The sequence below is a fragment of the Salvelinus alpinus genome, chromosome 8 (assembly GCF_045679555.1).
Source record: "Salvelinus alpinus chromosome 8, SLU_Salpinus.1, whole genome shotgun sequence".
In the NCBI taxonomy this organism is placed as follows: Eukaryota; Metazoa; Chordata; class Actinopteri; order Salmoniformes; family Salmonidae; genus Salvelinus; species Salvelinus alpinus.
Window position 1 is genome coordinate 78617421 of NC_092093.1, and position 134485 is coordinate 78751905.

At 43.8% G+C, this 134485-nt stretch overlaps 1 protein-coding gene across 5 annotated transcripts; it reads left to right on the forward strand.

The window, feature by feature from the left end:
• Positions 1-1005: 1005 nt before the first annotated feature.
• LOC139583752 (zinc finger protein 438-like) lies at positions 1006-94584 on the forward strand. 5 transcript variants are annotated; one of them, XM_071415185.1, is made up of 7 exons: positions 1006-1131; positions 57926-58045; positions 77422-77509; positions 77841-78111; positions 81209-81271; positions 82377-84278; positions 89840-94584. In XM_071415185.1, exons 6-7 carry the CDS (start codon positions 82405-82407, stop codon positions 90435-90437), a joined length of 2472 nt encoding a protein of 823 aa, XP_071271286.1. In that variant the 5' UTR covers positions 1006-1131; positions 57926-58045; positions 77422-77509; positions 77841-78111; positions 81209-81271; positions 82377-82404; the 3' UTR covers positions 90438-94584. The 5 variants fall into 5 exon arrangements, with proteins under 5 accessions (XP_071271286.1, XP_071271287.1, XP_071271288.1 ...); XM_071415184.1 differs by adding an exon at positions 39672-39994 and having other exon boundaries at positions 1015-1131; positions 77841-81271; XM_071415183.1 differs by adding an exon at positions 39672-39888 and having other exon boundaries at positions 1015-1131; positions 77841-81271.
• The last annotated feature ends 39901 nt before the right edge of the window (positions 94585-134485 follow it).

Here is a 134485-nt window from a genome sequence, read left to right on the forward strand (position 1 = left end):
GTAATATGTGTATTCGATAATAACATCTGTAACACTATATGTTGCATGTGGGACTGAGCGAGAGAATGTGTGTGTGCATGCGTGTGTGAAGGCGATTCCTCAGACTGTGGAAAGCCTCGCTCGCGCTGCCTCACTACACCGCCACAGCAGTGAGCAACACCACCTGCCAGGGACCATACACTACAGGCTGTGACAGCGGTTAACTGAACAGGACATGTGTAGCCTGAAGTGACTCTGATCCCAGCAAAACTAATAACATCATGCTTGAATACATCCAGGGAGGCAGCAGCATATTGTTCTACACCATCGGGGAGTTGTTTGTTTGTGGAACGGAATAGCCTACACGTTGCAGAAGCAACATGGTGTGCTTCTATAATGGAAACTGTCATCAGAATAGCCTACTAATATACTATACTACTACTATTACTACTGTAACACAAAATAAGGATTCTCATAATTTGATATAACCTACTGTATTGTGTAATAGAAAAATATGAAAAAGAATGACGACGCCCAAACTGTTTGCGGTCCAACTACAGAAACTCACATTTAATTCTAAAACAGGACAGCATAGGCTACTTATTTATTGTGTATGCACAGATCTTGACCGGGAGCACAGAGCATTGCAGGGCTGTTCATCATAAATTCAAATAGTGATTGAAGATTAAAAAACTGTCTGAATTTTTTTCAATCATACCTCTACTGTACTTGCAAGCGTCAAATCCTGTTTATATTGATACCTTGGAGGCTTACATTTCAAAGTCGCTGATTGGCTACATTTGACGAGTTTACCCAGTATTCTAAGAGACATACCATTTCACTCAAAAAGGGGGGTTCGGGACTATGCGATTGCAACATATTCCATTCTTTACAAAATGCATGAAAAATATCGAAATAAAATCAAACTATGTTTTCAGTTTATATTTGTCTCACTATTACCAATATAAATTTGAGTAAGATTTTGATTGAAAGAGCAGCGACTTACTACTCTCTCCCCCGTCATCCGTAGCTCGAGGTACAGCTCAAAATGGCTGTAGACAAACAGTTATGAAGATCTGCGGTTCTACAAGAAATGAATATGTCGCAATTGACAAATTAACGAAGAAGCCTCCAAAACAACCGGGGATACAGGTGAGATGTCTGAAAGTAACTCTACAATTTGTTTTAACCCTTTCACCGTTGGCAATAGAAAATAAATCCCAATGGTAATGAGCTTGCTGTGCAATGATATTACGATGTTAATTTCAGCCAATAGGAAAGTAAGGATACAGAGGGAGCGATAGCAGGCTTCTTTGGCCTTTTCATAACATTGCATATCAGGAAAAACACACGCTACCAGTGTACAACCTGTGTGTTTAGGTGTGCGAAATAGCTGTGAATGTGTGCTTTCCACTGATTTTCAAACATGAAAGTCGTGCATATTCTTTTTGTGCCATGCATTTAGCTACAGTAGACTAGGTCATGTATCAACTCATGTCATAATGCATAGGGGTTTCCTCTAGTTACCACAGCCACAAAGTCAAAATTGGCTATATCGTAAAATGTCATTTTTGTTGTTGACTTTTGGTCTTAATTTTAGGTTAGGCATACAGGTTAACAGTGTGGTTAATGTTAGGTTTAAATCACATTTTAAGAAGATAAATTGTAGAAATAGGTGGGGTTTGTGATTTTGTGATTGTGGTAACTATTGACGACTGTCATATAGGTCAGTATTTCGTCCAAGGCACCTTCACGATCAGCCAACATTAGAAAACAGACTAGCTTTATTTTGCCATTCGTATTTGCAATTGGAAAAGCAATATGATAGGAATCATGTAACTGCGTGGCTACATCTAACTGTGCAGGTGCCAGACAGATACAGTGGAACTGATAGTGGCCTGTAGAGTAATCCCCAGTGCCACGGTTGAATAGGCAAATTGAATCATTTGTATAAAAAATTAAAAATCTAAACAGAAATGTTCACTACTTGTGCCATGAGTGGTTTTGTAAGAAGAGGAAATAGGAAGGCCACCAAAAATTCTGAAATCTCCATCCCCAACTACATCATTTCCCATCAAGATTGAACTGCCAAAGGAGGTGGAGTTGCCTGCAGAGTTCTGTTTTGCTATCCAGGTCTGTGCCCAAACAGTTCAAGCTATTACTTTTAAAAATCCACCTTTCCAGAAATAAGTCTCTCACTGTTGCCGCTTGTTATAGACCCCCCTCAGCCCCCAGCTGTGCCCTGGACACCATATGTGAATTGATTGCCCCCCCATCCATCTTCAGAGTTCGTACTGTTAGGTGACCTAAACTGGGATATGCTTAACACCCCGGCCGTTCTACAGTCTAAGCTAGATGCCCTCAATCTCACACAAATTATCAAGGAACCTACCAGGTACAACCCTAAATCCGTAAACATGGGCACTCTCATCCTGACCAACTTGCCCTCCACATACACCTCTGCTGTCTTCAACCAGGATCTCAGTGATCACTGCCTCATTGCCTGTGTCCGTAATGGGTCCGCGGTCAAACGACCACCACTCATCACTGTCAAACGCTCCCTAAAATACTTCAGCGAGCAGGCCTTTCTGATCGACCTGGCCCGGGTATCCTGGAAGGATATTGACCTCATCACATCAGTAGAGGATGTCTGGTTGCTCTTTAAATAAGCATGCCCCATTCAAAAAAATGTAGAACTAAGAACAGCCCCTGGTTCACTCCTGACTTGACTGCCAGCACAAAAACATCCTGTGGCGTACTGCATTAGCATCGAATAGCCCCCGCGATATTAAACTTTTCAGGGAAGTTAGGAACCAATATACACAGGCAGTTAGGAAAACAAAGGCTAGCTTTTTCAAACAGAAATGTGCATCCTGTAGCACTAATTCCAAAAAGTTTTGGGACACTGTAAAGTCCATGGAGAATAAGAGCACCTCCTCCCAGCTGCCCACTGCACTGAGGCTAGGAAACACTGTCACCACCGATAAATCTACGACAATTAAGAATTTCAATAAGCATTTTTTTACGGCCGGCCATGCTTTCCACCTGGCTACCCCTACCCCGGCCAACAGCTCTGCACCCCCCGCAGCAACCTGCCCAAGCCCCCCCCCCCCCTGCTTCTCCTTCACCCAAATCCAGACAGCTGATGTTCTGAAACAGCTGCAAAATCTGGATCCCGACACATCAGCTGGGCTAGACAATCTGGACCCTCTCTTCCTAAAATTGTCTGCCGCAATTGTTGCAACCCCTACAATTAGCCTGTTCAACCTCTCTTTCGTATCGTCAGAGATCCCTAAAGATTGGAAAGCTGCCGCGGTCACCCCCCTATTCAAAGGGGGAGACACTCTAGCTCCAAACTGTTACAGACCTATATCCATCCTGCCCTGCCTTTCTAAAATCTTCGAAAGCCAAGTTAACAAACAGATCACTGACCATTTCCTGGCCAAGGCTTTCGAATGTCAATCACCGCATTCTTATTGGCAGACTCAATAGCATTGGTTTCTCAAATCACTGCTTCGCCTGGTTCAACAACTACTTCTCAGATAGAGTTTAGTTTGTCAGATTGGTGGGCCTGTTGTCCGGATCTCCGGCAGTCTCTACAGGGTTCAATTCTTGGGCCGACTCTTTTCTATGTATATATCAATGATGTCTTTCTTGCTGCTGGTGATTCTCTGATCCACCTCTACGCAGACGACACCATTCTGTATACATCTGGCCCTTCTTTGGACACTGTGCTAACAAACCTCCAAATGAGCTTCAACACCATACAACACTCCTTCCGTGGCCTCCAACTGCTTTTAAATGCTAGTCAAACTAAGTGCATGCTCTTCAACCGATTGCTGCCCGCACCCGCCCGCCCGACTAGCATCACTACTCTGTACGGTTCTGATCTAGAATATGTGTACAACTACTAATGGATAGGTGTCTGGTTAGACAGTAAACTCTCCTTCCAGACTCACATTAAGCATCTCCAATCCAAAATTAAATCTAGAATATGCTTCCTATTTCGCAACAAAGCCTCCTTCACTCATGCTGCCAAACATACCCTCGTAAAACTGACCATCCTGCCGATCCTTGACTTTGGCGATGTCATTTACAAAATAGCCTACAACACTCTACTCAGCATATTGGATGTAGTCTATCACAGTGCCATCCGTTTTGTCACTAAAGCCCTATATACTACCCACCACTGCGACCTGTATGCTCTCGTTGGCTGGCCCTCGCTACATATTCGTCGCCAAACCCACTGGCTCTAGGTCATCTATAAGTCTTTGCTAGGTAAAGCCCCACCTTATCTCAGCTCACTGGTCACCATAGCAACGCCAACCCGTAGCATGCGCTCCAGCAGGTATTTTTCACTGGTCATCCCAAAAGCCAACACCTCCTTTGGCCGCCTTTCTTTACAGTTCTCTGCTGCTAATGACTGGAACGATTTGCAAAAATCACTGACGCTGGAGACTTATATCTCGCTCACTAACTAGAAGCATCAGCTGTCAGAGCAGCTTACCGATCACTGCACCTGTACACAGCCCATCTGTCAATAGCCCACCCAACTACCTCATCCCCATATTGTTTTTTTTGTTGCTCTTTTGCACCCCAGTATCTCTACTTGCACATCATCATCTGCACATCTATCACTCCAGTGTTAATGCTAAATTGTAATTGTTATTTTGCCACTATGGCCTATTTATTGGTTTACCTCCCTAATCTTACTACATTTGCACACACTGTACATAGACTTTTCTATTGTGTTATTGACTGTATGTTTGTTTATCCCATGTGTAACTCTGTGTTGTTTTTGTTGCACTGCTTTGCTTTATCTTGGCCAGGTCGCAGTTGTAAATGAGAACTTGTTTTCAACTGGCCTACCTGGTTAAATAAAGGTGAAATAAAATAAGAAATAGGATGCACACCTGTAGTATGGCCTTTCTCATGTGATGATTTCACTTTCTCACTTCCGCTCAGGAAGGTATAATGCTATTTCTTAGCGCAATTTTATAATGATGCACTAGCGCAGGGGTGGGCAAACGTTTTGGCTTGAGGGCCACATCGGGATTTTGAAATTCAACCGAGGGCTGCATTTTTGGGGGACCAATTGTTTGTTCAAACAATTTGCGGGGGCCTCCTGGGTGGCGCAGTGGTCTAAGGCACTGCATCGCAGTGCTTGAGGTGTCACTGCAGACCCGGGTTTGATTCCAGGCTGTGTCACAGCTGGCTGTGACTGGGAGACCCATGAGGCGGCGCACAATTGGTCCAGCGTCGTCTGGATTAGGGGAGGGTTTTTCAGGCCGAAGATTTCCTTGTTCCCATCGCGTTCTAGCACCTCCTGTGGCGGGCCGGGCGCAGTGAACGCTGACACGGTGTTTCCTCCGACAGATTGGTGCGTCTGGCTTCCGGGTTAAGCGGGCATTGTATCAAGAAGCAGTGCGGCTTGGCTGGGTCGTGTTTCGGAGGAGGCACGGCTCTCGACCTTCGCCTCTCCCGAGTGCCATCGCTGCTACTCCCGTATGGACAAGGCTGTAACTACCAATTGGCTACCACGAAATTGGAGAGAAAAAAGTACTTTGCCCATCCCTTGCACGAGCGGCAACCCGCCTTGTGGGCGGTAGATCATTGGATCTCGTTAATTAGATTGAATTGAAATTCATCTTTGAGGACTGCAAATAGAAATACAGTTTATTTATGCTTACTAATAAGCCATTGTCAACTTCCCGTCCGTGGTTATTTTGCTCACTGTCACCCTATGTTTACATGTGATTGATTTCGTACAGAAAAATCAATTTGTTTAAAAATGCAACTGGGGCCATGTAAATAACTGTTAGGCTACTCATTTTGAATCTACCAGTGGCACCTTGTGTGACCATAAAAGTCTGTGTGCAACCGGACAAGCACAATAAAATAATTTTGTTGCAAAAGTTACTAACCTGCCGTCAGCTAAAATGGCAAGGGAACTCCTCACTCTGTGCAAAGCGTCGAATTAATATCTCTCTGAGTTTTCACTGTTTTTTTGTAGAACCACGTGCAACTGGGCACAGACATTTCTAAGATGCTTTTTTTCAGAGATTCGAGAATGAAGAAAGTATCGCCATTAACAAGGTCATTGAAATATTCCATGCAATGCTTTCCATTAGCGAACCTGTAACGGGTATGGAGAATCACATACAGTTGAAGTCGGAAGTTTACATACACTTAGGTTGGAGTCATTAAAACTCGTTTTTCAACCACTCCACACATGTCTTGTTAACAAACTATAGTTTTGGCAAATCTGTTAGGACATTTTCTTTGTGCATGACACAAGTAATTTTTCCAACAATTGTTTACAAACAGATTATTTCACTTATAATTCACTGTATCACATTTCCAGTGGGTCAGAAGTTTACATACACTAAGTTGAGTGTGCCTTTAAACAGCTTGGAAAATTCCAGAAAATGACGTCATGGCTTTAGAAGCTTCTGATAGGCTAATTGACATAATTCGAGTCAATTGGAGGTGTACCTGTGGATGTATTTCAAGGCCTACCTTCAAACTCAGTGCCTCTTTGCTTGACATAATCGGAAAATCAAAAGAAATCAGCCAAGACCTCAGGAAAAAAGTTGCAGACCTCCACAAGTCTGGTTTATCCTTGGGAGCAATTTCCAAACGCCTGAAGGTACCGTGTTCATCTGTACAAACAATAGTACGCAAGTATAAACACCATGGGACCACGCAGCCGTCATACCGCTCAGGAAGGAGACGCGTTCTGTCTCCTAGAGATGAACGTACTTTGGTGCGAGAAGTGCAAATCAATCCCAGAACAACAGCAAAGGACCCTGTGAAGATGCTGGAGGAAACATGTACAAAAGTATCTATATCCACAGTAAAACGAGTCCTGAAAGGCTGCTCAGCAAGGAAGAAGCCACTGCTCCAAAACCGCCATAAAAATGCCAGACTACGGTTTGCAACTGCACATGGGGACAAAGATCATACTTTTTGGGGAAATGTCCTCTGGTCTGATGAAAATTAAATAGAACTGTTTGGCCATAATGACCATCGTTATGTTTGGAGGAAAAAGGGGGAGGCTTGCAAGCTGAAGAACACCATCCCAACCGTGAAGCACGGGGTTGGCAGCATCATGTTGTGGGGGTGCTTTGCTGCAGGAGGGACTGGTGCACTTCACAAAATAGATGGCATCATGAGGTAGGGAAATTATGTAGATATATTGAAGCAACATCTCAAGACATTAGTCAGGAAGTTAAAGCTTGGTTGCAAATGGGTCTTCCAAATGGACAATGACCCCAAGCATACTTCCAAAGTTGTGGCAAAATGGCTTAAGTACAACAAAGTCAAGGTATTGGAGTGGCCATCACAAAGCCCTGACCCCAAATCCTATAGAAAATGTGTTGGCAGAACTGAAAAAGCGTGTGCGAGCAAGGAGGCATACACACCTGACTCCGTTACACCAGCTCTGTAAGGAGGAATGTGCCAAAATTCATCCAACTTATTGTGGGAAGCTTGTGGCAGGCTATCCAAAACGTTTGACTCAAGTTAAACAATTTCAAGGCAATGCTACCAAATACTAATTGAGTGTATGTAAACTTCTGACCCACTGGGAATGTGATGAAAGAAATTAAAGCTTAAATAAATCATTCTCTCTACTATTATTCTGACATTTCACATTATTAAAATGAAGTGGTGATCCTAACTGACCTAAGACAGGGAATTTTTTACTAGGATTAAATGCCAGGATTTGTGAGAAACTGAGTTTAAATGTATTTGGCTAAGGTGTATGTAAACTTCTGACTTCAACTGTATTCTGTTAACAATTCTGTAGCAAGGTTAAATTAGCCATCATTCAACAGATTCAAAATGGGCCTACAAACGCTTATCAATTGCGTTATGACAGCTGAATCTCCAATAATAACCATGCCATTCCAAACACAGAAACCGTAAAAAACGAAATAAATACAAAACCCAGCCCATTATAAAGTGGCCTGTGGAATGTAAGAGGACGGCATGCTTCTTTTGATTCTAAAATGAAGGAAATCGGTACAGAATTGTAGATCAGCCCGCAGCTTAGAATGAGCAGCATATTATAATATAGATGTTGTAAACATGTTCCCCTTAAAACATTGCATTTCCTATTTCATGATGACAGAGAAAATAACTGAATTCAGTCAGATGAATGGCGGTTGGCCTAGGCATAAATGTGAGGAGAAACATTGAATATGCACACTCAGTGTTTCTGAGGACACACCAAGAGAGGGAGGCCTATAATGTGATTCACTGAGGTGGATTTATGATGGCAGGGTGGAAAAGGGGGAACTTTCCACTAAGGAAGAGCCATTTAAAATCTTAGCTCAAGACAAAACGATGAAGATGTCAGCTCCCATGTTTGTGTTGTGTTCCAGGGTGATATCCTTACCATATCGCTTTTATTTTGCTTTCCATGAAGCAGCATGTGGACAAATAGGCCTACTCCGATCTCTCTATCGACTGGACCACAGCCTGTATGTTTCATAGCTACGAATAGCATGTGGTGCTATTCATTTATTTATTTATTTTTATACACCTTTATTTAACTAGGCAAGTCAGTTAAGAACACATTCTTATTTTCAATGACGGCCTAGGAACGGTGGGTTAACTGCCTTGTTCAGGGGCAGAATGACAGATTTTTACCTTGTCAGCTCGGGGATTCAATCTTGCGACCTTACGGTTAACTAGTCCAACGCAGTGCGCAATCGCGAAACAGGACTGTCGTTGCTCCAACGTGTACCTAACCATAAACATGAATGCCTTTCTTAAAATCAATACACAAGTATATATTTTTTAACGTGCATATTTAGTTAATATTCCCTGCTAACATGAATTTCTTTTAACTAGGAAAATTGTGTCACTTCTCTTGCAATAGAGTCAGGGTATATGCAGCAGTTTGGGCCGCCTGGCTCGTTGCGAACTTTGTGAAGACTATTTCTTCCTAACAAAGACAGCCAACTTCGCCAAACGGGATGATTTAACAAAAGCGCATTTGCGAAAAAAGCACAATCGTTGCATGACTGTAGCTAACCATAAACATCAATGCCTTTCTTATAATCAATACACAGAAGTATATCTTTTTAAACCTGCATATTTAGCTAAAAGAAATCCAGGTTAGCAGGCAATATTAACCAGATGAAATTGTGTCACTTCTCTTGCATTCATTGCACGCAGGGTCAGGGTATATGCAACAGTTTGGGCCTCCTGGCTCGTTGCAAACTAATTTGCCAGAATTTTACGTAATTATGACATAACATTGAAGGTTGTGCAATGTAACAGGAATTTTTAGACTTATGGATGCCACCCGTTAGATAAAATATGGAACGGTTCCGCATTTCACTGAAAGAATAAACGTTTTGTTTTCGAGATGATGAGTTTCCGGATTCGACCATATTAATGACCTAAGGCTCGTATTTCTGTGTGTTATTATGTTATAATTAAGTCTATGATTTGTTAGAGCAGTCTGACTGAGCGATGGTAGGCACCAGCAAGCTCGTAAGCATTCATTCAAACAGCACTTTCGTGCGTTTTGCCAGCAGCTCTTCGCAATGCTTCAAACATTGCGCTGTTTATGACTTCAAGCCTATCAACTCCCAAGATTAGGCTGGTGTAACCAATGTGAAATGGCTAGCTAGTTAGCGGGGTGCGCGCTAATAGCGTTTCAAACGTCACTCGCTCTGAGACTTGGAGTAGTTGTTCCCCTTGCTCTGCATGGGTAACGCTGCTTCGAGGATGGCTGTTGTCGATGTGTTCCTGGTTCGAGCCCAGGTAGGAGCGAGGAGAGGGACGGAAGCTATACTGTTGCACTGGCAATACTAAAGTGCCTTTAAGAACATCCAATAGTCAAAGGTTAATGAAATACAAATGGTATAGAGAGAAATAGTCCTATAATTCCTATAATAACTACAACCTAAAACTTCTTACCTGGGAATATTGAAGACTCATGTTAAAAGGAACCACCAACTTTCATATGTTCTCATGTTCTGAGCAAGGAACATAAACGTTAGCTTTCTTACATAGCACATATTGCACTTTTACTTTTTTCTCCAACACTTTGTTTTTTGCATTATTTAAACCAAATTGAACATGTTTCATTATTTATTTGAGGCTAAATTGATTTTATTGATGTATTATATTAAGTTAAAATAAGTGTTCATTCAGTATTGTTGTAATTGTCATTATTACAAATAAATGTAAAAAAAATTGGCCGATTTAATCGGTATCGGCTTTTTTTGGTCCTCCAATAATCGGTATCGGCGTTGAAAAATCATAACCTCTAATATGAATGTATGTGGACACCCCTTCAAATTAGTGGATTCGGTTATTTCAGCCACATCTGTTGCTGACAGGTGTATAAAGTTGAGCACACAGCCATGCATTCTCCATAGATAGCACAATAGCCTTACTGAAGAGCTCAGTGACTTTCAACGTGGCACCGTTATAGGATTCTACCTTTCGAACAAGTCAGTTTGTCAAATATCTGCCCTGCTAGTGCTGCCCTGGTCAATTGAGAGTGGTGTTATTGTGGAGTGGAAACGTCTAGGGGCACCAACGGCTCAGCCGAGAAGTGGTAGGCCACACAAGCTCACAGAACGGGACTGCTGAGTGCTAAAGTGCGTAGCGTGTAAAAATCATCTCTCCTTGGCTGCAACACTCACTAGAGAGTTCCAAACTGCCTCTGGAAGAAACGTCGGCACAAGAGCTGTTCGTCGGTAGCTTCATGAAATGCGTTTCCATGGCCGAGCAGCCGCACACAAACCTAAGATCACCATGCGCACTGCCAAGAGTTGGCGGCTGGAGTGATGTTAAGGTCGCCGCCATTGGACTCTGGAGCAGTGGAAATGCTTTCTCTGGAGTGATGAATCAGGCTTCACCATCTGGCAGTCCGATGGATGAATCTGGGTTTGGCGGATGCCAGGGCAACGCTCCCTGCCCCAATGCATAGTGCCAACTGTAAAGTTTGGTGGAGGAGGAATAATGATCTGCGAGTGTTTTTCATGGTTTGGTCCCCATAGTTAGGCATAGTTAGGCACATAGGCACTTAAATGTTTCAGCATGACAATGCCCCTGTGCACAAAGCGAGGTCCATACAGAAATGGTTTCTTGAGATTGGTGTGGAAGAACTTGACTGGCCTGCACAGAACCCTGACCTCAACCCCATCGAACACCTTTGGGATGAATTGGAACACCAACTGCAAGCCAGGCCTAATCACCCAACATCAGTGCCCGACTTCAATAATTCTCTTGTGTCTGAATGGAAGCAAGTCCGCACAGCAATGTTCCAACATCTAGTGGAAAGCCTTCCCATAAGAGTGGAGGCTGTTATTGCAGTAAATGTGGGACCGACTATATTAATGCCCGTGATTTTGGAATGAGATGTTTGACGAGTAGGTGTCCACATACTTTTGGTCACGCATTTCTTGTGTATCATGTTACACTAAAAAGGGATTCCCTCTGTTTTATTTTATTAATAAAGTCCAATACAGTACAGTGAAATCCAGTGGAAGTGTGGGACTCTGATCTATTGTAAACACACTCTGTTTGAAAGATGTGGAGCGCTTACTTTGGCATGTTAGGAGCTACAGTGTGGTTTCACATGTGGTGAGAGGAGATGACGGAGGAGGGGAGAGGGGTGAGAGAGGGAGGAGGAGGGAGGAGGGGAGAGGGGTGAGAGAGGGAGGAGGAGGGAGGAGGGGAAAGGGGTGAGAGATGGAGGAGGGGTGAGAGGGAGGAGGGAAAGGGGTGAGAGGGGAGGAGGGGAAAGGGGTGAGAGATGGAGGAGGGGAAAGAGGGAGGAGAGAGGGGTCAGGAGGAGAGAGGGAGGAGGAGGAGGAGAGAGGGGTCAGGAGGAAGAGGGGAAAGGGGTGAGGAGGAGGAAGGGGGGGGGTGAGGGTTGAAAGAAACTTGTCTGTTTATTTAATAATTCCGGTCAATTATGTCGGTATCGCCTATTTGTTGCAAGAACGAGTGAATTTATGCTTACCTCTGCTCATCTCAACTCTGTAGACTTTTTAAATTATAAAGCTCACCCTTGTGTTTATTGTTGAAAGAACAAGAAGGTATGTTAAACGCGTGCCAAGTCTTTATGATAGAAGACAGGAGGTCGGTTCTGGAGAATAGTTAGGCTGTATGGGAGAAGTATCATATCATGGTATAAACTGAGAGCTGCTATGCAAGGTGAGACTATACCTACATGCCAAAGTATACACATCCATATACAGTACATTCTGTATTTTATGTGTAATGTGTTCTCAATGTTATGGTCATTGAGGTTGTAATCTTGCTGTCAAATGGGATATCAAGTTTTTCTTATAAATGCACATTTTACAAAATGGTAAATCCAATCCAGTATTAACATTTTGCTAAAATTATATAGCCTACAATTTTTGCTGGATTTCCCTCAAGTCTCTTTGCCTATCAGCTTGAATGATGAAAACATCTGTAAAATAACTTGACCAACCTGACCTACCTCAAGATGTTTTCTACCTGGAAGATGTTTCATGAAACCTTAATCAGAAGGCCTTAATATCTATTCAGGCCTGCAGAGGAACAGCTTGTCAGAGGAAAAGGAAAGTGCATATAAGACTGAATAATGAATAAGGTCCATATTGTGGATGTCTGGATGTGGTACAGGTACAGAAATAGGCTAGTGAATGTTTCAGTCAGTCACTGGTTAGGCCTATATTGTGCTTCCTAGAAAATAGGGAATGAAATTTTAAATTCAAGATGCTTCCTGACTTCGTAATAAAGGAATGCATGTCGTTTGGACGTGTATTTATGGTGACAGTTGACATTGTGTGACGTGAACGTGGTTTAACTCTCTGACAAGAACGTGTCAGTTTTTGACGTGCACTTTTAATAGAGGAGCTTTATACACTGAGTATACAAAACATTATAGACATCTGCTCTTTCCATGACAGACCAGGTGAATCCAGGTGAAAGCTATGATCCTTTATTGATGTCACTTGTTAAATCCGTGTCGATGAAGGGGAGGAGACGGGTTAAAGAAGGATTTATAAGCCTGGAGACAATTGAGAGATGGATTGTGTGCGTGTTCAGAGGGTGAATGAGCCAGACAATATTTAAGTGTCTTTTGAACTGTCGTAGCGGGTTTCTGTAAGGAAAATGTGACCGGCAACATTTTAATTTACCAGAAATTTGAGAAATCTGCCGGACCCATATGCATTAGGTGCGTAACCTGGTTAGGGCGTCCAACCACGGTGCTCATAATGACAGAAATCATATTTTTAGATTATAGTCATTCATATTAACAGAGCATGCAAGTCGAGGATGCAACGATGTCCAGTCCTTCTTACCGAATTCTAACGTGCAGTTTGAAGATGTTAGAATAACTGTCCATATCTAATTTTCCTCATTCAACAAGATGAGTAATGACTCAATCTACTATCCCCCACATTAGAAAAGTTGAGCTATTCTATTGGTCAGCTTGTGGAGAAAGAAATAGCCTGTTCCAAACAGACTCTGGGACGGTTGTGGGAAGATGGATCCCAAATTCATACAACCAGTAGGCCTAGGCTACATATAAAAGTATTTGGTTTGAAATATACTTAACTATCAAAAGTAAATGTAATTTCTAAAATATACTTAAGTATCAAAAGTAAAAGTATAAATCATTTCAAATTCCTTATATTAAGCAAACCAGATGGCATAATCTTCTTGTTTATTTAAATTTACGGATAGCCAGGTGCACGCTCCAACACTCAGATATCATTTACAAACAAAGCATGTGTTTAGTAAGTCTGCCAGACTCAAGTGGGTGAATTTTAGAATTTCTGTTCTTCTAAGCATTCAAAATGTATTGAGTACTTCTGGGTGTCAGGGAAAATGTTTGAAGTAAAAAGTATATAATTTTCTTTAGGAATGTAGTTAAGTAAAAGTTAGTAATGTACAGATACTGTAATGTATCTGTACATTACAGTATATGTAACAGTACTGTAATGTACAGATAGTAATGTACAGATACTAAAGTAGTACTTTCAAGTATTTTTACTTAAGTACTTTACACCACTGGGTAGTACGTGCCATGCATACCGATTTGTGTCAAGAACTGCAACACTATTGGGTTTTTCACGCTCAACAGTATCCCGTGTGTATCAAGAATGGTCCACCACCCAAAGGACATCCAGCAAACTTGACACAACTGTGGGAAGCATTGGAGTCAACATGGGCCAGCATCCCTGTGGAACGCTTTTGACACCTTGTAGAGTCCGCGCCCCGACGAATTGAGGTTGTTCTGAGGGCAAAAGGGGGTGCAACTCAATATTAAGGTGTTCCTAATATTATGGTGTACTCAGTGTATGTGACGCGTTATGCTTAGTAAGCCACTTCAGTTTTTCATCGTTATTTCAGTGGTTCATTGTCCAGTAATAGGCTGAACATACTGTATTTCCATGTAATGAACACGTTCTCTGGCGCCAGTTCTGAGCCACCATCAGTTGATAAGAGGAAACCGTGTGTCCGGTGTTCAGTAATGAAGTTGTAATAACAACATGAGAAAGCTGAAATGACGCCGACTCACGACCTCATGACATCCTGTTTCAGTCATAAAGGCAGAGAGCACGTGAAATGAAACCATCTCTCATAATGTGAACTCGAAGCTCTGTTTAGTAAGGAAGGAGTCAAGGGAAATGCTGTAGTGATGACTGGGTCACCGGTGAGGAGAGGCAGAAAAGAGAATACTTTGTTTAGTTAGGATATGATAAGAAAGACACTGTGGTCTAGATTCAAGTCGACGTTGGTCCATATAGGCTGGTAGAGATGCACATTGATAGCCTACATGTGCTGGGCATTTCCCCTCTAAATACTCAGTTTTATTTACTCATATTTTTCAAATCTATGCCTGCTAAGTCATTTACTTCCGCAAGCATTGGAGAAAACGTACATCTAGTTTGTTTCATGTAGGCATTTTGTATTGAAATATGTCCGTGACATGATATGACATGGCATGCAGTAAGGTTGAATTCCATGCCCACTCCCTGTCATCTCTATGTAACTCCCTAGCCCAGCAGTGGGTGTGGCACGTGCGTGTGCTCAGAGGCAGGAGGGAGAAGTTTAGTTTACTTTCAACCTCCTGTCTCCAGGCCTCCTCCCATTCTTTCTTTCTTTCTCTCTCTCTCTCCCTCTCGTTACCTCTCTCCCTCCATCCTCCTGCTATGATTTAGGCGTCAGCTTAGCTCACTCCCCCTCCCTACCTCCTCCTCTCTGGCTGGATCAGGTTACCCTGCCATTACTCAGACGTTCCCCAGCGCGGGTGCTCTGCGTCAGGGGTGGGGAGCCTGCCCTGCCGCAGTGTCTCACCGGTCCACTACCAGACCAGGCCGACTGCCTGGCGCACAGGGCAGACCACAGACGCCCCTGGTCAGTGGAGCCGCTCCAGCTATGGCACGGGCTCCGAGGAAAATGACACAGGCGGGTGAATGGTGGCTCAGCTGGCTCTCTATAAACCCCAGAGCTGTATTTCATGCTCTGTTACAGAGTAGGATGTGGACCTAGGAGCTAGCTAGGTTCTTTCATCCTGCAGTTTGAGAAATGATGATCATAGATCTCTTAGATGGTTTTATTTTAAATATACTTTTTGTGCTTGAATATAATTATTCTGGGTACATTGTTATAACTCCTAAGAAAGTATTTTGTTATTTTGCAAGATATTTTGCAGCTCGTGTAGGCAAGGCAACCCAGAATCTTGACTCCACTATTCTATTTAGAGGAAATGCCGTCCATGGGAGTCCGACCGCACAACAAGGCCTGCTCACAACGTCAGACAGAGATTTGTGGACCTCATCGTTTTATGGTTGCGTAATGTCGGGTCTCTTGACAAGTAAAATGTCTTGTTAAACCTTACACCACCCTACTCCCATAAAAGTGAGTGATGTAGGCCGTAGATGCGGGCCTTCCTGCCACTCTGTTAAGGATGGCCCTGCTGTAGTGCTGCTGCTGGGGGATGTGGGAACCGGGAAGGGATGGGATGTGAGTGGTCGGTCTGGACAGAGGCTTCTTCTTCTTCTTGGTCAATGCATGACGCTGTAGGATTTTCACTGGCTGATCTTTATTGACTGATAAATGGATGCTGAATGAAACCAAATATCTGAGAAGCTGTCCTGTGAGAGATTGTAGTGTGTGGGATGTCTGCTGTGTGTGTGTCTCTGCTTGCACGTCGCGATTGTGTGTGTTACTAACAAGACTTCCAGGTCAGACTAGACCTGGGCCATTCCGTTCCTCCATTCCTTATTCTAGTCTATGATCGACAAATGCCTATGCATAATAGTTTCCCTGGGCAGACGGTTACCTAGGTTCAGGTTCACCGGACTATATGCATTATGTCAACAGCCAAGTTGAGCCAACAGCATCACAAGACACAGTAGCTTTAGCAGCATCTGATGGTACAGGTCAGCCAGCCTATGGAAGGTAATACAGTGTAATTGAGAAGGGAAGCCATGTCGTCGGGGAGGCGGAGGGCTCGGGGCGGTGATCTGTTCATTCCTCATCTCTATAGTTGTTTTTCTAGTAATTAGACATCTGTGCTTGGGAATAATTGTCTAGTACCAAGGGAGCAAGAGACGGGTCCTGTGCCTGAGGGGTTGTCGGTTCTGTCACAGACAAAACAACGGGGCTGCAGACAGTCTCTTGTTTATTGCAGCCTGTTTCGTTGCCTTCCACTGTGTGCAGTGTGTGTGTGCATTCATGCGTCATAATGTATGGCACAGCAGCATTATTTGCACAGGAGAGATGTTTTTATGTGATTTTTGTCTTGTAGAATTATAGATGGTGTTTGGAATATTTAGAACAACCTAGAGCCAGGGCGTCTTTTTTGCCCCGAAGAGTTCAATTAGACAGCAGGAAGATTATTCTCTCTCTCAGATCTTAGAATTCATAGGCAGCAAGGAGATCTTCCGTTTCTGTGATCTTATTCCAGAAAGTCTTTCTGATTCCGGTGCATCGTTCTGCTGATGTTTTGAAATCAGGCTGTTAATATCACTAGGAATGAAGCGGACAGTTTAATAGATACAAACTGCTGCATCTGAACATTTTGGGGCTGAATTTTGAGATGAATAGTCCCTTGCCTTGTTTTGTTAGAAGAGGGAGATCCCAGTCCTGGGGCCTCGTTTATCAACCGGGCGTAAGCATAAATCGGCGCGTAAACCATGCATGGGGATGATTTTCACGCAAAGTGTGAAATATCAGTATGAACGTTTGCTTGAGAGTGCACGTAAATGTACGCACAGCCATGACCATGAGTAGCACAGTGCCAAGTGTTGGAATAAGGGAACTGCTTGTCAAGCATAGAATGGGGAAATGATATGTTGAAATTGTGAGAGTAATAATTAAATATTTTTATGATTTCATTGTATTTCCATTGTGAATTCAACATACTGTATCTTGGCATGCTTTATAATTTGACCACATCAGTACATTTGTTACAATAATTATCCATATAAAGTACAGTAATTTGTTAAATGAGAGGTACGTGTGAAAGTGAAACCATTGTTGACATACTATAAAAGACTGAGATAATGGGAACTAGACAGAGAGATGCCTGATCTTGCTCTGTTTAAAGATTTGGCCAACGCTGCATTTTGCAGAGAGCATGTTTTTAGAGACCGGTGGGACATTTTCTGCAGAAAGTACAGATTTGCTCATCAGCTATCGTTTCCAAAAAACAATTTTTATAGGATTTTTGCGAGGATTTAAAACCTTTTCTCAATACAGGGGGTGCTGTTTCCACTTTGGAAAATATCGTCTCCAAATTAAACTGCCTCATACTCAATTCTTGCTCGTACAATATGCATATTATTATTACTATTGGATAGAAAACAATCTCTAGTTTCTAAAACCGTTTGAATTATGTCTGTGGGTGAACCAGAACTCTTTCTACAGCGAAAATCATGACAGGACATGCGAAGGTCAGAAAAATAGTCTCTGTTCTCAGATCAGTTTAAAGCTCTGTGTGTGCCCTATGGATCGAAATGAACTGCACCCGCCTTCCCCTGGATGTCAGTAACCAATGAGAAGTGGAATGGTGTTTCTACGTATTTCTCAGAGCTTATAAAAGGGCAAGGAACGAAGTGCGCTCTCTTTTCGACTTCCGCCATTACGCAACGCAAGACCTCAGGATAGCATTTTGAAACGCTCAGTTATCGGCCTTAGATATGTCCGTCTGTAATTTAATTCGATATAGGTGTTAGAAACATCATAACGAAGTTATTTGAAACCGATTTATATCAGTTTATGCGAGTATATTGCTATTTTCGGGAATTTTCGTAGTATTGCGTTTGAGGATTTGGACGTGTGTGCCACGTAGCTATTGTTAGCTGTTAGTTCCGAAGTTGAAGAGGACGTTTTACAACAAAGCAACGATTCTTTTGGACAAAGGACACCGTGCCCAAGATACTGATGGAAGCTCGTCCAAAAGTAAGAGCTATTTATGATTTTATTCCGTATTTATGTGGAAAAATGTAAACGCATTTGTCGGCCATTGTTGCGGCACTAGTCTGGCTGCAACGCACACTGTATGTCTAGTAACGTTAATTTTAAAAATCTAACTCAGCAGTTGCATTAATAACTAATGCATCTTTCATTAGCTGTCCAACCTGTATTTTTTTAGTCAATCTAATCGATAAATAATAGTAAACTTAGGTGCCTTTCCAAGATGGCGCCGGCCAGAATGCATGCCATGTTTTGACAGATTACATTGCATAACCACGATTTGTGATGCTAAATATGCACATTTTCGAACAAACTCTATATGCATTGTGTAATATGATGTTACAGGACTGTCATCTGAAGAATTCTGAGAAGGTTAGTGAAAAAATTAATATATTTTGGTGGTGATAACGTTATCGCGCTTTTTGCCTTGAATCAATGCTGGGGTGATGTTAGCTCATGTGGTATGCTAATATAACGATATATTGTGTTTTCGCTGTAAAACACTTAGAAAATCTGAAATATTGTCTGGATTCACAAGATCTGTGTATTTCAATTGCTGTACGCTGTGTATTTTTAAGAAATGTTTTATGATGATTAATTAGGTAATACACGTTGCTCTCTGTAGTTATTCTAGTCGCTTTGGTGAGTTTTGTGATAGTGGCTGCAATGGTAAACTATGATTTATACCTGAAAAATGCACATTTTTCTAAAAAACATATGCTATACCATAAATATGTTATCAGACTGTCATCTTATGAAGTTGTTTCTTGGTTAGTGGCTATATATATCTTTATTTAGTCGAATTAGTGATAGCTACTGATGGAGTAAAAAACTGGTGGAGTAAAAAAAGTGTATTTTGCTAACGTGGTTAGCTAATAGATTTACATATTGTGTCTTCCCTGTAAAACATTTTAAAAATCAGAAATGATGGCTGGATTCACAAGATGTTGGTCTTTCATTTGCTGTATGCTGTGTATTTTTCAGAAATGTTTTAGGATGAGTATTTTGGTAATTGACGTCGGTCTCTGTAATTATTCCGGCTGCTTCCAACGCTATTTCAGATTGCAGCTGCAATGTAGAACTGTGATTTATACCTGAAATATGCACATTTTTCTAAAAAAAACATATGCTATACCATAAATATGTTATCAGACTGTCATCTTATGAAGTTGTTTCTTGGTTAGTGGCTATATATATCTTTATTTAGTCGAAATTGTGATAGCTGCCCATGCAGGAAAAAAATGGTGGAGAAAAAAAAGTTGTGTCTTTTGCTATCGTGGTTAGCTAATAGATTTACATATTGTGTCTTCCCTGTAAAACATTTAAAAAATCAGAAATGATGGCTGGATTCACAAGATCTGTATCTTTCATCTGGTGTCTTGGACTTGTGATTTAATGATATTTAGATGCTAGTATTTACTTGTGACGCTATGCTAGGCTATGCTAGTCAGCTTTTTTACTGTGGGGGGTGCTCCCGGATCCGGGATGAGTACCAAGTAAAAGTTAAGAAATACCTAGTTTAAAAAGGCGAACAAATGCCATTTCGGTGCACATCCAAGTGCTATCCACCCTCAGGTATTTGGCAACGGACACTTTTCAGCAGGAGCTTGTTGACCCTCAGACCTCGATAAGCCAATGTTTTGGATGCAATCATCAGCAAAACAAACAGTAACACATACAGTTTCCATACACCATCGCACAACAGGTTGAAGTCAAGAGGTATTTCTTTGCCATGATGCCATCAATGGGTTCTCTAATACGAACGGAGCAATAGACGGCACCCACATCTCCATAAAATCACCATCACAAAACCATTTCAATTATGTGAACAGAAAAGGCTTCCACTCTTTTTGTGCAGGTGATGCGCAAAAGACGCTGATGAATTCGGTGGCCGGGTGGAACGTATGATTCGTTCATTCTGCAGAACAGCAATGTTGGCCTATACTCTTACAGGAGGGAGCTGTTGAGAATGGATGGCTTATTGATGAATGTTGTCTACTTATTTGAAGTATATTTCCCGTTGCTGAAGCAACTTGATTGAATTGGTCCTCTCTTTGTAGCTATGTTTTTATTTTTACTGGTCAAGCCACAACTGATCGAGCCAAATAAAACTTTTTGGTTGTACTCAATCTCTGACACTAGCACCTCTATTCAGTGGTGGAAAAAGTACTCAATTGTCATACTTGAGTAAAAGTGAAAGTCACCCAGTAAAATACAACTTGAGTAAAGGTCTAAGTATTTGGTTTTAAATATACTTAAGTATCAAAAGTAAATGGAATTGCTGAAATATACTTAAGTATCAAAAGTAAAAGTATAAATCATTTTAACTTCCTTATATTAAGCAAACCAGATGGCACAATTATTATATAATTTTTTTAAATTATTGACGGCTAGCCATGGGCATGCGCCAACACTCAGACATCATTTACAAACGAAGCGTTTGTGTTTAGTGAGTCCGCCAGATCAGAGGCAGTGGGGATGTTCTCTTGATAAGTGTGTGAATTGGACCTTTTTCCTGGCAAAATGTAACGAGTACTTTTGGGTGTCATGGAAAATGTAAGAAGTACATTATTTTCTTTAGGAATGTAGTAAAGTAAAAGTTGGCAAAAATATAAATAGTACAGATACTTTAAAATACTACTTAAGTAAAAATACCCCAAAAAACTACTTAAGTACTTTATACCACTGCCTCTTTCAGTTTTGGAATTTCAAATTTTTCTTCGCTTTCTTTGGATGCGCAGTTGTATTTCATGGTACGGCATTGTATATTCCCAACGGGTTAAAGGAATGATTTTGACCATATATGGTTAAGGTCGTGCACGAGCACTGAGGCTGAGAACCATTGGTAAATAACAATTGTTATCTCCTTTCAGTATGCGTATGATGCTCGTAGGATTTTTTTGAATAATCATACTTTTTCTATGCATACGTACGACCATTCTAAATTCCATTCGTAAGTAGTATTTTAGATTCGTTTCTAAGCAATATTTTTAGGTGAGGCCCTTGGCCTCTTGTTGTGATGAAGTATGATCACTCCCTGGCTGCAGTTCGACTCATTCACCCAGCACTGTGGAGAGAGCGACTGAATATTCCCTCAGATCCAGTACCTGGCATGATGGCTCAGCCTCTCCCTCCTTAGAGTGAGAGACCTGGCAGTGCATTAAGGCAGGCCTTCAGCTACACCCCAGTTCAAGTTGGACACACTAAGCCTTCTACAGCTCACATGAGACTTCTAAATTACTGCTTTTCATGACCAGAAAAGTGATTCAGATGTTTTAGGAGTTTTTGTCTGTTGTTGTGTTTTTCCTGTCTTAGAGGCAACAGACCCTTGTAACGTGCGTGTGCGCGCACACACACACACACACACATGCACACACACCACACTGTAAGGGTTTGAGACCAACCTTGAAAAAGGTACAGCGAGCCTTAGGGTTAATGTTAAACTGCTGGAATACATTATTTGGTATGTTTTAGAGCAGAGATGGCGAGGCTCAGCATGTACCTGTCAGTGTTAAATGATTGCTCATTTCCTGCGGAGGGAGAATGGAGTAATAGCATGCAGCTGGCTCAGCTGGACCTTACCTTCTCCTGCACTCTCTATCGCTCTCTCTCACAATGCATTTCCACAACATGTTGGGGGCAATGAAACAACGGAGCCCCATTTCATTTTCAATGGAGGGAAGTGAAGTGAGCGGGGGGCGACGCGAGCATGGGCGAGGGAGCATGAACAGGGCCGGACCAAAGTAGGGGAAAGCTGAACTTTATGCAAATACTCAGTGATATCGTGACACTATTGACCAATCGAAGCTCATTATAACTTCCAGACGCTACTGGATTGGCTGTTGATACTAGCCTAGCCTGCTTGCTAGCACCCACATGAAGGCGAAGCTAGAGTGGCTATGCGAATGATCGTGTTATGTGGAAATCCCCTCTTACTCCTCCTTCTCATTCTCTTGCTCTCGTCTTTCTCAGTCTTTCCAGTCGTTGCTAGCTCTCACCATAGCAGGCCATGTGACCAAGCGTGACACTCCTCTTGGGCAGGTCTTTATTAGAAAAGGGAATGTTTTCTCAATAACCTTCCTGTTTAAATGAAGGTAATAAACACCTCTCTCATGCTATGGTGTATGCTGCTAGTCTGTGACCAACAGACATGGTCAATTTACTGAGACAAGTAACGTTGTGATGGCCTGAGAAAGGTAACTCAACCGATCCATCTGGTCCATTTATCCAATGAATAATAAACCCATTTGGATTTACTTAACACCGATTTCTCCATGGTCTCTTACATCTATCCTTATTCTTTCCTCTTGATTAGCTAAATGCTTCATTGATCCGCCAGGTGAGAAGCTTCATGGAGGAACCATATTTATCACAAGCTTTCCTGAGAATTTTTAAATGTATATTATTTAAACCTCATTTAACACGGCAAGTCAGTTAAGAACAAATTCTTATTTACGATGACGGCCTACCCCGGCCAAACCCGGAACACGCTGGGCCAATTGTGTGCTGCCCTATGAGACTCCCAATCACGGCCGGTTGTGATACAGCCTGGAATCTAACCAGGGTCTGTAGTGACGCCTCTAGCATTGAGATGCATTGCCTTAGAACACCGCGCCACTAGGGAGCATCATACAGGAAGGATGTTGTCTGCCTCTCTCTGCCACAAGCCGGCCCTTTTTCATCAGAAAACGATCAACGTAAATCCAGGGAATGTGACCGTCCTATAAGTCTGCAATACTGAACAAGTAAAAGCTGATCAGTTCACGTTTCTACCCACTGGAATTAGAGATGGGCTATTATTACAGAGCTTGTGCTGAAGGTGTGCTGAAGGTGGGCTTTTTCCTCCAAATGTCAGCAAAAGACCGACTTGATAATCAGTGTGAGGATGTAGAACTAGGCTACATTTTCAATGTCCTGAGATTGTGTAAAAGCGACATGACTCACGTTTTCCCTGAGAATCACAGCTAATTAAGAAAGTAATTAAGATTGTAATCTTTGCAGAGACAGAGAGCAAAAGCCCCAAATTGTCTATATTCAAATCAACCTTCAAAAGGAAATCCCGGCTCCATTCATGAAAGGGGGCAGAATTAAACCGTAACAATCACATTTTCTCTTTTTATATTCTGCCCTTTCCTGCGTCACCCGGGACATCTGTTGAAGAGCGCAATGTTACGCCAAGTAAAAAATCCCCTCTATGCACTCTGAATGACTGTTCATTATGCATTCGCTATACATATTTCGACTGAATTTTATTTCAAGAAATGATGTCATCCCAAGGACACACTTCAATATACACTGAACAAAAATATAAACGCAACATGTAAACTAAGTGTATGCAACGCTATGTGTTTGGCATGATGGCATCAATGATGCAAAATGTGATGACGCAAATGATCTTTGTTGTGATGTTGTCTAACGCAATGCGATTTGGAAAACCTGCAACATCTTTGTTCTGGCGTAGCAAGCAGAATTCATCATATTTAGTCTATAGTATTGACGGAAAACAGGTAAATGCTCCCTTACAAAGTGAATGCTTTCTGGCTTCTTTTTGGACCATCCAGTGTGTTTTGCTTAGAAATGTGCCATGTACACTCAGTTAGGTTGTTTATATTTGACATCACAGTTAGTGAGTGGTTTGACCTTCTCATAGTTCAACTTTATCCTCTAGTTCGTTCGTCTTTATTTTGAAGTCTGTTGAAATCATCTAGACTGGAGCATTCATCATGGTGACCGCCAATTTCTATATATGATTCTGTTTTGGTTTTCTTGTCTGTCGCACACTGTAGGCTCCCCCTTACAGTAAGCACAGTCACGTTACTTCCATAGCATAGGGCTACTTAAAGCAAGACTTACTGGTGATAAGTGTTCTCTGCCTGGGTTACAAAGAAAACCTCTGTTTCTTGAAACGCTTTATGTATCCTGAAGAAAAATATAAACTCAACATGTGAAGTGTTGGTACCATGTTTCATGAGCTGAAATAAAAGACCCCAGAAATGTTCCATACACACAAATTTGTTTACATCCCTGTTAGTGAGCATTTCTCCTTTGCCAAGATAATCCATCCACCTGACAGGTGTGGCATATCAAGAAGCTGATTAAACGGCATGATCATTACACAGGTGCACCTTGTGCTTGGGACAATAAATGGCCCCTCTAAAATGTGCATTTTTGTTACACAACACAATGCTGCAGATGTCTCAAGGTTTGAGGGGGTGTGCAATTGGCATGCTGACTACAGGAATGTCCACCAGAGCTGTGGCCAGAGAATGTAATGTTAATTTCTCTACTAATATCTCTACCATAAGCCGCCTCCGTTGTTTTTAAAGAATTTGGCAATACGTCCAACCCGCCTCACAACCGTTAAAATTAACAATACTTTATTTTTAGCCCTATCAGTCTCCCAACAATATGAAACAATCCTAGCACTCTTATTCATCCTGGTGTCGTGTGGGCGATCGGTTTGCTCGCCCTGCCACATGGTGGCAGTGGGGTTATGGTATGGGCAGGCATAAGCTACGGACAATGAACACAATTGCATTTTATCGATGGCAATTTTAATGCACAGAGATACCGTGACGAGATCCTGTGTCTCATTTATGTGCCATTGTCGTGCCTTTTTTTTACGGTATCTGTGAACAACAGATGCATATCTGTATTCCCAGACATGTGAAACCCATAGATTAGGATTTAATACATTTATTTCAATTGACTGATTTTCTTTATATGAACTGTAACTCAGTAAAATACTTGAAATTGTTGCATGTTGCGTTTTATATTGTTGTTCAGTATACATTTTTTTTTTAAATGGCATCTGCAAATGTTAAGACATCCTCTGATGTAGGTAGAGGTCTGTTTAATGTATAAGTCTAACTTAAAGTGCTAACTTGCCTCAATTTCTATATCCTATTTTCTTTTTTTTCTCTCTACAGTTTGTACCTATAAATGCCGACAATGCTTTCACTCACATTAGTTTGGATCAGGAATAAGTCAAATTCCCAATAGTCTTCCTCCTGGTTTTCCGTTCTTTCCTCTGGCAGACAGGAAAGGGTTACTCTCCATGTTTCCTGCGGTATTCCCAGTGCTCTTGCTATGTTCTGATTGCCTTCTTGATGTTAAACATTCCCAGGCTTCTATAACCTTCTAGTTAGCCTGCACCGGCCAAGAGTTATCCCAGGTGAACAAGTGGGCGAACCTCCTGTTTTTTAAGGATAAAATCTCTTCAGTTTTTTTAATGTATTTTTTGGGTGGGTTGGGAAAGCATTCTCTCTTTTTGCATGAATTCCTTAGCACCACGCCATGGGAAAGCATGTTTCCTGAACCATGTTTGTTGAATTGGCTAAGATCTAAAAATAAAAATAAACATTCTGTATGTATGCAACCCTTACATTTTAGTGGAAACAAGCAATGCCGAATTTCACTTGTACCCTACACTGTGTCTGATACAGTAACCCAGGGTTCCCCAACTGCCTGCCCGCGGGCCAAATTAGATTTTGCCCACCAAGTTTTCTGAGCAATTTTTTTTTTAATAAACGTTTTTATTTTTAAAATGTATTTTATTGTTCATTGTAAAATACTGTAAAAACACCAGCAAATCAGCTCCAAGTGATTTTTAATTTTGGAAATCTGTTCCAAAGTATTCCCACGCACAATAGAGAGTAGAGATACATTATGTGATCGCATACAAATGTAAGCAAGGTTTGAAATTATTGTTTTAATTAAACATTATATCCGTTTGGGATTCTTGCGGTCAATTTGCAGTTTACAAATTATTTGTAATTATGTTCCGGCCCCCTGGCCATCCGCTCAAGAAAAACTTGTCCCGCGGTTTAATCTAGTTGATGATCCCTGCAGTAGCCTATACATTGCTCTAAGAGTTAGGTTAAAGAACTTCTATGGTTGGTGAGGTAGCTAAGCCCAATGATGGAGGCCACTCATTGACTCAGCCAAGAGCTGTCAAAATGAAGAATGTGTTCCATTGACTACCTTAATTAGCCTTGCTGAGAGGTTCTTCTGACATGGCAGAAACACAATTTTGCATATGTCCATCAATAGAAAATTGTCAAACGTATAAGCATGAGGTATGGCTATGCTAAATTACAGTAGATGATCTATTCCAATGGAACTAAAAATCAGATCATCCTTGAGAATTTACAAGCTGAGATTGCTTCTCTGCAATTTGATACAGTTATTGTTTGCCAAACAAAAACAATTCTGCATCCCAAAAATTTCCTGCAGTCTCATTCCCATGTTCTTTTTTTTTTCTCCCACCGCATTTTTTCCCACACCGGTCCATCTCTCTCTCTCTCGACACCTGGTAGACGGACCGACGGACATGTTTGGGCTGCGTTCACGATGTCTTGTCCGACTGAATGGAACGTCTAGTGATTCATGTGATTTGTATAAAATGCATCAAGCCCAGACTAGATAAACAACCGGAGGGACTTCTTGTCATGGACCTGACCCAGGATCAGACCTGCCAAGGAAGCCCTATATTTAGCCCAGTGATGCTCCTGCTAATTGTCCTATGAGGCCTAATCATTTCCAGGCTCCCAGAGCAGCAAACAAATGATTGCAGAAGCCAGAACACTGACTGCTACCCTGATGTTAAGTTCCCAACGTCAAATGTGATTTCAGGGCTCTGCAAACATGAAGCAAATTATGGTGGTCTTTAGCCCATCTTCCATCTTGGATCTGAGTCTAGCTGCAAAACTCCTACTTTACATACGTCCCAACGTTGTTGTCTAGTGTTTCCTCTATATTCATTTGTCAGCGGCACCCGTGTTGCCGCCACTCAAAAAAACATTTAAAAAATATATATATTTCTGCGGAGACGTGGTTTTAAAAGGATAGTCTAAGAGTTTGGCAATTAATCCCTTTTTCTACTTACCCAGAGTCAGAAAGAACTCATGGATACCATTTTATGTCTCTGCGTCCAGTTTGAAGGAAGTTGCAAATGCTAGCTAGCGTTAGCGCAAAGACTTCGCAATGGCTCGCGAAACTACCTTCAACTTCCTTCAAACTGCATGCAGATACAAATTGTATCTATTAGTTCATCTGAATCTGGGTAAGTAGAAAAGGTGCTTAATTGACAAAATGTCACACTATCCCTTTAAGATCAGAGCGACTAGTTACAATGTATATTTGTAGCAGAGCGAGCAGCGAGAGCCACGAGCGTACAGCCACCGCTTACTCCTTATCTCCCTACAGTGCAGTGGCGTTATACTTCAGATGGTGTCAACATAATTCCATTTTCATGCATTTTGGAGTAGAATGTCCTTTTTAAAAAGTCACCAGAAGTGACCTTGCAGCGGGTGTCCGAGAGCATGCCCCCCCCCCAATCAGCTGATTGTGATTATCTTGATCGTGCCATGTGTGATCACAGACTATTAGTGCTGAGCGATTAACTGAAATGTCACTTTTTATTTGGTTATTTAAAAACTACACTAAACAAAAATATCAACGCAACATGTAAAGTGTTGGTCCCATGTTTCATGAGCTAAAATTAAAGCTTCCAGAAATGTTCCATACGCACAAAATTGTGTACAAATTTGTTTACAACCCTGCTGGTGAGCATTTCTCCTTTGCTAAAATAATCCATCCACCAGACAGGTGTGGCATATCAAGAAGCTGATTAAACAGCATGATCATTAACCAGGTACACCTTTTTCTGGGGACAATAAAGTACCACTCTCTAAAATGTGCAGTTTTGTCACACAACACAATGTCACAGATGTCTCAAGGAATGTCCACCAGAGATGTTGCCAAATAATTTTTTATGTTAATTTCTCTACCATAAGCCACCAATTTGGCAGCTCCGGACAACAAACACAATTGCATTTTATCGGCAATTTGAATGCACAGCGATACTGTGATGAGATCCCATTGATGTGCCATTGTCGTGCCTTTTTTTTAAGGTATCTGTGACCAACAGATGCATATCTGTATTCCCAGTCATGTGGAATCCATAGATTAGGGCCTAATGAATTCATTTAAATTGACTTATTTCCTTCTATGAACTGTAACTCAGTAAAATCTTTGAAATTGTTCCGTGTTGCGTTTTATATTTTTGTTCAGTATAAGTAACATTGTAAAAAAAAATCCCATCAAAACCCATCAGTTTAAGATAGAAAGATCTGCATCTCAATTCACCGCATCTGCCTATGTCGGCCTTCCGCACCTGCGGTGGACGATGGCCGAGCTACAGCGGTGTTTGTCAGACCATTAGACATCCCGTCTTCTCACGAAAACATCTGTAGCGTCCGAACTGTTTGCGCTACAAACTAATATGACACTGCTGGAAATGGGAGTCTCTCGAACCTGATGGTGTTCTCCGTTTTGATCTACGACCCCACAAGTGTGACGGGACTCGTTTTGAAGGTAACCCATACAAACGAATGGAAGTATGGAGGTAATTTTGTGCCAACAAAAATAAGGGGTTAAATATGTGTCCAGAAAAGCAATAATATTTCCTGAGCTTTCTTATATCTCCTAGATATAGGACAGACTCTTCAAAACATTATTCCTTATGACACATTTTTGTTGTCTTTTTTGCCCCCCTCAAAGATAACTAAGTAATATACCCAACTGAAATATTGTATTATTTCATTGTAATTTCCAATTTTCTATGTTGACCTGGCAATTGAATGTTCACTATTTTGGGCTTTGGAGTTTCCATAAAAAAGCTCTAATCATTCATGTTGAAACAAATGATCAAAACCGAAAACGGTGATCCTTTTATAGAATCGAACCGAAACCAAACCAACCTCAAAAAGCATTATCGCTCAGCACTACAGACTATAGGTATACTTCAACAGACCAGTCCAGTGAAATACACTGTAACTGTACCAACACCTGCCAGCAGCACTAACCCGCAAAGCTCTATCACAGCTTTCACACAGGAAGCATCTCCCATCCACAGGATAGCTGCACCAAGTGGGCTCCATTAGGACTGATGGTAGGCCAGGCCAGGCCAGGCAGTATGGGGCTGTCCTACCCTTGCTAGCTGAGCTTGTTGCCGACATACAATGTGGTGGTGTGCTGGTTCTGGTTGCAAAGTCTACTTACCGCTCCAGGTTTTTTCACCCCCCCCCCCCCCCCCCGTGTGTTGGGTTACAGCTCTGTTTCCTGTGTGGTTCCTGTCCCCGCTCTCGCCCCGGTGAAGCTGCGGACACATGATCGTCAGGGTCAGGGGGTGAGGAGTTGTGGTAGGAAGAGCGGATAGGGAGAATTCTGAGCGGCCCTGCCTTGAGCCTTCTAAAGCCCCAGGAAAGAGGCTTTCCTTCCTGGTTGTTCTCTCACAGGAACTCTGGGGAAACCTGTGGCCTCCCAGGCCTTTCCATGGGCATTTCCATTACTATTGGATACCTAAAATGAAATAAAACTTTTTGTCACATGCTTAGTAAACAACCGGTGTAAACTAACAGTGAAGGGCTTACTTGATGACAATGCAGAGAGAGACATTGAAAAATAATAACATAAGGAATAAATACACAGAGTAACGATAACTTGGCTGTATACACAGGGTACCAGTACCTAGTCGATGTGCTGGGGTACTAGGTAATTGAGGTAAACATGTACATATGGGTATGGGGTAGAATGACTAGGCAACCGGATAGAGAATAAACAGTAGCAGCAGCGTATATGATGAGTTAAAAGAGTTGGTGCAAAAAGGGTCAATGCAGATAGTCCGGGTAGCTATTTGGTTAACTATTTACAGTAGCAGTCTTATTGCTTGGGGGTAGAAGCTGTTTAGGGTCCTGTTGGTTCCAGAGTTGGTGCATTGTTACCGCTTATCGTGCGGTAGCAGAGAGAACAGTCAATGACTTGGGTGGATGGAGTCTTTGACAACTTTTAGGGCCTTCCTCTGACACCGCCTGCTGTAGAGGTCCTGGATGGCAGGGAGCTCGGCCCCAGTGATCGTACTGGGCCGTACACACTACCCTCTGGAGCGCCTTGTGGTCGGATGCCAAGCAGTTGCCATACCATGATGCATGGTGATACAGCCAGTCAAGATGCTCTCAATGGTGCAGCTGTAAAAAAAAGATTGAGGATCTAAGGGCCCATGCAAAATCTTTTCAGCCTCCTGAGGGGGAAGAGGCATTGTCATGCCTTCACTATTGTGTTGGTGTGTGTGAACCATGTTAATTCCTTAGTGATGTGGAAACCGAGGAACTTGAAACACTCCAACCCGTTCCACTACAGCCCTGTCAATGTGGATGGGGGCATGTTCGGTCCTCCGTTTCTGGTAGTCCACGATCAGCTCCTTTGTCTTGCTAACGTTGAGGGAGAGGTTGTTGTCATTTTTTTCCTAGGGGTTAGGTCAGCTTTAATATTGCATATTGTGGCTTCCATCAATGTAATTGTCTGCATCATTTCCAATCCCCCATTTAAAAAAAATGTAAATATATATTTTCCTTTATTTTCCCTAACCCTACCACCCCTCCCCTAGTTGGAGTAAACTAATGGACAACAACTCTTAGGCTTCTACTTCCAGCTTATACAGTTGAAGTCGGAAGTTTACATGCACTTTAGCCAAATACATTTAAACTCAGTTTTTCACAATTCCTGACATTTAATCCTTGTAAAACTTCCCTGTCTTAGGTCAGTTAGGATCACCTCTTTATTTTAAGAATGTGAAATGTCAGAATAATAGTAGAGAGAATGATTTATTTCAGCTTTTATTTCTTTCATCACATTCCCAGTAGGTCAGAAGTTTACATACACTCAATTAGTATTTGGTAGCATTGCCTTTAAATTATTTAACTTGGGTCAAACGTTTCAGGTAGCCTTCCACAAGCTTCCCACAATAAGTTGGGGGAATTTTGGCCCATTCCTCCTGACAGAGCTGGTGTAACTGAGTCAGGTTTGTAGGCCTCTTTGCTCGCACACGCTTTTTCAGTTCTGCCCACAAATTTTCTATAGGATTGAGGTCAGGGCTTTGTGGTGGCCACTCCAATACCTTGACTTTGTTGTCCTTAAGCCATTTTGCCACAACTTTGGAAGTATGCTTTGGGTCATTGTCCATTTGGAAGACCCATTTGCGACCAAGCTTTAACTTCCTGACTGATGTCTTGAGATGTTGCTTCAATATATCCACATAATTTTCCTACCTCATGAAGCCATCTATTTTGTGAAGTGCACCAGTCCCTCCTGCAGCAAAGCACCCCCACAACATGATGATGCTACCCCCGTGCTTCACGGTTGGGATGGTGTTCTTCGGCTTGCAAGCATTTTTCCTCCAAACATAACGATGGTCATTATGGCCAAACAGTTCTATTTAATTTTCATCAGACCAGAGGACATTTCTCCAAAAAGTATGATCTTTGTCCCCATGTGCAGTTGCAAACCGTAGTCTGGCTTTTTTATGGCGGTTTTGGAGCATTGGCTTCCTTGCTGAGCGGCCTTTTAGTTTATGTCGATATAGGACTCGTTTTACTGTGGATATAGATACTTTTGTACCCGTTTCCTCCAGCATCTTCACAAGGTCCTTTGCTGTTGTTCTGGGATTGATTTGCAGTTTTTGCACCAAAGTACGTTCATCTCTAGGAGACAGGACGCGTCTCCTTCCTGAGCGGTATGACAGCTGCATGGTCCCATGGTGTTTATACTTGTGTACTATTGTTTGTACAGATGAACGTGGTACCTTCAGGCGTTTGGAAATTGATCCCAAGGATGAACCAAACTTGTGGAGGTCTTAGCTGATTTCTTTTGATTTTCCCATGATGTCAAGCAAAGAGGCACTGAGTTTGAAGGTAGGCCTTGAAATACATCCACAGGTACACCTCCAATTGACTCAAATGATGTCAATTAGTCTATCAGAAGCTTCTAAAGCCATGACATAATTTTCTGGAATTTTCCAAGCTGTTTAAAGGCACAGTCAACTTAGGGTATGTAAACTTCTGACCCACTGGAATTGTGATACAGAGAATTATAAGTGAAATAATCTGTCTGTAAAAAATTATTGGAAAAATAACTTGTGTCACGCACAAAGTAGATGTCCTAACTGACTTGCCAAAACTATAGTTTGTTAAAACTTCTTATGGATCAAATCCCGTTAGCGGGATCGATTTGACAACATCCGGTGAAATGGCAGAATGCCAAATTCAAATTAAATTATTAGAAATATTTAACTTTCATAAAATCGCAAGTGCAATACACCAAAATGAAGCTTAACTTCTTGTTAATCCAGCCACCGTGTCAGATTTCAAAAGGGCTTTACGGCGAAGCAAACCATGCTATTATCTGGACAGCGCCCCATAATACAAATGCATGACAAACATTTTTCAACAAGCCAGGCGCGACACAAAACTCAGAAATAACAATATAATTCATGCCTTACCTTTGAAGATCTTCTTCTGTTGGCACTCCAATATGTCCCAGAAACATCACAAATGGTCCTTTTGTTCGATTAATTCCTTCGTTATATCCCCAAAATGTCAATTTATTTGGCGCGTTCTATTCAGAAAAACACCGGTTCCAAATCGCCCAACATGACTACAAATGTATCTAATAAGTTACCTGCAAACTTGGTCCAAACATTTCAAACAACTTTCCTAATCCAACCTTAGATATCTTAAAACTGAAATAATCGATCAAATTTAAGACGGAATATACTGTGTTCAATAGCGGATAAAATGAAAGTGGAGCGAGTTCCTGTTCGTGCGCTCCAAACAAAACAGTCCACTTGGCTCGACACATAGAAAGGAAAGGGCTACTTCCTCATTTCTCAAAGGAAAAACATCAACCAATTTCTAAAGACTGTTAACATCTAGTGGAAGCCATAGAAACTGCAACCAGATGCCTCATAAATCTAGTATCTCATAGAAAGTTAATTGAAAACACAGTCGTCTCAATTTTTTTCCCTGGATGGTTTGTCCTCGTGGTTTCGCCTGCCAAATAAATTCTGTTATACTCACAGACATGATTTTAACAGTTTTAGAAACTTTAGAGTGTTTTCTATCTAAAGCTATCAATTAAATGCATATCCTAGCTTCTGGGCCTGAGAAACAGGCAGTTTACTTTGGGCACGCTTTTCATCTGGACGTGAAAATACCACCCCCTAGCCCAAAGAGGTTTTAACAAGAAATTTGTGGAGTTGTTGAAAAACGAGTTTTAATGACTCCAACTTAAGTGTATGTAAACTTCCGACTTCAACTGTACATACTATATACATTTTACGGACACGTTATAGTTTACAGTAGTTATCTTGTTTGTTTTTAGTCCCATCCTTCAGCTCCACTCAACCACTCCCATCTATCTCTGAACACCATCCAGTTTTGATTTCTATTAGCCATATATTTTTCAACTGTGTTGTTTCACAAAAGTTCTGAGCCATTCTATTCTCATAGATTCTACATATTGTAAATTAAAGATAAAAATGTTTGCTAAGAGTAGTATTATTTTATTAATCGGTTGACTATGACTTTAAATCACCCAGCAGTGCTATTTGCATAGTTAGCTCCAGGTAAATGTTGCAATTTTTCAGCCATTCCTGTACTTGCGACCAAAAACAAGCTACATATGAACAGTACCAAAACAAATTTTCTTATGTTTCTTTCTCTTCACAGTAAAATCGGCAGAGCTGGGATGGTTGTATCCCCCATATGTAACATTCTATTGGTTGCAAGAATTTTGTATAATAATTTAAATCGAAAACCTCTAAGTTTTGAATACCGTGTTGTTTTGTGTATCAGTTCATAAACCATGTGCCATGGAATCGGTACATTGAAAATCTCTTCCCAAATATTTTGCAATCTATATGGCACAGCTGTCATTTTTTGGGGTCCTTAAATGGAACTGGTATACTTTTTTTTACTTATCACAATTTTTTTTGTCGATTTTGGTCTTTGCCATACAACTTCCTTACATTCTCCCCCTTCCACTTGCTTCTTCCATTTCTGCGTTAATGCTGCAATGAGTGGGTTGTAATTTTGAGTAGAGCAGACACTTATATTTTTGTTACCTGCATGTGTGACAACTCCACAAATCCTATTTATGATATAATTTACAAAGATTATACCTTTTTCCATTAAAAAAAATGTACTCCAATAATATATAGATTTTTAAATCAATTTAGAATATTTGAGTTTATCCATAATATTTGTTCTGTCTTTTCTGGTGGATTGAACTGAAATTCAAACCAACTTTCTACGGCTTGTTTTAAAAATAGATATTTTGGAGATGATTTCATTTTCAAATAAGCGAAAGTGAGAGGTTATAATCTGAATAAAGGGGAAACGGCCATTCTTGAACATGTGTTGAAACATTCTTACTAATCTGCTAGAGAGCCAGTTCAGATTTAAACCAAACTTTTGAACAACTGAAGCCTTTAGTGAGAGGCCTAATGGTGTAATATTTAATAAATTCTGCCCTCTGAATTTATATTCATTATATAACTGCATTAATTTTGTCTGGCTTTCTGTTCCAAATCAAATGGAATATTTTTAGCTCACATAATTAAAAAAAACATGTCGCTTGGTGTAGGCAAGGCCGTAAGCAAAGAGGTAAACTGGGATATGACTAAAGAGTTAATCAGGTTGATTTTTCCACAAATAGACAGGTATCTTCCTTTCCACGGTAGCAAGATCTTATCTATTTTTGCTAACTTTCTATAAACATTTATTGTAATGAGAGAATTTCTTTCTTTTGGGATATGAATACAGAGTATGTCCACTTCACGTCAGACCATTTTATTGGTAAACTACACAGTAATATAAAAGCTGTATTTTTTTGTGATCATTATGTAATATACAGTCATGGCCAAAAGTTTTGAGAATGACACAAATATTGATTTTCACAAAGTCTGCTGCCTCAGTTTGTATGATGGCAATTTGCATATACTCCAGAATGTTATGAAGAGTGATCAAATTAATTGCAATTAATTGCAAATTCCCTCTTTACCATGCAAATGAGGACCAAATGAGCCCTGCCACAAAAGGACCAGCTGACATCATGTCAGTGATTCTCTCGTTAACACAGGTGTGAGTGTTGATGAGGACAAGGCTGGAGATCACTCTGTCATGCTGATTGAGTTCTAATAACAGACTGGAAGCTTCAAAAGGAGGGTGGTGCTTGGAATCATTGTTCCTCTGTCAACCATGGTAACCTGCATGGAAACACGTGGCGTCAACATTGCTTTACACAAAAAGGGCAAGGATATTGCTGCCAGTAAGATTGCACCTAAATCAACCATTTATCGGATCATCAAGAACTTCAAGGAGAGCGGTTCAATTGTTGTGAAGAAGGCTTCAGGACGCCCAAGAAATTCCAGCAAGCGCCAGGACCGTCTCCTAAAGTTGATTCAGCTGCGGGATTGGGGCACCACCAGTACAGAGCTTGCTCAGGAATGGCAGCAGGCAGGTGTGAGTGCATCTGCACGCACAGTGAGGTGAAGACTTTTGGAGGATGGCCTGGTGTCAAGAATTGCAGCAAAGAATCCACTTCTCTCCAGGAAAAACATCAGGGACAGACTGATATTCTGCCAAAGGTACAGGGATTGGACTGCTGAGGACTGGGGTAAAGTCATTTTCTCTGATGAATCCCCTTTCCGATTGTTTGGGGCATCCGGAAAAAAGCTGTTCCAGAGAAGACAAGGTGAGCGCTACCATTAGTCCTGTGTCATGCCAACAGTAAAGCATCCTGAGATCATTCATGTGTGGGCTCACTCAAATTCTGCCTAAGAACACAGCCATGAATAAAGAATGGTAGCAACACATCCTCCGAGAGCATCTTCTCCAAACCATCCAGGAACAGTTTGGTGACGAACAATGCCTTTTCCAGCATGATGGAGCACCTTGGCATAAGGCAAAAGTGATAACTAAGTGGCTCGGGGAACAAAACATCGATATTTTGGGTCCATGGCCAGGAAACTCCCCAGACCTTAATCCCATTGAGAACTTGTGGTCAATCCTCAAGAGGCAGGTGGACAAACAAAAACCCACAAATTCTGACAAACTCCAAGCATTGATTATGGAAGAATGAGCTGCCATCAGTCAGGATGTGGCCCAGAAGTTAATTGACAGCATGCCAGGGCGGATTGCAGAGGTCTTGAAAAAGAAGGGTCAACACTGCAAATATACTCTTTGCATCAAATTCATGTAATTGTCAATAAAAGCCTTTGACACTTATAAAATACTTGTAATTATACTTCAGTGTTACATTGTACCATCTGACACAATATCTAAAGACACTGAAGCAGCAAACTTTGGAAATTAATAGTTGTGTCATTTTGGTAGTTCATAATTTGGTCTTAATCCAGAGAGGTTAGAAAAAGTATCTTGATCATCTATGAGGCTGTGGAGGGATTCAAATTGTGGATTTAAAAGAGAACATGAATTATCAGTGTACAATGACACCTTTGTTTTTAAGCCCTGGATTTCTAGGCCCTTGATACTATTGTTGGATCTGATTTTAATAGCTAACATTTCGATGGCCATAATAAATAGTTATGCCGATAGTGGACAACCTTGTTTTACTCCTCTTGACAGTTTTTTAAAACTTTTTGAGAAGTAGCCATTATGTACTATTTCACACCTAGGGTTACTATACATAACTTTAAACCTTTGTATAAGAGATTGGCCAAAATGTAAATATTCCAGTTATTTATATATACATTCCAGTCGTACTTTATCAAAAGCCTTTTCAAAGTCAACTATGAATACCAGGCCTGGTTTCCCAGATTTTTCATAGTGTTCTGTTGTTTCCAATGTATCCTCCATGTAAAAAACCTGTCTGATTTAGGATGAATAATATCCGACAATACCTTTTTTAATTCTAAGCGCTATGCACTTTCCTAGAATTTTTGCATCACAACATTGAAGTGTAAGGGGCATCAAATTTCTTAAGTGGATTGGATTTTTATATTTACCACTTGAGACCGGTTTCAGTAATAATGAAATCAGACCTTGTTGAGTGTCTGGTAATCTATGATTTTTATAGGAGTGGTTAAAACATGGTCCTCTGAGTACATCAAAAAGGTTTGGTATACCTCAACTGGTATGCCATCCACCCCTGGAGTTTTCCCGGAATTAAAGGTTTAATTGCAACAAGACGTTCCCCTTCTGTAATTTGGTCTTCACATGAGTCTTTATTTACAGCTGTTAATTTTAAACCTCAGTTTACATTGGCGCCATGTTCAGAAATGCCTCCAAAATATCCGGAGAAATTGCAGAGAGCCACGCCAAATAACATAAATACTCATCATAAACTTTGATGAAAGATACGTGTTTTACATAGAATTAAAGATACACTTGTTCTTAATGCAACCGCTGTGTCACATTTCAAAAAGCTTTACGGCAAAAGCACAATATTCAATAATCTGAGAACAGCGTTCAGCCACAAAAGGAAGCCATACAGTTACCCGCCAAATTGTGTAGTCAACAAAACTCATAAAAAGCATTATAAATCTTCACTTACCTTTGCTGATCTTCGTCGGAATGCACTCCCAGGACTCCCACTTCCACAAGAAATGTTTGTTTTGTTCGGTAATGTCCATCATTTATGTCCAAATAGCTATTTTTGTTAGCGTGTTTGGTAAACAAATCCAAAGTCAGGAAGCGCGTTCACTAAAAGCAGACGAAATGTCAAAATGTTCCATAACAGTCAGTAGAAACATGTCAAACGATGTATTGAATCAATCTTTAGAATGTTTTTAACATAAATGTTCAGTAACGTTCCAACCGGAGAATTACATTGACTTCAGATGTGCGATGGAACAGAGCTCTCTCTCATGTGAACGCGCATGGTCAGAGCATGGTCAGGTCATGATAGACCTGACTAATTCCTGTCTCCTTCGGCCCCACTTCACAGTAGAGGCATCAGACAAGGTTCTACAGACTGTTGACATCTAGTGGAAACCATAGGAAGTGCAAACTCATCCATATCCCACTGTGTATGCAATAGGGTCTTGGATGAAAATCGAACAACCTCAGAATTCCCACTTCCTGTTTGGATTATTTCTCAGGTTTTTGCCTGCCATATGAGTTATGTTATACTCACAGACATCATTCAAACAGTTTTAGAAACTTCAGAGTGTTTTCTATCCAATAAGAATAATAATATGCATATATTAGCAACTGGGACTGAGGAGCAGGCAGTTTACTATGGGCACCTTTCATCCAAGCTACTCAATAGTGCCCCTGCAGCCATAAGAAGTTAACAGGTGTGCCTTGTTAATTTGTGGAATTTCTTCCCTTCTTAATGCATTTCAGCCAATCAGTTGTTGTGATTGGTAGGGTTGGTATACAGAAGATAGCCCTATTTGGTAAAAGACCAAGTCCATATTATGGCAAGAACAGCTCAAATTAGCAAAGAGAAACGACAGTCCATCATTACTTTAAGACATGAAGGTCAGTCAATCCGGAAAATGTCAAGAACTTTGAAGGTTTCTTCAAGTGCAGTCGCAAAAACCATCAAGCACTATGATGAAACTCGCTCTCACGAGGACCACCACAGGAAAGGAAGACCCAGAGTTACCTCTGCTGCAGAGGATAAGTTCATTAGAGTTAACTGCACCTCAGATTGCAGCCCAAATAAATGCTTCACAGAGTTCAAGTAACAGACACATCTCAACATCAACTTTTCAGAGGAGACTGCGTGAATCAAGCCTTCATTTATTTTTTAAACCTTTATTTAACTAGGCAAGTTAGTTAAGAACAAATTCTTATTTACAATGACGACCTACCCTGGTCAAACCCTAACCCGGACAACGCTGGGCTAATTGTGCGCCGCCATATGGGACTCCCAATCACGGCCGGTTGTGATACAGCCTGGAATCGAACCAGGGTCTGTAGTGACGCCTCTAGCAATGAGATGCAGTGCCTTTGACCGCTGCGCCACTCGGGAGCCCCACTACATGATCTACTTGATTCATGGTCGAATTGTTGCAAAGAAACCACTACTAAAGGACACCAACAAGAAGAAGAGACTTGCTTGGGCTAAGAAACAATGGACATTAGACCGGTGGAAATCTGTCCTTTGGTCTGATGAGTCCAAATGTTCGATTTTTGGTTCCAACCGCCGTGTCTTTGTGAGGCGCAGAGTAGGTGAACGGATGATCTCCGCATGTGTGGTTCCCACCGTGATGCATGGAGGAGGTGGGGTGCTTTGCTGGTGACACTGTCAGTGATTTATTTAGAATTCGAGGCACACTTCACCAGCATGGCTACCACAGCATTCTGCAGCGATATGCCATCCCATCTGGTTTGCACTTAGTCTCACTATAATTTGTTTTTCAACAGGACAATGACCCAACACACCTCCAGGCTGTGTAAGGGCTATTTGACCAAGAAGGAGAGTGATGGAGTGCTGCATCAGATGAACTGGCCACCACAGTCACCAGATCTCAACCCAATTGAGATGGTTTGGATGAGTTGGACTGCCGAGTGAAGGAAAAGCAGCCAACAAGTGCTCCGCATATGTGGGAACTCCTTCAAGACTGTTGGAAAAGCATTCCAGGTGACTACCTCGTGAAGCTGGTTGAGAGAATGCCAAGAGTGTGCAGAGCTGTCATCAAAGCAAAGGGTGGCTACTTTGAAGAATCTACAATCTAAAATATATTTTGGTTTGTTAAACACTTTTTGGTTACTACATGATTCCATATGTGTTATTTCATAGTTTTGATGACTTCACTATTATTCTACATTGTAGAAAATAGTAAAAATAAAGCAAAACCCTTGAATGAGTAGGTGTGTACAAACTTTTGACTGGTACTGTATATTGAAAAATCTTGCATATCTTAATTTATCTCCACATTTAACAAATAATTTGTGTAATAATGTTGGCAGGTCATATGAATGATTGTTACCTATAACCAGGATTGGCATTACAAAAATTACATTTATGGAAAGCAATCATTATTTTGGCAAACCAATTATTGTAATTTATCCTGTATTGTCCCTAATTTCATTTCCCCATAGCAACAGATGTGGGATACACACACACACACACACACACACACACACACACACACACACACACACACACACTCCCCACCCTTCCCCCACAATAACCACAAGCTCAGATGTTCAACAGTTGTTGTATCCCGAGCGCAACTCAAGAGAAGACTTGATGTGCGAATTTATATGCAGTAATAGCTGTTCGAGAAGGCATGCAAAATTGAGCAAGAATGGGGACATTTGATTAACCAATGTCAAGTTCTAGCTGATGGCGCTCAGATACACACCCCTACCCTGAAACACACACACAGGGCTCCCCCGTTGTGACCATTTTCCCAAGCATCTCTGTGCAGTCAGATGCCTTTGTGCCACCAGGGCCACAAAAATTTGCCCCTTCTATGATTGACTGAGTGTGACCCCCCCCCCCCCCCAAACTGGGGGCTTTGACTTTGTTGGACCAACCCTGCCAGGCAGACTCAAACTTTTGAATGGGTAGTGCTGCTTTAGTGGGTCTCTGACCGTGTTTATCTTTCTGTCCTTCGTGTGTAGGTGGCTTTGGTGGGTGCCTAGTGTAGTGTACAGGGTTGGGGACCGCTCCATCATGATAAGACAATAGATTATAAATATTACTTATTTATTTTAAAATGTATATCCTATATCTGCACAAAATTGAAAGCTCTCTCTGTCACAACTCTAGCTCTTAGACACGCAACTGCCAGAGCCCGTGTAACCATTTTCCTTTCTCACTCACTTAACACAAAAACACACACCCCACCTTCTATCACAATACACCCACACATACCCACATACTTTGCATTCTATGTCCTCTGTTTGCTGTGTTTTTATCCCTACCATATTGATTCCTACCTAATTTCTGTATTTTAAGTACTTTTGTGGCGCCACACTGCAAGGTCACTGACCTCCTTCCTATAGGCTGTCTCATCGTCGTCGGTCATCAGGCCTACCGCCGTTGTGTCATCAGCAAACTTGATGTATGGAGTCGTGCACAGCCACACAGTTGTGGGTGAAAAGGGAGTACAGGAGGGGACTAAGCACGCACCCCTGACAGTCTCACGTGTTGAGGGTCAGTGTGGCGGATGTGTTGTTGCCTACCGTCGCCACCTAGGGGTGGCTAGTCAGGAAGTCCAGGATCCTGTTGCAGAGGGAGGTGTTCAGTCCCAGGGTCCTGAGCTAAGTGATGAGCTTGGAAGGCACTATGGTGTTGAACGCTGAGCTGTAGTGAAGGAACAGCATTCTCATGTAGGTGTTCCTCTAGTCCAGATGGGAGAGGGCAGTGTGGAGTGCAATTGATATTGAGTCATCTGTGGATCTGTTGGGGAGTTATGCGAATTGGAGTGGGGTCCATGGTGTCTGGGATGATGGTGTTGTGAGCATTTCATGGCTACAGATGTGAGTGCTACAGAGCGATAGTAATTTAGACATGTTACCTTGGTGTTCTTGCTCAGAGGGACTATGGTGGTCTGCTTGCAACACCGACTGGATCAAGGAGAGGTTGAACATGTCAGTGAAGACACTTGCCAGCTGGTCAGCACATGTGTACACGTCCTGTTAATCCATCTGGCCCCGTGGCCTTGTGAATGTTAACCTGTTTAAAGGTCTTTCTGACATAAGCTACGGAGAGCGAGATCACACAGTTGTCCGGAACAGCTGGTGCTCTCATGCATGGTTCAGTGTTACTTGCTTCGAAGCGAACATAAAAGCATTTAGCTCGTCTGGTAGGCTCACGTCACTGGGCAACTCGCTGCTAGGTTTATCTTTGTAATCTGTGATAGTTTGCAAGCCCTGCAACATCTGACGAGCGAACATTCCTCGCCCTATTTTTACAATAGGGTATTATGTGATACATACAGTATCATACCTGGCTTCTCCACCTCCCCTCATTCTGTACTCTGTGGTACTTTGGGGATGTCAAGAAGAGGCGTGCTTGCGTCCGAGGGAGGGAGGGAGAGAGTAAACTGTGTTTGTCAGCTTTTTAAACCCCAGAAATGTTTTCTACTCTCCTCCGCTCCTCATCCTAATGACAGACTAATCCCCCTCTCCTGTTCCTTCTCTCCTCCACCGATTATAAATAGGTCTCTTTCTCTTTTTTTTCTCCCCTGCTCTGCCTGCTTCGCACTGAAAATTAGCCGAGATGATGAGTCTGCTCTTGCAAGCAATCAATTCTCTGTGCTAAGTCCCTCAAAAGAAGGTTACCTGTGGCAATAGAGACCCAGGCAGCTACGAAACCCCAATCCTGCCTCTCCTGCCAATTTTCTATTCAACTAATTAAAAAAATTGCATCGGCCTGGAGAGTGAGCTGAATGAAATGTCAAAATATTGATGTGATTTTAGCGCGTTTGTTATGGGGAGCGACAGGTAGGGAGGCAGGCAGGCCGTAGCTGTGTGGAGGAATTAGGAGTGGCTGTGCCAACCAGGGGGTACTTTAATGATATTAGTAGTGATCTAGTTATTTATGAGGCTGTAAGTTATTCATGCCCCGTGCTGGCTATCTGTCACAGCTTGAGCTGAGTGCTTTGACTGGAGACAATTATAGTCTGGCTAAATACTGGCGGCCGCAACGCTGCGGTACTTCAAAGTCTTTCAAATTATTTACTGTCTTGAGTGTCTTCTTCACCCCTCTGCCCATGGTGATGGCCTTAAGTACTACAACCAGGGGGGTGTTCAGTAGGGAGGAAACGTTTGGAAACATTTATTACCTGATATTGTCCAATTAGAGATGCTCCATTGGACTCCGTATTTGTACAAGTGCAGGGTTCGATACTGCGACCAAAAGTGTCACATTTGCGACCATTTGACTTGGCAGTCCGACACACTTTTATTTTTAATTTTTTTACCTGGTCACGTTAGTTTCACAATTTGCTTTTTTATTATCATGATTAATTCAAACAGTAATGTGCAATTGACCAAAAATATACCAACTTTCTGAGGAGGAAACAACGGCACGGGAATTCCCCAGTCTGTGTGTGTGTACGTAGGGCCAAATGTCTACCACTTTGTATAGCTGTACCGTCGATGAAAATGGAAATTAACAGGTAACTACAAAGTACCCTCTGCCTACCTGGCAGCATCATTATGATTTGCATCAATCCAGTGGCCATTTGTTTTGAAAACTCCATCACAAGTGCACTACAGACCTAGGCGGCGTGTCCATAAGCTAAGCTAAAATAAAATTGGCAAAATGATGTAACCTAATTAGCCTACTCCGGTCTATACAGAAATAAAATCATTCAAAATAGGCTACTACAGTAGAAAGCATGATTTGGCCACAGAGGATGATTAACTTTTTTTTTTAAATATATGAAAGCTGGTGGTTCAATATTCCCAGTTCTTCAATATTCCCAGTTCTTCAATATTCCCAGTAAAGAAGTTTTAGGTTGTAGTTGTTTTAGGAATTATGACCCGTCGACTATTTCTCCCTATTTGTAATTCATATACCTTTGACTATTGGATGTTCCGAAAGGCACTTTAGTATTGCCAGCCTAATCTCGGGAGTTGATAGGCTTGAAGTCATAAACAGCGCTGTGCTTCAAACATTGCTAAGAGCTGTTCGCAAACGCAGTAAAGTGCTGTTTTTAATGAATGCTTACGAGCCTGCTGCTGCCTACCACTTCTCAGTCAGACTGCTCTATCAAATATCAAATCATAGACTTAATTATAATAAACACACAGAAATACGATCCTTTGGTCATTAATATGGTCAAATCCGGAAACTATAATTTCGAAAACTAAATGTTTATTCTTTCTGCGGAATACGGAACCATTTCGTAATTTGTTCGACGGGTGGCAACCCAAAATCTAAATATTGCTCTTCCATTGCACAACCTTCAATATTATGTCATAATTATGAACAATTCGGGCAAATTCATTACGGTCTTTGTTAGGAAGAAACACAGTTCGCAATGAGCCAGGCGTCCCAAACTGTTGCATATACCCTGACTCTGCTTGCACTGAACGCAAGAGAAGCGACACAATATCCCTAGTTAATATTGCCTGCTAACATGCATTTATTTTAACTAAATATGCAGGGTTAAAAAAAATATACTTCTGTGTATTGATTTTAAGAAAGGCATTGATGTTTATGGTTAGGTACATTTGTGCAACGAATGTGCTTTTTTCACAAATGCGCTTTTGTTAAATCAGCCTTTTGGCGAAGTTAAATTAGGCTGTGATTCGATGATAAATTAACAGGCACCGCATTGATTATATGCAACACAGGACAAGCTAGTTAACCTAGTAATATCATCAACCATGTGTAGTTAACTAGTGATTATTTGAAGATTGATTGTTTTTTATAAGATAAGTTTAATGCTAGCTAGCAACTTACAATGGCTCATAGCAGCCTCAAGGTTCTTTTGACGCTGCACTCGTGTAACAGGTGGTCAGCTTGCCACGCAGTTTCCTTATGGATTGCAATATAATCGGCGTCCAAAAAGGCCGATTTTTACCGATTTATTATAACTTGAAATCGGCCCTAATTAATTGGCTATGCCGATTAATCGGTCGACCTCGAGTTGGAATGCTATAGATCCGCTTTACATTACTTTTGCTAGCTCCCCCTTACCTCAACTTTTGCTTCTCACCTCTCAACTCCCCCCGGGACACATCTTCTCCTCTTGTAAGGAGACTACATCACAGAGGCACCTCTAAGGCCTGTGGAGAGAGCGCATGTGTTTTAGTGTGGAGAGGGCATGTAAAGCCTTTACAGTGTCTTCAGGATGTATTCACACCCCTTGACTTTTTCCAAATGTTCCTGCTTTACAAAGTGGGATCTACATTAAATCTACATTAAATCCTAACATTTGTTAAACCCCCCCCCCCCCCTAATATACTGTATCTTGATTACATATGTACTCAACCCCCTGAGTCAATACATGTTAGTCTTTCTGGGTAAGTTTCTAATAGGTTTGCACACCTGGATTGTGCGATATCTTCACACTATTATTTAAAAAAATTCAAGCTCTGTCAAGTTGGTTGTTAATCATTGCTAGACAGCCATTTTCACGACTTGCCATATATTTTCAAGATGATTTAAGTCAAAACTAACTAGGCCACATCTTCAGTGTAGATTTGGCCTTGTGTTTTAGGTTATTGTCTTACTAAAAGGTGAATTTGTCTCCCAGTGTCTGTTGGAAGCAGATTCAACCAGGTTTTCCTCTAGGATTTTACCTGTGCTTAGCTCTATTGTTTATTTTTTATCATAAACTCCCTAGTCCTTGCCACTGACAAGCATACCCATAACATGATGCAGCCACTCCCATGCTTCAAAATATGAAGAGTGGCACTGTGATGTTTTTTGTTCGATTAGCCCCAAATGTAACGCTTTGTGTTCACGACATAAGTATTTAATTTCTTTGCCAAATCTTTTCAGTTTTACTTTAGTGCCTTATTGCAAGCAGGATACATGTTTTGGAATATGTTTTATTCTGTACGGGCTTCTTTCTTTTTAGTATGTCATTTAGGTTAGTATTGTGGAGTAACTACAATGTTAAACTCTAACTATGTCTTTGTGTTAACTCCTGAACTTATTTAGGCATGCAATAACAAAGGAGTTGAACACTTATTGACTCAACACATTTCATCTTTTCATTTTTAATGAATTTGTACAAATTTCTAAAAACATAATTCCACTTTGACATTTTGGGGTATTGTGTGTAGGCTAGTGACAAAAAAAGCTACATTTATTCAATTTTAAATTCAAGCTGAAAGACAGCAAATTGTGGAAAAAGTCAAGGGGTGTGAATACTTTCTGAAGGCACTGTACGTATAAAGGGCCCCCACCAAGATGTAGTTACAACACTTACTAGCTTTTTACCCTTCACCTCTGAAAGGTAGGCTTCATGTGTCTACAGAGAGAGAGAAAGCCAGGGAGGGAGGATGGGAGAGCGAGAAGATCTTTATAGCGAGCACCTAGAGAGATCAACTGAGTACTGAATCACCTTTTTATTAATGCAATAAAGGGATAGGACACACACAGCAAAGTGTGTCTGAGCTGATGTGTTGGTCACTGGGAAGGCTGTGTGTTGAGTCTGGCAGCATGTTGGGTCTCTGGGCTGAAGTGATACCATTGTTCCCTCGAGCTCCATGCTCAGGGGGATTAAACAGACTGGTGTGGTCTAGAGTCTAATCTCAGACCTTAATGAGCCAAGGCTTAATCTGCCAGAACAGGACAGAGTAAATAGACACTGCTGCTAAAGTACATCATCAGGACATGTAACATCGGTTAGTTTTGATAGTTGATACTCCAGAATCCATCTATGTTGGCATCATGTCAAGGGAGGGTTTGGATCAGATGCTGTCTGGATACACATTGACTGACTGCCCCAGAGACTGAGATCAGCTTTTTGTTCTGTTCTCCGTCCCCACCCTGCTCTCTATCCTAGCCTCAACTCTGTCTTCTCTCGCTATTTTTTCTCTCTCTATCCCTCTCTCTCTATCCCTCCCTCTCTCTCTATCCCTCCCTCTCTGGTTTCTCTTCACCGAGTCTCCTCAGATCCGTGGGGCTTGGAGAGTTGTTATCTCTCCTGAGTCAAGGGTAACCACCACCAGGGTCTCTGTGGGATCAATTTAAAAGGGAAGCGCTTGTCTCTCCTCTCATCCTCCTCTCCTGGCCGGGCCCTCCTGGCTAATTGGTTCCGCTCGCCAGGAACACACAGGCTTTTGATCTCTCCCTCGTTAAGTTTTGGGAGCTTGGCGCTCAAAGTCTTGTCTTCATAATCCAACAGGGTTTCTGTTCCACTTTACCGAGTATCTGTGTCTCTGGGTTTGCACCTGTGTGAGATGTTGTTTCAATCTTTTCAATCTTTTTTGTACCATCTTTAGTGAATCTACTGCAGTTTCTCAAAGTAAAAATAAAATGCCTCCCCCTGGTTGACTTCTGTAGGCACTGAGCAGCTTGCTTCTTGACACACAGTAATGCTACTCTGGTTAGAAGTGTCTCGCAGCTCCAATGTATTCACTCACAGTGGATCTGCTTTTCTCCCGTCGGTCACAAAGAGAAGGAAAGGAACGCTGCTGGCACTTGCGAGCAGTCTCTGTCCCTGGCTGAGCAGTTGAACTGTGTCTCTTTTGTAAGACATGAATTACCATTGACCCTAATGTACGAACAAGTAGAGCGACCTGGGACAGACAGGCTAGTAGGGGGAGAATGCTGCAGGCTTCGCCTGCCCCATCTCACAGGGAATTGGGATGGTGAGTGACTAGTCTGCGTGGTATCACGGTGTTGTGTCTAGCTCAACCATGGCAGGAGGACCCTAAGAGCTCTGGTCAAATGTAGTGAACCATAGGGACAGGTCTGGGATCTGCCAGGGACCTCACAGTACGATATTATCTCGACACTTAGGTGGAGATACGTATTGCGATTTCTCTCGATTCTGTATGTATTGCGATTTGAAGTTCCAAATATATTGCTCACTATATGTCTGCTGCAGAGAGACAAGGGAGTCATGAGAAAACTAGTTTTGATCTGTCATGGAAATAAAAGTTCTGAAAACAAATTGGCTCCCTATTTAAAAAAGATGATGGAGAACAAGCTTCAGGACGAAAAATATTGGAGTTTTGGCTCCGGCACAGTCGACTAGCGCTACCAATTGCTACCTTTTTTATAAATCCATATACAAAAATAATATTGCAACATGTAACTATCGTTTTTTAATTTTCTTCTTCCCATCACTAATTGGTTGCAATTGTGACGCAATTGTGACGCAGCCATGCACTATTCAGTTAGTATGATACGATATAGGGACACCCTGCCTTCTTTTCTCATATAGCTCTCACACATATGGGACGGGATAGGTTTTGGGGTGAGTTCTGCTCGCTTTTAGAGAGCCAAGCTGTGCTGGAAAATGCAATGTGAAAATAAAAATATCTGAAAGCCCAGCACAGTACAGCACGGAAGACAGTGTGAGAGGCCTTACTGATATAGGGCCTGTGTGTGTGTATTCTAGGATTTGTTAATATAGGGTTAGAATGGGGGCAGAAGTAGAGAGGAGAGACAGACAGTCAATGTTTGGACAGGAGCCAGCCAGGACCCTCCCACTCGTCTCCAGAGCTGGTCAAATGGTGTGTGTGTGTGCGTGTGCGTAAGTGTGTGTACGGAAAGTATTAATTAAGTATTAAAGTATTAATTTCAGACCCTTGAGTTTTTATTTTCTTTTTGTTAGGTTACAGCCTTATTCTAAAATCGATTATATGTTTTTTTTCCCCTTATCAATTTATACACAATACCCCATAATGAGAAGGCAAAAATAGTGTTTAGAAATTGTTGCTAATTTATAAATAAATAAAAATCTGAAATATCACATTTACAGTTGAAGTCGGAAGTTTACATACACTTAGGTTGGAGTCATTAAAACTCGTTTTTCAACCACTCCACAAATGTACTGTTAACAAACTATAGTTTTGGCAAGTTGGTTAGGACATCTACTTTGTGCATGACAAGTCATTTTTCAAACAATTGTTTACAGACAGATTATTTGACTTATAATTCACTGTATCACACTTCCAGTGGGTCAGAAGTTTACATACACTAAGTTGACTGTGCCTTTAAACAGCTTGGAAAATTCCAGAAAATTATGTCATGGCTTTAGAAGCTTCTGGTAGGCTAATTGACATAATGTGAGTCAATTGGAGGTGTACCTGTGGATGTATTTCAAGGCCTACCTTCAAACTCAGTGCCTCTTTGCTATACATCATGGGAAAATCAAAAGAAATCAGCCAATAAAATTGCAGACCTCCACAAGTCTGGTTCTTCCTTGGGAGCAATTTCCAAATGCCTGAAGGTACCACGTTCATCTGTACAAACAATAGTACACAAGTATTAACAGGAAGGAGGCTTGTTCTGTCTCCTAGAGATGAATGTACTTTGGTGCGAAAAGTGCAAATCAATCCCAGAACAACAGCAAAGGACCTTGTGAAGATGCTAGAGGAAACGGGTACAAAAGTGTCTATATCCACAGTAAAACGAGTCCTATATCAACATAACCTGAAAGGCCACTCAGCAAGGAAGTAGCCACTGCTCCAAAACTGCCATAAAAAAGCCAGACTGCGGTTTGCAACTGCACATGGGCACAAAGATCATACTTTTTGGAGAAATGTCTTCTGGTCTGATGTAACAAAAAAGAACTGTTTGGCCATAATGACCATCGTTATGTTTGGAGGAAAAAGGGGGAGGCTTGCAGGCTGAAGAACACCATCCCAATCGTGAAGCACGGGGTGGCAGCATCATGTTGTGGGGGTGCTTTGCTGCAGGAGGGACTGGTGCACTTCACAAAATAGATGGCATCATGAGGTAGGGAAATTATGTGGATATATTGAAGCAATATCTCAAGACATCAGTCAGGAAGTTAAAGCTTGGTCGCAAATGGGTCTTCCAAATGGACAATGACCCCTAGCATACTTCCAAAGTTGTGGCAAAATGGCTTAAGGACAACAAAGTCAAGGTATTGAAGTGGCCATCACAAAGCCCTGACCTCAATCCTATAGAAAATTTGTGGCCAGAACTGAAAAAGTGTGTGCGAGCAAGGAGGCCTACAAACCTGACTCAGTTACACCAGCACTGTCAGGAGGAATGGGCCAAAATTCACCCAATTTATTGTGGGAAGCTTGTGGAAGGCTACCCGAAACATTTGACCAAAGTTAAACAATTTCAAGGCAATGCTACCAAATACTAATTGAGTGTATATAAACATCTGAGCCACTGGGAATGTGATGAAAGAAATAAAATCTGAAATAAATAATTCTCTACTTTTTTTATTCTGACATTTCACATTCTTAAAATAAAGTGGTAATCCTAACTGACGTAAAACAGGGAATTTTTACTAGGATTAAAGGTCAGGAATTGTGAAAAATTTAGTTTAAATGTATTTGGCTAAGGTGTATTCAAACTTTCGACTTCAACTGTACGTAGTATTCAGACCCTTTACTCAGTAATTTGAAGCACCTTTGGGAGCAATTACAGCCAAGAGTCTTATTGGGTATAACACTACAAGCTTGGCACACCTGGAGTTCCTCCCCAAATACTCTGCAGATCTTCTCAAGCTCTGTCAGTTTGATAAAGTAAAAACCCAAACCGGTCCGTGCATCAATACCAGTATATCGCAAAAAACGGTATACCTCCCAGCCCTACTCTGGAGCAGGTTTTCATCAAGGATCTCTCTGTACTTTGCTCCGTTCATCTTTACCTCAATACCTACTAGTCTCCCAGTCCCTAATGCTGTGGGGATGCTTTTCAGCGAGATTATGCCACCACCTTTCTTCACCGTAGGGATGGTGCCAGGTTTCCTCCAGATGTGACGCTTGGCATTCAGGCCAGTGAGTTCAATCTTGGTTTCATCAGACCAGAGAATCTCATGGTCTGAGAGTCTTTAGGTGCCTTTTGGCAAACACCAAGCAGGATTTCATGTGCCTTTTACTGAGGAGTGGCTTCCATCTGGCCACTGCCATAAAGGCCTGATTGGTGGAGTGCTGCAGAGGGTTGTCCTTCTGGATGGTTCTCCCATCTCCACAGAAGAACTCTAGAGCTCTGTCAGAGTGAGCATGGGGTTCTTGGTCACTTCCTTGACCAAGGCCCTTCTCCCCCTGATTGCTCAGTTTGGCCGGGCGGCCAACTTCAAATCAAACTTTATTGGTCACATACACATGGTTAGCAGATGTTAATGTGAGTGTAGTGAAATGCTTGTGCTTCTAGTTCCGACGCTGCAGTAATAACCAACAAGTAATCTAACAAATCAAAAAAACAAATTACTGCTTAGTTTCCTAAGAACGTGAAGCGAGGCGACCATCTCTGTCGGCATCATCTTGCTATAACTTTAGGAAGACTCTTGGTGGTTCCAAACTTCTTCCATTTAAGAATGATGCAGCACACTGTGTTCTTGGGGACCTTCAATGCTGCAGACATTTTTTGTACCCTTCCCCAGATCTGTGCCTTGACACAATCCTGTCTCGGCGCACTACGGACAATTCCTTCAACCTCATGGCTTGGTTTTTTTGCTCTGACATGCACTGACAACTGTGGGACCTTTATATAGACAGGTGTGTGCCTTTCCAAATCATGTCCAATCAATTGAATTTACCACAAGTGGTCTCCAATCAAGTTCTAGAAACATCTCAAGGATGATCAATGGAAATAGGATGCATCCGAGCTCAATATCGAGTCTCATAGCAAAGTGTCTGAATACTTATGTAAATTCTATTTTAAAAAATTAAAAGAATTAGCTAAACTTTCCAAAAACCTGTTTTCGCTTTGTCATTGTGGGGTATTGTGTGTAGATTGCTGAGGAATTAGTTTCATTTGATCAATTTTAGAATAAGGCTGTAACTTAACAAAATGTGGGAAAAGTCCAGGGGTCTGAGTACATTCCCGAAGGCACTGTATATCATACCAAGTTTTATTTTCTTCTTTCTTTTATATACACAGGGCTAAACATGTAGGCTAGGTCCTGTAGTACGATTCCAAATGGGGGTGATTGAATGATTGACTACATTCGAACTGTACATTGTGCCACCATGTGAGGCAGCATGACTGCCCGGTACTTTCCAGTTGGATTGGAATGAACAACTTTCTTTGTACTACCCATAAGCCAAGGCTTGGCCTACCCTAGCCTTCTCCACACAAAGTTAACAAACTGATTTTAGAGATGTTTTTAGATGTGAGTCTATTTCATGAAGCACCCTGCCTTGGCATCAATGGAACCCCTTATTATCTCACTGGTGACATCACTGCCGTCCTCTAATTAAGCAATAAGCCCCGAGGGGGTGTGGTATATGGCCAATATTATAAACTGGGTGGTTTGCCCCCGGTGCCCCCGCACATTGACTCTGTACCGGTAACCCCTGTATATCAAATTAAATCAAATGTTTTTATATAGCCCTTCTTACATCAGCTGATATCTCAAAGTGCTGTACAGAAACCCAGCCTAAGACCCCAAACAGCAAGCAATGCAGGTGTAGAAGCACGGTGGCTAGGAAAAACTCCCTAGAAAGGCCGAAACCTAGTGAGGAACCAGGCTATGAGGGGTGGGCAGTCCTCTTCTGGCTGTGCCGGGTGGAGATTATAACAGAACATGGCCATTATACAGAACGAGAGGCGTAGCCACGTAGTATGTAGATAGAATGCCATTATGAATAACATACACACACACAAAGCCTCAGCGTAGGCTAATGACATTCAACACCCCCAGGAAAACACACTTGCTCTTTATCTCCCTCTATATCAGGGCATGTATAAACAGCCTGTTTGAGGTGGAAAGCTTGATTCACAAATGTAATAATTTACATTGCAAGGTGGTTACTGGTTACAGCCCTGGCCTGGATGGTGATGGCGGAGGGAGGGAGAGGCCAATGTAAATGCCAGCCCCAGCCTTATGGAGGGAATATGAACCTGATAGCTGCATGGGAGGGTGGGAGGAAAAACAGAATGGAAGTTTGATCTGAAGGTTTATTTGAACAACTTGGTTAGAGGTCGACCGATTTATGATTTTTCAACGCCGATACCGATTAATCGGCCGATTTTTATTTATTTATTTTTTACATTTATTTATTTTTTACATTTATTTAGTAATAATGACAATTACAACAATACTGAATTAACACTTATTTTGACTTAATATAATACATCAATAAAATCAATTTAGCCTCAAATAAATAATGAAACATGTTCAATTTGGTTTAAATAATGCAAAAACAAAGTGTTGGAGAAGAAAGTAAAAGTACAATATGTGCCATGTAAGAAAACTAACGTTTAAGTTCCTTGCTCAGAACATAAGAACATATGAAAGCTGGTGGTTCCTTTTAACATCAGTCTTCAATATTCCCAGGTAAGAAGTTTTAGGTTGTAGTTATTATAGGAATTATAGGACTATTTCTCTCTATACCATTTGTATTTCATTAACCTTTGACTATTGGATGTTCTTATAGGCACTTTAGTATTGCCAGTGTAACAGTATAGCTTCCGTCCCTCTCCTCACTCCTCCCTGGGCTCGAACCAGGAACACAATGACAACAGCCACCCTCAAAGCAGCGTTACCCATGCAGAGCAAGGGGAATAACCACTCCAAGTCTCAGAGCGAGTGACGTTTGAAACGCTAATAGCGCGCACCCCACTAACTAGCTAGCCATTTCACATCGGTTACACCAGCCTAATCTCGGGAGTTGATAGGCTTGAAGTCATAAACAGCACTGTGCTTGCGAAGAGCTGCTGGCAAAACGCAGGAAAGTGCTGTTTGAATGAATGCTTACGAGCCTGCTGCTGCCTGCCACCGCTCAGTCAGACTGCTCTATCAAATCATAGACTTAGTTATAACACACAGAAATACGAGCCTTAGGTCATTAATATGGTCGAATACGGAAACTATCATCTCGAAAACAAGACGTTTATTCTTTCATTGAAATACGGAACCGTTCCGTGTTTTATCTAAGGGGTGGCATCCATTAGTCTAAATATTCCTATTACATTGCACAACCTTCTATGTTATGTCATAATTACGTAAAATTCTGGCAATTTAGGTGGCCCAAACTGTTGCATATACACTGACTCTGCTTGCAATGAACGCAAGAGAAGTGACACAATTTCACCTGGTTAATATTGCCTGCTAACCTGGATTTCTTTTAGCTAAATATGCAGGTTTAAAAATATATACTTCTGTGTATTGATTTTAAGATTTTAAGGCATTGATGTTCATGGTTAGGTACTCATTGGAGCAACGATACGCACCGCATCGATTATATGCAACGGAATGGCCCTGTTGGTGTTTTTAAGAGTCAGTAGAAAGGCCTCTTTAGTGTACTAAGTTTTCATAACTGTGACCTTAATTGCCTACTGTCTGTAAGCTGTTAGTGTCTTAACGACCGTTCCACAGGTGCTTGTTCATTAATTGTTTATGGTTCATTGAACAAGCATGGGAAACAATGTTTAAACCCTTTATAATGAATATCTATGAAGTTATTTGGATTTTTACGTATTATCTTTGAAAGACAGGGACCTGAAAAAGGGACATTTATTTTTTTGCAGAGTTTAGTTAGCTATCTAGCTAAGTGGTTAGCTAGCTTCTTCCAATATCAAGCATTTGCTTGGTAACAGCAGAGAATCCCCTGCTGGATCAAGGGCCTTGCTGGCTGATATTAGTGTTGTGTGTGCAGCAAACTGAGTAACATTTTGAGTTACTTGTGTAGTTTAGGTCAGAAACTGTACAAAATGAGGAACCATGAGGAACACCGAAATGTACAGTTAATTTGTCAGAGGACAAATCATTCACAGAGACAAATTGATATCTGTCCGACAGATAAGATCTAAACCAGGCCAGAACTTGTCCGTGTAGACCAATTTGGGTGTCCAATCTCTCCAAAAGAATGTGGTGATCGATGGTATCAAAAGCAGCACTAAGGTCTAGGAGCACGAGGACAGATGCAGAGCCTCGGTCTGACGCCATTAAAAGGTAATTTACCACCTTCACAAGTGCAGTCTCAGTGCTATGATGGGGTCTAAAACCAGTCTGAAGCATTTCATATACATTGTTTCTCTTCAGCAATTCAGTGAGTTGCTGCGCAACAGCTTTTTCTAAAATATTTGAGAGGAATGAAATATTCGATATAGGTCGATAGTTTTTTTATTTTCCTGTTTGTGGGTGAGTCCCAGAAAGAGGGCCAATTATCTACAAATTCTATCTTTTGGGAGGGGCAGAAAACAGTTTTCAACCAGCGATTGAGTTGTGAGACTCTGCTGTAGAGCTCATCACTCCCCCTAACTGGGAGGGGGCCAGAGACAATTACTCGATGCCGACACATCTTTCTAGCTGATTTACAGGCTGAAGCTATGTTGCGCTTGGTGACCTCTGACTGTTTCATCCTAACATCATTGGTGCCGACGTGGATAACAATATCTCTATACTCTCTACACTTGCCAGTTTTAGCTTTAGCCAGCACCATCTTCAGATTAGCCTTAACGTCGGTAGCCCTGCCCCCTGATAAACAGTGTATGATCACTGGATGACTCGTTTTAAGTCTAATACTGCGGGTAATGGAGTCGCCAATGACTAGGGTTTTCAATTTGTCAGAGCTAATGGTGGGAAGCTTCGGCGTCTCAGACCCCGTAACGGAAGGAGTAGAGACCAGAGAAGGCTCGGCCTCAGACCCCGACTCGCTGCTTAATGGGGGAAACCGGTTGAAAGTTTCTGTCGGCTGAATGAGCGACACCGGTTGAGCATTCCTACAGCATTTCCCTCCAGAAGCCATGAGAAAGTTGTCCGGCTGCGGGGACCGTGCGAGGGGATTTGTACTAACGTTTCTATCTGTACTTACGGCACAGACGCTGTTTCATCCTTTCCTACACTGAAATTACCCTTGCCTAACGATTGCGTCTGAAGCTGGGCTTGCAGCAGAGCTATCCTCGCCGTAAGGCGATCGTTCTCCTGTATATTATGAGTACAGCGACTGCAATTATGTTAATGTTACTACTTAGCTTCGGCTGTTGGAGGTCCTGACGAACCATGTCCAGATAAAGCGTCCAGAGTGAAAAAGTTGAATGAAAAAAAGTTGAGTGAGGGGAAAAACTAAAAATATAAACGGTAAATTAAAAAGTAAAAACCGTAAAGTTGTCAGGTAGCAAAGTAAGGTTGGCAACAAAACGCACAGCAACACGTAAACAAGTCTGCAAGTTGTGACCGGAAATCAATCACTGGTGGGTGCCCACTTAACCTAGAAGCCAGCCACACCAATGTGTCGGAGGAAACACCATACACCTGGCTGGCGAATGTGTCAGCGTGCATGCACCCGGCCAAAGGAGTCGCTAGAGCGCGATGGGACAAGGACATCCCTGCCGGCCAAACCCTCCCCTAACCCGGACGGCGCTGGGCCAATTGTGCATCGCCCCATGGGTCTCCCGGTCGCGGCCGGCTGCGACAGAGCCTGGACTCGTACCAGGATCTCTAGTGGCACAGCTAGCACTATAATGTAGTGCCTTAGACCACTGCGCCACTCGGGGGGCCCTGAAAATGTATTTTTAAAATAAATACCTGCAGTCAACTTGTGCACTAGGTAATAGATACAGAAGATTGTGTTCATCATTTTGCCCGTTAGATAATTGTTCATTATGAAGTTTACCGGTACTATTTTCCCAAAACAGAGGTTTGAACCAGCTACATGTGTTTGTTTACAAAGAAGCACAACGGGGGAGCTTCGTGGGAGTCACTCCTGCAGCGCAAATTAAGTGCGGTGAAATTTACTACAGTTTGCCAGCTATATATCTTAACTATTAAGTTAACTATCTAAATAAGTTCTCTCCAGCTGGGTTTTGCTAACGTTAACTAAGTGGCTGATGTTAGCTTGCAAGATCAAGCTTCTTGGTAATAGCAGCAGAGACATTCCCCTCTTGGATTAAGATCCCAGCTGCCTAATATTTGTTTTTTTTTGTGCTGCAAACTGTGCTTTGAGATACTTTATGAGCTTGGTTCTCTGTCCTAGGAGTAAATGTTTGCATGCGCTCGTTAGCATTTACCTAGCATCCACTATGAGAATTCCTTAGTACTTGTTAGAATTTTGTTAAAATTCTGGTAAGGGATGTTTTTTGTGTGTGTTTCCCTGCAGAAAATAGCATCCTTGTGTGCACTACCGGTAATACCGTATAACCCTGGATGGCAGAGGCACAGTATGAAAGTATGGAAATCTGTATACTGCCCAATCCTAAACCGTAGTTTTGGACTAAGCACTTTTAATTGATATTCTCCATAGATCGTCCTTTTGAATCCAGGACAAGGCTCAATCTGTTTCTGGGAAACCGGCCCTGTATGTTTAGAGTTTAGTGTTCCTTTCCTATATACTGTGCATATGTTGCATATGGGTTGACTTAAGCATTTCTTTATGTGTTTAAAACTGCAGAAGAACAGAGGCATCATTCCCTTTTGTTGGCCCGCGGACCAATAAAAAGTGTATGGATGTGGGTACACAGACCCACGAGCCACTGCGGCCCCTCATGAGTTCAATTTTTTTGTGGCCCACATCAAACTTCCCATCCCTGATCTAGAGCCATTTTTCTATAAATATGTACTGAAAACACTGTTCTCTGTGTGTGTGTGTGTATGCGCACGTGTATATGTGCGTGTGTTACCGTTACTCTGAAACAATGGAGGTGTCAGGGTGAATTATCTCTCTTCTCTGGCTGAGTGCTTAGAGATGTACCCAGAGTTTTGCTGAGTTGCAGGTGAATGAGTTGTTTTTCTTCTTTTCCTTCCCTTGTCTTTTTCCCCCTCCCTTTCTTTTGCTTTTCACTCTTGAGGTTCTCCAACAAGGTTGTTGGAAGAGGATAAGGTGTGTTAACTGAATAATTTACACAGTAGAATGCTCTTGATTTATTTAATATAGAGCCTGACAGAGTGGCCAGGGGTCCCCAACCACCCACCTGGCTGGTAGCCTGGTGTGTTAAACGAAACATTCGTTTGTCTAATGTTTGGGCAGAGCAGCAGGCGCTTGGCCGCGCGTCACCACAATCTGTGTGTCTAATGGATGCCTTAAAAATACTATCAGAAATAATGTGATTTTACAGTAGTATATTTAGTTAATTCAGCCTATATGTACTGTTTGTGTTCCAGGGGCCCGTGGAGAGGTTCAGGGAGAGGAGCAGACCTCTGGCACCGACCCTGGAAGAGAGGAGGGACCACCTCATAGAGAGAAAGGGGCCACAACAGAAGGAGGACGGAACAATGCCATTGGTAATAAAAAATAAAAAAACATTTTTCATTTATGCTGTGTGTTTGAGATAAGGCTGGACGATATGACAAAAATATAATATCACAATATTTTTTCACATTTTGGACTGTCTTTTATGTTGTTGAATAATAAAAGTTCTAAATTTGCTTTATGAGTAGTGTGTGACCATAGGGTGGAAACACATTCTAAGTGATTTCAATGGGTCTCTCTCCATTCTGATTGTTTTATACTGTTCAGTTAAAAAAACTCCTAGGGGACCCTATAATCTTTGGCTATATATAAATGTTTTCTCTTAGCCACTTCGCCTATTCCTCTTTGATTTAAAAGATACTGTTGCACAAACAACATGCTGATTTAGGGCTTAACCATCACTGGTACCAGGCTGTATAACATTTACTGGTACTAGGCTGTGCTACATTTAATGTGACTCAGTACATTTTATTAGCTAGCCAGCTAACTAGCGATTAGCATTTGAAAAATATATTTAACCTTTTATTTAACTATGCAAGTCAGTTAACAAATTCTTATTTACAATGACGGCCTAGGAACTGTGGGTTAACTGCCTTGTTCAGAGGTAGAACGACAGATTTTTACCTCAGGAATTCGATTTAGCAACTTTTCGGTTACTGGCACAAAGCTCTAACCACTAGGCTACGTGCCTCCCCAGGTAGCGGACCAACAGGACTAGCTGTTTGCAGATGTAAGAAACACAAACTAATAGTGTAATTGTAGAACGCTGGTGGATTTATATTAGGAAGCAAAGTCGAAACTGCATCGTAGTCATCAACATTGTTGCATGTGCTGCATTGACCATGCAGAGACTGAAAGCAAGTGTCTCATGGTCGAGCAACAATGAATGCGCTCCTTGAGTGACCGGGGCGGGGCTAGGTCTGTGTGGAAAGCAGCATGGAGCGAGAGAGCGGAGAGAGAGGACTCAAGTGGCAGAGTAAACTATATTTAACAAACATTCAAATACCGTTATAGAAGGTAAAGTAAAAACCCAAACCAGTCCGTGCATCAATACCGGTATATCGCAAAAAACGGTATACCACCCAGCCCTAGTTTGAGACAGACCTGCGCAGGCTTGCACAGAATATTGTTATATCATAGGAAATTGAAAGATTAAAAGCTTCTCTGTAAAGGGGGAGAAACTCCCAAAAGCCTGCCATACCTCGAATATCCAGGAATCAGAGATTACCGTTTCCTCTCCTCGCTTCTTATCATGTCCTGTTTACACAGACAGCCAGAGCAAAAGAGCGCCAAACGAACGTATCCACATCTCATCTCCTGTGTGTGATCCTCCTCTCCTCCTCCCAGGAGAGTCAAATCCCTCAACTATCATTGACCTCGTTATAGAAATAGATAATCTAACTCCGCCATCACATCTTTTACCATCTCTCCCTTTTCCTCCATTTTCTCTTTTCATCAACTCTGTACTATAATAGCTGACAGGACTGAATGAGTTGATCCTGAATGGCCTCCTGTCCTGGCCATGACAGGTTGGGGGTCATGGAGGAAAGGACACAAGGAAAGGAAGCTATCTGCCTCGATTGAGACACTGCCACTGTGTTCCCTCTGCTTTATGCCTCCTCTTTCGAGGCCCATTAAAACTAGCTAGTGAGGGTAAGGTTGTGTCTGTCTGTGTGTGTGGTTAAACAGCATCACTGAAGGTAACTACAGTAATTACCCAGGGTTCCCTTTGATCCTGCCAGACAATGTTTCCCAGGTTCTAATGCCCATCAAAGACTCTGGAGCAGCTGCTCAATTTGTGCAGTAACCTTTTCTAACTCTGCTGAGACGAGAGAGAGACAGGCGGGCTTTCACCTTTCCCTCTCTATACCTCAGGAATGAGAACTGCGTTTTTCAGTTCGGGCGCTAACTAACCAGACCTGGGTTCAAGTGGTATTTGATTTATTTTCAAATACTTTACAGCATTTGATTGGAGTGCCTAGACGTGTGGGTTTTGCAGTTTTTGGACTATTCCATTGGTTCCATTGTGCCGGTTAGCTCAAACAAGCACAGTTAGTCATTGAAGGATTCAAAATCAATTTTGAACCCAGTGTGTGTGCTTAGTCCCCACCTGTACTCCCTGTTCACCAATGACAGTGTGCCCATGCATAACTCCAACACCACCAGCTGATGACACGACGGTGGTAGGCCTGATCACCGACGACGACGAGACAGCCTACAGGGAGGAGGTCAGAGATCTGGCTGTGTGGTGCCAGCACAACAAGGCTCAGAAAATTGCCAAAGACCCCAGCCACCCAAGCTATAGACTGTTCACTCTGATACCGCATGGCAAGAGGTACCGATGCACCAAGGCTGGGACCAAAAGGCTTCTATCCCCAAGCCATAAGACTGCTAAACAGTTAATCAAATGGCCACCCAGACTATTGCATTGACCCTTTTTTGCACAGACTCTACCCACACACTCACACACACTGACACGCCAACACACACATACACACGCACTACATACGCTCACACACACATGCATATTGATGCCACACACAAACACACACGTACTTTCACACCACTTACATTGCTGCTACTCTGTTTATTATCTATCCTGATTGGCTAGTTGCTTTTACAGCTACCTACATGTACACATTACCTCAACTACCTCGTACCTCTGCACATTGACTCAGTGCTGGTACACTGTAAAAAAAAAAATACATGTCATTTGACAAACTTCACTAACATTTTACAGTAATTTCCTTTTTTTCAGAATAATGAACAAATTCTAGTAAAATTACAGTAATCATCTCTAATTCAAAAATCTTCCTGTAATTTTACAGTTAACCTTTTCATACGTGAGTTCCAAATATATCTAACAGTCACCCCAGTGTGAGTTGTTTTATGTACGCGATGTCAGAATGGACAGTGGAGTACTTCTCAGAACAGGACAGTAAACGCAACATTACAGTTGAAGTCGGAAGTTTACATACACTTAGGTTGGAGTCATTAAAACTAGTTTTTCAACCACTCCACAAATTTCTTGTTAAAAAACGAGTCCTATATATCGACATCACCTGAAAGGCCGTTCAGCAAGGAAGAAGCCGCTGCTCCAAAACCTCCATAAAAAAGCCAGACTACGGTTTGCAACTGCACATGGGGACAAAGATCGTACTTTTTGGAGAAATGTCCTCTGGTCTGATGAAACAAAATAGAACTGTTTGGCCATCGTTATTTTTGGAGGAAAAAGGGGGAGGCTTGCAAGCCGAAGAACACCATCCCAACCGTGAAGCACAAGGGTGGCAGCATCATGTTGTGGGGGTGCTTTGCTGCAGGAGGGACTGGTGCACTTCACAAAATTAGATGGTTTCATGAGGCAGGAAAAGTGTGGATATATTGAAGCAACATCTCAAGACATCAGTCAGGAAGTTGAAGGTTGGTCGCAAATGGGTCTTCCAAATGGACAATGACCCCTAGCATACTTCCAAAGTTGTGGCAAAATGGCTTAAGGACAACAAAGTCAAGGTATTGGAGTGGCCTTCACAAAGCCCTGACCTCAATCCTATAAAAAATGTGTTGGCATAACTGAAAAAGCATGTGCGATCAAGGAGGCCTACAAACCTGACTCCGTTACACCAGCTCTGTCAGGAGGAATGGGCCAAAATTCACCCAACTTATTGTGGGAAGCTTGTGGAAGGCTACCCGAAACGTTTGCCCCAAGTTCAACAATGTAAAGGCAATGCTACCAAATACTAATTGAGTGCATGTAAACTTCTGACCCACTGGGAATGTGATAAGTTTTTCTGCATTGACCCCTTTTTGCACTAACTCTTTTGAGTCATCACATACGTTTCTGTTACTGTTTATTATCTATCGTGTTGCCTAGTCACTTTATCCCTACTTAGATGTACATACAATGCCTTTGGAAAGTACCCCTTGACTTTTTCCACATTTTGTTACTTTGCAGCCTTATTGTAAAATGGATTAAATACAAATAAAAATCTTCATCCATCTACACACAATACTCCATAATGACAAAGCGAAAACAGGTTTTTAGAAATGTTTGCTAAAAGTACATTTATTTACATAAATATTCAGATCCTTTGCTATGCGACTTGAAATTGTGCTCAGGTGCATCCTGTTTCCATTGCTCATCCTTGATGTTTCTGCAGCTTGATTGGAGTCCATCTGTGGTAAATTCAATTGATTGGACATGATTTGGGAGGCACACACCTGTCTATATAAGGTCCCACAGTTGACAGTGCATGTCAGAGCAAAAACCAAACAGTGAGGTCGAAGGAATTGTCCGTAGAGCTCCGAGACAGGATTGTGTCGAGGCAGAGATCTTGGGAAGGGTACCAAACAAATTCTTCAGCATTGAAGGTCCCCAAGAACACAGTGGCCTCCATCATTCTTAAATTTGGAACCACCAAGACTCTTCCTAGAGCTGGCCACCCAGTAATCAGGGGAGAAGGGCCTTGATCATGGAGGTGACCAAGATCCTATTTTTATACATTTGCAAAAATTTCTAAAATAACTTTTTGCTTTGTCATTATGGGGTATCAATTTCATAAATTTTAGATTTAGGCTGTAACGTAACAAATTGTGGAAAAAGTCAAGGGGTCTGAATACTTTACGAAAGCACTATATACCTCAATTACCTCGTACCCCAGCACATCGTCTAGGTACTGGTACCCCGGGTATATAGCCAAGTTATCGTTACTCATTGTATTTATTCCTTGTTTATTTTTTTTATTTTTTTCTGCATTATTTGGAAGGGGCCCGTAAGTAAGCATTTCACTCTTATTCCACACTTGTTGTTTACGAACCATGTGACAATTTTTTTTTTTTAATTGAGCCACAAGACCCATTTTTATACTAGCATATGAAGTTTCTAAAAGCAGGTCAAGGCAACACCCTCTTAATTTACAAAAAAGTACTGTAGCCTGGAGTATTAGTACTTAGAGCCTGGAGTACTAATACTCCAGGCTACAGTACTTTTTTGTAAATTAAGAGGGTGTTGCCTTGACCTGCTTTTAGAAACTTCATATCACCTCTTAGAGGAGGAGAACCTGTGGGACGATCTGCATATTCCTTTGATCTCCATCAACCAGGTCTCAGGGAACAGTCATCATTAAAGAAAAAGAGGATGGCCAGACAGACTGGGTGCCTCTTACGCTAGCCCTTCTGCTACCTATACCTGACGCTGCTAGCACTACCACTCCCCCACCGTAAGATCGCCCTTCTCTGAAGCATGAAGCTGCCCTTCGCTTCAAACAGCTCCTTGAGGTGCGGTCAAAGCCACTCTGTCCTTCACCACCCAGTCCAGTGATCGAGGTGCACTGCCCTTGGATAGAGGGATTGTTTTCCTCCTCTTTCTTTCCTTTCTCCTCTCTGTTTATATGTCTCTCCGTTCGTCACGTCCCTGAACCGGCTCACACAGACAGAGCTGTGTTTTATACACACACAGACAGAAAGAGAATTTCCCCACCTCTCTGACTGCGCCCCACGTTCTACCGTTTCGTCTGCTCTGTGTATGCAGTACATGGTGCCTAAAATTAGAAAGCCACACGATCCTTTCCTTCCTAGCGGAGGAGCCCCATTAAACGAGTTCTCCCATAGCACTGCGATGTTCTGTGTTGTCATTTAGGTGGGACTAGAGAAGCAGGTGTTTTCTTAGGCCCTATTCCCACTACGAGACATGAAGGAGAGTCTGAGGAGCGGGGTGGTGAAAGAGAATTCTCCTTTTCAATTCACATTACAGTACATCCTTGCCGTGTCTTTTATGGTGGCTGGCAACGTGCCATTCTTAGTCAGCAGCTCAAATTGACCGTAAATATCACAGTAGCCAGTAAGCACAAACTATTCAACAATGACAGAAACTTTTATTTTAAAACGTGTTACACAATTGAATAATGCAACAATTCACAAGCATGTACTGTATGTGCTGACAATTAAGGGGTTTATTTTCTCGTCTGTAGGCTACATTCATTACATTTTAGCTTCAGTACAAAGCACAGAGTTGCTATATCAGCATGTTTTCAACATTAGCCTATCAAAAATGAACAATTAACCCTCTCATATGAATAGAAAAGTACAGTAGGCCTACCTTACAACATTACAACAAACACGGCGTCATTTTTATCAATATCATGCAAATCATGTGAGTTCACCGTGATCAACTGTTTTATATGGAAACCCACCCACCCACCCCCTCCAAACAAAAATGCCTCATGATTTGTCAAAGTGGACAATTAGTCTGTGCTTAGTCTGATTACCACAGCTGCCAGTAGCCTAGAGAAGCCTATGCGCTCTGATCTCATCTGGACCAGTGGAAACATCATGTTTTTATAGCCTAAGCTATGTATTTGTAGCCTAAAATAGGCCAATTTATTTGTGTTCTGAGAAATTGTGATTGTGATCTAATGTGGTTTATACACTTCGGTTGCTTAGGCTACCTAGGCCTTTTTAATACACAATTATTGACTGGAATGAATCAATCAACACAATACTGATGACATACTGTACGAGTATCTTTTTAATTACTTTTAATTACAGATTAGAAGAAGAATTGGAAATGGGATTCACTAGACTTCTACCAAGTGGATCAGATTCAGATCCACTTTATTATCCCACCAGGGGGATATTAATTTGGTCATGTGCTTACAAAGACAGTACATAAAACATGACACAGAAACTACACAAAATAATTCATTCAGAGCGCTATAGCTATACATTTTAAAGTGAAAGAGCAATATGCTGTGTACTCGAAGGACCAACAGACAATCTATTATACAGCCTAATAGCTGTTGGAATTAAAGAGTCCCCATATCTATCATAATCTACCCTTGTCCGGCTACTGCTGAAACTGAATTTTGAGTGAAGGGGATGAGCACTGTCCTGTGGTAATCAGACTGAGCACAGAACTTTGAACTTCCGGCGCCGACAGAGATGGCCGCCTCTCTTCGCGTTCCTAGGAAACTATGCAGTATTTCGTTTTTTTATGTATTATTTCTTACATTGTTACCCCAGGTAATCTTAGGTTTTATTACATACAGTCGGGAGGAACTATTGGATATAAGAGCAACGTCAACTCACCAACATTACGACCAGGAATACGACTTTCCCGAAGCGGATCCTCTGTTTAGCCTACCACCCAGGACAATGGATATATACAGTGGGGAGAACAAGTATTTGATACACTGCCGATTTTGCAGGTTTTCCTACTTACAAAGCATGTAGAGGTCTGTAATTTTTATCATAGGTACACTTCAACTGTGAGAGACGGAATCTAAAACAAAAATCCAGAAAATCACATTGTATGATTTTTAAATAATTAATTTGCATTTTATTGCATGACATAAGTATTTGATCACCTACCAACCAGTAAGAATTCCGGCTCTCACAGACCTGTTAGTTTTTCTTTAAGAAGCCCTCCTGTTCTCCACTCATTACCTGTATTAACTGCACCTGTTTGAACTCGTTACCTGTATAAAAGACACCTGTCCACACACAATCAAACAGATTCCAACCTCTCCACAATGGCCAAGACCAGAGAGCTGGATTTTTGTTTTAGATTCCGTCTCTCATAGTTGAAGTGTACCTATGATAAAAATTACAGACCTCTACATGCTTTGTAAGTAGGAAAACCTGCAAAATCGGCAGTGTATCAAATACTTGTTCTCCCCACTGTATATATACAGTGGGGAGAACAAGTATTTGATACACTGCCGATTTTAGCTTAGGCTATGATACACTGCCGATTTTGATACACTGTATATATACAGTGGGGAGAACAAGTATTTGATACACTGCCGATTTTGCAGGTTTTCCTACTTACAAAGCATGTAGAGGTCTGTACTTTTTATCATAGGTACACTTCAACTGTGAGAGACGGAATCTAAAACAAAAATCCAGAAAATCACATTGTATGATTTTTAAATAATTAATTTGCATTTTATTGCATGACATAAGTATTTGATCACCTACCAACCAGTAAGAATTCCGGCTCTCAAGACCTGTTAGTTTTTCTTTAAGAAGCCCTCCTGTTCTGCACTCATTACCTGTATTAACTGCACCTGTTTGAACTCGTTACCTGTATAAAAGACACCTGTCCACACACAATCAAACAGATTCCAACCTCTCCACAATGGCCAAGACCAGAGAGCTGTGTAAGGACATCAGGGATAAAATTGTAGACCTGCACAAGGCTGGGATGGGCTACAGGACAATAGGCAAGCAGCTTGGTGAGAAGGAAACAACTGTTGGCGCAATTATTAGAAAATGGAAGAAGTTCAAGATGACGGTCAATCACCCTCGGTCTGGGGCTCCATGCAAGATTTCACCTCGTGGGGCATCAATGATCATGAGGAAGGTGAGGGATCAGCCCAGAACTACACGGCAGGACCTGGTCAATGACCTGAAGAGAGCTGGGACCACAGTCTCAAAGAAAACCATTAGTAACACACTACGCCGTCATGGATTAAAATCCTGCAGCGCACGCAAGGTCCCCCTGCTTAAGCCAGTGCATGTCCAGGCCTGTCTGAAGTTTGCCAATGACCATCTGGATGATCCAGAGGAGGAATGGGAGAAGGTCATGTGGTCTGATGAGACAAAAATAGAGCTTTTTGGTCTAACTCCACTCGCCGTGTTTGGAGGAAGAAGAAGTATGAGTACAACCCCAAGAACACCATCCCAACCGTGAAGCATGGAGGTGGAAACATCATTCTTTGGGGATGCTTTTCTGCAAAGGGGACAGGACGACTGCACCGTATTGAGGGGAGGATGGATGGGGCCATGTATCGCGAGATCTTGGCCAACAACCTCCTTCCCTCAGTAAGAGCATTGAAGATGGGTCGTGGCTGGGTCTTCCAGCATGACAACGACACGAAGCACACAGCCATGGCAACTAAGGAGTGGCTCCGTAAGAAGCATCTCAAGGTCCTGGAGTGGCCTAGCCAGTCTCCAGACCTGAGCCCAATAGAAAATCTTTGGAGGGAGCTGAAAGTCCGTATTGCCCAGCGACAGCCCCGAAACCTGAAGGATCTGGAGAAGATCTGTAGGGAGGAGTGGGCCAAAATCCCTGCTGCAGTGTGTGCAAACCTAGTCAAGAACTACAGGAAACGTATGATCTCTGTAATTGCAAACAAAGGTTTCTGTACCAAATATTAAGTTCTGCTTTTCTGATGTATCAAATACTTATGTCATGCAATAAAATGCAAATTAATTACTTAAAAATCATACAATGTGATTTTCTGGATTTTTGTTTTAGATTCCGTCTCTCATAGTTGAAGTGTACCTATGATAAAAAATTACAGACCTCTACATGCTTTGTAAGTAGGAAAACCTGCTAAATCGGCAGTGTATCAAATACTTGTTCTCCCCACTGTATGTATTTATTATTATTTATTTTTTTAAATAAATCGGCCGATTTTGATCGGTATCGGCTTTTTTTGTCCTCCAATAATCGGTATCGGCATTGAAAAATCATAATCGGTCGACCTCTAGTCCTAACCCATCTGGACAAGAGGAATACCTATGTAAGAATGCTGTTCATCGATTACAGCTCAGCATTTAACACCATAGTACCCTCCAATCTCGTCATTAAGCTCTAGACCCTAGGTCTCGACCCCGCCCTGTGCAACTGGGTCCTGGACTTCCTGAAGGGCCGCCCCCAGGTGGTGAGGGTAGGTAACAACATCTCCACCCCGCTGATCCTCAACACTGGGTCCCCACAAGGTTGCGTTCTCAGCCCTCTCCTGTACTCCCTGTTCACCCACGACTGCGTGGCCATGCACGTCTCCAACTCAATCATCACGTTTGCAGACGAGACTACAGTGGTAGGCTTGATTACCAACATCGACGAGACGGCCTACAGGGAGGAGGTGAGGGCCCTCGGAGTGTGGTGTCAGGAAAATAACCTCACACTCAATGTCAATAAAACAAAGGAGATGATCGTGGACTTCAGGAAACAGCAGAGGGAGCAGCCCCCTAACTACATTGACGGGACAGTAGTGGAGAGGGTAGAGCGTTTTAAGTTCCTCGGCGTACACATCACGGACAAACTGAAATGGTCCACCCACACAGACAGCGTGGTGAAGAAGGCGCAGCAGCGCCTCTTCAACCTCAGGAGGCTGAAGAAATGCAGCTTGTCACCAAAACACTCACAAACTTTTACAGATGCACAATCGAGAGCATCCTGTCGGGCTGTATCACCGCCTGGTACGGCAGCTGCTCCGCCCATAACCGGAAGGCTCTCCAGAGGGTATTGAGGTCTGCACAACGCATCACCGGGTGCAAACTACCTGCCCTCCAGGACACCTACACCACCCGATGTCACAGGAAGGCCAAAAAGATCATCAAGGACAACAACCACCCGAGCCACTGCCAGTTCACCCCGCTATCATCCAGAAGGCGAGGTCAGTACAGGTGCATCAAAGCGGGGACCGAGAGACTGAAAAACAGCTTCTATCTCAAGGCCATCAGACTGTTAAACAGCCATCACTAACATTGAGTTACCTGAGTTACCATTGAGCTGCCAACATACTGACTCAACTCCAGCCGCTTTAATAATGGAAAAATGTATGTAATCAATTTATCACTAGCCACTTTATATTATATAATGTTTACTTACCCTACATTACTCATCTCATATGTATATACTGTACGCTATACCATCTACTGCATCTTGCCATCTTGATGTAATTAAATGTATCACTAGCCACTTTAAACAATGCCACTTTATATAATGTTCTCATACCCTACATTACTCATCTCATATGTACAGTGGGGAGAACAAGTATTTGATACACTGCCGATTTTGCAGGTTTTCCTACTTACAAAGCATGTAGAGGTCTGTAATTTTTATCATAGGTACACTTCAACTGTGAGAGATGGAATCTAAAACAAAAATCCAGGAAATCACATTGTATGATTTTTAAGTAATTAATTTGCATTTTATTGCTGTTTTTCGGTCTCTCGGTCCCAGCTTTGATGCACCTGTACTGACCTCGCCTTCTGGATGATAGCGAGGTGAACAGGCCGTGGCTCGGGTGGTTGATGTCCTTGATGATCTTTTTGGCCTTCCTGTGACATCGGGTGCTGTAGGTGTCCTGGACGGCAGGTAGTTTGCCCCCGGTCATGCGTTGGGCAGACTGCCCCACCCGCAACTGCTGGGCTCTCCAGAGGTTTGAAAAACAGCTTCTATCTTAAGGCCATCAGACTGTTAAATAGCCATCACTAGCTGGCTTCCACCCTGCAGTTGCGGGTGGTGCAGTTGCCATACCAGGTGGTGATACAGCCTGACAGGTGCATCTGTAAAAGTGTGTGAGGGTTTTAGGGGCCAAGACACATTTCTTCAGCCTCCTGAGGTTGAAGAGGCGCTATTGCGCCTTCTTCACCACACTGTCTGTGTGGGTGGAGCATATCAAAATCATCAGTGATGTGTAGGCTGAGGAACTTGAAGCTTTCCACCTTCTCGTCTGTGAATCTATTGGGGCGGTAAGCAAATTGAAGTGGGTCTAGGGTGTCAGGTATGGTAGATGTGATATGCTCCTTAACTAGTCTCTCAAAGCACTTCATGGTGCCAGAAGTGCTACGGGGGCGATAGTAATTTAGTTCAGTTACCTTTGCTTTCTTGGGTACAGGAACAATGGTGGACATCTTGAGGCAAGTGGGGACAGCAGACTGGTATAGAGAAAGATTGAATACGTCCATAAACACTCCAGCCAGCTGGTCTGCACATGCTCTGAGGACGTGGCTAGGGATGCCGTCTGGGACGGTAGCTTTGCGAGGGTTAACACGCTTAATTGTCTTACTCACGTCAGCCACAGAGAAGGGGGGCCCACAGTCTTTGGTAGCAGGCCGTGTCGGTGGCACTGTGTTATCCTCAAAGCGGGCAAAGGTGTTTAGCTTGTCCGGAAGCAAGACGTCGGTGTCCGCGACTTGGCTGGTTTTCACTTTGTCTGATTGTCTGTAGACCCTACCACATACATCTTGTGTCTGAGCCATTGAATTGTGACTCCACTTTGTACTGACGTTTTGCCTGTTTGATTGCCATACGGAGGGAATAACTACACTGTTTTGTATTCGGCCATGTTCCCAGTCACCTTGGGATGGTTAAATGCGGTGGTTCGCACTTTCAGTTTTTCAAGAATGCTGCCATCTATCCACGGTTTCTGGTTTGGGTAGGTTTTAATAGTCACAGTGGGGACAACATCCCCTATACACTTCGTGATGAACTCAGTCACCGTATCCGTGTATTCGTCTATGTTATTATCAGAGGCTACCCGGAACATATCCCAGTCCGCGTGATCAAAATAATCTTGAAGCATGGATTTCAAATGGTCAGACCAGTGTTGAATAGACCTTAGCACAGGTACTTCCTGTTTGAGTTTCTGCCTATAGAAAGGGTGGCGCAAAACGGAGTTGTGATCAGATTTGCCAAAGGGAGGGCCTTGTAGGCATTTCAAAAAGTTGAGTAGCAATGGTCCAATGTTTTACCAGTGTGAGTATTATCTTCTTATGGGCAGGTGGGACGGTAGCATCCCACCTGGCCAACATCCGGTGAAATTGCAGAGCGCCAAATTCAAAATACAGAAATACTCATAATGAACATTGATAAAATATACAAGTGTTATACATCGGCTTAAAGATTAACTTCTTGTTAATCCAGCCGCTGTGTCAGATTTCAAAAAGGCTTTATGGCGAAAGCATACCATGCGATTATCTGAGGACAGCGCCCCGCTTACAAAAGCATACAAACATTTTCCAGCCAAGTAGAGGAGTCACGAAAGTCAGAAATAGTGATAAAATTAATCACTTACCTTTGATGATCTTCATATGGTTGCACTAACAAGACTCCCTGTTACACAATAAATGTTTGTTTTGTTCGATAAAGTCCCTCTTTATGTCCCAAAAACTCAGTTTTGTTGGCGCGTTTTGTTCAGTAATCCACAGGCTCCAGGGCGGTCAAAACATGCAGACGAATACATCCTAATAGTACCAGTAAGGTTCGTCGAAACATGTCAAATTATGTTTATAATTAATCCTCAGGTTGTCTATTGTCTAAATAAATCAATAATATTTCAACCGGACAATAGCGTTTTCAATAGAAAGGAAAAACTACGAACGGCGCGCTCACGGTCACACGCCCAATCCAGCTCTGCATACTTCCCCTGTCCACTGACCAAAAGGTATTTTTACTCGTCATTTTTCAAAATACAAGCCTGAAAGCATGTCTAAAGACTGTTGACATCTAGTGGAAGCCATAGGAACTGCAATCTGTGCCCTAACCCATAACATAGTCACTAGGCATTCAATGGAAAACAACTCACATCAAAACAATCCCACTTCCTGGATGGATTTTTCTCTGGTTTTTGCCTGCCATATCAGTTCTGTTACACTCACAGACATTATTTTAACAGTTTTAGAAACTTCAGAGTGTTTTCTATCCAATACTACCATGCATATGCATATCCTAGCTTCTGGGCTTGAGTAACAGGCAGTTTACTTTGGGCATGTTTGTCATCCAAACGTCAAAATACTGCCCCTACCCAAGAGGGGTTAAAGTCAACGTGTTGGTGGAACAGTAGTGTTTTCCTCAAATTCGCCGTGTTATAATCCCCAGCTACAATAAATGCGGCCTCAGGATATGTGGTTTCCAGTTTGCATAAAGTCCAGTGTAGTTCTTTAAGGGCCGTCGTGGTATCGGCTTAAGGGGAATATACACGTCTATGAATATAACCGAAGATAATTATCTTGGGAGGTAATACTGTCGGCATCTGACTGTGAGGTATTCTAAGACGGGTGAACAAAATAACTTGAGTTTCTGTATGTTATCACACCATTAGTGGTTAATCATGAAACACACACCCCTGCCTTTCTTCTTCCTGGAGAGTTCTGTATTCCTGTCTGCACGATGTACTGAGAACCCAGATGGCTGAATGAATGGGGACAGTATATCCCAAGGGAGCCATGTTTGAAACAGGATATGTTACAATCCCTGATGTCTCTCTGGAAGGAGAGCCTCGCCCTGAGCTCGTCTACTTTATTATCCAGAGACTGAACATTAGCGAGTAATATACTCGAAAGCGGTTGATGGTGTGCAATACCTCTTCTCCACCGGCAGCCCCTGGAATAAGTTAAATTGCCCTGGGGGGTACAAACAAAGGATCCAATTCGGGAAAGTCGTATTCCTGGTCGAATTGCTGGCGAGTTACCGCCGCTCTGTTATTTCCGACTGTATGTAATAACACCCCAAAAAATCTGGGCTAATAATGTAAGAAATAACCCCAAAAAACTAAATACTCACTGGCTTCCACCCGGTTACGCAACCCTGCACCTTAGAGGCTGCTGCCCTATATACATAGACTTGGCATCACTGGCCACTTTAATAATGTTTAAATAATGTTTACATACTGCTTTACTCATCTCATATGTGTATACTCTAATCTGCTTTATTTTTGTCAATGCCACTCCTACATTGCTCAATCTAATATTTACAGTGGGGAGAACAAGTATTTGATACACTGCCGATTTTGCAGGTTTTCCTACTTACAAAGCATATAGAGGTCTGTAATTTTTATCATAGGTACACTTCAACTGTGAGAGACGGAATCTAAAACAAAAATCCAGAAAATCACATTGTATGATTTTTAAGTAATTAATTAGCATTTTATTGCATGACATAAGTATTTGATACATCAGAAAAGCAGAACTTAATATTTGGTACAGAAACCTTTGTTTGCAATTACAGAGATCATACGTTTCCTGTAGTTCTTGACCAGGTTTGTACACACTGCAGCAGGGATTTTGGCCCACTCCTCCATACAGACCTTCTCCAGATCCTTCAGGTTTCGGGGCTGTCGCTGGGCAATACGGACTTTCAGCTCCCTCCAAAGATTTTCTATTGGGTTCAGGTCTGGAGACTGGCTAGGCCACTCCGGGACCTTGAGATGCTTCTTACGGAGCCACTCCTTAGTTGCCCTGGCTGTGTGTTTCGGGTCGTTGTCATGCTGGAAGACCCAGCCATGACCCATCTTCAATGCTCTTACTTAGGGAAGGAGGTTGTTGGCCAAGATCTCGCGATACATGGCCCCATCCATCCTCCCCTCAATACGGTGCAGTCGTCCTGTCCCCTTTGCAGAAAAGCATCCCCAAAGAATGATGTTTCCACCTCCATGCTTCACGGTTGGGATGGTGTTCTTGGGGTTGTACTCATCCTTCTTCTTCCTCCAAACACGGCGAGTGGAGTTTAGACCAAAAAACTCAATTTTTGTCTCATCAGACCACATGACCTTCTCCCATTCCTCCTCTGGATAATCCAGATGGTCATTGGCAAACTTCAGACGGTCCTGGACATGCGCTGGCTTGAGCAGAGGGACCTTGCGTGCACTGCAGGATTTTAATCCATGACGGCGTAGTGTGTTACTATTGGTTTTCTTTGAGACTGTGGTCCCAGCTCTCTTCAGGTCATTGACCAGGTCCTGCCGTGTAGTTCTGGGCTGATCCCTCACCTTCCTCATGATCATTGATGCCCCACGAGGTGAGATCTTGCATGGAGCCCCAGACCGAGGGTGATTGACCGTCATCTTGAACTTCTTCCATTTTCTAATAATTGCGCCAACAGTTGTTGCCTTCTCACCAAGCTGCTTGCCTATTGTCCTGTAGCCCATCCCAGCCTTGTGCAGGTCTACAATTTGATCCCTGATGTCCTTACACAGCTCTCTGGTCTTGGCCATTGTGGAGAGGTTGGAGTCTGTTTGATTGAGTGTGTGGACAGGTGTCTTTTATACAGGTAACGAGTTCAAACAGGTGCAGTTAATACAGGTAATGAGTGGAGAACAGGAGGGCTTCTTAAAGAAAAACGAACAGGTCTGTGAGAGCCGGAATTCTTACTGGTTGGTAGGTGATCAAATACTTATGTCATGCAATAAAATGCAAATTAATTACTTAAAAATCATACAATGTGATTTTCTGGATTTTTGTTTTAGATTCCGTCTCTCACAGTTGAAGTGTACCTATGATAAAAATTACAGACCTCTACATGCTTTGTAAGTAGGAAAACCTGAAAAATCGGCAGTGTATCAAATACTTGTTCTCCCCACTGTATATATTTCTTTATTCCATTATTTTACTTTTAGATTTGTGTGTATTGTTGTGAATTGTTAGATATTACTGCACTGTTGGAGCTAGGAACACAAGCATTTTGCTACACCTGCAATAACATCTGCTAAATACTGTATGTGTATGTGACCAGTAAAACTAGATTTGATTTGAAATGGCACCCTATTCCCTAGTGCACAACTTTTGACCAGCGAAATGAAAGGGCAGGTAAAGGTTTAGTGTGGAACACAGTAAGATGACGAACACACACTTCCTTCTCCGTAACCCTCTTGGAATGTCTCATCCAAAAGGGTGTGTCCCAAAATAGCACCCTATTTCCTTTACAGTGCACTAATTTTGACCAGGGACCATAGGGCTCTGACCATAGGGCTCTGACCAGGGACTAGTGCCCTATAGAGTATGGAAATAGGGTGTCATTTGGGACACACCCAGAGAGCTGAGACAGGAACACTACACGGTCACAAGCGCTTCTATCTGACCTCTAACCCAGAGGTGACAGTGACATCACCTAGGCCCGGTGACAGACAGGGCCAAATATGTCTGTAGACTTCCGTAGAGTGATCATTCTGAAGGAGCCACCGTGGACAGAGAGGTATTCATTTCCTGTGTTGAAGAGAGGAAAGGCAGGATGCTGTAAACCAGCCAATCACCTTTGACCTGGCGTTGCTGTTGACGAGGCTGTGAGTGTGTATGTCATTTCCATAACACTACCAGGTTTCTGTCACAGCTACACACGCGCTCGCTCCCACACACACGGCTTTGTGTGTGTGTGTAGCTGTGGCAGAACCCTGGTAGTGTTATGGAAATGACATGCACACTCACAGCCTCGTCAACAGCTATGCCAGGTCAAAGGTGATTGGCTGGTTTACAGCATTGTGCCTTTCTCCTCCACTCTGTTCAACACAGGAAAGCTCTGTCCACTGTGGCTCCTTCCGACAGAATTATCCCTCTACGGAAGTCTACAGCCATATTTGGCCTGAGAATGTTGTAAAAAAAAAAAATCACATACAGAGATCGGCAGAAACTGATCCGATTTTATCACAAAGCCAGAATATCCCGTCTTTACTACTGTAACAATTAAAGGTAGGCTCAGCGATATGACTTAGATGCAGAAAGAAAACGGCATAGAGGGTCAATTTCTGCAACAACTAAGAGCGTTAAAGCGGAAGGCTCAACTTCTCAGCTGTTTTGGTCCCCTGGCTACCATGCTGTAACAGAGTGATGCAAACCAATGCACAAGCGCAGATACTGTGTGTGACTGTGTGAGAGCGAAGTCTTGCATCTCGCTCATCCCAATATCTGCGGTGCTTCTCGAGGTAATGTCATTTAGGTGAATCTACATTTAAGCAAGATTTTGCTTAATTAACAAATTAGCTGAATGGAATCCTTGCTAGTTTTTGGGGGGGGAAATCTGAACGCTGACAAACACACAAACAAACACTATTTTTTTCCCTTTGAGATGGCTATTGATTGATCCACATCCCTATTTAGAGCCAAGCGGCTAGATCGTAATTGGAATTGATTTCTTTCATTGATCTGTTCAGGACAGGTGCCAGCTAACGTCATACGGTGGTGTGCTTCTGTTCCTGTGTGTCCACTCTGCGTGGCACTGAATACCATGGGCTTGCGTCCCAAATGGCACCCTATTTCATATGTGGTGCACTACTTTTGATGCAAAGTATATTGAAAGCAGCTGCTTTCCACAGGTGTGGTTCCTGAGTTAAGGAGGAAATTAACATCCCATCCCATAGGTAGCGTTGTGTATAAAAAGGCCCAGTTGCCCATTATTTTGGCTACCATGTCTTGAAGAAATCATCAAATACGACACTTTATGTTGGTGTTTCCTTTATTTGGGCAGTTACCTGTATGTGTACTGTATATAGGGAATAGGGTGCCATTTGGGACACTCGGTATGTTCTGCCCTCCCCCACTGCACTACACCTCTGTGTCTGTCTTGTAAGAGTTGAAGCTGAAGAACTCCGTCCTCCTTTCTTCCTCCCCATGCGGTCGCTACCTCCTTGTCCCTCCCTCCCTCCCTCCATCTGCTCTGGGATAAAACAAGTAGTTCTGCAAACACTGATTTTAATTTCCCCCCTGACCGACCCTGCGCTCCTCAGAGAGACAGCAGAGATCCTGCTCGACACACAGACACACCTCCACGTCCTGGACGAATCCCTAACCTCCACAGGAGAAATTAGTGTTTAGTACGCATGTAGGAAAAAGCAATCGAGCATAGATGCATCTTGAGTGCACTCACGACACAAACAAATATGGAATTATCTGATTCCTTCTCGCTTGGTGGATACGTAGAATGCAGCTCTGTGTTTTGATATTGAAATGGCATGTGCTGTCAGATTGGTTTTAGTGTAGATAATTCCCGATACCTACACACTCATACTAAATACCACACAAGTCCTAATATAATTGAGGCTCTGGTACCACAGACACTCAGAGAGCTTTAGCTGTGAGGTGTTGTAGAGGAGAGTACCGTGATTATGGAAAGGTGGCTGGGAACATGCTTGCTGGACATGGCACCCCCCCCCCCCCCCCCCCCCCCCCGCATCCTGCCCTTATCTAGCAGAGATCCAGAGCTTTCATCCTTGCTAAGACCTGGGGGAGGTTGGCCTGGCCTCCACTGGGCCGGCTGCTGCTGTTGTCCCCCCCCCTTCCCTCTCCCCCTGACCCTCCATTCCAGACCCCCCTCCGTCCTCCACCCGTCCTCCTCCAGCCTGTGTCTACGTCCCATCTGGCATCCTATTCCCTATATAGTGCACTACTTTTGACCAGACAATAGTAGTGCACTATGTATGGAATAAGGTGGCACTTGGGATGCAGCTCTTATCTTTCAGCCCCAGATGAGCACTCTCACCTACAGGCGGGATTACATGTCTCTCACCAGGCCTGTCTCTTTGTGTGGTTGCTGTACTCTCTCCCTGTAAGTCCTCCTGCTGTTTGAAGGTTCTGTTTGTTCTAGCTCTGCGTGAAGCACCAGGTTTTCTTGATAGATTTATTTTTTTTTTAACTACGAAAAGAAGCAGAGAATCAAGAGAAGCCTCCTCTCTCTTTGTTCCACTGACTGAGACAATACCAGCACTGCTCCATCTGCTTCATCTAATCTTATTCATTGTGATCTAAAAGGAAAAGCTGATCCTAAGTCAGCACTCCTACTCTGAGACGCTCCATACACACTACCCTTATTTATCGGTTGTCTTGTGGAAGTGGATGAAGATAGAATTAACACAATTCAGTTAATTTCATTCTCTGTAATTTCTTGTACTGTTTGTTCTTGTTTATTCAGGACATCTGCCTTGGGACAGAGCCATGACCAGTCTGGAGCCAGACAGAAGACTGGATTCCACACTCTGACTGAAACCTTCAAGCACAAAGTAAGTAGGGCCAAAACCATAATACGATCAAGGGCCAAAACAGTGGAGAGAGCGAGAGGAAGTGCATGCTCCTAGACCACAACATTGTGCTTGATATGCCCGTTCTTAACTGGGTTGTCATTACAACAAATTATAGGCCTATGTTCCCACATGTCAACCAATCAGGGAGACATCAGATCAGCGGCCGGTCTGTGTATTGTTTGGGCGACTGGCTGCTCTCCCTGTCTGGCTGTGTCTCCGACGACACCCTATTCCCTATATATTGCAATACTTTTGACCAGGGCTCATTTGGAGCTCATTGGGGACTCAGCCTCTGTCTATCTGTCTGCAGCACAACCATGCTTACATGACCAATTGACCGCTGGGCCTTATCCATCCACCATCCATCTGATCCATCCGGCCTCCTCAGCACATTCCATTCCACGCGGATGGATACGTCAAGTGAACCGGTCCGACTAGAGCACTGCCTTGGCCCTACCGTAACCCTGGCGACCTGGCTGTTAACATAAACACCAGGCCTGACCTTTCACCTCTCAGCCTTACCTACTTATCTGGGTAACCCTGGGAAGGTCTGGCCCGGACGACATAGCCACGGTTTCCTGGTATTTCTGTCTCGCTTTCTGTTTATCTGTCTGTCTCTCTCACTCTTTATATATTCTTCTACTGCCAGGGAAGCCCTGTCCGTCTGTCCTCAGCCCATCCCTGACCCCTGAACCCTGGTAGATTTTGAAGCCTTGCACTAGATTAAGTGTCTCCGTTTGTGACCTCATGTTCCCTTTGAGACTTGGGTAGAGACGTCTCTACAGGGAAAGACAAGGAATATGATGCTGATGTAGAAAGCTTGTTAAATACAAAAGTAGTATATTGAGGTTAATTCATACAGTATAAACACATTATCAGCTACAAATAAATGGATTGCTGTCAAATTTGTTTTATGTTAAGAGCCACTGCTCATACTCATGTTGCTAACCTGCCCTGTGTTAACATTGATCTCATCCTTGTATGTGTGCTCACGTAATCAAAATGCCCTCCAAAGGAATGACAACAGCAGAAACAACAACAACGAAGCTGTCTGATATGAGTCCATGTTGGGAGGAGCAGTCAGAAATCTGTGGGGTGGGATTCATGTTGGTAAAACTCCTCCTGCTTTCTCGCTCCAGTTAATCCCACCAGCTTGCCTCTGGGCCCGACCCCGTGTTTATGTCTGCTGCTGCTCAATGCTGTGCTCATGTCATTATCATCCGACGCAGGTGTGCAGGGGAGATCCACCTAATGCACTACTATATCACCACCCCCTAATTCACAATACACTACCCCCGATTCACCACTACACCACCCCCTAATTCACAATACACTACCCCCAATCCACCACTACACCACCCCCTAATTCACAATACACTACCCCCGATTCACCACTACACCACCCCCTAATTCACAATACACTACCCCCAATTCACCACTACACCACCATACTAATACCCCATACCATGAACTGAGAGAGAGGACGATTTGTTACAGGGGTTTACTTCCTATTCACTATCTTTCTCTCTCTCTCTCCCTCTGTTTTTCTCCTTTTTTTCCATTTCTTTCTTGCTTGCTCTCTCTTTCTTTCTCATCATCATCTGCGTCGCTATAATGTGATTGACACTGGGGACCTCAACAGTGAGGCCCCTCCCCCCAGGGCAGGTCGACATGTGGCTAATGGGGGGAGGAGGGAGGGTTTTTGGCATCCTCATTCTGCAGATAGGGACGCACACTGAGGAGAATCCCTATACGAGAGAGAGAGGGAAACAGAAGGAGAGAGAGGGGGGCCTGAAGAAAGGCAGAGGAGGAGAAGAAATGAGGGAGAGATACATGATGGACAGAAGAGAGAGGTAGTTATTGAGGGGGGCGAGGAACAGGGTGCAAGCAAGACATAGAAGGCAGAGGGGAGAGATGGAAGGAGGCAGTTCTTGTATTTAGATTTGGATCTTGAATTTGTGGTTTAAACACACACTGACTGGACAACAGGATGTAGCTAGCCTGAGGCTATAGTCTTCATCAACACCACTCCAGTCCTCCTGTCTGTCTGTCCCACCAGTGTACTTCCTGTGGCAGCCCTGGGCCTGGTCTGGAAGGTCATCTGATGGGTTTTCTTAAAGCAGCACACACATCCTCTGGAGACTAGGGCTGTGTCTCAAATGGCACCCTATTCCTTATATAGTGCACTACTTTTGACCAGGGTCCATAGCACTGAGGTACAAAAGAACTGGCGACTGCGTCCAAGATGTCCGACCGTTGTTTTCAACGTAATCTACTCGCGTTTGCATACGGCGATTTCATGCACCGTCTATATCCGGGTTGCATCCGGTTTACACGGCCCGACTTCACTTGCGCTCTAGCACTCAGTGCGCACAGGGAGCAGCGACGACGTCGTCACGCCATCCAAAAACATGGTAGACATTGGATGAATTTAAAATGTTATCTTCGGTTATCTTCGGTTATCTTCGGGGAAAAATTGTCCTCAGCGACAATTCTTTGAATAATTCAATGGATGTTTTGTGCACAAAGATGATGACTAAAGTGTCTTATTAGGAATTGTCTAATTTGACTTCTCTATGTGGCCGTCTATGGAAATTGTCTTTCTGGACCGGGCGTCAGTTAAACTGCAGTACCGAAGCAAGACTGTAGAAGCGGTCGAAACCGTGCTTCTAGACCAGAACCCTGGCCCCTTGGTCCATAGGACTCTGGTCAAAAGTAGTGCACTATATAGGGTATCATTTGGCACGCACTCTAGGAGCGTAGCTGCAGCTACTCCTCAGTTATAACACAGCAGCTGAAGTGGTGTAACACTGCTATCAATTCTGATCAACTCAGAATACTGAACAGTTAGTGTCTACTCATTTTATTCTCCCTCATTCTCCATTCCATCTCATCGTTGTCTTTGGGTTCGCAAGTCTGAGTGAGAACAATCTTTCCTGTGAGAAGTCATCAGTCTGATTCAAGCAGACAGCAGGCCCACATGCTGCCTGTGGTTGGTTGCTCTGCTTCGTCTCGGCAGCATAGCTTTCATAGTTCTATAAGAGTTTTCGGGAGGGAAGGTGTGAGGCCCCACTCTCCTTTCTGTGGGGGGTAGGCTTGGTGTCAACAGACATCTTTGCTTTGTGCCAAACTGAGGGAGAGGGAATGGGGGAAAGTAAAGGGGTGAGTCTATATCGTGCCCCCCTTTATACACTCCCTCCCTTTATTCCCTTTCTTTCTCTTGGGGTTCAACTGTAAACTCAGAGTTGATGGGAGGAAGGTTAGCCTGCCACTGTCAAAATCACTCTCACACGAACACACACCCACAGACACCATTTGTACCCCCTTCATGTCCTGGGAGCATCCCTGATATCCCACCGCACTACTCTACTGAACGCCCGGCCAAACAGCCAAACTCACAGTTGAATTGGAATCGACTATCCAAACAGAGAGGGAATATTTTCAGTTGCATGGAGTTAAGGTGCTGTGTGGACACTGTATACATATTCTGCTCTCACTCAGAAATACTTCCAGGTGTTGAACAATGTGCTTTTGACTATTTTTTTCTTGTTTCCCTCTTTTGAAATGAAAGCAACCGTTGGTTCAGCCCATGTCCTTTGAAAGTCGATAGAATGGTTGGGTGTAGGTTACGTGAGAGAAATGATACTGTGAAATGTTTCCCTTTTTATTTAAATCTAGAGCCTGGTGGTTATTCTGAATGTGGCTGGTATGGTGCACAGAACTTGGACACATTAACCCACGGTAAGGCTGGTATTGAAAGTTGGATACATTTTTGGGGGGAAATTCACCTCCTTTCAAAATCATTAGTTTACAATCACGTCCAGTCGAAACATTCCGCTGTAAATCTTTCTTTTTAAGCAGGTATGTGGATATTTGTTATACTGAAATGGAACTACAGTACAGATGTCAAAAACCTCAGATAAAGTTCATTCACCTTTTATTAAATAGTATTAACCATTTACCTGGACACCACTTAAAGCTTGTTCAACCCTTTCTTGGGATTTTTATCTTCGACGTCCAGAATTACAAGCCTACTTTAAAATCATAATCCCTGGTGTTGTACTGTGAAATATCATTACCCAGTATGGGACATTAGGGTCTGAGAATGGGGGGCTTTGTCAGTAAGGCTGTTTTAGCCCCACAGCCAGGCCTTACTAATGCTGGTCAGGAGAGAATGAGGAGTGAATATCACACACACACACACACACACACACACACACACACACACACACACACACACACAGAGAGTAACCCCTCTTAATGTGGTAAAGCTCCTGCCTGTCTTGCCCTAGGGCAGCTTTCACACTCTACTGACTGATCCGTCCAGGAAGTGCGGGGGGGCTACAGGGAGGGTGGTGGGGGGTACAGGGAGCACCCCGCCGAGCCACAATGGTAACCAGGCTGCACGCTGGGCCCAAATCAAAGGGGGCACTCCATCTGTTCCTGGGGGTAGATTGTGTGGGGGGGGGGTCAGTGTGCAGGTGGAACCACAGGATAATAGTTATTGTGGAAGCCTTAGACATGTTTGTGTAAGTGACAACGTCTGCCTACCTCTGTCTGTCTCTCAACTCAGGATGTATATCAATAGCACCCTATTCCTTAAATAGTGCACTACTTTTGACCAGAGCCCTATGGAACCTGGTCAATAGTAGTGGACCATATAGGGTGCCATTTGGGATTGCAGCCTGTGTCTCATCTAGACTATGAACCGCTGTGTAACGACCCCATTAACAACACTAAGGTCAACCCTCCTGCTGAGAACATAATAATTGGGGACTGTGACCAAAAATGCTACAATGTTGTGTTGGGGAATACTTCTCTAACTTGACTGTTGTTGTATTGACAGACTGAGACAGGTCTAGGTCTAGACCTCCATGCCAGGCCAGATGATGAAGAGCCTCCAGTTCAGAAGCATCGCCCCCAAGGCCCCAGCAGCGGTGGTTCCCTCCCCAGCCGCCATCCTGTCCTGCCAGCACCCCTCTGCCCTCCCGGAGGCAGCCTCCACAGCCGTCAGCCCCAAGTCTATCCTGGTCCCGGCCCAGAACTATGCCCTGATGCAGGTGGCAGGGCAGGAGGGTACCTTCTCTCTGGTGGCCCTGCCGCCCTCCGTATCCCCTCATTCGCCGCAGCAACAACAGCAGCAGCAACAGCCAATCCAGAAGAACCTGAAGCTGCCCATCCCCAGGTACCAGCCAATGAGGACCAAGAACACCCCAGAGAAGGTCAAATCAGCCACGCCCACCGGTGGCAGCGCCAGGGGGGTGAGGACACCCTCCAAGGTTGCCTTGACAACCCGGGACCATCGGTCAATAGCAGCCGTAAAGAAGAAGTTGTCATTGGCTGAGCCCAAGGAGGAGCCATCAGAACAGGTCATACTGATCGACTCCTCAGCCTCCTCTGAGCTCTCCGCCCTTACAGCCCTGCTCCCAGACAACGCCATGCTCTACACTGGCTCTCCGCTGGAGCGAATATCAGTGGTGGACACCACCCCCGACCACCGGTCCACTCCTGCCCACGCCCCCGGCCCTGTCACCAGCATGCTGCAGAACCTCCACTACCCATCTGGTGGCATTACTAAAAGTTCCCCGGTCGAACCATCACAGGATGAGAGCAGCGGTAAGGTTGCTATCAGGCCGTGCCAACCCAAGCCTGTAGCCCAACAGCCCCATCCACAGCCAGCTAGTAGCAGCATCACTGTCCTCTCTCCAGCCATCTTCAGCAAAGCTGTCCAGATCATCCCCTCCCCACCCAAGGGCAAGCTGCCCATCCTGCCCTACTCCAAGATGAAAAGCACCCTCATACCCACCGCCAAACTCAACCTCAATGCCATGTCCCCCAAGAAGGCTTTCCCTAGCCAGCCTGACCTCTCCCCTTATCCCTCTGATCCCCAGTCCAAGACCCCGGAGACTGCTGAGGCCCTATGTCAGAACCACATGCCAAACTCCCTGCTGCAGAGTCAGCCTCAGGCCAAGACCACAGGCACCCTGTCGCTGCTGGGAACGCTACAGATCCAGAAACCGTCAGGCAAGAAGAGGGGGAGGAAGAGGAAGACAATGGAGGACATTCTGGCCTTTGAGGCGAGGAAAAAGAGGTCCTTGTCGTTCTTTCGGAGGAGGGTGCCAGAGAAGCCTTCTCTCTCAGCCGTCATCTCCTCCCCGCTGTCTAAACAACAGAGGGAGGTGGACATCTCTAAGAAGTACCGCAGCATCAGACCCAAGCCTCACCACATGCTGCTGATGGAGACTGTACCCCAGCTGGTCAGCCTGCCCTCCCTCACCTCCTCTGACAGCCTGGATTCAGAGCTCCTCGTGGGGCATCAGTTCTCTGCCGAGGTCCTGGAGCCCGGTCCTGCCCAGCCCCAGCCAGCCTCTACCCCGCTATACCTGAAAGGGGGCCCTTCTCAGAGGGTCTACCTGGGCAGTAGCCAGCCCCTCCACCGCTGCCCTACCTGCAGCCGCTGCTTCCAGTTCAAACACCACCTCCAGAGCCATATGAACAGCCACACCAACAGCAGGCCTTACTTGTGTCCTGTGTGTCGTAAGGCCTATGCTCACTCTGGCTCCCTCAGCACCCACATGAAGCTGCATCACTCTGACGGGAGACCGCGGCGGACGCTTCGCTGTGACTTCTGTGAGAAGGCGTTTGGCTACGTGGGTGTGTACTTCGGCCATTTGCGGGAGGTGCATAAGGTCATCCTGACCGTGGAGCCGTCCGTCAGCCAGCATGAAGACGAAGTGCCTGTGGAGGGGTGGGTACCTAAATATTCAGCATTATTAACAGTACCTACATACTGTTAGGAATTGAAAACCAGTCAACGTGTGGAGAAATGCTAGATGCAGAAAATAAGTTGAACAACGTAATAGAACTTTAACAGATGTAGACAGATGTAGACAGACATGTTCCTCTAAGAGGTTCGCAGAAAATCTCACCCCCTCCAGCGGGGAGAGCAAACCTAAATACTCCTTATCTGTTGGTTGTCTCATCCTTCCCTGTCCTGAGTCAAAACATTCAATCAAGGCTGGGACCTAGAGGTTGAATAGACTATACATTTGAAATGTCTTAATTGCTTATGGACACCCATGGCCGATTTTTTTATTTTGTGTCTCAAGGGCCCAGATCTCAGTTACTAAGACCTGCTTTATGGTGACCATCTGGCCTTAGAGAGGGTACTTGGAGGCCAAATTCCGATAGGGAATAATCAGCAGAATATCTTAACAATACTGGTATATTTATCTCATCAATAGGACTCTTGAGTCTTGACGTTTATTCACTGTGACCATTGAATGTCTTAGAACAGTGGCTCCCAAACTTTATATAGTCCCGTACCTCTTCAAACATTCAACCTCCAGCTGCATACCCCCTCTAGCACCAGGGTCAGCTGTGTACCCCCTCTAGCACCAGGGTCAGCTGTGTACCCCCTCTATTACCAGGGTCAGCGCACACTCAAATGTTTGTTTTTTTCCATCATTGTAAGCCTGCCACACACACACTATACGATACATTTATTACATTTATAACAAGAATGATTGAGTTTTTGTCATAACCCGGCTCGTGGGAAGTGACAAAGAGCTCTTATAAGACCAGGGCACAAATAATAATATTATAATAATCAATAATTTTGCTCTTTATTTAGCCATCTTACATATAAAACTTTATTTGTTAATCGAAAATTGTGAATAAAGCTTGGAAAGATGCACATAACTCTGCAATGTTGTGTTGTATTGGAGAGAGTCTCAGTCTTAAATAATTTTACACACACAGTCTGTGCCTGTATTTCGTTTTCATGCTAGTGAGGACCGAGAATCCACTCTCACATACAGTTGAAGTCGGAAGTTTACATACACTTAGGTTGAAGTCATTAAAACTCCTTTTTCAACCACTCCACAGATTTCTTGTTAACAAACTATAGTTTTGGCAAGTCGGTTAGGACATCTACTTTGTGCATGACACAAGTCATTTTTCCAACAATTGTTTACAGACAGATTATTTCACTTATAATTCACTGTATCACAATTCCAGTGGGTCAGAAGTTTACATACACTAAGTTGGTGACTTTAAATATCTTGGAAAAGTCCAGAAAATGTCATTGCTTTAGAAGCTTCTGATCTAAAGCAATGAGATAATTGACATTCATTTGAGTCAATTGGAGGTGTACCTGTGGATGTATTTCAAGGCCTACCTTCAAACTCAGTGCCTCTTTGCTTGACATCATGGGAAAATCAAAATATATCAGCCAAGATCTCAGAAAAAAATGTGTAGATATCCACAAGTCTGGTTCTTCCTTGGGAGCAATTTTCAAACGCCTGAAGGTACCACGTTCATCTGTACAAACAATAGTACGCAAGTATAAACACCATGGGACCATGCAGCCATCATACCGATCAGGAAGGAGACGTGTTCTGTCTCCTAGAGATGAACGTACTTTGGTGTGAAAAGTGCAAATCAATCCCAGAACAACAGAAAAGGACCTTGTGAAGATGTTGGAGGAAACAGGTACAAAGGTATCTATATCCACAGTAAAACAAGTCCTATATCGACAACCTGAAAGGCCGGTCAGCAAGGAAGAAGCCAATGCTCCAAAACCGCCATTAAAAAAGCCAGACTACGGTTTGCAACTGCACATGGGGACAAAGATCGTACTTTTTGGAGAAATGTCCTCTGGTCTGATGAAACAAAAATAGAACCGTTTGGCCATAATGACCATCGTTATGTTTGGAAGAAAAAGGGGGGGGGGGCGCTTGCAAGCCGAAGAACATCATCCCAACCGTGAACCACAGGGGTGGCAGCATCATGTTGTGGGGGTGTTTTGCTGCAGGAGGGACTGGTGCACAAAATAGATGGCATCATGAGGTAGGAAAAGTATGTGGATATATTGAAGCAATATCTCAAGACATCAGTCAGGAAGTTAAAGCTTTTGTTGCATATGGGTCTTCCAAATGGGCAATGACCCCAAGCATACTTCCAAAGTTGTGACAAAATGGTTAAAGGACAACAAAGTCAAGGTATTGGAGTGGCCATCACAAAGCCTTGACCTCAATCCTTTAGAAAATTTGTGGGCAGAACTGAAAAGGTCAAGGAGGCCTACAAACCTGACTCGGTTACACCAGCTGTGTCAGGAGGAATGGGCCAAAATTCACTCAACTTATTGTGGGAAGGTTGTGGAAGGCTACCCAAAATGTTTGACCCAAGTTAAACAATTTAAAGGCAATGCTACCAAATACTAATTGAGTGTATGTAAACTTCTGACCCACTGGGAATGTGATGAAGCTGAAATAAATAATTCTCTACTATTATTCTGACATATAACATTCTTAAAATAAAGTGGTGATCCTAACTGACCTAAAACAGGGAATTTTTACTCTGATTAAATGTCAGGAATTGTGAGAAACTGAGTTTAAATGTATTTGGCTAAGGTGTATGTAAACTTCCGATATCAACTGTAGGTATGTGGTAGCAAAGGGCATCAGTGTCTGAACAGCACGATTTGCCAGGGCAGGATACTCTGAGCGCAGCCCAATCCATAAATCTGGCTGTGGATTCTGATTTAAATTACATTTTCACAGAACCGCTTGTTGCAATTTCGATGAGGCTCTCTTCGAAATTAATATCGGTAAGTGGACTGGAGGCAGGGCATGAAAGGGATAACGAATCCAGTTATTTGTGTTATCCGTTTCAGGGAAGTACCTGCGTAATTGTGCACCAAACTCACTCAGGTGCTTCGCTATATCACATTTGACATTGTCCGTAAGCTTGTTCATTTGCACACAAAAATCATACAATGATGGAAAGACCTGTGTCTTGTTAATGCAGACAGAGAAGAGCTCCAACTTATTAATCATAACCTCAGTTTTGTCCCGCATATTGAATATAGTTGTGGAGAGTCCCTGTAGTCCTAGATTCAGATCATTCAGACGAGAAAAAACTCTTCAATGGTCCAACGTCCCTCTCTGTTGTTCGGTGCTTTCCCGGGTAAGGGGGCAGTAGCTCTTCAGATGCATCAGATTCACAACTGTCAGTGTCCATGCTGGGCTAACAACAAATGTAGAATTACTGATGCTAGCATTGGATGTGCTCATGGAAGCAGAACAACTAGTGTCGTCAACAGGTGCAAAATCTGGACCCCTACAAATCAGCCGGGCTAGACAATCTGGACCCTTTCTTTCTAAAATGATCTGCCGAAATTGTTGCAACCCCTATTACTAGCCTGTTCAACCTCCCTCTTCAAAGGGGGGTGGGGCACTCTTGACCCAAACTGCTACAGACCTATATCTATCCTACCCTGCCTTTCTAAGGTCTTTGAAAGCCAAGTCAACAAACAGATTACCGACCATTTCGAATCCCACCGCACCTTCTCCGCTATGCAATCTGGTTTCAGAGCTGGTCATGGGTGCACCTCAGCCACGCTCAAGGTCCTAAAAGATATCTTAACCGCCATCGATAAGAAACAATACTGTGCAGCCGTATTCATTGACCTGGCCAAGGCTTTCGACTCTGTCAATCACCACATCCTCATCGGCAGACTCGATAGCCTTGGTTTCTCAAATGATTGCCTCACCTGGTTCACCAACTACTTCTCAGATAGAGTTCAGTGTGTCAAATCGGAGGGCCTGTTGTCCGGGCCTCTGGCAGTCTCTATGGGGGTGCCACACGGTTCAATTCTTGGGCCAACTCTCTTCTCTGAATATATCAATGATGTCGCTCTTGCTTCTGGTGAGTCTCTGATCCACCTCTACGCAGACGACACCATTCTGTATACTTCTGGCCCTTCTTTGGACACTGTGTTAACAACCCTCCAGACGAGCTTCAATGCCATACAACTCTCCTTCCGTGGCCTCCAACTAAATACAAGTAAAACTAAATGCATGCTCTTCAACCGATCGCTGCCTGCACCTGCCCGCCCGTCCAGCATCACTACTCTGGACGGTTCTGACTTAAAATATGTGGACAACTACAAATACCTAGGTGTCTGGTTAGACTGTAAACTCTCCTTCCAGACTCACATCAAACATCTCCAATCCAAAGTCAAATCTAGAATTGGCTTCCTATTTCGCAACAAAGCATCCTTTGCTCATGCTGCCAAACATACCCTCGTAAAACTGACCATCCTACCGATCCTCGACTTCGGCGATGTCATTTACAAAATAGCCTCCAATACCCTACTCAATAAATTGGATATAGTCTATCACAGTGCCATCCGTTTTGTCACCAAAGCCCCATATTCTACCCACCACTGCGACCTGTACGCTCTCGTTGGCTGGCCCTCGCTTCATACTCGTCGCCAAACCCACTGGCTCCAGGTCATCTACAAGAACCTGCTAGGTAACGTCCCCCCTTATCTCAGCTCGCTGGTCACCATAGCAGCACCCACCTGTAGCACGTGCTCCAGCAGGTATATCTCTCTGGTCACCCCCAAAGCAAATTCCTCTTTTGGCCGCCTCTCCTTCCAGTTCTCTGCTGCCAATGACTGGAACGAACTACAAAAATCTCTGAAACTGGAAACACTTATCTCCCTCACTAGCTTTAAGCACCAGCTGTCAGAGCAGCTCACAGATTACTGCACCTGTACATAGCCCATCTATAATTTAGCCCAAACAACTACCTCTTCCCCTACTGTATTTATTTATTTTGCTCCTTTGCACACCATTATTTCTATTTCTACTTTGCACATTCCACTGCATTCCACTTCCACTGCAAATCTATCATTCCAGTGTTTTACTTGCTATATTGTATTTACTTCGCCACCATGGCCTTTTTTTGCCTTTACCTCCCTTATCTCACCTCATTTGCTCACATTGTATATAGACTTATTTTTCTACAGTATTATTGACTGTATGTTTGTTTTAGTCCATGTGTAACTCTGTGCTGTTGTATGTGTCGAACTGCTTTGCTTTATCTTAGCCAGGTCGCAATTGTAAATGAGAACTTGTTCTCAACTTGCCTACCTGGTTAAATAAAGGTGAAATAAATAAATAAAAAAGGTGCAGGTGTAGTACTGCTGATAGTAGCAGTACTACCAGTAGAGCTGGTATGTGTCTCTATGAACGCGGGCCTTACTTTTTTTAACCATTTATAAATTTTCGAGCCAACGGCTACTCAGGTGAGGAGAAAAAAAAACTCACTCAAATGTATAGCCCTGTTGGAAAATATAAATGGACTGTTTGAAAAGAGAAATACCCCAGTTTGGGAATACCTGTCTTAGAATATTGTTAGCTTCTCAGCACATCAAAATAGTACAGTCTGGCCCTTCACTTTTCATAAAACACCAGGTCTTCCTCCCATCATATGTCTCCATGTTGTTCGTGTCTCCAGGGCCATGTCTCCAGACCTGGGGGACGAGCAGGGCCAGGAGGAGCGTGAGGACCCGGTGGAGCTCCAGATCAAGTGTAGCCGCTGTCAGGCCATCACCCCCACCTTTGCCGACATGAAGCTACACCTGCTCTATGTGCATGGGGAGGAGGTCCAGGTGTGCCTGCGGGACGGGGCTGGGGGGGTGGGAAGGTCACTGCACGGGGGCCGGGAGGCAGAGGATGAGCTGGTGAAACACGCCGCCCACTACTGGCGCCAGCTCAATGAGAAGAGGAACCTAGTCCGGTGTGGGAGCTGTGATGAAGAGTTCTTCTCCTTCTCCAAGCTGAAGCGTCATATCCTCTCCCACCACCAGGGGAGACCGGAGGATGATGGAGAGGGGGAGCCGACCGGCCCCTCAGCCCGGGGAGGGAGAGGGGTCCTGAGGCAGGGATTGGTGTTTAACTGTGTGCTGTGCAGCCAGGTCCTGGACAGTAAAGAGGAGGTGATGGAGCACTGGAGGGGCCACCACCACTGTGAGGAGACCCAGGTACTCTGGGAGGCCCTCGGCTCCTACTCGGGAGAAAGGGAGATGGACTTGCCCGACCACAGCACATGTTAACATTGCACTGGACACGTTCCAGGTCGTCTTTGTTGCAGTCACGCTGCACATCTCAGAATATTGACTTTACTTATTCCTTCTAGCCTTTAAGGAAGCGAATTGCCAGAACAGTGCATTTAAAAGATTGAAATATCATATCAATGTGGTTTCTGAGGTGTTAAAAAACACTTCTCCAGGCATTGTGAGATCTTATAATCAGGGCGGGCTGACTACAATCAATATGCCCTGTAACGTACCCACTATTTGTGTGTGTCTGATCTGATCATGAGCTGTGTGCTGCTCTCAAACACACCCAGTTAGTCCCTATTCACACTATCCAGCCGACCCCAACCATGCAGTACATTTCCAGCAACTATGGTGGCTGGGTAACCACTAACCATGCAAGTATAGCTCACCTCAGTATGGTGAAAGGGTATTAGTCCATACAGAGGTTAGTTTGCTAGAGAATCCACTTGATACATTACAAATTATTATTTTGGTATTTTGTGGACTGCACTGTTTTTTTGTTTTGTGTCAGTGTTGATTTTGTGTTTAGTTTTTTCTATGTTTTAATATTTTTGTTTAATAAAATGGAAAGGATTTGGTTGTTTTGTATTGCATATGTACAGTATATACAGTACCAGTAAAATGTTTAGACACACTTACTCATTCAATGGTTTTTCTTTATTTTGACAATTTTTTACATTGTAGAATAATAGTGAATACATCAAAACTATGAAATAACACATGGAATCATGTAGTAACCAAAAAAAGTGTTAAACAAATCAAAATATATTTTAGATTTTAGATTCTTTAAAGTAGTCACCCTTTGCCTTGATGACAGCTTTGCACACTTGGCATTCTCACAACCAGCTTCATGAGGAATGCTTTTCCAACAGTCTTAAAGGAGTTCCCACATATGCTGAGCACTTGTTGGCTGCTTTTCCTTCACTCTGCGGTCCAACTCATCCCAAACCATCTCAATTGGGTTGAAGTCGGGTGATTGTGGAGGCCAGATCATCTGACACAGCGCTCCATCACTCTCCTTGATCAAATAGCCCTTACACAGCCTGAAGGTCTGTTGGGTCATTGTCCTGTTGAAAAACAAATTATAGTCACACTAAGCCCAAACCAGATGGGATGGTGTATCGCTGTAGTGGCCATGCTGGTTAAGTGTGCCTTGAATTCTAAAGAAATCACAGACAGTGTCACCAGCAAAGCAACCCCACACCACCTCCTCCATGCTTCACGGTGGGAACCACACATTCGGAGATGATCCGTTCACCTACTCTGCGTCTCACAAAGACATGGCGGTTGGAACCAACAATCTAAAATCTGGACTTATCAGACCAAAGGACAGATTTCCACCGGTCTAATGTCCATTGCTCTGTTTTTCTTGGCCCATGCAAGTCTCTTCTTATTGGTGTCCTTTAGTAGTGGTTTCTTTGCAGCAATTCGACCATGAAGGCCTGATTCACGCAGTCTCTTCTGAACAGTTGATCTTGAGATGTGTCTCCTACTTGAACTCTGAACCATTTATTTGGACTGCAATCTGAGGTGCAGTTAACTGTAATGAACTTATCCTCTGCAGCAGAGGTAACTCTGGGCCTTCCTTTCCTGTGGCGGTCCTCATGAGAACCAATTTCATCATAGTGCTTGATGGTTTTTGCGACTGCACTTGAAGTAACTTTCAAAGTTCTTGAAATTTTCCGAATTGTCTGGCCTTCGTGTCTTGATGAACTGTCATTGCTCTTGGCTTATTTGGGGTGTTCTTGCCATAATATGGACTTGGTCTTTTACCAAATAGGGTTATCTGCTGTATACTACCCCTACCTTGTCACAACACAACTGATTGGCTCAAACGCATTGAGAAGGAAAGATATTCCACAAATTAACTTTTGACAAGGCACACCTGTTAATTGAAATACATTCCAGGTGACTACCTCATGAAGCTGGTTGAGAGAATGCCAAGAGTGTGCAAAGCTGTCAAAGGCAAAGGGTGGCTACTTTGAAGAATCTCAAATAAAAAATATATTTGGATTTGTTTAACACTTTTTTTGCTTACTACACGATTCCATGTGTTATCTAATAGTTGTGATGTCTTCACTATTATTCTACAATGTAGAAAATAGTCAAAATAAAGAAAAACCCTTGAATGAGTAGGTGTGTTCACACTTGACTGTGTGTGTGTGTGTGTGTGTGTGTGTGTGTGTGTCTGTTTGTTAAAACTATGTAAATAAACATAATACTGGTAGAAACACAGGCATATTGTACCTAAAATCTATTGGCCTTGAAAACAGTCATCCCAGCTATGGTAAATGATTGACTGAAGTCTAAAGTCTAGGTTGTGGATTTAGGGACAAAACTTTCCAATTCAACTGTGTGTTACAGTAGCAGGATCTAGCTATTTTGACCTAGAAAGGAAAATCTTCTCAGTACACCAACACCTGACTGAAACGCCTGAGGCCTTCTGAAAAATTCTAGTCTCGAGATCTACCCATACATCTGGCTCATAACCAACATCGACTTTCAAACTGATTATATATTATTATATACACTGAGTGTACAAACATTAAGGACGCCTTCTTAACATTGAGTTGCATCCCCTTTTGTTCTCAGAACAGCCTCAATTCGTCGGGACATGGACTACAAGGTGTCGAAAGCGTTCCATAGGGATGCTGGCCCATGTTGACTCTAATGCTTCCCAAAGTTGTGAAGTTGGCTGGATGTCCTTTGGGTGGTGGACCATTCTTGATACACACGGGAAACTGTTGAGTGTGGAAAAACCCAGAGGCATTGCAGTTCTTGACACACTCAAACCGGTGCGCCTGGCACCTACTATCATACCCCGTTTAAAGGCACTTAAATATTTTGTCTTGCTCATTCACCCTCTTAATAGCACGCAACACACAATCCATGTCATCACTTGTCTCGAGGCTTGAAGTGGATTTAACATCAATAAGGGATCATAGCTTTCATCTGGATTCACCTGGTGAGTCTGTCATGTATATTTTTGTTTGTGTACTCTGTGGTAATGGAACGGGTGAATGATTGGTAACCACTGACAAAACTAGATCTATTTGTTACTATTACATTATGAAGAAGTTCTGGAAGCATTGAACTAATGCTGCTAGCTATTCCGTATGAACCTGTGGAATTGGGGCACCTGAGGTCTGTGATTAAAAAATTGAAAAATGTTATAGAGACTGAAGTAAACTTGCATGCATGTTTTATGCCTGTTTGTGATTGGAAACCCATCAGAAAAGCCTGTTTCCTCTTCTGTTTGCTTCTTACAAATGGTTCAGTGTTGTTTCCTGGTTGGGAGAGTAAATTGTAAAGGGGTAGTAGATGTGGTTTAAACATTTGTCAGACTGTGTAACCTTTTTCATACAAAACAAATCACAGGGTAAGTTAAGTGAATGTACCTTGAATGTTTCAAAACCCTACCAAATTCTCTCAATATACATATATATTGAATATAGACTTCTATAGATTAGATTATAGATTATATATAGCCATGTATAAATACAGTATATTGAGAATATATATTTGCATAGAATATAGAATATAGTGAATATTCTGCTTTGTTCCAATGGAGGAAACAAACTAGTTAGGATTTTGTTATCATCAAACCGGCAACTTAAGCTGAGTATAGCTCTCCTTGCTTGTCTGGCACAAACCAGGGTGCATTCCAAATGACACTGTATTCCCTATATACTGAAGTGCACTACTTTTAACCATGGCCCCTAGTGCTCTCTTCAAAAGTAGTGCACTATGTAGGGAATGGGGTGCCATTTGGGACACATATCAGGAAGAAGCAACAATGAGAAAGAACTCCCCTCCCTTAGTGAGACTAGGCTAGACTTGCAGCACATACAAATCAATGGCGTGAAAAGTAATCACATAGCTAATATGTCTTTCACAGAATGGTGACTGTGTTGACTGTCTGAAAGTGTTTGATTGGGGCTGTTTGTGAACCTAAAAACCTTACCTTTCTCAGAATAAAACAAACATATGCTTTATTGAATATGACAAGGACTGTGTGACGTATCTAACGAGATAACAAATAAATGCATATTTATTTCCAGTAACAGTATGTTTTCCCTGCTCAGGTAACTGCAAAACCAACCCTGTTGTACGTAACAATAAAGTTGGAGGATGAATCCATGCTCATGTTGTGTCCTATTTATTTTCCTCCATACGTCTCGTCGTGTCCCTATTCTCCACACACACCGCACTGGCGCTCCATTCTAGCAGATAACCCCATCGTAGACCGGGAGAATGTGGGAGAAGGTGTGTGCATGCGTATCCGTCAAAAGATGCTTGGAATGGGATTAATTGAGTGACTGTGCAGTGAGGGGGTCTAGCGGTGGGAGGAGTGTTTGTGTCTGGACCACATTAAGTGGAGTTGCCAAGGGGTTATCAAGCGCCTACATATGCCTTACCTCAATACCTTCACGGTGAAGTACCCTCCCATCTGTCTGACAGAGGGCATCTTCCTACCGTAACTTCCAATCCCCCCATGATTGAATGAGCGTGTGCCGGGAGGGGAATATGTTGGAATGGTTGCATTATGAATCTGAGAAAGGTATGGTCACATAAACATGTAACCTTGGTAATCTCTTTGAATTTATCTTGCCCACTTCCCACACAGACAGACAATCATCTAACTACTAAGAATAACATGTCTTCTTGCTACGTCAAACCATCACCCATTGGAGCCATTTTCCAGAAGACTTGAGAAGAATTGAGGTTTAGCAGAGATGTGTGCATGAATGAGATGTGAATCAAAATCATCACATACCTCATGATGGATTCATATTTAATGGATCGGAAGGATAATTCAACCGTGGAGTTTATCTCCTCTGCTTTTACCTCTCCCTCTCTCTTGTTCTGTTCTGTCATACGGCCTTTCTCCGCTAGGATGCCGAACCAGGGGAAACTTCTGGAAATACCTGGTTCCTGTTGTGTTTCCATTACAATGGATCGCTTAATTCTTGAAATCATAAATTGACTTACTCCAGAGCTGGTTCCGGTTCTTCCAATGAAGAAAGGTCATTGCTCGCTCTCTAAACTCAAGCATGATACCCTCCTGTAGTGCTTTCATCACTGCCTTGTGGAATGCGGGCCCTCTGCTCTAATTGTGTTGGGGGAACATGACCTCAGGTTAAAGGGTCAGAGGTGAACTCTGGTGTGATTTCAGGTGCTCGCGGACAAACTTGACAACATTAATTACACCGAGAGAGCAATGTCTGTCACACACACAATACAAAACATCCACGTTCACATCAAGTGCAGCCCATGTTTTAAACAGCATTGCAGCTTTACTGTGTAACACCTCAGTCAGTGTTACGACTGAGAATGCTATCAACCCCAATCTACATACTGTCGTCATGGTGAGAGGAGCAGATAAAAAGGAAAGCTCTATAACGCTGTGTGATGCATATTTCTCTTTAATCAGAGTGAACATGTACCACAGCCGTCACACTGACAACCTCCTGCCTCCCACCTCTACAGGAGAGCAGCCTCTCCACAGGGAAGAGATCAAAGATTCAACCCCCCCCCCCCACTTCTAACAGGATCTGTCGGATAGATAGAGGTACCACACACACCACTAGAGGTGTCGGGGGACTGCCTGTTCCTGCTACATCACCTCAACGTCTGTAAGCACCCCTATCAGAAAAGAGAACATGGACTCAAAAGTGTTCAGAAATACATTTTGCTAACTGTGGTGCCCCATTTTATGGCTCTCAAATGTAGGACCAACGGGTAAGGAGTTGGTCTCAATCCCTAGTAGTAGGCTTGGTTGAGAAGTGAGACTGACGTGACTGGAAGGAGCCAGTAGAGTAGTAATGTGAACCCTTAAACACCACCCAGGGGTCCTGGGCTGGCTTATCGAAGCTGACCTCACCAGGGGAGCACAGGGACAGATTTATGGGCTAGTAAAATGTGACCCGTACTGACCACAGATGTCCTGGCCAACAAGGTAGAGGGGTGAAACCTGATGAAAACACCCAACCTTTGGACTGGACAGGCCTTCTGTCAAGTTTTCCTTTCATGCTCTCGCGCAAGATCTTGATATATATACTGAACAAAAATATTAATGCAACATGCAACAATTTCAACGATTTGAATGAGTTAAAGTTCATATAGGGAAATCAGTCAATTTGAACACCATTAGGCCCTAATTTATGGATTTCACAAGACTGGGCAGGGGCGCAGCCATGGGTGGGACTGGGAGGGCATAAGCCCACCCACTTGAGAGCCAGGCCCACACACTGGAGAGCCAGGCCCAGGCAATCAGAATGAGTTTTTCCCCACAAAGGGCTTTATAACAGACAGAAATACTCCTCAGTTTCCTCAGCTGTCGGGGTGGCTGATCTCAAGGGATCCCGCAAGTGAAGAAGCTAGATGTGGAGGTCCTGGGCTGGCATGGTTAAACTTAGTCTGCGGTTGTGAGGCCAGTTGGACGTACTGCCAAATTCTCTAAAACAACGTTGGAGGCGGCTTATGGTAGAGAAATTAACAAATTCTCTGGCAACAGCTCTGGTGGACATTCCTGCAGTCAGCATGCCAATTGCACGTTCCCTCAACCTGAGACTGTGTTGTGTGACAAAACTGCACATTTTACAGTGGCCTTTTAATGTCCCCAGCACAAGGTGCACCTGTGTAATGATCATGCTTTTAATCAGATTCTTGATATGCCACACCTGTCAGGTGGATGGATTATCTTGGAAACTGAGAAATGCTCACTAACAGGGATGTAAACAAATTTGTGTATTACTATTTTGAGAATTAAGCTTTTTGTTCATATGGAAACTTTTTGGGATCGTTTATTCCAGCTCATGAAACATGGGGCAAACACTTTACATGTTGCGTTTATATTTTTGTTAAGTATATTTACTAGATTATGAGCCTCATATTTGTCTCGAAACTTAACATCTGTGACACACCAATGTGCACAAGCACAAGTTGGATCAATCAGTCTGTCATAATCAAAGCAGGTCTTTGGTTTCTCTAAAAGATTTGTCATAACTGGACGTATGGTGGCTTTGTAAAACTGCTCCAGTATTTCACAGAGATCACACACTTATGGAGCCCACGAAAGGGTCTAATTTTCCTTCTAGTCTGCTCTGCTCCCTCTTGGTCTTCTCATGTTTCAAAGCTGTTGGGCTCTCTGCTCTCCACACCCTCCCATATCATCCAGCTAATGAGCAGCAAGAGAGACCAGCGTAAATAATAGATGACGGACGGGACACTGGAGAGAGAGATGGAGAGAGAGAGAAAGATGGAGAGATGGGAGAGAGAAATGGAAAGGCTAGATGGAGAGAGAAAGAGAGAGAGAGAGGGAGAGAGAAAGAATGAGAGAGAGAGTTGGAGAGAGAAATGGAAAGGCTGGATGTAGAGAGAGAGAGAGAGAAAAGGAAAGGCTGAACAGAGAGAGAGAGAGATGGTGAGAGAAATGGAAAGGGTGGATGAGAGAGAGACGGATGGACAGCGGGATGGAGAGAGAGAGAGAGGGATGGTGAGATGGAGGGTGAGAGAGAGGCTGGTGAAAAAGAGATGAAGATGGAGAGAAAGAAATCCTTCTACCCCGTATCTAAATGAAGCTCAGTTGGATAAAGAGCGAGAGATGGACACTGGCGGTACAGGTAGGCTACGGTACAGTAGCTACAAGAGAATATCGTATTAGCACAGAGCTTTGGCCTGATAATGTATGTGTCTCAATTAAGAGCAGATACGGGAGACAGGAGAGACGGAAGCTGTAGGCTACTATATACTCAAACAAATGATAAATTGATGTTAACTAAAGAACAAAAGCAGAGCAGAAAAATCTTGATCATGACAGAATGGCGATGTGCTAGGTGGGCGGAAAATACATAATGTCTGATTCCAGGAAGAACCAGGATTCATATTCTGGTACAGTGCATACAGATAATTCAAAGTGCATGTTAAAGTGAAATTAAACTATTACCCATGTGATACAAAATACTAATGACACTGTCCTGTATGTGGAACATACACTGCTCAAAAAAATAAAGGGAACACTTAAACAACACAATGTAACTCCAAGTCAATCACACTTCTGTGAAATCAAACTGTCCACTTAGGAAGCAACACTGATTGACAATAAATTTCACATGCTGTTGTGCAAATGGAATAGACAAAAGGTGGAAATTATAGGCAATTAGCAAGACACCCCCAATAAAGGAGTGGTTCTGCAGGTGGTGACCACAGACCACTTCTCAGTTCCTATGCTTCCTGGCTGATGTTTTGGTCACTTTTGAATGCTGGCGGTGCTTTCACTCTAGTGGTAGCATGAGACGGAGTCTACAACCCACACAAGTGGCTCAGGTAGTGCAGCTCATCCAGGATGGCACATCAATGCGAGCTGTGGCAAGAAGGTTTGCTGTGTCTGTCAGCGTAGTGTCCAGAGCATGGAGGCGCTACCAGGAGACAGGCCAGTACATCAGGAGACGTGGAGGAGGCCGTAGGAGGGCAACAACCCAGCAGCAGGACCGCTACCTCCGCCTTTGTGCAAGGAGGAGCAGGTGGAGCACTGCCAGAGCCCTGCAAAATGACCTCCAGCAGGCCACAAATGTGCATGTGTCTGCTCAAACGGTCAGAAACAGCCTCCATGAGGGTGGTATGAGGGCCCGACGTCCATAGGTGGGGGTTGTGCTTACAGCCCAACACCATGCAGGACGTTTGGCATTTGCCAGAGAACACCAAGATTGGCAAATTCGCCACTGGCGCCCTGTGCTCTTCACAGATGAAGGCAGGTTCACACTGAGCACATGAGCACATGTGACAGACGTGACAGAGTCTGGAGACGCCGTGGAGAACGTTCTGCTGCCTGCAACATCCTCCAGCATGACCGGTTTGGCGGTGGGTCAGTCATGGTGTGGGGTGGCATTTCTTTGTGGGGCCGCACAGCCCTCCATGTGCTCGCCAGAGGTAGCCTGACTGCCATTAGGTACCGAGATGAGATCCTCAGACCCCTTGTGAGACCATATGCTGGTGTGGTTGGCCCTGGGTTCCTCCTAATGCAAGACAATGCTAGACCTCATGTGGCTGGAGTGTGTCAGCAGTTCCTGCAAGAGGAAGGCATTGATGCTATGGACTGGCCCGCCCGTTCCCCAGACCTGAATCCAATTGAGCACATCTGGGACATCATGTCTCGCTCCATCCACCAACGCCACGTTGCACCACAGACTGTCCAGGAGTTGGCGGATGCTTTAGTCCAGGTCTGGGAGGAGATCCCTCAGGAGACCATCCGCCACCTCATCAGGAGCATGCCCAGGCGTTGTAGGGAGGTCCTACAGGCACGTGGAGGCCACACACACTACTGAGCCTCATTTTTACTTGTTTTAAGGACATTACATCAAAGTTGGATCAGCCTGTAGTGTGGTTTTCCACTTTAATTTTGAGTGTAACTCCAAATCCAGACCTCCATGGGTTGATACATTTGATTTCCATTGATCATTTTTGTGTGATTTTGTTGTCAGCACATTCAACTATGTAAAGAAAAAAGTATTTAATAAGAATATTTAATTCATTCAGATCTAGGATGTGTTATTTTAGTGTTCCCTTTATTTTTTTGAGCAGTGTATTATCCCCCTATGGATGGGTTAGATGTAACCAGTGAACAGTACTGTATGTTTCTTAGTGGGACTTCAACCATCTGCTCAGGGTCCTCAGAGTGAGACACATAACTCAATATCCCTGAGCCCTGATCTATAGGTCACTCACTTAACACAGGGCCTACACAGGGCTGCTACGGCTGTGTCTCAAGTCATGACAGCCCTGAAGGGTTCTGTTCTGTCCAGCCCCATCCCTCCCTCTCTAGCTACCCATCTCTTTTCTCAGGCCAGATAAACAGCTATTTGCAGCTATTTCAACCCCTCTGCCACCAATGCGTCCGGCTGTATAGAAAGCAGAGGAGACGTGGAGAATGTTTCCCTAGTCAGAGCGATGCTCCACTCCGCTCCAGGGACTCTACAGAGATAACGGGATTCTAATGTCTCTCTGCCTTTGGGGAATTATGTCTGCCTGAGTGGTAACCTACATTTACTGAGCAATCTTACAAATAAGGTTGATGAAATAACCCTGCAGGAGGATGGATGGACGGATGGATGGACACACACACACACACAAAGGGCCCTGTCTGCTGTGGCGCAAAACTAGCAAGGTTAGTGTGTAGCCAGGCATTGCTGCATCTCAATAGGTAATGTATTTATTAAGGTAGCTACTACTGTATGGTTGCAGGCATGGCCCTCTGCCCAGCCTTACGTAAAGCATCGGTGTGTGTGTGTGTGTGTGTGTGTGTGTGTGTGTGTGTGTGTGTGTGTGTGTGTGTGTGTGTGTGTGTGTGTGTGTGTGTGTGTGTGTGTGTGTGTGTGTGTGTGTGTGTGTGTGTGTGTGTGTGTGTGTGTGTGTGTGTGTGTGTGTGTGTGTGTGTGTGTGTGTGTGTGTGTGTGTGTGTGTGTGTGTGTGTGTGTGTGTGTGTGTGTGTGTCTTTGATGGAGGAGCAGGGTAAACTCCGTCTCACGCCCATCTCCCCCCTCATCCCTCAAAACCCCCCCCCTGCAATAACACAGACAAGCTGGGACATTCCCCTGGCTGATTTGATAGGTTAATTAGTTCCTGCATATAGTAGGACATGTGATGGTGTCATTGAATAACGATGATGATGGCAGGGATAAAGGAGGTGTTGAAGGAGGGGGAGGTGGCATTCAGGATCATCCATTTACACTCTCGTCGTTTCCATCTGTCATAATTCACTTGAATTAATTTCACTAAGACAAGTGTGTGTGTTAGACAAGATAATATAACCAGGTAGCTAGATATTAACCAATCAAACGCCATTTCACAAGTATGACTGTTCTTTTGTGCACTACTGTGTGTGTGTTCATGCATGTATGACTAACAAGTAATGTAATCCTCCACACCTCCACCTCCAGACCTCCAGCCACCCCCCCAACCTAGCCCCATTCATCCCCAACGCGGGTGAGCTCTAACTGGGCTTCATGCACCGTCCATACGACCAGAGTAGTCAGAATCAATTTTTCTCTGCAGCATTTAGATGAGTCACATTTTTTTCAGGCTCATCGAGCCCTCTCTCCCTCCTTCCCTCCCCCTCTTCCTCACTCCCTCAATCCACACTCCCCTGACTGCACACCTCTCTACCCCCCCCCCCCCCCCCAACGCCCCTGGGGGCTTCCGTGCTCCTCCTGTCAGTGCCCAGGAATAATTCCCCTCCTTTTCACTGCTTTCGGGAGAGAAACGCAGAGAGGTGATGAATCTACAGTGATGTAGAGAAAATGAAATTGACGGGAGGGAGGGAGGGAGGGAGGGAGGGAGGGAGGGAGGGAGGGAGGGAGGGAGGGGAAAGCTGAGGCTTGCTGCTGCTCGTTTGCTCAGCACAGCAGAAACGTGCACAGCCCTTGAGGGAGGGACAGAGAGAGGGAGGGAGAGACAGTGAAAGAGGGTAGTCCCTTTGCGCCCCTGGACAGATGATCCTGAAGGGGTTCTGTTGGATATATTCTCTCTCCTTCCAAACGGCACCCAATTCACAACCCCTTATGTGGACATACAGTGCCTTCGGAAAGTCTTCAGACCCCCTTTTTCCACATGTTGTTAGGTTACAGCCTTATTATAAAAATTATTAAATTGTTTTTTTCCCCCTCATCAATCTGCGCACAATAACCCAGAACGACAAAGCAAAAACAGGTTTTAGAAATGTTTGCTAATTTATTTAAAAAATATCTAATTTACATAAGTATGGCGCTACAAGCTTGGCACACCTGTATTTGGGGAGTTTCTCCCATTCTTCTCTGCAGATCCTGTCAAGCTCTGTTAGGTTGGATGGGGAGCGTCGACAACACAGCTATTTTCAGGTCTCTCCAGAGATGTTCGATCAGGTTCAATTCCGGGCTCTGGCTGGTCCACTCAAGGACATTCATAGACTTGTCCTGAATCCTCTCCTGTGCTGTCTTGGCTGTGTGCTCAAGGTCATTGTCCTGTTGGAAGGTGAACCGTCGCCCCAGTACGAGGTCCTGAGCCGTCTGTAGCAGGTTTTCATCAAGGATCTTTCTGAACCTTGCTCAGTTCATCTTCTCCTTGATCCTGACTAGTCTCCCAGTCTCTACCGCTGAAAAACATCCCCACAACATGATGATGCCACCACCATGCTTCACCTCTGGACGTGACGCTTGGCATTCAGCCCAAAGAGTTCAATCTTGGTTTCATCAGACCAGAGAATCTTGTTTCTCATGGTCTGAGAGTCTTTAGGTGCCTTTTGGCAAACTCCAAGCGGGCTGTAATGTGCCTTTTACTGAGGAGTGGCTTCCGTCTGGCCATTCTACCATAAAGGCTTGATTAGTGGAGTGCTGCAGAGATGGTTGTCCTTCTGGAAGGTTCTCCCATATCCACAGCGGAACTCTAGAGCTCTGTCAGAGTGACCATCAGGTTCTTGGTCACCTTCCTGACCAAGGCCCTTCTCCCCCGATTGCTCAGTTTGGCTGGGCGGCCAGCTCCAGGAAGAGTCTTGATGGTTAGAAACTTCTTCCATTTAAGAATGACGGAGGCCACTGTGTTCTTGGGGACCTTCAATGCTGCACAAATGTGTTGGTACCCTTCCCCAGATCTGTGCCTTGACACAATCCTGTCTCGGAGCTCTGCGGACAATTCCTTCGACCTCATGGCTTGGTTTCTGCTCTCTCGTGCACTGTCAACTGTGGGACCTTATATAGACAGGTGTGTGCCTTTCCAAATCATGTCCAATCAATTGAATTTACCACAGGTGAACTCCAATCAAGTTGTAGAAACATCTCAAGGATGATCAATGGAAACAGGATGCACCTGAGCTAAATTTCGAGTCTCATAGCAAAGGCTCTGAATACTTGTAAAGGTAAATCAACTATATCTGTTTTTATTTTAAATAAATTTGCAAACATTTCTAAAAACCTGTTTTCACTTGGTAATTATGGGGTATTGTGTATAGGTTGCTGAGGATTTTTATTTCTTTAATCAATTTTAGAATAAGGCTGCAACGTAACAAAATGTGGAAAAAGTCAATGGGTCTGAATACTTTCCAAAGGCACTGTAGCAGTCACTCGCCGGTAATAATCCCCTCAACAGACAGTACCTTCCCCGTGTGGTGGCACGAATCCAAAACACCTCTATCTCCATCCTGCCTGCATGGGTCCTACTGAATAGAAGATAATAGAACAGTGACCTACTACAGAGTGCTCATTCTTACACAGGTCTGACATGCAACACTTTGTCTGTCCATCAACATAATCAATACCATGTTATGCTGCAGAGCAAAGAGCAAGAGTGAGCGAGAGTGAGCGAGTGTGAGAGAGAGAGAGAAAATGAGACAGAGAAAGAGAGAGAGAGAGAGAGAGAGAGAGAGAGAGAGAGAGAGAGAGAGAGGAAGAGGAAGAGACCGAGAGAGAGAGAGAGAGAGAGAAAGAGAGAGACAGAAACAGAGAGAAAACGAGGAACTGCTGTTTAGAGCGCTCCTCATATTAAATGGCTGACTGGTTTTAACTGCTCTCTACCACGCCTCGCTATAGCACGCCATTTATACACTCTGGGGGATGTTACACCATCTCACCAACCATGTGCCGAAGGAGAACGGGCGAGCGAGGGCCTCTAAAGCACATTGAAAGCTATTATAAACCTGGAGTGCTAGCTACCTGTTTGGATTAAATGAATACACACCAACAGTACATAAAACAGGCAGATGAAACAATAAGGCAGTCTGAGTATAATTGGCATCGGTGCTGTTTAAATCTACAGACTGGGATCTGGGAATTTGTTCAATAGTCATTTCAATTATAGGTGTGCTTTATTGTTGAATCCCAGACTGTAGCTTTAATAAATATCTCCTCCTCCCAGTAAACACCTGTTAGCAGCTTTATGAAGCACAGCTAGCGAACCTCCCTGGAGACACACACACACACACACATACACAATAAGCTCCCAGGGGAAATCACACTAACATCTCAATGTTTCATTCGCCTGATAATCAGAGCCAAATGCTTCAATAATACAACACCGGAACCGAGCGTTGTTACGCAACACTGAGAGAGAGTCAGTCAGTCAGCCTGCCCACTCACTCACTTTACTGAGAGGTATTTCAAAAGCTTCTGCTGTGATTGTGAAACGTTAATTGGTACATTTGCCAAAATGGTTTTTGATCTCTGAAAGGGGTGAGATTGACTGTGAGGCTACCTCTCCTCATTTGACCTCCTCTAATATCCTTTGTGGTTACTGTGTTTTTAATATCCTGTGTTTCGTCAGTCGGTGTTGAGAAATCACTGAAACCACCATCAAAACTACCACCAACGCTGGCCGAAAAGAAACCAGGCAGCAACCTCAATGATTTAGTAATCAACTCACTGCCAATTCTGGCAGTGGTAGAGTGGCTGGCGGACAATAGCCAGTTATAGGGAATGGTGAGGTTGGCATATTAGGACCGTAAATGTAGCTTCCTCCTTCCTAGAATAATAACCCAGTAATAATGAATCTCCTATGTTATGAAGCTTTACAACACTGTTATGAAGCTTCATAACACTGTTATGAAGGTGTTGGTGGGTTCAAGTAAAGTGTTACCGATCTTCTCTGGCTAATGTGCTTCAAGGCAGATCAGATTAGGTACTGTGTGAGAGACTTAATGGTGCCTGGATGGAAAACCTCTTCTTGCCATACCAATCCATCACCTCAACGCTAGGCCTCTCTGAGGCCAATGTTTGTGTGTGCGTGTGCGTGTGTGTATGATTGTGTGACGCTAACGTCTCTTGCTACACTCTCTGCCTGATTCCTGGAGCTTGGCAAAACTTTCACTGCTTTGCAGGATCGAGCTCACAGGAAATGACCTTTTGTTCTGAGATAATGCGAAAAATAAATGTTCTTGGAAGGAGGCATGCTGCCCATTGCCACCCTCCGACCCTGACCTGAAAGCTAGTTCCATGGCATCGCTGCGGGCAACGGGAGACGCCAAGAACTAGGACCTGCCAAGTAGAGCCGGCCTGTCCGTCAGATCAGCAAAAGAGAGATGAAGTGAAGCATCGTGTTTCACTGCAGGCCAAAAGGGCTGAATCCTCCAGGGAGCTATGGGGAAAATGTTGAGTCTCCACCTTGGCGAAAGGAAAGCCCCTTCAGATCGCTGCAACGCACCCAAGGCAAACCTGTTTAAGCACCGCCTTCGCCCTGATACGTCCAAATAACCAGTGACGGAAACCCCAAAACTGGAACTATTACCACTCCTGATCTCATGCATCCCATTCAGTCCCGACAGATTCTTCGGTCTACATGCAGAATCTGCACGCGAGAGATTATGGGAAACTAAGACTTACATTTTGGTCAAACAACAAGTGGAGAATGAAGTGAAGAAACTGTCAGATTGATTCCATTCGTTATTCCCTCTGGATTTAAAAGTATTAGGATCAAACGTGAGTCTCTTTCTGATCTCATCCAACCTGTCAATCAACACTGAAGAGATAAGTGCTCCCATCCTCTGTATCAAATTGATGAAACAACACTAGATGTGTACCTGAGGCATTGTTTCAGCTGCACTGAACTGATCTTGACTGAAACACATTCTAACTGCAGACACGTGTAACAAATTACACATTTTCCATATGGAATGAAATTAATGGTGTGGTGGAATGTGTATGTGTGTGTGTGTGTGTGTGTGTGTGTGTGTGTGTGTGTGTGTGTGTGTGTGTGTGTGTGTGTGTGTGTGTGTGTGTGTGTGTGTGTGTGTGTGTGTGTGTGTGTGTGTGTGTGTGTGTGTGTGTGTGTGTGTGTGTGTGTGTGTGTGTGTGTGTTTTCCATGACAAGGCTAACGAGGTAGATAGTCAGAATGATGCTGAAAGCTCACTTATCATTACTCCACTGCAGAGGTATTGCTGTTGTGGTAACAGTCAAAGGATTGCTCAATCTAATACGACACGGCACGGCACAAACATCCCTGGATTAGAAAACAATGGAGTGAAATATGGAGCAATATTAGTGCCAAAAGAAATTAAATTACATTTAAATCGTTGTGATTTATTTTGGCATTAATATAGAGTAGTCCCTATCATCAAATGCTGAGACATGTGCATCACTGTAATGTACATCCAAATAAATAGATTTGATGTACAGTATACAGTAACCTGTTTCTGACTTTGTCCCATATGGCACCCTATTCCCTATATTGTGCACTACTTTTGACCACAGTCCCTGAATATGCACAAAAACAAGCTGCCATTCCATTTAACTGAGCCATTAACTGCTCAGCTCTCCTGTCTGTTTCTGTTCCCCAGCAGCACCATGCTGAGTGCCACAGAGCAAACAGGTTATTACTGTCATCCACAAACTCTAAAAATTATACCTTGCGAAGGGGTAATTGTGTGACTCTTCCATTGATGTCTGGAGGGAGGAAGGATATTCTGAACCATTAATATATTCAGTCAGAAAACCAAAGGCTTTATTCTGGGATTTAAACTCACTGGGTTATAGGAGTTGAAGCTCAGGCATATGCCTTCACTTAAGATAGCATGTCACTTCTTTGTGTGTCTAAAGACGATGTGTTGTATTTGGTTACGTTGTGAGATAACCAGAGCCTCCTTAGGGAACACGCCACATCACATTGAAACCAGAGCTAGAGCATTGTATAGTCACCATTATAGAAGGGGAATTCCTATAAAGGAGGTGACTTCAGGTAATGAAAGAATGAATGTAAGTCTCAGACTAGCTACAAAAAAATTTGGCTCTGTGGATTAGGAGAGTGGTAGAGGTATGACGAGGTCTTAAAATTGCCTTAAAGCTAGTCCCTTCACTTCCTACATCAATAATGACTAAATGGTGACTTGGAGAATCCCCATAATTGTCACGGCTTTCTAATTCCTCCTCCTCGGACGAGGAGAGGCGAGAAGGATCGGACCAATACGCGGAGTGGTTAGTGTCCATAATTTATTAGCATCGAACTGAACACTATAATGAAACAAAATAACAAATAGAAAACCGACAAACAGTCCCGTGTGGCACAACGACTACACGGAAGACAAACACCCACAAAACACACGTGAAACCCAGGCTGCCTAAGTATGATTCTCAATCAGGGACAACGATTGACAGCTGCCTCTGATTGAGAATCATACCCGGCCGAACACAAACATCCCAACATAGAAAATCACACATAGACAAACCCACCCAACTCACGCCCTGACCAACTAAATAAATACAAGACAAAAGAAAACAGGTCAGGAACGTGACATAACCCCCCTCTTAAGGTGCGAACTCCGGGCGCATCAGCATAAACTCTAGGGGAGGGTCTGGGTGGGCGTCTGTCCACGGTGGCGGCTCTGGCGCTGGTCGTGGTCCCCACCCCACCATAGTCAATCCCCTCTTCCGTAGCCTCCTCCAAATTAACCCCACTAGATTAAGGGGCAGCACTGGACTGAGGGGCAGCACCGGACTGAGGGGCAGCACCGGACTGAGGGGCAGCACCGGACTGAGGGGCAGCACCGGACTGAGGGGCAGCACCGGACTGAGGGACGGATCCAGGCTGGCCGGCTCTGGCGGATCCTGGCTGGCCGGCTCTGGCGGATCCTGGCTGGACGGCTCTGGCTGGTCCTGGCTGGACGGCTCTGGCTGGTCCTGGCTGGACGGCTCTGGCTGGTCCTGGCTGGACGGCTCTGGCTGGTCCTGGCTGGACGGCTCTGGACAGACGGACAGCGCTGGGCAGGCAGGCAGCTCAGACAGGGCTGGGCAGGCAGGCAGTTCAGACAGCGCTGGGCAGGCAGGCAGCTCAGACAGCGCTGGGCAGGCAGGCAGCTCAGACAGCGCTGGGCAGGCAGGCAGCGCTGGGCAGGCAGACAGTTCAGACAGCGCTGGGCAGGCAGACAGTTCAGACACTGGCTGCGCTGGAGAGGAGGAAGGCTCTGACAGCGCTGGACAGGTGGGAGCAACTGGAGAGAGAAGACGGAGAGACAGCCTGGTGCGGGGGGCTGCCACCGGAGGACTGGTACGTGGAGGTGGCACCGGAAAAACCGGACCGTGAAGGAGGACACGTGCTCTTGAGCACCGAGCCCACCCAACCTTACCTGGTTGAATGGCCCCCGTAGCCCTACCAGTGCGGCGAGGTGGAATAGCCCGCACTGGGCTATGCTGGCGAACCGGGGACACCATTTGTAAGGCTGGTGCCATGTACGCCGGCCCGAGGAGACGCACTGGAGGCCAGATGCGTTGGGCCGGCTTCATGACAACCGGCTCGATGCCCAACCTAGCCCGGCCAGTGCGGCAAGGTGGAATAGCCCGCACTGGACTAAGCACGTGTACTGGGGACACCGTGCGCTTTACCGCATAACACGGTGTCTGACCAGTACGACGCCCTCTCACTCCACGGTAAGCACGGGGAGTTGGCTCAGGTATCCTACCCGGCTTTGCCACACTCCGCGTGTGCCCCCCCCCCCCAAGAAATTTTTGGGTCTGACTCTCGGGCTCCCAACCGCGTCGCCTCCTCATACCAGCGCCTCTCTGCCTTCGCTGCCTCCAACTCCGCCTTGGGACGGCGATATTCCCCTGGCTGAGCCCAGGGTCCTTTGCCGTCCAGAATCTCTTCCCAAGTCCAGGAGTCTTGGGTTTCTTTCCGCTGCTGTTGTCGCCCTTCTCCACTCCGCTTGGTCCTTTGGTGGTGGGTGTTTCTGTCACGGCTTTCTAATTCCTCCTCCTCGGACGAGGAGAGGCGAGAAGGATCAGACCAATACGCAGAGTGGTTAGTGTCCATAATTTATTAGCATCGAACTGAACACTATAATGAAACAAAATAACAAATAGAAAACCGACAAACAGTCCCGTGTGGCACAACGACTACACGGAAGACAAACACCCACAAAACACACGTGAAACCCAGGCTGCCTAAGTATGATTCTCAATCAGGGATAACGATTGACAGCTGCCTCTGATTGAGAATCATACCCGGCCGAACACAAACATCCCAACATAGAAAATCACACATAGACAAACCCACCCAACTCACGCCCTGACCAACTAAATAAATACAAGACAAAAGAAAACAGGTCAGGAACGTGACAATAATACAGTGCTAAGATTCCTTTGGCATTGTCATTAGAGTGTCAAACATATGGAGGTGCTTAGGAGTGCCTACTGTTCCTTTGTCTTTTCTGTCTCATTCTTACAGAGACAATATGTGTCATTGCACAGATAAAGGGCACTCTCTAACCCTTTTCAAACCAGAGACAACTATTTCACTTCACCCAACGGTGAATCACTATTTCACTTCACCCGATCTGAATCTGTTCAATACAAAAATAAAATGATTCCTCTCTCCGTTATGATGCTGCTGCTAACAAAGGCCTCAAAGGGCCAGGCAGTACATTTGGGGAGAATACAGAGAAACACAGCAGAGCTGGAATGCAGGGTTGGTATGGAAGAGATCAGTGTGTGTGCGTGCGCGCGTGAGAGAGAAGAAGAACAGAGGTGGGTGGCTCCTAGTGTTGCGACCCCTTTCTCTTTCAGGCAGTTAACTCCGGTGTAATTACTGCTCTCCACAGCACAGTGCAGCTCAGCTATCTAAGATTATAGGAGTGTTTTACACCTGATGCCAGAGAATGTACTCCATACCTTCAATATTTAATCAGCCCCTTCACCATGAAGCAAATGAGGTGTACCTCGTAGGGGGGGGCTGCAGATCACAAGGGGAGCAAGGGGCTGACTTGGCTGCATTTGTGCACACACATACATGCACGCATGCACACACACGTCTACATGAGTACGCGCGTATATGTTTGTGCGTATGCATACTTGTGTATGTGCATGAGTGTGAGTGAGTGTGTGTCTAGGGGTGGGTTGCACACCTGCCCAGGGTCAAGGTGGCTAAGGAGTCCTAAAGGCTCAGCCATAACAACCAGCTAACCGTGAGGAAACAAAGAAGGAATTATCCTCCACACTAAACCTGTTAGTAACACAGTCTGCGTCCCAAATGGCTCCCTATTGCCTATATAGTACATTACTTTCGATCAGAGCCCTATGGTTCCTGGTCAAAAGTAGTGCACTATATAGGGAGCAAGGTGCCTGTGTCGCTTCCCCCGCTCAACAAAAAACGGCACAATCAGCAGTCAGGTCCTACGTGTTCTGTGAGTTCAAGTGTCCATGAAGCAAACCATGCAGGCTGGGTTAAATTAAAGGGTTACATGACAGCTTGAAGAAGATCTGTGTTACAGATCAGCCTTTTCTACTGAGGAGAAACTTAGTGACGTGCATGAGGCCACCATGCGGCACGGGAATGTGTGATGCCTGCAAAGTGTGAGGTGAGGTGTGGGTAATGGATACACCAAGTGATGTCAGGTATTTTTTATGTCGGGCTTGTCACCCGAGTCGATTGTTGACTTCAGGAAGCAGAGGATGGAACACGCCCCGATCCACATCGACGGACTGCAGTAGAGAGTCAGCAGTAAATGCTTCGTAAGAGTTTCGCTCGACGGTGTATAGTATACCATGTGTATCCTGTAAGTACGACTAATAAAACTTGAAACTTGATTTGGTCATAACTCCCTGCTTCACAACACTTCTAATAGGGGAAATTACGGGTACCAGCGTGCCTTGTAATGCCTGACATATGATGGAACTTTTGGTGACATCACACACTGACATCACCCCCCATGTGTACTGGAACACCTCATAGAGCATGTGTACGTCAAACTGACACCATCACAGATTACATCATCACAGCAGACATCGACATCATCATCACCACAGCTTCACTTCTCTCAAGAAGTCTTCTGTAGAGAACTCATGACAGAGCCGTAGAAAGGAAGAAAGGTTGAGGAAGAGGGCGTTGCAGGGACTTAAAAGCTTAAAATAAAATCCTAAAGGTTGAATTGAACGCCAAAATAATTCGGAAATCGTGGACACCTTGGTTGTACTGCATAGCTGTAAGCTTTAAAACAGATAATACAGAAGGGAAAGTAGGAACGATTAGCAAAAATATATGGTTGTCTGGTAAACCAGAAGATATTTTTGGCTAAGGTATGAGAAGCACCTTTAACACCGAATAAAAGGAAGGGAAAGCAATAGATATTTTCACCAATTAGCAATCTGGAGACTATTTCTCCTGGGGGAATTTAGGCTAACCCTCTCGATTAGTTGCTACTGACCACTGGGGAGGTGTAGAGTAGAGAAAAGAGAGAGGAGAGAGGAGAGAGAAGAGAGAGAGAGCTGTAGAAGAATGATATGATGTCTCTCAGGAGTATCTACCGTCAGGCATAGAGTCCTGTTAGCCCCAGCGATATTAACAGGACAGGCCAGTTAGAATGTGTCCCCGTTCCCTTTCTAGTGGAATACTTTTGACCAGGACCGGTAGTAAACTTTATAGGGAATAGCGTGCCATTTGGGACGCAACCTTGGAGCACTGCCTACGCTGATACACTATCACTCTCTGGTGAAGAGAGAAACACGGCAATGCAGTCCCTAATGATCTCATTGAGGCCTTGTTATGATCAAGAGTTTCACTGGGATCTGTGAGCTCTCTGATACAAGCACCTTCACCAAGTTGCACTGTTTCCTTTTCTGTTTTCTTTGCGTTCTTGTTTGTGGCACTGTATGTCAGAGGGAGGAAAAAGCATAGTTTCTTTACAGAAATACTGTATGATTCATGCTTCTTCTGCTTTGATCTGGGAACTCTGTTTGAAAAGCCCCAGGATAAACCATTTCAGGTTGTCTAAACAATTTGCAATCATGGTTTCCATATTTAGGTTTTTGTACAGCGGTTGAGAGGAAAAAGACTCACATGCAAGCGTGCTCATTTCAAAGGAGAAGCAGGGGGAGGAAAACCTGATACCATCCATTAAGGGGGAAAGCAGACATTGGTTTGTGCGGACGGAGATGCGCTGCCCCTGTTATTCTGTTCTCCTGCAGAACCAGACTGGTCTCATAGACGTAAATGCGAGACACTCAAATTAGTATGATATGTTAAGTTTGGTATGGTTACATAAGATAGAAGGTTACTTAAGGTGGGAGGGTGGGAGTATAACGCAAACGTCTAGCAACCCAGAGGTTGCTTGTTCGAATCTCTTCACGGACAACTTTAGCATTTCAGCAACTTTGCAACTACAGTACATACTACTTTTTAGATACTTTGCAACTACTTAGAATGTTAGCTAACCCTTCCCATAACCCTAACCTTAACCCTTTTAGCTAACCCTTCCCCTAACCTTAATCCCTAGAGCTAGCTAACTTTAGTCTTAACCACTAAGCCACCAAGATAACGTTAGCCACAATAAATTGGTATTCATACCATATCACACATTTAGCAAATTCGCAACATTTTGTACGAATTGTAATTCGTAACATGTCACACAAAATGGATGATAGCAATCCACAAATGAATACATACTATAAGAAACGTAACATATCATACTACATGGAGTGTCTCAGATTTACGTACAGAATAATACGAAATGCTCTGAGACCATGTTGGCATAAAACACACACACACACAGAGGTGCAGGTTCATTGCTTCCTCCTGTATCCCCTCATACACACGCACCTACACACTCAGACACACACGCACCTACAATATGTGCACGCACACACACCCCTGCCCCACAGAGTCAGCTTACAGCCCGTGATGGACCCCTGGCCCATAAAGTTGGGTGTATTATGGCATTAGTGATGAACCCAGGACAGCAGGAGTGGGAGGAAACACACCCCTCTTCTACCCTAATGGCTCTTGCTCCCCCTTTCTTCTTCTCTCATCCCTCCATCTCTCATCTCTCCCTCCAAACTCCCCCAATCATGCCCTATCTTCTTTCACGTTCGCAACCCATCCTCTACGCTCCTTACATCTACCACCAACCCAAATATCAAATGTCTCTCACTTTTGCACTCCAATAATATGTACACGTTTTAAGTGAATAATCCATATATGCAGTAGCCTATGTCATTTCTTGCACACTGTACATCTCATGGCGTCGTACGGCACCGGCTACACACGTAACAACTGTTAGAAGTTTCTCAAGGCCATGCAGTGAGCCCCACCTGTAAGTGGACAGAAATCTCTCTGTACAGTATATTACATAAATCAGCTATTTTTCTAGCATTTCTCTAGCATAATATTGTAATCCACCACAATGACATAAAGGAGGTAGTGGAGATCACAGTCCACCACCAATGAAATATTAATTCTTAAAAATCTAAGCTGCTGGGATGAGGGGGGTTCTGATGTATGGAATTGTTTTAAGAAGGTCATACCATGAATCGTTAAGCTTTTTGGGTATGCCCAAAAAATATGAAAATATAAAATATTGAATTTGGCCTTTACTACTATAGCCCATAGAAACGCATTGAATAACACATTTTTGGGATGTCTCCTGGTCTGACAAACAGCGCTGTAGCTCTGCCACTTTCCATCGCATATGCGGAAGGGCGACATAGGCGGATGTGTGTATTGAGACGCAGCCCATACAAAAAATATATCTCTAGTTTAAACTGACGGATTTTGATGGGGATTTTTTAATTATGTTACTTAGAATGACGCGTCAAAAGACTCTGAGCAATATTGAGCCACCACATCTGTCAACAAGCTCCTGCACGCCATCTCTAGCTGAAACCTTTGCTAAACAGGTATTGTGTCAATTTAAAGAACTTTAGCCATTTCATTCATTACTGCATTTAGCTAACGTTAGATAGTTCTTTGCCTCGATTCAGCAGGCTCGACCAGATTATCATGGTATTTGTAGTTCTTTATGATAGCCACATTAGCAGCTAATTAGGATTACATTTTTTTGCGGGTGAATATATTGATAAAAGTCACCTTGTCCTAGAGAGATTTACACGATTATCAAAACGTCACACCGGGGTAAGTCTACACGAAACACAGAACTTATTTTAAGTGTTTCTAAAATCCCCTATGGGAAAAATTGACGGTTGAAAAATGATTGGAATCATTTCCCTATTTGACTGCTAGGTTTTATAGGTATTATGACTCATACTGTGGTACTCTATGGAATACATTGCCTTACCGTTGCATCTATAAGAACGCTAAAGCTTTGTCTGAGATTGTGTAGAGGGAGACGCAATCAGGGGAGAAGGGCCTTGGTCAAGGATGTGACCAAGAACCCGATGGTCACTCTGACAGAGCTCTAGATTTCCTCTGTGGAGATTGGAGAACCTTCCAGAAGGACAACCATCTCTGCAGCACCACCAATCAGGCCATTATGGTACAGTGGCCAGACGGAATCCACTCCTCAGTGAAAGGCAGATGACAGCTGCTTGGAGTTTGCCAAAAGTCACCTAAAGGACTCTCAGACCATGAGAAACAATATTCTCTGGTCTGATGAAACCCAGATTGAACTTTTTGGCCTGAATGCCAAGCATCACATCTGGAGGAAACCTGGCAACATTCCTACGGTGAAGCATTGTGGTGGCATCATCATGCGGTGGGGATGTTTTTCAGTGGCAGGGACTGGGAGACTAGTCAGGATCGAGGGAATGATGAACGGAGCAAAGTACAGAGAGATCCTTGATGAAAGCCAGCTCCAGAGCTCTCAGGACCTCACAACAACCCTAAGCACACAGCCAAGATAAAATAGGAGTTGCTTCAGGATAAGTCTCTGAATGTCCTTGAGTGGCCCATCCAGAGTTCGGACTTGAACTCGATCGAACATCTCTGGAGAGACCTGAAAATAGCTGTGCAGTGACGCTCCCCATCCAACCCGGCAGAACTTGAAAGGATCTGCAGAGAAAAATGGGGGAAACTCCCCAAATACAGGTGTGACAAATTTATAGCGTCATACCCAAGAAGAATCGAGGCTGTATTCGCTGCCAAAGGTGCTTCAAAGTACTGAGTAAAGGGTCTGAATACTTATGTAAATGTCATATTTAAGTTGAATACATTTGCAAAAATAAAAATAAAAAATGTTTTTGCTTTGTCATTATGAGGAATTGTGTGTAGATTGATGAGGGGAATTTTTAAAAATACATTTTAGAATAAGGCTGTAACGTAACAACATTAGGAAAAAGTCAAGGGGTCTGGATACTTCCAAATGCACGGTAGATAGGTGTAATCTAGAGCCAAGCGTGTACATTTTTCATCCAAGGGTATCTGCTGTTGACACACTTGTTTAACTATGCAACAGAACGTATGACAACAACAGTAATTAATGCGGCAGTCTAGACAGCGCAGGTGAGTGCAGGTAGGCCCAGACAGAGCAGGTTTTTGGTGCAGCCTCGTCCCACCCCTTTATGGCTGTTTCATATATGCAAATACACCCACACATTAGGCACATAGTTGTCTTTCTTTTAGCACAAAATATATATTTTTTAAATACCAGATACCATTACAAAATGTATATAAGAGTGCATTCTAAGAAAACAAAGTTACATTGTACAATAAATGCAATACCTGAATTCCCAAAACTCCGTTATGTGTGCATGCCAGTAAAATGTGTTGTGCTCTAATTCAGTCAATATCTTATGGATTTTTTTAAAAGTTTGGAGTATCTTCATCCATTGTCCAAATTTTCTATTTATTAGAATTGTTTTTAAAAACGTTTAACAATTTTGATGACCCGTTGCTACTCTGTCTTCCTCTCTCGCTCTCTCTCTCCCTCTCTCTCTCCTCTTTCTCTCTCTCCTCCAACTGAGAGGTCAGATCTGTGCTATGTATGCAGCAGGTGGCTGCACGCTGTCGTCCTCTCAGAGTTGCAAGGCAGAGGAGGACAGGGATCTGGTTTCGTCTCCCCCGTCTGTTTCCCCCCTCCACATCCCCACGGACCCCCATTAAACATGACATCAGACCCCCCCCTGCACAGCTGTGCCCAGAGTTAAACCAAACGCACACATCTCATCTCCACCCTCCATAATTTACACAGTTTCAGCTAGCTGTGATTATAGTATAGCCCATATATCACTGTCAAGATAAAGGACTATTATCAAGGGTATGAAGTGGAATTTGCATTTTTTGTTTTCAAGTTACAGTTATATGTGTTGTTATTCTTCTTAATGGCTGGTTTGTGTTTTCCTGTGGAAGCAGTGAGAGATGTGGGCAGGTGTTGGCTTGGCTCCCCTCTCAAAACCCCAAAGTCCTGCTAGGACAAAGAACAACTGGTGAGACTCAGCACCTGTTTTCAATGGAGCTTGGAAACAATATCCCAACTTACGCCTGAGAGTCATACAAAAACAAAACCCAGCTACGGTATCCGTGTCATGAAGGTTTGGTCTATCCCAATACAAGAGAAGATCGACACCTTTTCATATGCATTCAGAGTCAGACATCTTTCTGCTCGTCGTTCAGCTGTGTTTAAGTGGACCCTTCCCATACACTAATCCCAATCATTTTGACTCAATGTAGAAGAAGTTCTTTGTAGTTTTTAAAAAGAGCAACAGACTCTTTACTGTAACACCTCTCTGGACAGACAGCACCACAGAGACCTCCAGTGGTGACACAACAAAACCCTGAGGAACAGCAACCTTGACCCTAGCCAAACTAATCCATTCTTCACATTATAGGAGTATTGCACACACTATATGTATTTCTGTAGTATGTTTCCAGGCGGGTTTCAAACTTCAATTCTTCCCTTAGAGCCTGACCAGGAACATCTTTTTCTCCTTCTTCCTATCCTCCCCCTCCTCCTCCTCCTCCCCCTCCCCATCTTCTTCCTCCTCCCTGTACTCCTCCTATTGTTCCTCCTCCCCCTCCTTCCTCCTCTTGTTGGCGTTGTGTCATGCCAAAGATGATCTATTATATTGACAAGATGGTCGCGCGACCGCTCGAAATGTCCTTAAAGATGGAAGGCAGGAGAGAGGAGGTGATTTCAGACGTTACCTTTCTAGCCAATGAGAGGGCAGATACGCGTATGAACACTTCGATATAAAGTTGCCGAAATGCCACGTGCACCCACTTATATCAGTGCCTTCATAGCCATTACAAAACGTATATTTGATCAAATAAGTCCCATGTAGCGACATAGCAATTCACATTTTTGTTGACTAAATTTGACACACTCTCATTGACCTCCATACAAAAATTCCTCACTTCTTGGTCTTATTTTCGTGGACAGATTTTGGGCAGAGTAAACCCTCTAGCTTCACCTCTTCCTCTCTGGTCATGCTCTCTCCTCTCGCTATGGGTGACCCCTGAACGCTCCCTTGGTAATCACGCCTCGGACATATGAACTCTGACCCTGGCCTTTGTCTCAACTCCTCCGTGAGAGGGAGGGGTTCCTCAAACTACAAAATTCAGAGGTCCACCTTGCTGCTACTGAGGCCTGCCTCTCTTGCTCTCTCTCTCTACCTCGCTCTCTCTAGCGCTCTCTTTCTACCTCGCTCTCTCTCTTCTCCGTTTAGCACACCACCATCCAGTTAGATATGAAAGAATTTGCACATTTATCAAAGCATGTCAACCATGCACTAAGGCAGCACCTGTTGTTTTGTACATTATCTGGAGTTTCAGTCTTCCTCCCACTCTTCTTGCTGATAGAGCAGAGAGGCATGGCTGGATATGAGCTATCTGTTGTTGTGTCTGGGAGTAAGGCCAGTCTCTGTGGTTTCACCTTATGAGAAGGTTGTAGACGTGTGTGTGTGTGTGTGGTCATGGGATTACATGTGAAATAACAGAATGATCTGAATCTGTCCCAGCATCTCTCGCTTTTTCTTTTTGTAAAATATAGTCATTGCATAAGTATTCAGCTCCCTGAGTACATACATGTTAGAAACACATTTGACAGCAATTACAGCTGTGAGTGTTCTTGGTTCAGTCTCTAAGAGATTTCCACACCCGGATTGTGCACATTTTGCCTATTATTCTTTCTCCATTTCTTCAAGCTCTGTCAAGGTGTTGGGGATCATGGCAAGACAGGAATGTTCAAGTCTTGCCATAGTATTTCAAGCAGATTTAAGGCCTGCTAGCTGTCTGAATCGCCGTGCCTCCAGCTCACCTAGCTACTCACTGGACCCTATGATCACTCGGCTACACATGCCTCTCCCTAATGTCAATATGCCTTGTCTATTGTTGTTTTGGCTATTGATTTTTGTTTTATTTCACTGTAGAGCCTCGTGCCCTGCTCACCATGCCTTAGCTAGCCCTTTTGTTCCACCTCCCACACACGCGGTGACCTCACCTGGCTTAAATGGTGCCTCAAGAGACAGAACCTCTCTCATCGTCACTCAATGCCTAGGCGTACCTCCACTGTACTCACACCCTACCGTACCCTTGTCTGTACATTATGCCTTGAATCTATTCTTCCGCGCCCAGACATCTTCTCCTTTTACTCTTTGTTCCGAACGCACTAGACGACCAGTCCTTATAGCCTTTAGCCGTACTCTTATCCTACTCCTCCTCTGTTCCTCTGGTGATGTAGAGGTTATTCCAGGCCCTGCAGGCCCCAGCATCACTCTCATTCCCCAGGCGCTCTCATTTGTTGACTTCTGTAACCGTAAAAGCCTTGGTTTCATGCATGTTAACATTAGAAGCCTCCTCCCTAAGTTTGTTTTATTCACTGCTTTAGCACACTCCGCCAACCCGGATGTCCTAGCCGTGTCTGAATCCGGGCTTAGGGAAGGCCATCAAAAATCCTGAAATTTCCATCCCTAACTATAACATTTTCCGCCAAGATAGAACTGCCAAAGGGGTCAGAGTTGCAATCTACTGCAGGGATAGCCTGCAGTGTTCTGTCATACTATCTAGGTCTGTGCCCAAACAATTCGAGCTTATACTTTTAAAAATCCAACTTACCAGCAAAAGTCTCTCACCATTGCCGCTTGTTATAGACCCCCTTCAGCCCCCAGCTGTGCCCTGGACACCATGTGTGAATTAATCGCCCCTCATCTATCTTCAGAGTTCGTACAGTTAGGTGACCTAAACTGGGACATGCTTAACACCCCGGCCATCCTACAATCTAAGCTAGATGCCCTCAATCTCACACAAATTATCAAGGAGTCTACCAGGTACAACCCTAAATCCGTAACTATGGGCACCCTCTTAGATATCATCCTGACCAACTTGCCCTCCAAATACACCCCTGCTGTCTTCAACCAGGATCTCAGCAATCACTGCCTCATTGCCTGTGTCCGTAATGGGTCCGCGGTCAAACGACCACCCCTCATCACTGTCAAACGCTCCCTAAAACACTTCAGCGAGGAGGCCTTTCTAATCGACCTGGCCCGGGTATCCTGGAAGGATTTTGACCTCATCCCCAGTAGAGGATGCCTGGTTGCTCTTCAAAAGTGCTTTCCTCACCATCTTAAATATGCATACCCTGTTCAAAAAATTTAGAGCTAAGAACAGATATAGCCCTTGGTTCACCCCAGACTTGACTGCCCTTGACCAGCACAAAAACATCCAGTGGCGTTCTGCATCGAATAGACCCCGTGATATGCACCTTTCAGTGAAGTCAGGAACCAATATACTCAGTCAGTTAGGAAAGCTAAGGCTAGATTTTTCAAACAGAAATGTGCTTTCTGTAGCACTAATTCCAAAAGTCCATGGAGAATAAGAGCATCTCCTCCCAGCTGCCCACTGCACTGAGGATAGGAAACACTGTCACCACTGATAAATCTACGCTAATTGCTAATTTCAATAAGCATTTTTCTATGGCTGTCCATGCTTTCCACCTGGCTACCACTAACCCGGCCAACATCTCAGCACCCCCTGCAGCAACTTGCCCAAGCCCACCCCTCCCGCTTCTCCTTCACCCAAACCCAGACAGCTGATGTTCTGAAAGAGCTGCAAAATCTGGATCCCTACAAATCAGCCGGGCTAGACAATCTGGGCCCTCTCTTTCTAAAATGATCCGCCGAAATTGTTGCAACCCCTCTTACTAGCCTATTCAACCTCTCTTTCGTCTTGTCTGAGATTCCCAAAGATTGGAAAGCTGCCGCGGTCATCCCCCTCTTCAAAGGGGGAGACACTCCAGACCCAAACTGTTATAGACCTATATCCATCCTGCCCTGCCTTTCTAAAATCTTCGAAAGCAGAGTTAACAAACAGATCACCGACCATTTAGAATCCCACCGTACCTTCTCCACTATGCAATCTGGTTTCCGAGATGGTCATGGGTGCTCCTCAGCCACGCTCAAGGTCCTAAACGATATCATAACCGCCATCGATAAAAGACAGTACTGTGCAGCCGTCTTCATCGACCGGGCCAAGGCTTTCGACTCTGTCAATCAATGCATTCTTATCGGCAGACTAAACAGCCTTGGCTTCTCAAATGACTGCCTCGCCTGGTTCACCAACTACTTCTCAGATAAAGTTCAGTGTGTCAAATCGGAGGGCCTGTTGTCCGGACCTCTGGCAGTCTCTTTGGGGGTGCCACAGGGTTCAATTCTTGGGCCGACTCTTTTCTATGTATATATCAATGATGTCGCTCTTGCTGCTGGTGATTCTCTGATCCACCTCTACGCAGACAACACCATTCTGTATACATCTGGCCCTTCTTTGGACACTGCTAACAAACCTCCAAATGAGCTTCAACACCATACAACACTCCTTCCGTGGCCTCCAACTGCTTTTAAATGCTAGTCAAACTAAGTGCATGCTCTTCAACCGATTGCTGCCCGCACCCGCCCGCCCGACTAGCATCACTACTCTGCACGGTTCTGATCCAGAATATGTGGATAACTACGAATGCCTAGGTGTCTGGTTAGACTGTAAACTCTCCTTCCAGACTCACATTAAGCATCTCCAATCCAAAATTAAATCTAGAATCTGCTTCCTATTTCGCAACAAAGCCTCCTTCACTCATGCTGCCAAACATACCCTCGTAAAACTGACTATCCTGCCGATCCTTGACTTCGGCGATGTAATTTACAAAAAGCCTCCAACACTCTACTCAGCAAATTGAATGTAGTCTATCACAGTGCCATCCGTTTTGTCACCAAAGCCCCATATACTACCCACCACTGCGACCTGTATGCTCTCGTTGGCTGGCCCTCGCTACATATTCGTCGCCAAACCCACTAGCTCCAGGTCATCTATAAATCTTTGCTAGGTAAAGCCCCACCTTATCTCAGCTCACTGGTCACCATAGCAACACCAACCCGTAACACACTCCAGCAGGTATATCTCACTGGTCATCCCCAAAGCCAACCACGCCTTTCCTTCCAGTTCTCTGCTGCCAATGACTGGAACGAATTGCAAAAATCACTGAAGCTGGAGTCTTATATCTCCCTCTCTAACTTTAAGCATCAGCTGTCAGAGCAGCTGACCGATCACTGCACCTTGTATCAGCCAATCTGTAAATAGCACATCCAACTACCTCATCCCCATATTATTACTTACCCTCTTGCTCTTTTGCACCCCAGTATCTCCACTTGCACATCATCATCTGCACATCTATCACTCCAGTGTTAATGCTAAGTTGTAATCATTATTATTTAAAAAATTCTATGGCCTATTTATTGCCTACATCTGCACACACTGTAAATAGATTTCTATTGTGTTATTGACTGTACGTTTGTTTATGTGTAACTCTGTGTTGTTGTTTTTGGTTGCACTGCTTTGTTTCATCTTGGCCAGGACGCAGTTGTAAATGAGAACTTGTTCTCAACTGGCCTAATTGGTTAAATAAAGGTGAAATTAAAAAAACATTTAAATAAAATGCTGTAACTTGGCAACTTAGTATGGCAACATTCAGTGTCTTGGTCTTGGAAACCAGTGTAGATTTGACCTTGTGTTGTAGGTTATTGTCCTGCTGAAAGGTGAATTCCTCTCCCCCAGTGTCTGGTGAAAAGCAGAATGAAGCAGGTTATTCTCTAGAATTGTGCCTGTGCTTAGCCCTATCCTGTTTTTTATCCTGAAAAACTCCCCAGTGTCAAGCATACACATACCATGATGCAGCCACCATCATGCTTAACAATTAGGAGGATGTGTTGTCTTGGATTTGCCCCAAACATAAGGCTTTGCATTTAGGCCAAAAATAGTATTCCTGGTCTTTGTAGTTGAATCTGTGCTTGAAACTCAATACTTGACTGACCTTACAGATGTTGTATGTAGGGAGGACAGAGGAAGGGGTAGTCATTCAAAAATCATATCAACACCTATTATTTCACACAGAGTCCATGTAACTTTTTATCTGATTTGAATTTTTTTATTCATCTTACACATTTTTATTCCAGTTTGACAGAGTATTTTGTGTATATTATTGACATTTTTTTTCTTCTATTAAATCTATTTTAATTCCACTTTGTAACAAAATAAAATGTGACGAAAAACCAATGGGTCTGAATAGTTTTTCAAGGCACTAAGTGAACAAAACATTAAGGACAAATGCTCTTTCCATGACAGACTCACCAGGTGAATCCAGGTAAAAGCTATGATCCCTTATTGAAGTCACTTGTCAAATCCACTTCAAATCAGTGTAGATGAAAAGAAGGAGACAGGTTAAAGGATTTATCGTGTGTATCAAGAATGGTCCACCACCCAAAGGACATACAGCCCACTTCACACAACTGTGGGAAGCATTGGAGTCAACGTGGACCAGCATCCCTGTGGAACTCTTGACACCTTGTAGAGTCCTGACGAATTGAGGCTGTTCTGAGGGCAAAAGGGGGCGTGCAACTAAATATTAGGAAGGTGTCTTTCACGTTTTGTACACTCAATGTATATCACTCTGTCCCCTCAAGCTAACCCTAATCATTATGCCACGTGGGGCCTGTCCCTGTCACAGCGTCCACATGACCAGCTTTAACCTCCGACTCCCAGGGGCCTGTAGTGGAGTTAAGGCATTTGTTTGTTTCCGTTTGGGTGCTCTCTCCGATACCCTTCCATGCCCTGTCCTACCGTATGTCACCCTCCCAGCCATGTCACAGTCACAGGGAGCGTGCAGTGATGCGCACTACAGAGGGCTGACAGGAGCTGGCGGACAATTAGGCAGCTTGTTGTTAACAATGGTCACAATACCAGCATGGGCATGTAGAGGGGGATCTCAAAGCACAGGGCATCCTTTCACAGGGCATAGATTCACCAATAGCAGCTCTGGTGGTGGGCATTACAAGCAAAATGGTGTGTCTGCGGGTGTGTGTATGTGCCTATTATTTGTCCTACCCCTGCTCTTTCAGAGTGGCCTGGTGTCCCTCTCTCTGTCAGGAGAGCAGATTGAGCACCAGATGGTCCCAGATTGACAAATCAATTACCGCAGGCTGAGGCTCCACCTCAGAGACAGCCAGAGGGACTTCACTAACAAACCTCCCCATGTACACCGCCTCCACCCTGGGACCAAACCCCCCTCCTCTTCCTCCTGCCTTCAATAATCAGGGCCTGGCATCACATGAATCGCCTGGCATCAATATGGCTGACTTACATGGAGAGCTGGAAGAACTGAACCTAACCGCAGTGAGGGGGTGTGTTGTGTACCCTCATGGCTACACCAGAAAGGATTTAGCTGGAGAGCACTGCTGCCATCTCTTTCTGGTGGTGTCTCAAATGGCACCCTATTCCATATTTAGTGCACCCCTTGGGCTCAGGTCAAACATAGTGCACTATGTATGGAATAGGGTGCAATTTGGGTCGCAGGCTCTGTCTCAGTTGCGGAGGAGGACGGAGGTTTGAGGAACTTAATCCGAGGAGAATAAACAACAGCACAGCCCGAGGCAGGTATTGAGAAAGAAGCATCTGCATCTGACTGGAGATGATGGCTAAAATGTGTTCTTCACTGCCCCCTAGTGGTGAGGTGAAGACATTGCAGGGAGGAGGACCGATGACAAAAGGTTGTTCTCTGGTAGGTTTTTAGGAAGTTGTTGTTGTGACCAATAAAGTTCTTTATCAATCACAGAGAAACCTACACCATATTGAGCGAGAATGAAGTGGTTGTATTTTATCTTTTCATGTCCTAAGCAACATCCCTGCTTGTACAGTAATAAAGAAACGGAGTGATGACATACTGACTCAGTCCAACGATTTCATGGCCTTTCCTTATTAGTAGCCATCTTAAGGTTTGTGGTGCATTCAATTTAGAAACATTCCATTCAGGATGAGGAGGAAGAAGGGGGTGGGATGCAGAATGTTTGGATTCAGAGAGGATATAAAAACTGGGCGATATCATTGTGACGGTGGTGGCAGATTCTAAAAGCACATAGTATAGGCCTAAATTTAGTGGAAGTCTCTCTGTCTCTGGAAAGAAGTAGAGAACAATGTGTGGGTACTCTAGCTCTCATATCCCTCGATTACTCATCCCTCTATCCCCGCATTCCTCATACTACCCCTTTATTACACATCTCTCCATCTCTCCATCCACCCTGCAGACAGCCAGTGACAGCAGAGCTGATGTCCCTGTGGAGAGATTAGATTCATGACAGCACAACAAAGAAGAATTATACCTCTTATACCAGGCTCTGCCAGTGCTGCACTGCGTTTCGACAAACTCAAATGTAATGTATAGGTTTAACTGGAGCCAAGGAGGATCAACATAATATATGATCGACCCACTTTGCCTGCGTAGTTCCCTGGCAGTGATGTAAAAGCAATTTATATATGTCCGTAAAAATGTGTGAGCTAATGAATTAAGACGACACGGAGGCAAAACGCAATGAGCTTATGAGAGAGTTGGCAAGGCAAGCAGCGCATGTGGCCTCAAAAGAGAATAGCCTACCTGTGGCTGAGAGAGAGCGGGAGGGGAGGCCGAAAGAGAGAGAATAGAGAGGGAAAGAGAGGATGGCAGGATACAAGCCCAGGGAATTGAGAGAGAGTGCTTCTGCATTTTTCTGGAATCAATATTGTCTTGCTTCTGAATCAAGGAGCGGCATAGAGGGCAGGAGAGATTGAAGTAGAGTACCAGGTGCAGTGATTGTTGAAGTATTACTAGATAGTTGATCTACTCAGCTTTGTTTTGGGTTTATTTGAGGTTCCTGGCTAGCTAACACGCACAGACACACTATTAATTATTAAATAGGTTTCTCCTAAACAGCATGTTCAAAACGCTCATCAAGATGGCCTAATTAGTATCTAACTCACCAGAGCCAGGGACTCCATCAGGGGAATTCATGCTAACAGGTTTTTCTAGTGTGTGTGTGTGTGTGTGTGTGTGTGTGTGTGTGTGTGTGTGTGTGTGTGTGTGTGTGTGTGTGTGTGTGTGTGTGTGTGTGTGTGTGTGTGTGTGTGTGTGTGTGTGTGCACGCGCATGTGTATGTGCAAGCTACAATACTAGATTCTATAGAAGAAAATTAATGAGAGGTTGTAAAACAGCTATCTCCTCCATCTCCCAAATTAATCAGAACACCTTGTTCTCCTCCACACACACAAACTATGCGGGAATTGTCAGATCACATTCGTGCTAACGTGCTACCTCTAATGTCAGATGGCTTCTTCTCTGTTCCTGGGGATGTGTGAAACGTACTCCTCAGACTTAAGTGTCCCGCTCCCGTCGCCTCATTAGCTAGCTTTTGATCGGCTAAGTTGCTTGAGGAGGGCGGTCATGTGTTCCAGCCAGGTATGGGCCGAATTGTGAGGAAGTGGTACTTGCTAAGCAAGCATCCCATCATGCTTAGGGTCATATACACTTAATGATCAAACATCTCATTCCAAAATTGTGGGCTTTAATATGGAGTTGGTTCCCCCTTTGCTGCTATAACAGCCTCCACTCTTCTCGGAAGGCTTTCCACTAGATGTTGGAACATTGCTGTGGGGACTTCCAATTCAGCCACAAGAGCATGAGTGAGTTCGGGCACTGATGTTGGGCGATTAGGCCTGGCTCACAGTCGACGTTCCAATTCATCCCAAAGGTGTTCGATGGGGTTGAGGTCAGTGCAGGCCAGTCAAGATATTCCACACCAGTCTCGACAAACCATTTCTGTATGAACCTCGCTTTGTGCACAGGGGCATTGTCATGCTGAAACAGGAAAGGGCCTTCCCCAAACTGTTGCCACAAAGTTGGCAGGAACGAATCGTCTAGAATGTCATTGTATGCTGTAGCATTAAGATTTCCTTCACTGGAACTATGGGGCCTAGGCCGAACCATGAAACAGCCCCAGACCATTATTCCTCCTTCACCAAATTTTACAGTTGGCACTATACATTGGGGCAGGTAGCGTTCTCCTGGCATCCGCCAAACCTAAATTCGTCAGTCAGACTGCCAGATGGTGAAGTGTGATTCATCACTCCAGAGAACGCGTTTCCACTGCTCCAGAGTCCAATGGTGGTGAGCTTTACACCACTCCAGCTGATGCTTGGCATTTCGCATGGTGATCTTAGGCTTGTGTGCGGCTGCTCGGCCATGGAAACCCATTTCATGACGCTTCCGACGAACAGTCCTTGTGCTGACGTTGCTTCCAGAGGCAGTTTGGAACTCGGTAGTGAGTGTTGCAACCGAGGACGGACGGTCCCGTTCTGTGAGGTTGTGTGGCCTACCACTTCGGGGCTGAGCTGTTGTTGCTCCTAGACGTTTCCACTTCACAATAACAGCACTTACAGTTGACCGGGGAAGCTCTAGCAGTGCATAATTTTGATGAACTGACTTGTTGGAAAGGTGGCATCCTATGATGGTGCCATGTTGAAAGTCACTGAGCTCTTCAGTAAGGCCATTCTACTGCCAGTGTTTGTCTATGGAGATTGCATGGTTGTGTGCTCGATTTTATACACCTGTCAGCAACTGAATAGCTGAATCCACTAATTTGAAGGCTTGTACACATACTTGTGTATATATAGTGTTTAAAAATGCCCAGCTGCACATTATTTTGGCTACCATGGCTAGAAGAAGAGATCTCTGTGACTTTGCAAGAGGGGTCTCAAAGGAGCATAGGGGGTTTAAAGTGTGTGTGTGTGTGTCTCAGTCATCAGATCTCAACCCAATTGAACACTTATGGGAGATTCTGGAGTGGCACCTGAGACAGTGTTTTCTACCACAATCAACAAAACACCAAATGATGGAATTTCTTGTGGAAGAATGGTGTCGCATCCCTCCAATAGAGTTCCAGACACTTTAGAATCTATGCCAAGGTGCATTGAAGCTGTTCTGGCAGCTCTTAGTGGCCTAACACCCTATTAAGACACTTTATGTTGGTGTTTACTTTATTTTGGCAGTTACCTGTATGTGTTAATTTACGATCTGAGGTCCGCTTTTAAACTTTGCCCCTGCTCCGTTTTGATAAAAAGTGGACCACCTCTGATTTGGAAAAAATGTCAGAATGACGTACCAGTAGGTCCTATTGAATCATGTACCAACCACTGCACAGAGGCTATTAAAAAACGGGTGGAGAATAGAGGGCCAGGCCCCTGAATTTCCAAATGAGAAAACAATTAGCTCATTTCTATAATTCATGACTAGCAGACCACAGTGTGGAAGGCTACAAGCCAAGGCTGTGTCCCAAATGGCACCCTATTCCCTACATAGTGCACTTCTTTTGACCAGAGCCCTATGGCGCCAGGTCAAAAGTAGCGCACTATGTAGGGAACAGGGTGCCATTTGGGATGCAGCCCCAGAGTCCCAGGGTGAGTGTTTGAAGTGAAATGCGCCATATGCTGCTGGTGTTTTTCTATCAGGTCCTGTGTGTTTCCAGAACAGCCCCTGATCTCCCTCTCACAGGGCCTGTAGGGGATGAGGTATGGGGCTGTCCATTAAGAGCCATGAATCATTGATGTCACCTCAGTGTTTTAGTCTTTTCTTTATGCAGGTGGGCTGCTAGTGTCAGGACAGGAGCAGGGGGGTTGGGAGAGGTTTTTCTGGGTTGCTTGAGTCAGTCAGTGTGGACGTTTACCTACTGCATTTTTACCCACATTTTCTCAGTTCATATTTATGTTTTTTCAAATAGCGATGGATAGGCATTAATTAGCATAATTAATCTCTGTGCTCAGGAAAATATTGGCTTCATCCCTCCTGTTCCCTGGATCTTTTTCAATACGGAATTATTCTGTTTGATTTATACCCCAAAAAATGAAGAATTTCAAGAATGACAGATGGCATGCCTCATACATGTCAACCGTCCAAATTCCATGACATTTGTTTGACAAGAGCATAAAAATACCACTTGCCTACCAAGTCAGAGGACATTTTATTTGACAAATTAACTGCTTTAACAGACCAATACATAACAGCAAACAGAGGGCTGTATTTCCCACCAGAGGAGCAGGTTAGTTGACAGTTACGAGGCGCGATGTGTCACTGGCCCCCATGCATCCATCTCTAACATTAGCCATGCCTGGTGCTTGGAGGGGGAGAGGGAGCGGGAGATGGGCAAAGTGATATAATTTACCTTCTGTTGGACTCCAATAACATTACTGATGGTATCTACGTCACCAGCTCACTCTGACTGCATAAGTACAGAACAGGTGTGATCAACTGCCAAGGAACAGGAGGCACCATTTGTTCAGGGTACTGTAGATAAATAAGAGGACACATGTTCTCACACATGTTCTCTCTGTATTGATAGGCAGTGTGTCATTATGTGTGTAGTATTGTTCCGGGATTCCTCCGATGGAATTGAGGAGTACACCACAACAGTCATTGGCTTCATCAATAAGTGCATCGATGACGTCGTCCCCACAGTGACCGTATGTACATACCCCAACCAGAAGCCATGGATTACAGGAAACATCCACACTGAGCTAAAGGCTAGAGCTGCAGCTTTCAAGGAGTGGGACTCTAACCCGGAAGCTTATAAGAAATCCCGCTATGCCCTCTGACGAACCATCAAACAGGCAAAGCATCAATACAGGATTAAGATCGAATCGTACTACACCGGCTCTGACACTCGTCGAATGTGGCAGGGCCTGCAAACCATTACAGACTAAAAAAAGGGAGGCACAGCCGAGAGCTGCCCAGTGACACGAGCATATCAGACGAGCTAAACCACTTCTATGCTCGCTTCGAGGCAAATAACACTGAAACATGCATGAGAGTATCAGCCAGGACAGGACTACAGGAAAAGAGGACAGAGCACACCCCTATTATCTTCGATGGGGCTGCAGTGGAGCAGGTTGAGAGCTTCAAGTTCCATGGTGTCCACATCACCAACAAACTAACATGGTCCAAGCACACCAAGACAGTCGTGAAGAGGGCATGACAAAACCTATTCCCCCTCAGGAGACTGAAAAGATTTGGCATGGGTCCTCAGATCCTCAAAAGGTTCTACAGCTGCACCATCGAGAGTATCCTGACTGGTTGCATCACTGCCTGGTATGGCAACTGCTCGGCCTCCGACCGCAAGGCACTACAGAGGGTAGTGCAAATGGCCCAGTACATCACTGGGGCCAAGCTTCCTGAGGAAGGCCCTAAAAATTGTTAAAGACCCCAGCAACCCCAGTCATAGACTGTTCTCTCTGCTACCGCACGGCAAGCGGTACCGGAGCGCCAAGTCTAGGTCCAAGAGGCTTCTAAACAGCTTCTACCCCCAAGCCATTAGACTCCTGAACACCTAATCAAATGGCTACCCAGACTATTTGCATTGCCCCCCCCTCCTCTTTTACACTGCTGCTACTCTCTGTTGTTATCATCTATGCATAGTCACTTTAATAACTCTACCTACATGTACATATTACCTCAACTAACCGGTGCCCCCGCAAATTGACTCTGTATCGGTACCTTCCTGTACATTGTCTCGCTATTGATATTTTACTGCTGCTCTTTAATGACTTGTTACTTTAATTTCTTATCTGTTTTTTTTAAACTGAATTGTTGGTTAGGGGCTCGTAAGTAAGTATTTCACTATAAGGTCTTCACCTGTTGTATTCGGCGCATATGACTAATAACATTTGATTTGATTTGATTTGTGCATCAAAATAACCTGTCAAAACTTTTTCTAGGCCAAGATCCATCAATTACTGTGTTGGAACTGAGTAACATTTTTGTCTACAGCATACACCTTTGGATGTTGCATGATCCATATTCAATGGTCAGCACCACACAGTGATTTAGTTCATACAGGAATTCACTGCCTTTTCAATCTGACTTTGACAATAGTGCAGTCTATAAGCTAATAGTCTAGGAGCTAATAGAAGGTGGAATTTCAACCTATTTCATTGATGTTTGCTAGAGCCAGTGCACTCCACTTCAAGCTCACCGCATGATCAAAGATTGAACACTTCCTAGTCTGTCTTTTGCAGGAAAACCCATTCACTTAAAGAAATAACTAATTTGCCGGAGTACCTCATTCAAAGTTATCCTTTTTGTAAATGTGTGGTCACAGAGTGTGGAAGCGGGAGAGAGAATTAGGAAGCAAGGTGCCGAAGGAAGTGTTTGCGATGCTATGTAAGCGTGTAAGTATTCCAAATGTCATCTGGCTTGTCACCGTTATTAATGAGGTTCAAGCGGCAGTAGTGGATCATTTTCCATGGAAATTCAATGCATTTCAAATAGCAGGCAGCCGCATTATTCCAGGCCAGGATTTACATAAGGTAATTGCAGAATGCTGAAAGTACCATAGTGGGGCTAGTGACATAGATTTTTCTCTCTCTCTCTCCTTTCAGTAATAGTATTAAGTCTATTAAATAGGCAATAAATACAAGGCCGTCTGTATCAGTAGCCCCTGACAAATAATACTAGATCTCAGATATACATGTATTTACCCTCAGCAGGCAGGCAGTCTTGTTCCTGGTAGGGCTATGACAGTGTCTGGTAGGCCTATGTCAGTATCTGGTAGGCCTATAGTAAAATAGCGTCATCATCCAGACCTGGGCTACTGTAGTAGCCTACGCACCCATTTACCCCCTGAGAAGGCTGGAGTTAGGTACTACACACAGGGATCTGGGGAAATCAAACACACTGACACATTGATGAGGCGCATAAAGATAGACTGTGAAGATAGACTGTGGGGCAGACAGATAGACTGTGGGGCATAAAGATAGACTGTGGGGCAGACAGATAGACTGTGGGGCAGACAGATAGACTGTGAAGATAGACTGTGGGGCAGACAGATAGACTGTGGGGCAGACAGATAGACTGTGGGGCAGACAGATAGACTGTGGGGCTGGGAAGGAGAAACTAAATGGAGGAGATGGAGAGATGGTTGAGGAAGAAAGGGGCAGACTGCTGTGAGAAAAGATTGCCCAATTAATCTCTGTGAACTGTTCACTTTCCTCTCAGACAATTACTGAAATACAACTCGTTTAATGATAGTACTTTTAAGTTATTGTCCTACACCCATAATCTATGTTGTGTTTTCCATACATATTGGAATTACCAGCGTTAGTTAGCCTGAGGTAATAGCCTTTGTGAGTATGTCTGCATCCCAAATAGCACCCGATTCCCTATGGGCCCTGGTCAAAAGGAGTGCACCACATAGGGAATAGAGTGCCATTTGGGGCACAAGACCCAGCCGTGATCTGCCCAACGATGTCTCTCTACCAGACGAACTCAATACATTTTATGCACGCTAGGACAAAAACTACACCGAGTCGTGCATGAGGGCCTCCGCTGACCCAGGGGATTGGGTGATTTCGCCCTCTGAGTCCGACTTGTGTAAGGTTTTTAATCAGGTCAACACTCGTAAGGCTGCAGGGCCGGATGGTATTCCAGGACGCGTTCTCAGAGCATACGCAGAACATGCTGGTAGGTATATTCACAGTCCTTTTCAAACTCTCCTTGTCCCAGTCTGTAATCCCTACGTGTCTCAAGCTGACCACCATCATTCCTGTTCCCAAGAACTCGAAAGCTACCTGCCACAGTGACTAATGCCCTGTAGCACTCACATCTGTAATCATGAAGTGCTTTGAAAGGCTGGTTATGGCACACAACTCCATCATCCCAGAAACCCTAGACCCACTCCAATTTGCATACCGCCCCAACAGATCCAAAGACTACGCAACCACAATTGCACTCCACACTGCCCTCACCAACCTAGACACAAGGAATGCCCATGTGAGAATTCTATTTATTGACCACAGCTCAGCATTCAACATCATAGTCCACTCCAAACTCATCACCAAGCTTGGGACCCTGGGACTGAACACCTCCCTCTGCAACTGGATCCTGGACTTCCTGACCCGCCGACCCCAGGTGGCGAGGGTAGGCAACATCACCTCTGCCACGCTGACCCTCAACACGTAGCCCCACAGGGGTGTCCCCTCCTGTACTCCCTGTTCACCCACGACTGCGTGGCCATGCACGACTAACACCATCACCGGTTGATCACCGGCGACAATGAGACAGCCTACAGGGAGGAGGTCAGTGACCTGGCAGTGTTTGTTCTCATGTGTTTTTGGTTCTACTTGACTTTTTTATTTATAGTACTACTGATACTGATTAATGCATTGTTGGGAAAGATCAAGAAAGACATTTCACAGTACTAGTGCATGTGACAATAAAAAAGAAAAGAAATACACACACACACACACACACACACACACACACACACACACTGCAGGGGAAGGGATCCTGCTAAATAGTCTTTCTGTGTGACTCATTCAGGGCCGCAGCAGCACTTCATATTATGACTTGTACTTTTCATCAAAGCTGTCATTAGTGCAATTATCTAATTAGACGTCAATTATCCTACTACATCCTTGAGGATTGGAGTTAGATTTGACCTAATGCAGGGTTTCCCAAACTCGGTCCTCGGGACCCCAAGGGGTACACGTTTTGGTTTTTACCCTTGCACTACACAGCTGATTCAAATAATCAACTAATCATCAAGCTTTGTAGTATTAGGGCAAAAACCAAAACATGGGGTCCCGAGAACCGAGTTTGGGAAACACTGACCTAACGAGTAATGACATTCAAAGACTGAATGACTGCAGTTGCAAAAATCCAGGGGCATAGACTACTGCAACTAAATAAAATAATCACTTAGCACTAACTGTGTGTTGTCATTACAGGCCTCCGGCAGAAAATCTTTGAAAAAGACAGCCTGTATCCCCAAATGAGACCCTATTCTGTATATTACTTTGGACCAGAGCCCTATTGGGCTTTGTCAGAAGTAGTGCACTACATAGGGAATAGGGTCTCATTTGGGACACAGACATAATGGTTATTAAATGTGTGATTCATGAGTCATGGTTAAATTATAATTGTGTGAAGTCCCATTAGCTGTCAATGAGATGTTCACTGTAGCATAGAGACAATTAGCTGCTGTTGATTGGGACGCGAATTGAGACGCCTAGAAGGCAGACTCACATGTTTCTTTATCGACTGATGTTCTGGTCAGAGCCGATATAGAAGGTCCACCTGCTGCTTTCAAACGTTCGTCGGCACATTGTGTTTATTAGTCCAGTTCTGGCCCAGTTTACCTGCAATGGATTTATTTAGCCTTTATACAGGTCGATCCCATTGAGGTAAGAAAATTCTCTTACGAGGGAGACCTGTCCCAAGAAGGCAGAGAATCGGACAGACTTGTTACGTATACGACTGTACAGTAGTGAGTTACTTTGCCACCCTTAACAGAAAGTGAAAAAGTTACACTGTTGAGTCTGTCCCATTTAGTTGTTTTTTTAATTAGACATAGCAATGTCACAAACAGCAGTTGGTCTGAAAAGTACATTCAAAGTGTGCAGCTGACCATGCGCCAAAATCCAGATACACTTTCAAAACAACTTCCTCTTTTGTAAGGATCAATATGCAATCTTGTGGACAATTCAGATTTACAAAATCATGTAGTGATATTTCACTTGAACCAACCACTCACCATCAAAGCATACATACTTGAATTACTATAAGGGACTTTGAACAATGACAATTTTTATATGTAGGTTGCTGTACATAATATTCACAGAGTCTTTTTTTGCATTCTACCTTCCATTGCAATCAACTTTAATTTAATGTAATACTATTTTTCCAGTACAATTTTCTCTCTAGTCCCAGTCCAGTTCATATTAGCATAGGTAAGCAGAGGGATTATAAAGCAGGCACTGAGGCCTAGCTCACTAAATAGGGAATAGAGTGCCATTTGGGACGCACACATTGATCTGAAATAGTAATGCTAGGGTTGACTGCTATTCCCTGGCATCCTCATCTCTCTTGTCCTGTTTGCAGTAACTCCATGACACAAGGGAAGAAAGGAAGAGGGGGAGGGGAAAGGGAGGGAATCGCCACTCAACACTTTACTTACATGTCCACTTTACAAATATGAAGGTCTGTCACTAGCAGAGGCCTACCATACCAAGCACATTAGACTTCACAATGACACAC

What these genes read in the sequence shown, in the direction of transcription:
- LOC139583752 (XM_071415185.1), top strand. Translation starts at nt 82,405, where the DNA reads ATGCCAGGCCAGATGATGAAGAGCCTCCAGTTCAGAAGCATCGCCCCC. An exon ending in GACGAAGTGCCTGTGGAGGG is followed by an intron (nt 84,279 to 89,839) that starts GTGGGTACCTAA and finishes TCGTGTCTCCAG; the next exon opens with GGCCATGTCTCCAGACCTGG.